The sequence below is a fragment of the Stegodyphus dumicola genome, chromosome X1 (assembly GCF_044657685.1).
Source record: "Stegodyphus dumicola isolate Sdum_Otavi_A_Nest chromosome X1, ASM4465768v1".
Lineage (NCBI taxonomy): Eukaryota > Metazoa > Arthropoda > Arachnida > Araneae > Eresidae > Stegodyphus > Stegodyphus dumicola.
Window position 1 is genome coordinate 66,546,561 of NC_140780.1, and position 110,982 is coordinate 66,657,542.

The 110,982-nt window shown below is 32.6% G+C and overlaps 1 protein-coding gene across 2 annotated transcripts; it reads right to left on the reverse strand.

Annotated features, from left to right (window-relative positions):
* Positions 1 to 440: 440 nt before the first annotated feature.
* Positions 441 to 60,892, reverse strand: LOC118193213 (uncharacterized). 2 transcript variants are annotated; one of them, XM_035364269.2, is made up of 14 exons: positions 60,751 to 60,892; positions 59,120 to 59,700; positions 50,974 to 51,124; positions 43,709 to 43,761; positions 39,799 to 39,871; positions 39,121 to 39,172; positions 38,867 to 39,005; positions 30,340 to 30,387; positions 26,415 to 26,596; positions 23,893 to 24,004; positions 23,721 to 23,813; positions 22,068 to 22,174; positions 4,012 to 4,132; positions 441 to 1,839 (listed from the first exon to the last, which is right to left on the reverse strand). In XM_035364269.2, exons 2-14 carry the CDS (start codon positions 59,537 to 59,539, stop codon positions 1,774 to 1,776), a joined length of 1,617 nt encoding a protein of 538 aa, XP_035220160.1. In that variant the 5' UTR covers positions 59,540 to 59,700; positions 60,751 to 60,892; the 3' UTR covers positions 441 to 1,773. The 2 variants fall into 2 exon arrangements, with proteins under 2 accessions (XP_035220160.1, XP_085664425.1); XM_085808299.1 differs by lacking the exon at positions 441 to 1,839 and adding an exon at positions 4,293 to 4,392.
* Positions 60,893 to 110,982: the final 50,090 nt, after the last annotated feature.

The following is a 110,982-nucleotide window of genomic DNA, read 5'->3' on the forward strand; positions in this document are numbered from 1 at the left end:
AACTTCGATGTTTCTTTCCTTTCATATTAATTATGTCACTATTTTAATGTGTAGAAATAATAAAATCATGCTTTTCACATATTTCTTTTATTAATTGAATAAGAGAATTTTTCTTCGGACAGTGCAAAAATATAGCAGTCGATTCATTGTTTACTTTTCAATGACATTTTAAAGAAAAAAATATTTTTTATGCTGCAGATGATAATTAATCCTTATTCCAATCTGACTGCCAGTCACATTCATATTTTAAAATGAATATTTAAATTCATAGAGAAAATCAAAGTTGTTACAAAAATGTGTAAACATCCAATGTATGTCTAACTACTTTCTTATAACTTTATCTTTTCAACTTTAATGAAACAGCAGCATTGCATAATTTTTCAATAAATAAAGTATTTTCAATAAATTTAGCTCAATATACTATAAAAATGGCAAGGTGCTTAAAAAAATTAATTTTATTAGTTTCTCGTAGTGACTTTTAACATGAAAATATGTACATGGAAGTTACAGAAATCAAATTAACACTGCATATAGTGAACATTAGCAAACAATTTAACAAGAAAAAAAAATAAAGGAACTAAAACAGAAAAAGGAAATGTACATCATTCCTTACTAATTTTAGAAAGGGTTACCACAGTTCTGCAATTTTTAGATAACCGAGGAACTAATATAAGAACTCCACAAATAGTTTTATTTGCAGTTACAAACACCATTTTTAAGTACCACCATACATAAAATAATCACAGACTTATGAGAATTAATCATGAAATAATATTTTAGGGAATAAAATACTAGTACTAGCATAAATAAAAATTAACAATGTATATAAAATTAGAAAAACTGCAAATAAATTAAAATGGAATTGTAATAGATTCTGACAAACACACAAAATAGGGGAAAAAAGGGGATTCCATTTGTTTAACAATAATTTCTTTAATATTAAATTGTCAATAAATTAATACACAATGTTACAAAAAATATCAGCAAAAAACATTTTCCTTCAGTATAAATTGCACTAATTAACAAATTATTTTTTCATAATTACAATAATAATAAAGTACCAATACTTCATTGAAATAGTTTAAAGACCTCACCTGCAGCAAATCAGGAGACAGAAGTCAGATAACAAGTAAAAAATTTTCACTTCAATAATAAATATACAAAAGCAACAGTGAAGAAATACCATCCATTATGATTCAGGAGAAAAAATAACATGAAAGACTCGAAGTTTCAATTCATGTGCATAAAACAATAAATTTTATGTGTATGAAGAATTTACTTTTCTAGTGTGCTTTTACACTAAAGACAAAAAGACAAAGTGAAACATTCAAAGATGATAATGTTACACCCAGCAATTTTGTCAAGCAACAAGCATTTTACAGTAATTACATGTTTATTCTGTTTGAATAGCAGATAATGCAAATTAAAACTGACAAAATTAAAAATTATAAAATGCTCTTTTAATTATTTTAAAGCTTTTAATAAAAGCAATAAGTCACAGAAAACAAATTTATACACCACCATGCACATTTTTATTTATATATTACAAAAGTATTAAACAAATTTGAATTATAAATTTATTTCAAATGAATTATACCTCATCCATTGATTGCATAGTTGTTATAACTTAAAATAGAGTAGGTACAATGTACAAAGTCTCACTGTTAAACAGGCAGAGCAGAGTGATAATAATACTAGGGATGATCTCCCTTCAATATTTCTGCAACATAAGTTAAATGTCAGACCTGTCAACAGCACAAACTTTACAACATGTTATGTTTTTCCAACTTTACATATAAGATCATCACATATGCTTGAAAGCTCCACATTTTCTATATTCTGAGAGAGAAAAAAAATTGAAAATTTAGGGGCACATAAAATTTTGTTATTATTTTAATCTTAAAATCAAACTTTTAATTTAAATTCTTTAGATAATTTTTTTCACATAATTTCAAATGAAATAAATGTCATTAGAAAATATTTTTGATTCTGACACTGACACAACATACTTTTACTGTAAAAACAAATAACATTCAATGAAATTAATAGATAACAAAATGTTTAGAAAACAAGTTAACTATGGTGATCTGTAAATTGAGGGATTCTTTCTAGATGACGCATGTGTCAACACTTTTCAGAAATTTTCTCTTACACCCTTCCCATGTTGGTTTCGTTCGCATTTTCTAAATAGCTGCCAAAGAAATTAGTATGGTTTGTCTAAAAAACTAGTCTAGCCAGACACCACATTGATAACAATATAAAATTACAGCTTATTTATGTTCATTCTGTCTTTTGACATATCTTTTCCAATCACTACGCTTAAAAACTTTATTAAAATTGTTTTATATGAATTCAGACACATTTTCGAAATAATTATTTAGTTGGCATATTTAAAAATTGCCCATATCAGCCCAAGAATGAATGCCAAGTCAAATGCCATTACACAAATATTACAATAGATAAGGGCCATTTGGACATGAAGAAATGTACCGATTCGTTTCACTATACAAATTTTAAAATACACCTACAAACTACATGAAAACAAGTCGGTAACTTCCCTTTATCCTACCACGATGAACTGAGGCATGACAGAATAGTATGACAGTAGTTAAAACTTTCGATATACGGAAAAAAAATGGGAGAAACATAGCATTTCTCAAACAAAATGAATTCAGTGAACAAAGAAAGTTAATTTTGTAGTTATATAGTCTTAAGAGCATTGTTACATGTAACCAACTTTCTTCACAAGGACTCAGTGCATAGATAAGTAGAAATAGTGGAACTCTAATATGCACGTATATCATTCAACTTCCATGATTTTTCATAAATATGCATCAGCTCATAAGCTTTTCATTTCAACTTTAAGGCCCACCAGCTGCCGAGCAGTATAGTTGCTAAACACTGGTAGTTCAGTCCGAGGGTCAAATCCCATGAACGAGCTGACTGCATGGGCATTTTCATGATTTTCCCCATGTGTAACGTGTATATGAGCTAGTTTCCCTTAGGAAGTTCTCCATGAAGGCATCCCTTCCCTTAGGTAGATAGCCCTAGTGTGCTTTGCCATAATTAAATAAAACAAGCCAATAAATAAAACAAACCAAAACCATTTCAACTTTAAAATGCTACTCTTCATTAACATGGAATAACTACTGGCAAGGTCAGATCTCTACAATAATAACAAAAAGATGTCACTGTCCATATGCGACCAATTTAGATTTGCAATGCACCAATCTGATGGCTGCATGGTGTGGATATGGAAGCACCACAGGAACTCTTTTTCATAGTATACAATTCAGATATGGAAGCACGACAGGAACCCTAATTTTCACAGTATATGAATCCAACTGTCAAATCTGGACATAGCAATACACTTTTGAGGTTTTCTTGCTCACCGATTATCAATTTACTATAATGAGCAAAACTGCCTAAATATTCAAGAAGTTCTATTATGACAAAACAATAGAACTAAGCCTTATTGATATAAGTATAATACTGCACCAGCCCCAAGCATGGTTATTAACAGAAGTCTAACAATGCTGTCTCATGTTTGGAATGTTTGAGCACACAGTTCTATCTGAATCCCAAACAGCACTTGCAGGATCAGTTGGAGCATATATTATGTAGTTTGCAACCAAGGTCTACTAGAAAAAAAGTGAGCAGCATTATGTACTCAGAGGAAACGTATACCAATCACTGAAGGGTCAATGCATGTATTAGGGCCAAAGGCAGACCAACAAATTACTCATATATGACAATAAACGCTATTTTATTTCTACTCCCTATGATTTATGTCAACATGGTGTATGTTTTATTACTTTTAAGTCTGGACATTGAAAGTATAATAAAAAAAACGCTACTCCCCATTTAATTGGAAACTAAATCTAGAAAAACAATAATTTATCCCAACTATTTACAATGTCCAATAGAAATGTTTTTCAACTTATGTAAATATAATAAAGGCAATTTTCTTGGTCTTATAATAAAGACTCTTAATATCTCATATTTACACACCTTTTGTTCAAGATCTTTTTCTAAACTTGATATCTTCATTTCAGCTTTTTTCAGTTGAGCTCTTAACACTGTTACTTCAGCATCACCAGACTTTCTAGCACTCTCAATCTCTGCATTTGCACTGACAAAGTAAAAGACATAATTAAATTAATATATCCATACAAACATATACCAATATTTTAAAAAAGATTTTTAAGTTTAACAAATTTATGAAATATTTAAACTAATTTTATACAATATATTAAAAACATACAAATAAGAGAATACATTACAAGGCCTACCTATGATAACTTTTTCAAAATAGAAACGAAGATTAACTAACTAATGTCAGTCTCTAATTCCAGATTGCTGCATTTAATAACAGCTGGATGACTTTGTCTTCTGTTCAGCATTTTAGATTTTCATTTTGATTCCAAAACAAAGAATAAAACCAATCATTTAATACACTGTATTCAATTTCTTGATCACAGATTAAAAACATTTAAATGTTCCACACTTAAAAAATGGTAATCATATAAGTGGAATAGGGGTTTAACACAGTACTTAAATACTTTCTTAAAGAAAGAAATTATTTGTGGCACGAAAACAGAGAATCCATCAATAATTTTTGCCTTCCTTTCTTTAACTTATTTTTCTTGCTGCTATTTCTTGGCCTCCAAAGAAAATCAAACTCTGAAAATAAACAGGAAATTAAATAAAATATTTTGAGACATACAGACGTCGATTAAAAAGTTTCTGTCCTATACTTCTAAAAAGAGTTGAGAAAGTTATAATAGTTTTATTTTTCAGTTCCCTTTCCTTGTACTTTAAAATACTTTTCATATCATTTAATGAGCAACTCAATCAATATCTCTGAAAAAATAATCTGAAACCTTGTACTTAACATGTTCCATACATGCTTTTTTCATTCCATCATCATCATTAAATCTTTTTCCACAGAGGTCATATTTCAGTTTGATCCCACATTTCTTTACTGCTTTAGCAATGACGGCTGAATGTACAGAAGCATTATCACGAAAATTAAATGTGCTGGCTTTGTACTGCATGTTTTTTCTTATAAATTTCATTCTGCAATATATGCAAAGGTTTGTAGAATATTCCCATACATGGCTGCATTTCTTAAAAATCTCTGAGAAAGATTCCTTGACAGCATCCAAAATTGATAGTTATTCTCCTTTTTTAGTCTTTTTGTGATGCAGCTTCACTTAGTTTCCTCCATTCTATCAATCCTCTTTTAGACAGAGGACCACAGTACAAAGTATAAAATCTTATACTATGATCTTCTGTTGAAGAGGGATATTGTTTCATTAAGAATTATGGGACCAAAAAACTTACAGATTTGCACAGCAAAGCAGCAACTGCTCACAGGAAGTAACACATAGCTGTTTTTGATTTGAGGAGAACTGGGTTACCTATTTTGCAGACTTTTCTTCAAGTGAAGGTGTTGATGTAGAATGAACAAAACAGTTGTTTTACATAAATCAAGTCTTGCTGCTATTTGTCTCTCAGCACTCTATGGCACAAGCAATATGTCAGATGTTAGTGTTAATGATAGAAATATTACAAGAATCTAAAGGAGATGATTTTTGTGCATTTCTGTCCTTTCACTGTATAACAGGAATAAGCCGAATCTCTATATACGAGATCTAAGAGCTGTTTTAACTTTTGGGATTAAGACTTTCACCAGAAAATTACAGAACATTAAATCTTACGCATTTTAGAATAAGCTACAAGTGAAATTTCAGAATAATGCATCATTCAGTAAATAGTCAGAAAAGAATGCAGGTGTCTGGCCAAACACAATTTTAAATTTATTCATTTAGTATTGCTGTTATATGTCTGCAAGAGCAATTACTTGCCAATTTATATATACAGGGTGGCCCAGAAGTCACTTTACATTTTGAAAATTAAATAACTTTTTTTCTATTAATATATTTCTTTTTCTCTTTTCAGAATTAAAAAATATAATCCCTGGAAATTTTTGGCATGGATAAGTTTACAACAGAACAACGAGTGAAGATAATTGAATTTTACTTTGAAAATGGACGGTCAATTGTTGCAACGCAAAGATCATATATGCGCCATTTTAATGTTCGACATCCCCCTAGTAGGCCTGCAATAAGGAACTTAGTGACGCGTTTTCAAGGTTCAATTAGTGCAATCTTTAAAACCAGCAGACTTTCAGAAACGAGTAAATTATGCTGTCAGGTTTCAGAGAACTTCAAGAAATGACAATGAGTTTATTCACAAGTTGATCATGGGAGATGAAGCTCATTTCCATTTGAATGGACATGTGAATAAGCAAAAAATAAAAAAGAATTAATTAAATACAGTCATTTAAGAAAAAGTTATTTAATTTTCAAAATGTAAAGTGACTTCTGGGCCACCCTGTATCTATATACACTCTTTTGCAAAAAAAATCGAAGCATCAAGAAGGACTTTTGTGAATGTGACGAAATTTGGTATGTAAAATCATCTTGATCAAACATGCAAATTATCAAAGTTTCCAGGAAAATGAACAGGAATTGCGATCATAGTGTGCATTTCTAGTGCGCAATTCGCAAAGCATACAACCAGTAACAGAGGCAGAAATTTTTTTTGTTGTTGCTGCCATCGCAATTCCATAAGGCTGCTATCACACGTCAGTCTGTTTCGGAAGAACAACTGTTTGGAACAATTTTTCTGCTTTATCACAACAGCCAATCACCATAGATCGCTTTGGGGTTAACACAGGGAAAACTGGTTCTCCATTACAAACAAGTTGATAGCATTCGAAGCTGGTAGCTGATTGTTGGTTGAAAACGAACAACTTGCAATTTTTTTGGAAAGGAAGGAGAAAGTCGCACGTCTTTCTTTCAATAGTAAACCAGGCAGAAAAATTGTCCGAAACAGTTGTTCGTGGGAAGCAAACGCCGTGTGATATGGGCTTAAAGAAGCAACTAAAGATGTCATTAAGACAATATCAAAGACCTTACAAACAACTAAACAACTTCGAACACGGTTGCCTTGTAGAGATGCGTGAAGCTGGGTGGTCGAACCGAGCATCAGGCCGCCACCTGCAGCGTACAGATACAGCTGTGCAAAGATGTTGGCAGCAACGATTATTACAAGAAACTTGCCGACAAAATGAAGGCTATGGAAGGCCAAGGAGCAAAAATGCGAGGCAAGATAGGATGATTGTTCGCCAGGCCCAAACCGCCCCAACGGTATCATTGTTGACTATTCAGTGCACTACAGCCATGTGCATACCTCCCGTGGTACCATCCACCATCTCGCAGCACTTGTCTGAGGTGGGGTTATGCTCACAGTCCTTTCAGACGGTCTGGAGTGGTGTTGCAGCCGATCATCATGGCTGCCATCGTATAGTATTCAGCGATAAATCCCGCTTCACTCTTGAAGCAGATGACCACCATGTTCATGTCTGTAAAGGAGGAGGCCAGCCATCCCAATCAGTCATAACACCTGGTGTGATGGTGTGAGATGCTATTTCTTATGACAGCAGGTCATCTTCAGTCGTCCTCCGTACATCTTTAACAGCTCAATGACATGTTGATACCATCCTGCGGCCAGTTGAATGACCCTTCATGGCACGTCATCCTGGGGCCACTTTCCAACAAGATAATATAAAAAATATAATATAAAAAAGGCCACATACTGATTGCATATCTGGACTGTCTCAGTGTGGTTAATACTCTTCTTTGGCCAGCAAGGTCACCAGACCTTTCACCAATCGAGCATGTCTAGGGCATAGTCAGCCGTCAGATTCAGGTGCCACAAAATATCGCAGATCTGGCAAGACAACTGATGAATGCCTGGCAGAATGTGTCACAGGATGACATTAGGAACCTCTACCACTCCTTGCCTCGACAAATTCAAGCATGCATTGCCACCACTGGCGGTTCAACCAACTACTAATTTGAACACTCAATGGGGTGCTTGCGAGCCGTGAACAGACCTTGATTTTTTTAATCATTTTATTATCTGTGTATGAGTTATACACATATTCAATTTCATCAAAAACAACCACTTCCTTCCTGGTGCTTCGATTTTTTTGCAAAAGAGTGTATATATGTATATGTAAGCATTTATGTAGATCTACCTACATAAATTAAAAGCCTGACTCAAAAATATTACCCATGAAGATGGCATGTGACTTTTTTAATAAAAATGGAAACTGCCATTCTCCCTTTCCTATGCTTTCCCTCCTCCTCTATTTTTCTTTGTGTGCATCAAGGGCTGAACACTTTTCAGGTATAAATTATCATATCAGATAAAAATTTGACACCAATCAATGAAACAAAAGAGCAAGATGTTGCATCACTGATGGCTTTTATCCTGAAATCTCCCTCTCCCCATTCAATTATCATGACATTAAAAAATTTGTTCAATTTATATAAGGCTCCAAAAACAATAGATATTTATAACTGTGTTCAGGAAACTTACCTAATGAGACACTAGGATTAAATGCCCCACTCATCATCTTCGTCCTAACTGCCTCTGTATCTTATTTAAATATTTCTTGATAGGTTTCTCAAGCTATTAATGTTTGTAAAAGGTGAGAAATTCTTTTACCATAATGGCCATAAAAAAGATGTTTAACTATCCATACATTGGGGGTTTGCTCCTTAAATTTTAAGGTTCCCCAAAGTCATGTATAAGTGGTATTTTCTTCATTTTAATTCCAAAATGAACTTCTTGCTTTGTATTTTGACTCCTTTTCTTACAATATATCTTTAAACTGAACTCGGACAGATCAGGAACTGGCGGAAATTTTCATGTTTAACAAATTGGAAAGCTATATTTCTACAAGGAATTTAAAGAGTTAAAACTCTAATTTTCAAACATTATACAATTTCATGAATTTCACAAAACCATTTTTTTTTTTTTTTTTTTTTTTTTGGAAAATTACCCTTTCAGTAGTACCTGCTAAAATTAAAGAATGTGAATATTTATATATAACATACACAAAATCTATTTTCATCATAAAAACATAATGACAAGAAGAATCAATTACACTTAAGTAAAAAAGTACTTTTTTCAAAAATCAACTATTCAGTGCATGTGAGCTATAATCAGAATAAACTAAATATATATGAGCAGGCATAAATGCATGATTGCTGTAAATACACAGCCATTAAACAGAAGAATATAGCAACGAGCTCTCGGATCAGCAGTTGTCAACCCATTTTTCATTAAAAGCATAAAAATGAATATAGTACAAAGTCTTTAATCCGGACTTGTCGGGACTTTGGCAATTCCGGATTAAACGTTTTTCCGGATTATAGATCATCAATTTAAATCTGGTAAGATGGCATGCAGAAATTATAAAATTAAAAATATGAAATCATAATTTATGAAATAAAGAGCAATTATGATCTAAAGGGTATCAAAATTTACCCAAAAAAACTTACTATTTATTTGTTTACTTTATTAAACATTTCTTTCAGTGTAATTTGTTTATGTTGCTTCGTTTTATGTGCTAATACTTTCTCTTTAATTCTATAAACAGAGATAATTTCTTGTTCAGTTACAAAGTTCCGCTGTTCAAGTCCTTTAATTGCTCTGCTGAGAATATCGACTAACTTGTCATTCGAAATTTTTTCGTTTTCACTAACCTCTCTGTCACTTTCTTCATGCCTTTATCCATTTTTTGCAGCAATTCCACTTTTGTTTGATGGACATCGAAACATGCTTTCGCTTTGTAGATCCTTTGGCAGCTTCAGAATTGGAAACTCTTTTTGACATAGTCGAAAGTTTAAGCTTACTTTTTATAAAATTGCTCTAACAGTCTGCAAAAAATAATAAGTCGTATCCAATTAGAAGTTTAAGGAACAACGCAATCTGCAACATTAACTGAAATACGTAATCAGACAATTTTAGCCTAGCTTATACCGTCTGTTATACATTAAACATGCAATGCGCATGCGTAAATGCATATGTGCATGCGTAAAGGTATTTTGCGTAAACACTACGCATGCATAAGTTTGTAGCTTTGAGGTCCGGATTAAAGACTTTGTACTGCACAGAAAAAATAAAAACTCCAATTCTTACAGTGAAAATATGGAAATTTATTTTGCACAAACTAGTTCGGTGCATTTGATCAGTTTTGTCCTAGAATAATACAAGAGGTTTCATTTCATTCAAAGTTCTACAACTAAAATCATGTAGTTTTCCACACCCTGATCGTACAGAGAACAGTTTTTAATTCAATGACATGAAGATTATAGTTAAACAGCATGTGCAAAATTTAGGTTGACTTGCAACATTAAACAAAAGTGCAGCCTGTAAACATTAATACAAAAGCACATAACATATACAAGCTTTTTTTTTTTTTTTGTTTGTTTGTTTGTTTCTCTGATTGTCAATGATTAACTATAGTGAATGCATTCATGCAAAAAGCAAAGTAACTTAATGCATTTGTCAGAAATGCTATTTCTGAGCTTTGAATTAGATAAATGTAAGAATTTGGCAACAGAAATTGTAACAGATTTGTAATTTTTTTAGCTCTACGTGGTCATCACTGGCCACTTTTACCAAAGAAGTTAGCCTCCCCCCCCCCAGTTAAACCTCTTTTTCTTCTAACCTGCTACACACACATTTATCAATTAAGTTTGTGCAATTTGCAGCTTGATTTAGCATTAGCTGCATCTGTTATACAGGAATAGTTTCGAATCTGAGATAAACAAGGTATATGACATAATAAAAAGTTCTCTGCTCAATGTTTACACTTAACAAAATAATTCAGAATAACAGAAGAGGCAAAACACAGAACATATAACAAGATTTGAAGCATTAAAAAATAAAGTACAACAGGATTCAAATTTTCCACTCAAAAGAATTTCTGAAAGAAAAATATGACAGAAGTGAAAGTGGAAAAGATATGGTGATATATAATTAGTATTAATTTAGTTTTCGTAAGATCAAAGAGAAAACTTTTGCTGAAATAGAATACTTAAATGTTGAAAGTAAATCTCAGACTCAAATAAAGTTACTTAAAACAGAAGCTACAAAATCTGAGGGGATTTAAACAGCTGGATTGGTTTGGGGTCAGTATACTAAAATTCATAGATAATTTTTTATTGAATGAAGATAAAGACAGCTTGAAACCTAAGTCTTCACCAGGGTTCGTACCTATTTCTGCACATGGAACTTAAATACTTTTAAGGACCATTAATGAAAAAAATTAAGGACCTACGAATAAATTCAATTTAAAATATTATCTGTAGCTGAACTTCATTTTAGTAATACCATCCTAAAAATAAAATAGATCGGTAAGTCGGATGCACTATTATTAAACATAAATTAATTAATATAATTATTAATAAGCTTGAGAATAAAATACACTTTATGAAATTTATCAAGTAGCATTAAGTATTTTACACTTATAATAGGTGGACATGTTGAAAGAAGAAAAATTACATTTACGTTTTACTAACAGTTAGCTTTCTGTTGATTTTTTTTATGTCTCATTTTGTCATATACTTGCTCAGTCTAGAGGTTTAGTAAACAGCAGGTAGATTTTATGTCAAGCGGCATAGGTTACAATGAGAAGTAAAATCATAATCAGCATGATTCATAATAAAAGACTGACTGCTGCTTTCCTAGAGACCTGCTGATCAGAACTAACCTGAAAGGCCTGATGTAGGCATGGTTGGCAAGTTTTCAAAGTTAACTGGCCTCTGTATGGCGCAGTTAGTGTCACAGCTTCATGTAGAGTTCCAGGGATTGTAACCCAGTTCATTTACTTTAAGGTTCCAATGAGTCACTAAAGCACCACCAGTTGTTTTGTATTATTTTAAGTCTCAATAGATGCAAAGAATAAGTTTTACATTAATTCTTACATTCTAGTATTTTATCTTGCGACCAAGGCAAGAATTAATGAAAGTCAATAACCCGCTTAAATATGCAAAGATAATTTTTAAGGTTAAGCAGTTAGTTATAAGTAATTTAATTACACCATTAAATAACCTTAATCATTATGGATTTAAATGCACACTATTAAATTTTATTTATCTTTGTTAAAAAAGCTCCATTAAAATCACACTCTAATAAAATTTCACAATTTAAAATACATGTAATTTACGATAGTGATTCTTAAACAATATTAGCTTCTTTTTAATTTTAAGCCTTACCAGGTATTTTAGTTAATTTATATAGATTTCCTTCTCTTTAAACATCTTTTTTAACAATTAGGAATTTCTCTCAATATTCAAACCAGTTTCTGTGTACACAAACAAATTTCTGTGTACTTTATCTCCTAATTTGTTAACCTCTCCACAATGTACCTATGAGAGTTTACTAGATCTGGTAAAAGTTAAATAGTCCAAAACCACCCGACAGACTTGAAGCAAATTATCGCTATGTCTGAAAGTAACTACAAAGTCAAACAAAGGTTTAAATTAGCTTCTTATTTAAAAAGAACTTCGAATACAAAGGCATGTTCTAATACTAACAAAATCAATTACAGCTCGTGGTGATGTAATTAAACACGAGCAGTCAAATTCAAACTAAAAATGTGGACTAGTGGTCGAAGACCATACAATTTAATTTTCATTTAAGCTGGCTCAGTACCTCTAGCATCATAAATTCAAATGTCAGCAGTGATAATGCAAAGACGAATAATTAAAAATTATCAGAGCTGGCAGGAACTAATATAGCAAGCAAGCGGAGGTCAGAAACACACTCTGTCTTACACTTCAAAAACCTCAGTTTAAAAATTGCCTTAGATAGTTTGCATTCTGGTGAGGAAATAGAAATGGGAAATTATAGTAAAGGCTGAAATTATAAACAACTGGGTAATTTACATAATAAAAACTGTACATATCTTTGAAGAATAATTTTCTTTCTCTTTATGTACTGTTTCTTTCTTCAAAACGTTTCCTTTTCATTTTAGAATTATTTTATTTAATTAAACATTTCTGTTATTCTAAAAAAAAAAAAAAAAAACTAAACACATTTAGAATGTATAGAAAAAGCTGCTAATTTTATCTCTTTAGTAATATGAACATTCAGAAGAAATATGAAATATATATAGTAAGAGTCATTTACAAGGATGGTATGGCAGAACTTTTAGAATTTAGTGACACAATGAGCAACAAAATCTAAAAAAAAGTAGGAAAACTTTCAGAATTTAGAGCAGGCACTGGAAGCAGAGTTTAAAAAGGCACTAGGTAGCAGAATCGTTGGTCTATTAAATCTTGCCTTCAAATCCTTCTAAACTTTCCAAGCTGCAGGGTCTAAAATCCTAAAGAAAAATTATCCCTATCAATCCTGTAACAGCATAAAGCTAGAAATATTTTGAAAAAAAAAATATATATATATATATATATATAGTAGGTAGGAACATTGCAGCAACCTTGCTAAAAATTTACCAGGAGCTGTAACTCCACGAAATGTTGTAACATAGTACTACATAGACAATAAGAAATTTGCCTGGTGAAACTGGAAAAACGGTAAGCGCGATAAAATTGCCAAATTTTAGTGCTGGAAGACTTGCTAATGCACGAAAAAAATTAATTCATCTGACCGTTGTGTAATTTGAAAAGTTAACTCACATGAAAAAAAGATGGACGGAAAAAATATATATATACATTAGGAAGTTACAAAAACATGGATTATAAATGTCAATATATAAAAAACCTATACATAAAAAATTAAAATTGCCAATACATAAAAATTAAAATCAAAATTTAAAAAATAATAAAAAGACACAAAAAGCATCAAAAACTAGCTACAAAAACAATAATTAAATAGCGGAAAAATGGTATTAGCCCACTCGCACTCTCAGCTGGCTTTTCAAGGAAAAAAAACTGATCTACGAAATAGGCTAAATACCATTACGCGTTTTGTCGAAACAGACCATTGAAGCTCTTGTTTAATGCGAAAAAAACTTTATACAAAAGTATATTAGTATTTCCGAAAAAATTCTTTTGGAATAAATCCTTTTTAGTAGCTCCACTGCTCTGTCTCTTTTTCCCGACGCGTCTGCTGAAAAACACTTTAAGGTGTCAAAGGCTATTATGATTCCGAGCGATGTAAAATAAAAATAAAAATCAAAGTAGAAAAATAATAAAATAAAGATAATAAATTTATATATAGGGAAAGTGAAAAATGATGCATATTTTGAGACAATTATATGGTGAAAACGCTTTCTATGAAAAAAAAGACATTTTTAATTAATTACATAGCTAATTTTACTTTTAGTAAGAACTGTTTTGTATATTGTGCTATAAAGCATTATATGTTGTTTATTTTTCAGCTTCAAAATATTGTATAATAAGTTGGGAAAATGGAACTTTATAATATGACAGCAAAAAATAAAAAATTGTTATTTTAATGTTATTTTTTAAATATAATTTCAATGTATTACCATTATTTTAATAAAATTTATCAAAGTTACAAAGTTTTAAAAAAAAATCGTCGAAAAATTCCCAGATCTCAGAATTTAGAACGGTTAAACAAAAGAATTCACATCACCGAAAGCGAAAAGATGTCTAAGAGCTCTTTCATTAGAAAAAATAAATTTCAAAATGGTTACATTTCCTTTCTTAAATAGAAACCCTAGTTTCCCACCATTTATATCAGAAATAAGAACAAATTATAACCCATAAACCCATTCAAAAGATAACCATACTTATCAGAGAATCGCCAAAAGTATTCTTCCAAAATACTAATTTGCAATCAAAATGGTAGTTGTAATAACAGACAAAAATTTCAGACAATTAAAATTAAGGGCCTTCTGCCGATTTTGGCCAAAATTAAGGACTTTTAAAAACCAAAAATCAATTTTAAAAAAAACCTAAGGACTTTTAAGGTCCATACGAACCCTTATAGATTAAATGAAAGTTTCCCATCATCAAGAGACAATTATGAGAAAGGTACAGAACTTTTAAAATCAAAATATATAACACAACATAACATTAGTGGCGTTTCCTTCTTATGAAAAGAAGGAAAAAGAGCTTAGGCAATGTTGCCCATTCCTCTTCCGCCATTTGATCATTTAAGTCAAAGATTTTAAATGGTCATTCCCGTGAAAGGTAAAAAATAAATAAGTAGATAAGATCCCATACTGACACCAAATATATAGTATCAGCAAAAGATCCCATCTCTAAATTCAGGGTGTCGGTTAAATCTTAAAATCTTCCCAATTGGATGAAGAGCTGATTCAATCCTCCCAAACCACCAAACTCAAACTAATCAAAATACAAGAAAGATGAATGTTTAATGGAATTCTATATTCATGAACTGTTATTTCTAGTTCTAATAATAATATATATATAAAGGAAAATGTTCCAATTTCACAAATTACGATAAACCAGAATCACAATTAGGTGATTTGGAATCATTAGGCATCACTAAGCATACCGTATTTGATGGCATATGACGCACTTTTTTTCCTAAATTTGGTCTCAAAAAAGTTACTTGTGTCTTATACGTGAAGGACACAGGTTAACTTTCAATAGTGAATGCTATTTTTAGCCCGGATAAAGGTCTAGACGCACATAACTTTTCTACATCTGCCATAATTATTTTGCGCATGCGTGAAATATCTGTCGCCAAAAAGTGCCAAAGCTCGAAGCTGACGTCGAAGTTCGAACAGGTTTGACGGTCACATTACGTCTATGGAGCCTTTCCTTCTTTACATACTTTCTTTGACTCAGCCGACGTGTCAGTATCGGTGCTTAAATCTATTTGTTTTAAAAAAATACCCTGGAAAATATGACTACAGGAAACAAGAGATTAAGCTATACAATTCAGTATAAACTAGGAGTGTTAAACTATGCCAAAGTGCATGGAAACAGAGCAGCAGCATGGCATTTTGGTCCACCACCTACCGAAAAAATGATACGTACTTAGCGACTGCAGGAAGATCAACTGAGGACTGCTAAAAAACAAAAACATAACCTTCGATGGCCAGCTTCATCTTGGCCTGAACTTGAAAATGCCGTAAAAATGTGGGTGATAGATAAGAGGAAATCTGGGGTAAGTGTTTCAGCCGAAATGATAATCAATGAGGCCAAAGGATTTGCAGGAAAAAATGGGAATCAGAACTTTTCAGGGTCTGAGGGCTGGTGCTACAGGTTCATGAAAAGGCAAGGCTTATCTATGCGCACAAAAACAACTATTGCACAGAAAATGCCAGCAGATTATGAACAAAAAATACTAGCATTTCATAGGTTTTTTTTTATAAATGCACGCAAGAAAACTTCTTTTGAGCTCGGTCAAATAGGAAATATGGATGAAATTCCACACACATTTGATGTACCATCCAACAAGACTGTGAGTATTAAAGGGTCTAAATCAATAACCATAAAAACCACAAGTCATGAAAAAACCCGATATACGGTAGTTCTAACATGTTGTGTTGATGGCACAAAACTACCGCTGTTTTTCATATTCAAAAGGAAAACTCATCCGAAAGAGAAACTTCCAAGGGGTGTAATTGTTCATGTTCATCCGAAAGGCTGGATGAATGAAGATGGAATGAAACTGTGTTTACAGAACATATGGGCGAGGCGACCTGGTGGTCTCTTAAGAAAACCCTCTCTTTTGGTTTTAGATCAGTTTAGCACCCATAGAACTGAAACCATAAAGAATAAAGCGAGAGAATTAAAAACCAAGATGGCTGTCATTCCTGGTGGACTGACTAGCCAATTGCAGCCTTTAGATGTATTGGTGAATAAGCCATTTAAGGAAAAAGTGCGAGAACGATGGAACAAGTGGATAGGAGAGCCACCTCACACCCTCAGGTAAAATGAAGTGGCCCTCTATTTCACAAGTGTGGGAGTGAGTAAAAAGATCTCGGGAGGACGTAAAGGCTGAAGTAATTGTTAAGTCCTTTAAGAAGTGCGGAATCAGTAATGCTCTTGACGGAAACAGTAGTGATGACGATATCCTCATTTTCGTTGATGATGATAGTGAAAAGGATTTTTATGGTTTTGAAAGTGATTAAAGTCTAATTTCATGATAGGCAACATTTTCCTTGAATCTGTGTTTTTTGTTGTTTCTGCTTTATTTTGTATTATGTTTAATTGCTTGCTGTTCATTCATTTATTCATTATTGAAATTTACATATCATGTTCAAAATAGCTTGTTGTTTGTTAAATTTCCTTAATAAAAATATGTTTGGTAATTGCATTCAATGATTGTTTATTTGGCTTTTACGAAACGTGAGAACTAAAAGAAACCACATTTTAAGTTATTGTGGTACCACTCTATGCGTCTTATATGCCGCCAAATACAGTAAGTATGCTGTATTGCTTTTTCCATTGGTTGAATCAGCAATTCTTAAAAATTATTTTAAAGATCTGGCAGAGATATCAGGGTACTAAAAGGGTTTTGAATAAAAATTCTCACAACTGTACATGTGAGTTATTGAGAAATTTTTAAAAACAGAAGTCGAAGAAGTCAAAGAGGTTAAAGTAAGAAATACTCCTATTGAAGGTAATGAACATAAATCTAATGTACAGTTTATGTGCAAAAGAAAAATACTGAATAGTTTACAAAGTGTGTACCTAAGTATAATGCAAACAAAAAAATACTTTTTTTTTTTTTTTGGTGATATATTGACACAATTTTCTATAAAAAAGAAATGCAGGTAGTTACTAAGAAAAACGGTGCCTATTTCTACTGTAATAAAAACATCTTATTTTCAAGTGGAATGTTTTTATGAAGTGTGCTGTATGCTAAGGAAAACTTTATTTAATATTATGTCAGATGTTAAAAAAATGCTTTGAAGGACAACACGTGCAAGTCTGACAAAATTTACTTATTAATATAGGTAATGGAAATGTTAGAAAGGATAGTCTATGATTCTAAATCACAAAAAAGTAGTTATGTTACCAAAAATTGCACAACAGAATTAAAGCTGAAACCTAAGGATGCAGCATACACTTATCAAGAATTATTTTGATGTAACAAGACTTATAAGCTCTTACTGACAAGTTTGGTATATCTCTTTAATGCAAAGCAATGTGCTTTATCAAGATTGTATTTGTAGTTATGTTCCTAAAACTAGTGATGTGGCTCTGTGTGCAAGTTTGAAAGAAAAAAAGAATATTTTAAACCGATTTTCCAACACATCCGATGATATTGCTGATATTCACTTATTAGGGGCTCATGTATGGACTCAAATTACTACATTCATTTTTTTTTTTCCCATGATTAATAAAAAGTTAGTGGCCAGAAAAGCTAAATTTGGGCAGTCATTACTCGGCACATCAGGAAGTGATAGAAACATGTCCTTGAATTTTAGATGCATTATTTTCTTTTCATCTTATCATCATATTTCCAAGTTCTGGGAGTTAGAAAGCCTATGAATCAAAAAAATCCCCGAAAACATTGCAGCAAAAAAAAAAAAAAAAAAAAAAAAAAAAAAAAAACTGAAATGCTTCAGATTTTAAATTAGGTCCAAAGGGGCGTTTTTTAACGTTTTGTGCATTACCTTTATTTATTAAATATCATGTTCTTTGCACTTAAACTATAAAATTTAGTTCAATAGCAATGTCGCAAAATAATTTTAAAATGAGCATATCTTTAGAATTTCCAATACACAGTTCAATGCACTGGAGATAAAAAGGTTCCTCCATAGAGTGTTATAATTCCTCGCTTTTGAATCATTGAGATTGTTACTCAAAAATTCGTTAAAATTTTACAAAATATGAAATCGATAACAAAACACATTTCAAATTTGGGATTTCAGATGCCCATATTCGCAATAGGATTACATCATTCAAAATTGGATGGCTCTAGATACTGCTGTTTTATCACAATGCGAGAAATATACATACACTTATGCAGACTTTTCATTATTTAATTTCTTCAAATATAATGCAGGACTCTAACAATTTTGTGGCAACAGTTTGAAAAGTGAATCGACATTTATATGAATTCGATGCAAAATGCCAAAATGAAAGTAATAGTCCTTCGGGACTCAAATCCCTTTGGACTAAAAAAGAGATCGTGAAGTTTGCAATTTCTCTGAATAAAATGTAAAAAGAGAAAATATATGGAGATATATTGTAAAATTACCCTTAATGAAAGTTACTCACTCCTACAAAATAACATGGAAGTAACAGAAAGGCAACATACAGAAACTAAACCCACTTGGCCTAAAAACTAAATCCACTTGGTGAACATAGTCCATATGTACCAATCAACTTAGTAAATATAGACTATTTTTTAGTCATGCATGACTGGCACGAAAGAGGTATGAGTGAAGGAATTGAAGATGGAAAGCAAACTTTAGAAGCATTTTATTTACCTCACTGACTAATACTAAGCACAACACCAGTAAGATGGGTATTTGATGCATCAGCTACAGATAAAAATGGATATTTTTAAAATGAATTCTTAGAAAAAGGTCGTAACTTAACTGAAGAACTACAACTCATTCTCTTCATTAAGCAATATCACACTGGGTTATCCCCTGACATTCATGAAGTTGATCATGAAACATTCAGATTTTTGTGCTGGGAAAATGATCAAATACCATCATTCTGCCATTGTAAGTTTCGTCTTTGGAGTATCATTTGGCCCTTTTTATTGTTTGCTTGCATAAACTATCTATTGAAGAATACTCTTGATCATCTTGTAAAGACAGCTGAAAGATTGCTTGGATCCTTTTATGTTGACACTGTTTGCTAAGTATGCAGGATGTGAACAAAAGGGGAACATTCAATCTCCGAGGCAACAGAACTGATGTCTTCAACTGGATTTAATCTTACAGGATGAGTTAATAAATTTCACATAAAATTGTAGAAAATGTTTTAGAACTTAGGTGGTATTATTCAACATATGTACTAAGATAGTATTGTTCAACAGATATACTAGGTGGTACTGTTTAACAGATGTACTACAAATCTTGAGGATCTGTTGCCAAGAGGTTGTCTTCCTCAACAACTCTTAAAATCGTAATTGTAGGAAGGTTTAGAATGGTTGTAGCATGTTCCTCAGAATCAGCTTCATAATATTCCTGAATCAAAGAAAGGGCAACAGAAAGACTAATCTTCGTACAAAAAACAATAAAACAGAAATGATAATAACTTATTTGGCTAACAACAGTTATGCTGAAATTGTAAGAATAGTACAGATTAAAAGGAAAAACACCAAATGTTTCAAGACCTCCTTATATATTACTGCAAAATTTTCTAGCATCAAAAACGTAATTTTCTGATGCATTCGGAAGAGTTTTTTTTGGGGGGGATAAGCAAGAATATTTTGAAGACTTCTCAGGACTATCAAAATAATCAAGGAATTCTTTTAATGAAGTCATAAGCAGTGAATGAAATAATACTTTATAATACTTACCTAGCTGTTTTTTTCACTTAAACATATTTTAGTGGATAGAATGGTAGAACACAGCCACTTTTTTCCAGTTTTGGGGGAAAGGTTTTGATTTTGATATGGGGGGGGGGAATATTGAAGTTGAATTTTAGAAAGATCCCATAAAAACACAGATTCTATATATGCAGGAGAGTAGTATGATCAAAAGAAACCAAAAATTTATGAGCATTTGATTTTCATTAATCTTTGTAAAACTTTCACTTTACAAAGGTGGGAGGATGTTTAAAATACTATTTTTGAGCCTTTACTTACAAGTATAGAAACTGTAAAAACTGATTTGTAATTATATTACCTATTCTGTTTTTGGATCACCACTGACCATTTTTAGATTATTTTTCTGAACCACTTTTTTAATTAAAAACAAATGTTTATCTGTTTCTTGTGCAATTTGAGGCTTGATTTTAAGCAAGCAGTAAGAGTTTTGCTGCGATGAAAAATCTTTTTATCGACATCGAGATTTCTCTTAAAATTCCAAACAAACCCAATTACAGGAAATATTTTATACTTAGAAATTTAAAAATAAAAAAAATTACAAACCCCATGTAAATATTATATGACCTCTCATTTTATGACACAAAAATTTATAAACTGCCCAGGAAGGAAAAAAATATACATTGTGTCCACAAAAGTACTTAACTGGGCTTTATTTTTGCAACCGTTGGTCACAGACATTAATTAGTAAAACACTTCAATTACAGAAATGCTTTAAATGATGCAAATATTCATGTCATATATCTGAATTTTAAGAATCAACTTAAATTATGAAAACTAACGGTTTATAACCCCCCGGCGCAAGTCCTATACTTAAGAAAATGTTATATACATAAAAAAAAATAATAAAATACAAAACTTTTATGCCTATAAAACAAAATTGATGAAAAATATTTAAATTCAAAATTCGCAATTTTTATGTTGTTTTCAATTTGGATTAAAGGGTCGCTTTAACAAATAAATTAGAATAATGCAGGATTGATTTTTTTCTGTTAAATTATATATTCCTTTACAATTTACTAGTATTATCAATTTATAACTTTGTTACATTTGGTATGCTTAAAGAATTTATCACACAAGTCATTTATCAAAGTCTAAAAATGCATTATTAATATTCTCATGAAGTTTTACTACTTAAAAATTATAATCGTGTAATCACAGCCTCTCATTAGCCTACAAATATTTCTCAATTTTTATAACAGAAATAGAATTGGTATTTTATTTTTAGCTGAGTAAATATGCAAACACTTTTCTCAGTCTACGGCCCCTGAATATCATCGACCTTTAAAATCAAATAAATTGGAGAATTTTTCATGTTTGGGAATACACACTTTTTATGTTTTACTTTTTATTACTAGTATAAAATTTTCATAAATATAAGTTAACGCAAATATATTTAAATTATGTGATTTCATAAATACAAATATATTCATAATTTCATAAATATAAGTTAATGCATAAGTATTTAAATTTTGTAATTTCTACAAAGCTGAGTTCTCTAAATTTAAATGTAACTGGAAGGATATGTCTATGAGTAACAATTGTGAAAATAAAGGTCAGATAAGGACTTCTGTAGACAAAGCTTATGTCCCATTAATGATCAGAAGTAAATGGATGCAATGAAACCTGCACTTTTGCCTACTGCTGAAATATTTGTATACCTAGTGTATTTAACAAGTAACAAAACCTTTTTTTTTAATAAAACTAAGATTAAATCTAACCTGTCTAATTTGTCTTGAATGCGAGCCCTCAGCATTTCATACATCTGTTCTTGCTGTTTCAATTTCCCTTGCATTTCAGCTACTTGTTGCTTCATTTTTTCTTCATTCTTAAGGAAAAACATAAAACAAACTTTGCGCATTAAAATACATTATGCAAATATAAAGGTAAAATGTAACCAAAAAAGAAAAATTTGTCATAAAAAGATTAGTATAAGTACAAATAATTAATTCTTTAAGTTATTAATGACAGTTTTACTCTCATTTTATTAGTACTATAAGTAATTTATTCTGCATTGAATCTTATCAAGAAGCATTTTAAACAAAATGTTTAAAAAATGTAAATTGTAGCAGTAGATAGCATATCATACTTTATATATCATTTAACATTAAAATTTTCTCCATTATTACAAGATAATAAATTGCAGCATAAAATATAACTGAATTCCCATTCAAAGATTAAAAGCAGATACCCAATAAATTTTTGAGTATTACAAAGAAAAAATAATTGCTGGATTGTTATAATAATTTAAAAGCAAACTGCTAACAAATGATCAAGCTAGTACCACAAACTATGATCAAGTATATTAAAAATAATTTGCGTTAAAATTAATTTTTGACTGCCCAATGTTTGGATTACTATAAAAAAAAACTATCCCAAGTATGAAACTGCTCTTACAACAGCAAGACCATAGACATTTTTAATGAGAGACTGGTGAAAATAAAATTTATAAAATTTTTAATAAACAGTTTTCATCTAAAATTAAAAATTTGTGCCACAAACTTTTCTCTGGGTACTTAAGTCAGGCATGAATGAACAAAAAATTCTGTTTCTCAAGCTGAATTCTGCATTCCAAACAGGTTACATAATTGAAGTAAGCTCTACTACTGATTTAGGTGAGCGGTAGTCTGTGAACGCTAGTAGTTCAAACTGGGTTTCATTCTACATAAAAGAGCTGGCTGCATGGTTCATTTTCATGGTTTTTCCCATGTGTAATGTGGACACGAACCAGTTGCCCTTAGAAAGTCCTCCACAAAGACCTCCCTCCTCTGAGGCAGATAAACCTTAGTGTGCTCTACCATAATCAAATACAAAACTATTACCTATTAATGCTAACCAAACAGCTTTTCTAACTAGCATAGACATACACATGGTGGCACATGGTTCATACAGAACATATCATGATTTTACAATACTAGAAGATTTTAAGGCAAGAAACACCCTTCTTAATACAACTGGATTCTATCAATTTGCAAGTAATGTTTTACCCATGGTGGAACCATTTTCCTAAAAAAGCAACTTTCATTATATCACTACTCCATAAGAGTTACAATTTCAATTAGTAAGCTGCACCAAAGTGACTTATGCCAGTAAATTCACTGTTGAGCATTTACATAAAATTTGCACATAAAGGCATGGTAACCTTAAGTTATTAAAACATAACTAATATAAGATATTTTGCTCTTATGGAATCATGTAAAAATTACACTTATATACGACTTTCACTGACAGTGTTAAAACTTCCTAAAAATGTCTCAACTTTATTCCAATAAACTTTATGGCCTGTAATAATTTTCTAAGATCAACTGTTATGGAAATAAAAGATGCACTTTTTTGATAATTCTGTTATAAGGAATAATTTTTACAGTAAATACCTGTTTATATCCCTCTAAAACAGACTTGCAATTCTCATATCGCCTGTGTAAGTCAGCAAAAGCTGATTCAACATTTTGCAGATCTTCCAGAGCCTGAAAGCATAAAATGTAAATTTCATATGCAAAAGTTTTAAGTTTATGAGATATAAACTAAAGAAAAAACTTTAATTACCTGATCCCGTTCTTTCATCACTTTCTGATTATTGCTAGTCATTTCAACACGCTCTTGTTCTTTAGCACTCAACCATAATGTGAAAATATTTAGCAGTTCTTCCAAAACAACCCTAGAGATTAAACGCATTCAAAAAATCTTTCCTATTTTTTTTTTTTTTTTTTTTTTTTTTTTTTTTTATTCTCAGTGCATGAAATTATAGAAACATCATGTAATTTCCCTACATATGAATTTATTTATCACTGTTTAAAATTTACAGTAAAAATAAGTTCTCTAAAGTCAAATCCTGATTTAATGATTTTCTTCCATTTTTAAAATACTAAGTGAAGAAAAATATTTCAATTTAATGAATATTTTACGTCAGTTTAATAAACTGTCAAAGTTTTCCTTTTTGCATTTTGTAAAGACTTTTTCTTGAGAGTTAGCAAATTTAGCTTTTGTATACGTTCTGTTCAAATATTACACATTGAAATTTTCCCACTTTAAATACTGGAGTAAAAATATTCGGCTAATCTTTGGAATATGGTAACAGAGAGTTTGGCGTCATTTTGGTAAGGCGATAAAGGTTACTAGGTAGGACTTTAGCAATAATCTGAGAAGTACACAGTTCGAATCACAGATTATTTTGTCTCAGAGAAATGAGAGATCATAAGACATGTCATGTGACATTTTCCGGAAAATTCCAATTGTGATTTCAGATAATAAGCACTTAGAAACAATTTCGCTGCTAAAGTGCAGAATCACCCACTTATTTTTGTTTGGCGCTTTTTACAAGAGTAAGAAGAATTGGATTTTTGTCAATTTTCTTTTTAAGTGAAAAATAGGTTGATGTGTAAATGGATAAAGTACAGTGCATGCGATGCCATTTTTCTGCAATTCTGGGATGTTTTTTTAAGTGAAAATAGGTCGACGTGTACATGGACACCGCGTATGAGCAATTCTTAAAAGCGCGGGAAGCAGTGGGCAATTCTGCACTTTCTCCCAACTTTGCACCTAATCTTCGTCATGATTAAGCACTTTTGTTCCATAAAAGTTCTACCATAAGTGTAATTCGGCTAGCAGATTGTTGGAAAAAATGTTGTGTTAAAAAAAAATGCCTTTACTTCGTGAAAATAAAATGGCGTCCAAAAAAAACTAGCAGGTTGCTGTAGCAGGGTTGGTCGCCAAATTTTCGCCAAAAAATCGCCAAGTTAGCATAATCCAAAGATTCACCAAATATTCCTTTCTATCACTAAATGAAATGTTCAAACTTTCCTCGAACCAGAGGCTAGGACTTCCCATAGAACTACAACATCTAGGTAAGAAATAACTCAATTATTCAAAAGCATCTAAAAAGATATTAGTTATATTAATATTGAATCATTTTGAAGCAAAACCTCTAATTACATCTTAATATGCTATCACAGGCAAAGAGATTATTGAAGGTTGGAATTAAGACCTACAAATTTTTACTTATGTGCCTATGTTCCCTCATCAGACACAATGTGTTGATAATAGAGCATGTAGAAGATATTACAGCAAAAAGAAGATAAAAAAATCATGCCTGCAGATGCTTTTTTGGATTAAAGATGGCCGAAAGCTTCATGCTTATATGAAATAAAAGATGAAGCATTTAATACTTTCAAGAAATTGGCAAAAAAAAAAAAAAAAAACTTTGAAACAAACCCAAGCTTTACTGTTACACTGTTTTACTTAGCAATAATTTACTACATTGCAGCAGACCACGCAAAGCTAAGAAACTTACGTGTGCATTCCCATCAAATGTTGCAGTCTTCGAGCTGTTACAAATGTTGCAGTCTTCGAGACGACATGCTCTGATACTGCAGTAGCAATAACATTTTCAGCAATGACTCCACTTGACATTACAAGTCATAATTTTATGGCCAGTATCAGAGGATTTTAGAGATCTGTCATGAAGGCCTCTCAATTCAGGGGACAAACTAACCAATGATTGATTCTATAGCTCCTCTGATACCACCTTCAAATAAATCAGAGGATATAAAATACAACCAAAAAAAAAAATAATAAAAGGGTGTGACTAATTCAATCTGCAAGGGGTTCCAGACAAAGCAAGTACTCAGAACATTCTAAGACTCTTGACTTAGACACCCTTGCTGCTAGCACGGCTTCTATGCATTCAATACTGTCATTATTCCATTGTTAACAGAGCTTTGCATAGATTTATAATAAATGTTTTTAGTTCAATAGCAGTTTGCATGCAACCAAAACAAAAGCCAAACCAGCCAGCTACCTGTACTGTTGTGTAGTCTACCAATAGCATTCCAGCTCTCCAACATAAAATAAGATTTTGAAAATTACATCATATTTTGTATGAAAACAGCTTTCATAAACCAGACATTATTTCTAAAGCAAGCACATAAGTTTTGTGTTTCATTATGTTGTTTAATGCCTTATAATTAAACAAGTACATGTACATACTCTATGAACAAATGTTATCAGACTGGAATGATGCATTAAATCAGGATTTCATTGTTATTAATTTCCTTTATAGCACACATTACCTTGATGCTCTATAACCTTTACTAAGAGCTACAAGCTGGTTCTTCAAAATCTGCTTATCTCTCTCTAAAAGTTTCATTTGGTCACAACGTTCTCTATCTCTCTTCAGTTGCTTTTCATGAAATAGGAGCTCTTGCATCTTTAAAGCTTGACTGAATTCTTCTTCTGTAAATAATTTGTGTTCCTGAAATCAGCAAATGTTGAAAAATCACACATTATTACATATTTTCTGACATTTTGGCTTTTTAAAATTGGCATGTTTTTAAGAAAAACTGAAAAAGCAAGATCTAACAAAAACTGATCCATACCTAAGCTAAAGGTCTAAACTAACATCTCGGAATGTGAAGCTAATGTTTATCTAAATAAAGCCTTCACATTCTAGCCTCTCAGAAGTAAAATAAAGAAGAAATAGCAAAGACCTTTACAACTTGATCATAAAATCAAACAAAAACAGAAAAAAGTCATTATATTCTTTATTTAAGAAATAACTTTAAAGGAACCTCGAGGGCTTTTTTGCCCTCAAGACTCCTGGCAGTCACTGGATCTGCAACTAAGAAATCAAAAATACTTTATGTGCTAAAATACTGAAAATAAGTTATGTGATTCCTGTAAGCTTGCAACTTGGACATCCAAAACCAGTTATGTGCTTGGATGGACGATAATGAAATTACAGACTCAGGAATGAAAAATAGTTTAACTTCATCACCCAAAAACAAAATATTGGTAGAATATAGTGTTATGAGATAAAGTACATGCACAGCACTTGGAGCAGAACTAAACTTAGCATTATGCTCAATGAATATTCCACACACACACCAAAACAAAACAAAACAAAATTACAACAAATTGACAGTGATTACAAATCAAAACTGACTAAAAAATTAGGAAATATTTACAATGGTTTAGAAAGGGCAGCAAGAAAAAGGGTACAAGAAAAACAAGTTGCCAACCTCTCAAAAAGTGTTCCATAAGTGCACTAATCTGAATAAAACATCATTTGTGATCTCTTCACATTCTATGAAGATTCAAACAATTTGTTACCAAATTGTTACCTCAATCTCTGAGAATAATGCTGGTTATCAATGTAACAGACAGAAAAATAATAAAGGAATGTCAAAAAGGCAATACAGAGCAGCAGAAAAAATGACTGAAACTACTAGGAAATAAACTAAAATCAGCTGTAGTTGGAGACTATTTTGTTAAATATTCAAAATGTACACTTTGGCCATTTCTGAATTAATTCCAACTTATTGGAAAAATTTTTAAGGTGAAAGTAATGTTGGTAAATATTTCACACCTCAAGAATAATCCCAATTAATTTAGAATTAAATTGGCAGAAATAAAAGTAAAACAAAAAGAATAGAATGTGGTATTATTAAGACATGATTTGCTAGATGCAACTTCTAGATTGTTAATGCACAAATCATTGAAGGCATCCTGGATATATATATATATATACGTGTGTGTATGTGTGTGTGTGTATATATATCTGTTCATGAAGCTCTAGGAAGCGAATCAAAGTTAAAAGGCCAACTGCAAATACTCAGTACCACAAATTCACTGTCAAACAAATCAGTTGTGTTCAAAGCATCATACGAATTCACTATCAGAAAATAAATGAAGCAGTTAACAACTACAGATTACTGATGACTGAAAAAACTATATTCAAAGTCTAAAACAGTGTGATTTGGTTTACTATCAACTGTCTACCAGTGTATCATACAATAACAATTACTGCATAATTACTATTTAATAATAATGCTTTAAACAAAGTTGACTGTTGTGCAGTTTTTCAGGAACATTGTTTCTTACATAAGAACTGATAATTAATTCATAACTTCAAAAATCTTTCAAATACAAATAATTCAAACGGACACCATGTTTGGCTGCTTAAGCATTTTATTAAGCACATTTCCTAATTAGCCTAACGGTATATCAACTCATTAAAATAAGCCTAAAAATACCAGGTTGAAAAGGAAATGCTTAACAATTTTCTAACCAACTAGATTTCTCAGTTACCTTATGATATATATACACTAGTGTCCATAAAAGTGTTTCGCAGCTGGTATAATGGTTAGTGATGCTGACTTGTACCAATGATTTAGCGTTCAAATCCCAGAAATGACCTGGATGTTTGTTGGTGTACAGTATCTGTGCAGTAAAGGGGCGCCCAAAATTCGCAGTTGGATAAAAGTTCTTTCAAAAGGGTGATGGTAGGAGAAGACAGGTGGAAGACCTTTGTACTGGCTCCCGAGGTCTTATCAAAATTTGGGCTGAATTCCAGTTACTGTGGCACAGCTATACCTCTCTACAACCAATGGTGAAATGAAATGAATGAATCTGGTATTCTGCACACTTCAACCAGTGCCTATCCATAAAAGTACTTATGTAGTCTACTTTTACATACATATACTTTCAATTACAAAAATGCTTTAAATAATGCAAATATTTATGATTGGGCATTTTAAATTTAAGAAATCAATTTAGCAAAAATTATAAAATCTAACCTTTAACTACAGACCAAAAAATAAAAAATAAAATGCTTGACTAATAAGCAAAAAAATATATTTAATTTAGAACGATACAAGATGTTTAATTTAGAAATTTGGTATTTTATTATGCTTGCCTTGAGTAGTCAGTTAAAAAATAAAATAATGTGAAGTTAATTTTCCCCATTTAATGTCACTCAGAAATATTCTTTTGTGATTTACTAGCATGTAACATTTTTTAATTTAAAATTTTGCTGCATATGTTATGCCAAAAGCATTTTCACGCAGGTAATTTATGTTTTCAAATGCTAACGAAAGGTTACCAATATCCTCATTGTTTTATTACTTTAGAATCACACAAAAAAATCAACAAACTAGAATTTTTTTAATGTTAAATTTTTAAAAATAATGTTATGAGTTAATTAGGTTCCATTATTGAAATCTGCCACTGTTTTTTAGAATGCAATTTCTATAAGATTCTATAAATAGGATCTCCTTTATGAAAAAAATTCCTTGTACTTGACAATTTGGACAGCAATGTTTGTTATTTAATCTATTAATATGATAATTTTTTTCCTGCCCTGATATTTCATTTTGAGTTATGTAAAAATGCAAACACTTTGCCTTTCAATTTATGTTTAGAAAACGATCTCAGAACTTTAAATATCTCCATCAATTTTTATTATACCAGAGTCAAATCTTTTAAGTTTTATTCTTTAGAATGAGTAAAACTTTTACTAAATATAATAATAGTGACTGGGAACTGTGTAAAAATTTAAGATTTCAAAATTTTTGCAAAATAGACTGCTTAAATTAAAAAGTGGCAGAACATAAATATTGAACCATTTGTATCTGAAATTTTGTATCATTTGAAACATTTGTATCTGAATATTTATGTCTGCAATGAAAAACTGAAGGCGAAAGCTTCAAAGACTTTTAGGGACACAGTGTATCTTCATATATATATATCTATACATTTTTAATTGCATTCTAATCAATTTCAATATATCTTGCACAGCCCTCTAGCACGAATTTTTATGGAATTAAATCAGTTCAATTTCTATTCATTTGTAATGTATCAATTTCACTTTTATAACATGATGCATACTTGAACGTTCCACGATATACAAAAACTTGTATGAAGAGTTGACATTTAGAAACAACAGGATGTAGAATGTAAAAGAGTGAAAATTTTCTTTACTGCTTAATTTATGATTTTCCCCATCCCTGGAATGTATGCTTCTGAAAATAACTGTGCTTTTGCACTTTTTTAATATAATTTGCAACTGTTTTTAATTCCCCTCTTAAAAAGAAAAACTGCAATAGATTTTAGACAGAATTTAATTTTTTATAATACAAAAAAAAAAAAAAAAAAAAATCTATTTTTCCTGGTTTTGGAAAGAACATTACTTATTTGTATAAACAGATTACCACATACCTGAACACAATGTGAACCTTGCTGATGACTAGAACTTGTTTTATCCATCTAAAAAGCAATTATAACTCTACTTAAAAATAAGTTTGCAAAAAATTCATTATGCATAACAAAACTTACATTACATAATTTCATCCAAGAAGCATAAGCGATGAAAATAATTTACTGATTTAGAATCAGTAAAACAGAGCACAAGAGATAGGGTCTGTTTAACTCTTTCATGATAGGTACACTGCGCAAAAAAAGGGGGAACAGTCTATATCTCCCGTTTTACTGGGCTGATTGACAAAATTCAAATTGCATTTTTCATGTCTCAAAAGGGCGACTTAGGATATATTAGATTATATATAGCACTGTTATAACATAGGTATTTCGACACAAAATCTGACTTTTTCTGAAATAACATACCAATTTTTTTTTTTCAATATTTTGATTCTATGACTCAAATTATTCCTAGATATTAAATTTTGTAAAATTTGGTACAAAATTTATGGAGAAATTCAAAAATTTATCTTGGCAAAATTTTTTTCAGTTTGGCCAAGAATAATTCACTTGCTGAACTTCTTAATATAAGGCAACCAATTTTCCTTTACCTTCCATTATGCCGGAGCAGAAAAAAAGACATTTTGTTCCTACCTTTTTACATTGTGCATGAGTGGAAAAAAAGGCACATCGTTTCCACTTCCAAATAATTTTAGCAAAGTGTTTAAACCACATCTGATGTTTTCTTACTTTCAACAAGTATGCCAAACTTCAAAACTCGCCAATATATAAATTCATGTATATCTTCAAAAATTTTGAATAAAAAATTATAATTTTTTGCAGGTATGCTTAGAAATATGTTTACTTTAAGATGATGGTAAACATTTTATAGATTATAATTCAAAATTTTTTTGAAAAATTTATAAAATTTTTTTTAATAAATCATTTGGAATGAACCTGAATATGAAATGTGAAAGAAAGAATCAAATAACCCTAATAAAAAAATATTAATAAATATATACCAAACTCAATTAACATTGAGGAGCTAAAATTTTGAGAGGTAATTTTTTTAAAAACTACTCGTTGCGATTTTTATGAAGCTTGGTAGTTTGGCGTTATTTGAGTCGTAAATTGAAATATGGAAAAAAATTGGTATGTTATTTCAGAAAATGTCAGAATACCTATATTAGAACAATGCTATATGTAACTCTAATACATATCCTAAGCCGTGCTTTCGAGACACGAAAAACTTAAGATGAATTTCATCTATCAGCCCAGTAGAATGGGAGATATAGAACTGTCCCCCCTTTTTTGTGTGCAGTGTACCTATTTCAATAAACTGTTCTCCTCTTGGAACAGTTTATTAACCTTTTAACTGTCAAGTTATTTTGATGATTTGGGTACACAAATTGTCAAATTTTTTTATTGGAAAAACCAAATGTAGCCGAAATAAACATCTCCCGATATATATTCGGGTATGAGAATACGATGCACTCAAAAAAAAAATTACCCCGAGAAATACTCGGGCGTGACATTTTCGAACACCAGTGCTGTGCCCGAGATTATCTCGGGCATGACAGTTAAAAGGTTAACAGGAAGCACTGTCTTCTTGGGACGAGCATTTGGTGCAGCTATGCCTAGCTTTGGGGAGAAAATTGCATAAACTAAATATATGGTATAATTGTTTCAATTTTTGGCATATTATGAGAGGAACACTCAGGCAGCTGTCAGGGTGAATTTGAAAACTTCACCATTAGATTTTCTTTGCCATTTGAGGCATACAATTTGTTTCGTTAAACGATACACAAAATATTCACCTCAGTGCTAGGCAAACAAATAAAACCTCTAAAATAATAGCACATATATACTCATACCACCAAAAATAAAAATATTCAGGACCATTAAAAACATTCCCATATGTTTATATCAGGTAATGCAATTAATAGCTCTGTTTATTTATGATTTCAACTCATGATTTCCACTTTGATTCAGAAACAAAATACCAAAAATAAAAAATACTGCAATGGAATGATGGTCAACATTCTTCAATCTCGATAAATTCTACCATAACAAACATAGGGCTAGGTGTAGTAACAAAAATAAATAACTCAATATACACATTCTGTCTAAAAAAATTTTATGTGGTACACTTGTCTGAACAGTCCATTTAAAGAACAATTCACATATAACACACCCAGTTCTGAAATACAGTTGCCAGCTGATGCATATATAACACACCTGTCCCGAAAGGGTTAATAATAACCTGTGTAAGCATATACTATCCAACATTCTCTGCAAAGAATCCACTGCCAAAATTACTATTCACCCTACAATGTATGTGTATGTGCTGCAATGGTCAGCTGAATATCAAATATGTATAAACAAATGACAATATTGTCTTTTCAGAAGAATCTAGATTCTGCTTACAATACTCTGATGATCATGTCTGAGTCTGCCAAATGCATGACTAACATCATGACCTTTGCAGTACACACTGCCATCCAGTTCCTCCACAGCAATATGACTGAGGTGCCAATGGAACTTACTCCTGCATCTACCCCATACATATTGCTAGCACATTCAGGTATTATCGCTATATCTCAGAAGTTTTGGAGCCTGTTCTCCCTTATCTACAAGGCTTGCCTGTAGTCAGGTTTTAACAAGATAATGTAATAACACATGCAGGATGGACATTCAACAATTTTTCATTGCCCACCATGTCATATTGCTACCTTGGCCCACCCATTCTCTTAAGTAAATTCCTCCTCAAACAAACAACAGGCTTCTTCCTTTCAAGTAGAACCTGCAAGTAATTTCTCTTTCTCTTAGTAATGAGGCATGCTGCAGCAGTTATTACCAGCCATGGCAATGAAACAAAATACCACTTTCCCATTCAACAAGGCAAATGAAACTGTAATTTTTGATCAATCCATCCTCATAGCTTATATTATTTGCCCAGTAAATACAGATTTGATATCTCTTGTTTCTCATGGTGTTACATATTAGACAGCCAGGAATGTAGTACATAAACAGCATTTCTTTACAATTCATGATCTCATTCAATCTGTTGCAAAATATTTTATTATTTTCATCATTTCTTCACTACACCTCATCTGCACTACATATTTAATCCATAATGATCATAGTGAAATCACATGAAAGAGATATCATGCACAATGCCAACCTGCAACATGAAACTTTTTCCTACTTTCAATACTCCACTGATTTCTAATCACATTTTTCGATTACATTTACACTTTTTCCTTATTAAATTAATTGGTATTGACAAAAAGACATATCTTCTTGCAAGAAGTATTGCACGGAGCATACAAACATGGACTGAAAATAAATCTCTTCATAACCATAATTAGTCAATAAAATTTAAACTAATGAAATTCATAAGTGATCAAAGGCATGCTACATAATATAATCAATATTTAGTAAATAAATTATTATCATCTTACTTTGCAGCTATTGCATAAGCATTATGAAATTCATTTCGATTTCACTGAATTTCAATTAATTCATTCAATCTTTGATGTAATTTAATAAATATACACGTACATATATCTTTATATACGTATGCATAAATCTACAAGCAAACACATATGTATAAATGTGTATGTGTGCCTGTGTGTATATATACTTTATGCCCATTTAAGGATATGCATGCTTCCACTTTATACCATATTATATAAATTCAGACATACATACTACATAGATATGTAGGTGTACATTTCCATAAACAAGTATAATCTGGGAATCATAAATACACTAAAACTAGCAGTTTGAAAGCTTTTTATTTTGTAGAAGAGACAAATTTCTTCATTGTGTTTCTCCCTGAGGCTCACCTCTAAGATTCCAAATGGCACATTTTAAAAGCTACCTCCATATCAGTGTCTCGATTTCACGGTCAAATAATTTTAAAATCAGTCATTCAAAATGGATTAGAGTAGCATTTATGTAATATCACAGTCTATTGAGCTCTGAGAATACAAACAGGATGTAAAATTTCTTATATAACATACAAGTCATTGTTCTAAGACAACACCTGTTCCCCATGTAAATTTCTGAACTTTGACCTTTTAACTGATTGAATGCCTTTGTCATTCATTGGACACACATCTCAGCAACTAGGCTCAAGGCATTCCGGAGGGCATACCTTGGTTATATCTTGGTACAGGGAAAAATCGGTCAATTCAACTGTGTCAGTACATGGTTCACTTGACCTGACGATGAAGTTATTTTGAGTAACTGCACATAAAGATACTCACTAATATATCATAGAATTTAAATTGTACAATATAAAATATGCCAGCATGGTTTATAAGGTATTTCTCCCACCTTCTTGGCAAGCCTTTGTGGTGTAGTGGTCCACAAGCTGGGCCGGTATTCCAGAAGTCCGTGGTTCGATTCCGGGTGAAGGCGACTGCCAATTTTTCACCTTGCCTGCTTTTAAAAAATACATAATGTCTCTATAGGTTTATGTCAAAGCTGCTACTACGACAGTCTAGAGTTGAAATGAACTGGTTCAGACAATAGAGGAAATAGAAAAATTCACATGCGACAATTTCAAACAGGAGAGAATTTCGCTGACCAGGCACCTGAAATTTTTCTTAATGTGCTAAATTATGTAGCATAACAAAACATAGAATAATATAATTCGGTACTGAAGACAACTAATTATCATGTTACCCCACAGCTTTTCCGAAACTAAACAAACTATTTTCCTCTAAATTTGAAAAACTCTTTGCACTAAGAAATTACCTTAATTTTGATACCTGAGGAAACACGTTCCCTTAATGAGGCTGAGAAATCAGCATAAAAACACAAATGGAATTCATGTGTAAATGTGATGTTTTGAATTATGGGTTTTCATACTAAATAAGTTGACATTTTTAATGGCTTAAATTCATTCCGTTATTAATACCTGAAACACATTACTAATTTTCAATAAACAGTATAAAATGGTAAATGATTAAATAATCCTTCTTTTTCTAATTTTTAAAACAAAACATATTATTCTAGAAAACAGTTTTGCACCTTCTGTTTCATTCTGCAGATACTTTGAAAAAGAAGTGAATGTAAATTGGGAACACTTATGTAATTGGACATTGCAATACCAACAATCTACAATAAAATAAAATTATTTTTAATTAAACCAGGTATATTCTAGTTTGCTGAAAGTTTTCTCCTAAATAATATGCTATGAAGTAGATTTTTAACAGTTCCACTGAACTTTAATTTTTAATCATTTCTATAGCATTAAATGTTTATTTTTTAATTATTCATTCTATGGGAAAAGTTCAAAGATATAGCTAAATTTGGTAATATATTCGAAAACAAATTAAAAATTATAAGGAAATTTAACAGTGAAAACAAGAGACTGAGATGAAGACTAGTTAAATTTAAAATTGTGCATGAAATAATCAAATAGTTGAAATAAATTTGTGACATAACATTAATATAAAGATATGATAGAAATAATTAAGCATTTCCTAAACACACAAAATTTTGTAATGTAATTCAAACAAAATATTTGTAACAATGAAAGTAACATAATATAAAGAATGACATTTTCTGCATCGGAAGTTTACACACTTTCTTCTGCATAACATCCATCTGCAACAACTGCAATATGAAATTTTCCCTCAAGAAAAGCATCTTGAAGGCTGGTAACTAATCCCTACATTTTCCTTCATTTTGTGGCATAAATGCACCCCTCTGAGAATCCATTAAACTACACACAAGGATCTTTGTTGTAAACAAAACGTGATTAATTAAAGGGGGAAGGATTTGATTCAGGATACCTCGTCCTTTCAAGGCTTTTACAGCTGCCAAAGACCCGGCCTCAAAATGTTAAATATGACTGCACCTTGGTTTCCTAGAGACAGGCATTTCAAAGTTAACTGTATATAATAATTTTATCAACTTGTATATAATAATTTTATACTACTTAATATCTGAAATTTATCATTTCTGTAAAAAGTTCAAAGGTGCCTCCTAATCTTGTGGAGTACAAGGGATCACGAAACAACGCAGCAGTCTTGCTCACTTATTTACATCATTTTAGCAAGTAATTTCTTTATAATTGTGTATTTTCAGGACAGCAGATTCCATACACTTTTTATCCAAAATACTGAGAGTTCACGCTTGCAAACTATCCTTATCATTAAATTTATACTAATGATGGTAAGTGATTTTTAAAATTCACAATTTTACAATGAACTTCAATTCAACATATTTCAACATTATTCCTCAAAAAATCATGGGAACGTTACTTTTTTATAATATATAACAAGTTTGCAAATAATACATAATTTATTGCACCAAAAGCATAGAAAATATGAAATCAACAAGACGGACAAAATAATTTTACTGCTATTACTATCAAGACAACAGAAAATTCTGACAAGAATTCTTAAATGATGGTTTCAATGCCATCAAACAAATAGCACTGGAATAAATTTAACAGTAGTAACCCGAAAGTGCATAAATTATGATTGAAAAAAGTGAAAAATTTATTTAAAAAAAGAGGGGGCATGAAAGTCTCTAAACTCAGTGGCGCAAACAGCTTTAATGAGTAAGGCCTGCAGTGCCCCGAAATCTGCTTCCTTGTCCGTGGGAACCGGGGTGCATAAGCATATGCCCTGAACAAGTGGTCACCTTGGGTCATAGGAACCCAGTGTTTAGTCCCCAAGCGAACTTGGTACTCATTTTATTGACCCAAGGGGTGGAAATCATGGGATGAAAGGCTGAGTCGACCTTGCCCAGCCCGGGGTTTGAACCCCGGACCTGTGGTGCTGCACAAAGTGCTAATCACTGCGCCACCGAGCCTCATGAAAGTCTTTAGAGATATTTAAAATAATGCAAATATAAAATTTGTTTCTTTGTTATTGCTTTATTTTAAAATTCAATGGGAGATAAACTATCACATTAAAATGTACCCACAGCAAAACATACTTGTTATTCTAAAAAAATAACTTCATTATCAGCTGCAAGAAATTTAAAGCAATAAAATTAACAGCAAATTGATTTTTTTTAAAAAAAGCAACAATAATTTTACAACTAAGTTATGAAGGTGTTTAAAATGAACAGACATGCAAAAATTCCCAGTCTTAATCCCAATTTAATCACATCTTTTGGTAAACTGAGGCAACAACAGTCCATATTACAAGGTTCTATTACATTTGAACAGCCCCATACTAAAACGTATTCTTGAACATTATTAAGCTGCATGTGCAATAATGCACAAGTTCTGAAATCACAGACTGATGAATATTGTACATCTACTCAGTCAGAAACATTTTAAAGTTATCACAAACAATAAAAAAATAATTAAGAAGTATTATTAATTTAAAACACATACCTTTAAAATGAAACAAAATACCCTTAATTAAAATAATAATTAATATTTTTTGTGTTCTTAAATTTGTAGTTAAAAGTATTATATACCACAAAGCAAAAACTGAGCTTACAAGCATACTGTTTTCTAAACTGTACCTTAAACCTTACAAATCTGCATATTTACATATCACATATATAATACAAACTTAAAATGTTGAAATAAACTGTAGATAACTTATAAAATATGCAATGTCAGCTGAGGATTTGTTGAACTATGATGTATCATCATCTTGGAAGATCGGTGACCTTTGATCAACCTAATTTTGGTTTCCTGTAGACATTTACACCTTATAAATGTCTGTATAACCAGAAAACAGATTTAGTCACCAAGATGTCATCCTCAGGACATCAAACTCATTTATTAACTTTCTAAAAGTCCAATGCCACAATGAATTGTTCAAATCAACTTTTCTAGGAACGTTATCCCAAAACAATTACCATATTTGACGGCATATAAGGCACACTTTTTTCCCCTAAATTTGGTCTCAAAAAAGTTACCTGCATCTTATACATGAAGGACACAGTCTCATACATGAAGGTAATTGCATTCAATAATTGCTTATTTGGCTTTTACGAAACGTGAGAACTAAAAGAAACCACGCTATTGAAACTTTTTTTCCTTGTGTGTGGCCGTCAAAATAAGAGTGCGTCTTATATGCCGTCAAATATGGTACTTTCCGAGTTTATCCAAAAGCTGTTCCTTTCTCTTAACTTACAATGAACAACTTAAAATGACTGCAATGAACAACTTACCGCATCTTTTCATTCCACGTATTACGAGGTAAATAATTATGACATATGACTCACAATATGATTATTCACCTAAAGACACACTCAAAGTATCTTTTTTCTCCTTTCTTCATAATATCTATCACTACTCAATGTACATAATTGCTGAAATCACCATTACACCATACTAACTAAAATATAGTCAAATCTTGCTCTTGCATCAATGCTACAGCTTTGAATATCAATGACCTTTCAGTCGTTCTCTTAGCCATACAAACTAAAGTACAAGAAACAACACATGCTGCTTCTTAGAAAATATACAGAAATCATCATTGCTCCTCCCCATTCCACTTTACAACATAGCACTGCAAAATAATAGTTCGGTTTCTTCCATACAGTTCTTTCCACTTACTTTTTTCATGGACTTTGAGTTTATATCTGTAAGAACAGGATCATCAGATACAGCAGTTGCAGAATCAGTAGTCATGACTAAGCTTGACTGAAATGTCTCATACTCCCTGTCATTACCACAAGCAGCATTTAGAGAGTTGCTGGAAGAGGAAAAATAATTCAGTACTTTAGTGAAATGGCATTTTATAAAACTTAATAATTAAAAAATTTATGAGACACAAATTCTATAAAATGTAACAAAAAAACTGTACTCACCTGTCACCACTTATGTCTAAACCAGAATCTTGAGCACTTTTCTCTTGGCTCCCTTATAAAAAGAAATTATTATTTTACAACAACACAAAAATTTACTCCACACAAACTACATAAAGTTTACTGATGAGATTATAAACTTTGTGCAGAGTGACATTTATTATAAATTTTTAAATGGCAATCACCTCGTTTTTAGGTCTAACTGATATTGACACGATATCAATAAAATACCCTTAATACCGAAAAAATAATAGCATGAGACAGCTCTTCACATGATGAATTCAAAAACCCCATGCTTCTCTTAAAATGCATGTCATAAAATAACCTGTTTCAGGTTTGAGTCATTCACAAAATGCAGTAAAATATGTAATTCTAGTTAAGTATACAACTTTAAAAGGACAAAAATGCAGAGCTTGAAGAGAAGTTAGTTATTAAATTAGTTCATACAGAAATTAGTCTCAGAACTATTACATCAGCCTTACACATGAGCATTCAATAGGTTTAATCTAGACAGGCACTGGAGGGCATTGCATTGTTAAATGAAAGAATGTGCACACTTAAATAGTTAAATACTATGCTTGTCTGACTGCATTTTAATAATTCACAATGAACACAAAAAGCAATATTAGCATGGACTAGAAATAAAGTTAATTATATAATAATTAATTTAATACACCTCACCTTCAAATCCACCCTTAGTAGAATCAAGTTTCACAAACAGCGATAAACGTCCCAAAGGCGACTCTCTCAGTAACTGCAATTATTCTAGTATTGTTAATAAGTCTTTACATTATAAACTCTTAAATTACAGATCAACATATTTTATGTACATACATTATTCCATTTTAAAACAATAAGACCCTTCTCAGAAACTATACTCTTACATACATGACAACTGGAACTGAAGGTTAGATTAGATTATTTGAATACAGAAATTCACACAAGAGCTACCTGCCTATGGGAAGGGATGCCTTTGTGAAGTACTTTCAAGGAAAACTGGCTTATATTCACATTACACATGGAGAAAACCAATACACAGCCAACCTATTTGAATGTGATCGAACTTGGTATTCAGTGAACTCAAACACTCAGCTACTGGTGAGGCACTGACAATTGAAAAATAAATTCTAAAAAAACTGGGGAAATTATGGATAAAATAAATATCTAATACGTCTTCACTATTGAGCAATATTTAAAAAATAATGATGGTTTAGCAGCTTCAGTTCACAATATTTGTTAAAAATATGGCTGCAAGTGAACTTAATGAACTGTAAAGAGATTAATTAAAAAATTTAGGTAGGTTGGATAAATTAGTTATCTTAAACACTCTGGCCATCCTTCAAAAAGTCGTTCAATGTAAAACATCAAAGCAGTTGGTCAGTGTTCCTGAGAGTCCAGGGACATCAGTTTCGCACTGTGGTCAAGAATTAGACATTTTGAGAAGCTTACAGATCATGAAAGATTTACATCTTCATGCTTACAAAGTTCAAATTACTCAAGAATTGAAGCATACTGACCATGCACAGCAAAAAGAGTTCATTGAATCTTGTGGAACTAGTAGTAGACAGTGATTTTTTGAACAAAATCATCTATATAGCAATGAAGCTAATTTTCACCTTAATGGCTTGATTAATCTATAAAACTGTCACATGAGGGGTTCAGAAAATCCATGAATGATTGTTAAGAAACAAATTCGTGCACAACATGTCACTGGTGCTGATTATGGGCTAAAGGCATCTTTTTCAAAAATGTGGCTCGTCATGCAGCAACAATTAACAGTGCTTGCTATCACAACATTATAATCCAGTTTTTCTGTGCCTAAACTGCAAGGCTTGCGATTTCAAAAAGACAGCACATGCCAATATAGCCCAAGAAAGCTGTTCAATTACTGCATGAGTCATTTCCTTTTTCTTTGGATTTTTTGAAGCATAAGGTTTATGCTAACAAGCCCATGACCTCCCATGCCTTGAAGGAGGAAACTGAGCACTGTATGAATGAAATTCAGCCACATTTATGCAAAACAGCCATGGAAATTTTCAACAAAAGAGTGAGCATAAATTACCTGATACGCTATTCCATACATAGGCCATTTACCCGATGTGCTATTCCATACATAACCATTTATGAATCAATAAAAAATCTGCAATTTTAAATTATACACCTATATTTTCTATCAAAATTACTTCTTGCATGAATTTTGGGACACTCTTCATATTGGAAGAAAAGACATCAAGGTACAAAGTGAGGGTCATTTTGGAATAAAGATCAAGAAAATAAGACTTATTTGTGGCATTATGGGGAACTTTGAAATATCAGGAACAAACATGCAATGCTTGGATGGTTAAGCATTAATTCTTATTGGCTTTGCATGGATTGCAATAGCAGAATATATACCCAAAAGTAGAGATTTAAAACGAAATATTGGCAGAAATTCACAACTCAGTCTGTGTAATAGTGACAAACAATAAAAAGCACTACTGCACATGCAGAAAAAGCTAAGTAACTTTATTAATAATAATTTCCTTTTTCAAGTAAAATATGTAATTAATTTTCATACACTTTTGTTAAAAAATTTATTTAGACATACGTATAATAAAAGTCGCCATAAATGTGCAGCCATATTGAATTTTTTTATTTGTTTACATTTTAAGATGTAACATTTGCAGATTATTGGAATTCTGCAATACCTAAATATTTATTAAATTAAGCTTAAGTTATCTTAATGTGGTTAAGCACACAAGAGCTATCTGCCTATGCGGGTGGGATGCCTTCATGCAGAACTTTCTAAGATGATTTGTATTCATATTACTCATGGGAAAACCATGCAAAACAATCATGTTGCGAGCTTACTCATCTGGGTTCTAACCTAAGTCAAATTACTAAAATTCAGCAGTTTTTAGTGGCTTGGGAGGCCAGACATTTATTAAGAAGTCTGTTCTACCAATCGTGCCTACAGAAGATACCAGTAAGATAGTCTTAACAATGCTACAGTAATCAGAAAGCAAAGAATGATGATCATTTTTATTCAATCAAGTTGCGAAAAAAATTCACAAAAGCAGATGAATCCAAAAGAACGGATATATTCTTAATTTTTTTTATTATTTGGATATTTTACACAATTAACATATTTTAAAAAATCTTCAAATATTTTTGGCATTTTGAGATAGCTTTCTACATCACACCGGACCATGCACTATATATCATTTTCTGAAAATTTTTTCTCTGTATCAAACATATCAAATTTTTCTCTGAATATATTTTAGATTTAAATCAGCTGCACGAGAAAAATTGATACTGAACAGTACTTCTGAGGTTTTTAAAATTATTTCATCAGATATCAAATCCTTTGAAATGTTTTTAATTTTTATGGTACAAGTTAAAATTGAGAAGTTTTTCTGCATTTGGAAATTTACTAAAATATTTTTTCCACATTCTAAACAAGGATGCTACGGTAAAACATCTGCCACTTACTATTTCTTCCTTGCAGTTCTAAATCCGGTATGCTCAAATTACACGAAAAATGTGTTAGAAGCACAAGGTCACAGAAACAATGCTCATCACTTAAATTTGCACAGAATCTAAATCAATACATTATTAAATTATTGCAGAAATGTATTCTGATTTGAAATGTATTTTGATTCTGATTCTGAGTTGAAATGTATTTGATTTGTTAAAGAAAAGATTTTAACTTTTCTCAATTCCTAAAAAAAAAAAAAGCACTAAAATTTAAACTTAAAACAAGCTTTGAACATTTTCCCATTCTCCCACTTTAAATTAAATTGTCCATTCACTACTCTTTACTATTTAGGATATGTAAGATGTATCCTTCCAATGCCTAAAGCCCTTTATTGCCTCAGCATATCATCTAACAGATGAGGGATATCCAAGCAAAGTTCACACAGTTTGGCTGCATAACTTAAAAGTTTTTTTAAAAGAAAGAAAATTACAACTAAACCTCAGCAGGGCCTTTTATATGGTTTCACAGTTAGGTTATGATAATTTAAACTTCTAAATGCACTAATGCATCCATAGTTTAAAAACATGATACATTAAAAGTATATAAAGCATTAAACACATGCTCTACATTAATCATTAGTACTTATAACTTGAATTATTCACTTTTAAGAATACTTTTCTTATTTTCTCTTCTATAGCACTAACTTTTCTGAGGGGGAATATTACTTTACCTACTGACTTACTGAAGGCATTTCCTTCACTGCATATTTGTATGCTTACAAGATCCTATTTGCTTTTCATATTCAGCATATATACATTCTGATGCAAAGTATGTTCAAGCTATTGCAAATCACAACCAAAAAGTTTCCACAGTACACATCCTATTTCCCTAGCATTAATTCACTACACTTCATTTTTTATCTATTTAATTTCAAGTCAGAGCTCATCACTTTTAATAAAAAAGAGAACTGAAGTTTCATTTTAAAGCCTTTTAAAGCAAGGGAAACTCATTTTAATTTTAATTAAAGATAATTACAACTCATTTTACAGTCACTTAAGTTGCACAGCTAAAAATAAACACCTAATATTCATTAAAAATTCAGATATATAAATTACAAAACACAGTAACACTCACTTTAGAATTCGATGCTTTTTGAAAAAAGTCAAAGGCAGAAGGTTCCTTGAAAACTGAATAAAGAAATTTTAATAAATTAGTTTCAAATAAAATATAGAATAATTAAATAAATTATAATACAATAAAATATATAATGTGACATGAAATCAAAAGACACTGCTTTACCATTTTATAATGATTCAAAAATTTATACCTGAATGCTGATATTGAATTCATTTCAATTATGCCAAGATTTAAATAATAAATGTGCAATGCATATATGCAATGGTAAACAAATCATAAAAGCACTAAAACCACACACCATCAAAATGGTGGATTCTCCATCCATTAAATGGTGCAAATAGCTCTCTCCTGATCTCTCACCAATTGAACACATTTGGGATGTTATTTGATGCCATTTTTGTAGGCTTGCCACAGCCATATTCAGAAAACGAACTGTGGTAAATGGTTGACAGGGAATGGAGAGCCATTCCTCAAGATACCATCTATAGTCTCACTGACTTTGTACCTAGACGTGTTGCTTTGTGTATCGCCGTCCAAGGTGATTCTACAACCTACTAAGCCGATGCTGTTCTCACTCTGTATTATGCACATCATTTCAAAATAAGTGTCACTTAGTGTTCGTTGCTGTCTCTCTCTGTTTGCTGAGTTTCACCACTTTCTGGTAATTCCTTCTTGGTATTGCATTTTCAATATCGGGTACTGTATTTAACCAAACAGATTATTGAATTACATCACTGCTTTCAAAACTTGCAGTATCTAGATTGACAGATTGATTTTCAATTCCCATTCTTAAAATTTCTCAAAATAGACCAAATACAATTTGATGAAATTTGGTATGAATACAATCAATATATAATAGCAATTCACTCAACACAACAGTTAAAGTATTCAAAATCATGAGCAATGCTTAAGATAACAAGGAATGTCCAAAACTGATACTGCAAGATGATGCCTAAAATGAGGCTAATTAGGGAGCACAATCACCTCTAAGAGACATATGTCATACTCACTCCTGTACTAGTTTCTGGATGGGTTCTCAGAGGTGATTAGCAAACTGTAATTGCCCTTTTCTAAATGCATATTGCTGGTTTCTAAATACAAATATATATAGTTTACTGAATATGTTACATCTAGGTCATCTAGTTATCTCATATAAAATTACAATACCAAGTTCAATCAGATTCTGGTCTGGAGATATGGCTAACCAATACATCAACTAAATATCTCACTTAAAAAATAACTAGTCATCCATGAGTTAAGCCTTATGAGAAAGTGCAATACCATTGACAAAAATAAACTGACAGTTAACTGCACTCCTAAAATCTCATATATAGGATTCTAAGACCTCTCCTCTATATCCTTGAGCAGTCACACAAAATTTATAAAAAATTCAGAATGGTGTCTGATCATCCACAGCCTGTCCAGACAATATCTAATAATCATAATGGTTCCTTTACTTGAAGTTGGAGAAATGGAATCTGATTCGATGTTTACTCCAGATGAAAGTAAATCAAGAATCAGCATTTCGGTTAAATCTAAACTCATCAATGGAAAGGAAGTTGAGTTTATTAGAAACTCAATATAGCAGAGAGTGGATACTTGCATGCATGAGAATAAATAATACACAACATACCTATTGGGAGTTTGGAACACAAGTTTTATTGGTTTGCACAGTTACATAGAAGTATATAAAAACAGTGGTGCCCTCTATGGGCCAAGAACATATTTAAAGCTAACCTTTTTTACACGCCCGCTTTGGGTTTAAATATCATCCTAATTAAACACAATGAGAAATTACAGCAGCACACACATACATATAATAAAATATTAAATTACATAAGTCTTCATTTTAAACCCATCATCCTTGCACACATTTCATGTTTTGCACTGTTTACAATTTTTGTCAAAAAATCTGCATTCATATCATTAGTAGACTTATACCATATGTCAATGTGCTGAAGTTTCACAGCTTCTTGCACGAAATGATGTTGTATATCAATATGTTTTGATCTACCATGACACACTATTTTTGCTGGGATTAATAGCACTGTTGTTATCGCAGTATAATAATACTGGCTTTGCAGTAATAATCCCAAGTTCTTTAACAATTTTGTTGAGCCATATGGCTTCTTTAGTAGCTGCAGAAAGAGTCATACATTCATTCGGCTTCTGTTGCACTAGTTGCAATGGTAGGTTGACGCTTACTACACCATGATACTGCATCACTTCTGATGAGGAAAACATATCCAGTGGTTGATTGTCGATCCCCAGCATCACCTCCATAGTTTGAGTCACTGTAACCAAGGACTTCAGCACTAGAGGCCTTTGAAAAGGACAATGTAGCATCTGTAGTGGCTCGAAGATACCGCATGATGCACTTGACAGCATTCCAGTAAACCCCTTGCCAGATTATTGGAGAACTGGCGAAGGAAATTCACAGCATAAGTTATATCTGGTTGTGTTGCTAGAGCTGCATAAAAAAGACTCCCAACGGCAGCCTGATAAGGAACAGGTAGTTTTTGCTCCTTACTAGTTGGTACCTGCAGTTTAGATAACACTTGATTCTGATCTAGTGGTGTTTTTACATCATGAGATTCATGCATATTATATTTGCGAAGCATACTCTCTACATACTGAGTTTGACTAAGGCTAATGGACCCTTTTGTTCTATCTCGTTCAATTTTAATTTTTAAGCAATAATTTGCTGGTCCCAAGTCTTTTATTTCAAATTTTTCTTTAAGTTGTTGTTTTACTAATTTTAAAGTTCTATGTTATTACTAAAAATGAGTAAGTCATCAACATTAAATAGTGGCAATAACTAGTTCTTTATTTCCATTTATTTTAATATAGACACAACTATCAAAAGAACTTTGCCTCAGTCCCATTTCTATTAAACACTTTTCCAACAGTTGGTACTAAGGTTTATCTGTTATTTCCTATGTGTTGTTTTTAATATGACCTAATATAGTCCACATATAGAATCCTTCCAATGGTTTGCATCATTGCCCTTTAATGCTTCATCAATGGTTTTCGGTTCAGAATACACATCATTTGTTGCCGCTGCTAAAGCTTTAACAAAGCACATACGATCTATGGCATTTGCACTTCTGGCATCCCGTGTGTGTCAAAGTCCTGATAACTTTTCAGGAATCTAAGTTTTCTGTTTCTGGTCAACATAGGTAGCTCATCAGCTATACTACTGTTATTGTGACTATTATTTTGAGCAGTATTATGTTCATCGTAATTAGATTTAATACTAACATTAACTAATTCATGATGATCAGATTGAGTACTATCATTAACCATCCCTTCCAATTCACTGTTCTGATCATCAGCTATTGCATTCTCAGTATCTGAAAATGTTGTAACTGAATGAGGATTCATCATAAAATTTTGGCATATTACTTGCCTTTTTGTAGTACATTTCATTTTCCAAAAATTGTACATCTCGTGCATTTATTATTTTATAAGTTTTTGGATCTATTAATCGATAGCCTTTTCTATCCTGACAGTACCCAACAAGCATTAATTCTTTTGCTTTTATATCCCACTTTTTACTTTTTTGTTTTGGAATGTGAGCAAATGCACGACATCCAAACACTCTCTCATTTGAAATATTTTTTGCAGTACTTAAAGCCCTCTCATTACAAAAATCAAAAGAATACAAATTATCTCCAATACCTGTTCCAGTAGCAACTAAATGTTTACCATCATACACAAATAACTTTCACTTGTAAAAGTACTAACCATTGCAAATACTTTATTTAAATACTTAATGGACAGTAAATTGACTGTTAACTTTGAAACATGTAAAACATTACCAAAAGTTACAGAATCCCTTTTGTATTTCTAGATAAAAGGAAAGTTATTTTACCCTTACCCTCTACTTCTATCACTGAACTTCCTGTTTTTATTTGATGAATACTAGCATCCTAATGATCACCTAATAATTCTTTATGTGGAGTCATGTGGTAAGAAGCCCAAGAATCCATGTACCAAATATTGGGATCTGGATTAGAATTAGCTACATGAATTTTTTAAAGTACCTTTTGCCTCCAATATTTTTATTAACAAATGCATATTCCTTATTTTCATTGACTAGGGGGTCTTCGGCTAACAGATGATTTTTAACATTGTCAACTGTTATTGCCTTATCACAATTTTTCAAAGCCATTATAAGAGGTTCAAACCTATCAGATAAATTAGCTAAAATTATTCCTGCAATAAATTCTTCATCAGGTTTAACACCAGTGGATTTTAATTGCTGGTAAGCTGAAATGGCCCTATATGAATAGTCAGACATATTCTTGCAATCAGTATAACGGGTAGTCACTAATGTTTAAATTATTGAAACCTTTCTTGTGATTACCTTATCCTCATATGTTTCAGCTAATACTAATACTTTTCATGCTTCGTTTCCACTTGTTAAATCTCTTATATCATTGAAAGTAATTTCACTTACCCCTTCAACTATATATGACAAAGCTTTGATATCCTTTACTGGATCTTCTTTTGTACCCTCTACATAAGCCCATAAATCTAATTTAATAAGGTGCATTTTCATGGAAAATTTCCAATCCATGTAATTTTCCCTTCCATTCAATTGTTTGTGACTAAATGAACCTTCTCTCTTTGGCATTTTTCCTTTTTTTTTAACTTTAATCAACAAGAGGAAAAAAAAATTATAATTTCAGAAAAATTCAAATAAATTTTCTATTCAATTAATTTTATTCTCAAAAAAACATTTGCCTAAATAATCAACAGTCAAAAAATATTTGTACTAGTTAAGCTTTTGCAACCATGTGCTTTGGCTAACCCTAACATAACCATGTGGCCAATTTTAGTTAAAGTAATTCTAAAAAATTTACAAATAGAATTAAATAAACAAACTAACTTAACTAGTCATTAGATTATTTATCCTCATTTCTTAATCTGGACTGGGCTCATAACCTATTAGAAACTCAATATAGCAGAGAGTGGATACTTGCATGGATGAGAATAAACACAACATACCTGCTGAGAGTTTGGAACACAAGTGAAATTTTATTGGTTTGCACAGTTATATAGAAGTATATAAAAACAGTGGTGCCATCCATGGGCCAAGAACATATTTAAAGCTAACCTTTCTTACAGAGTTCAAGGCTGACTTTCCGTCCACTATCTCAGATGGGCTCTCTTGCAAGAGGGAGTGAGTAGGGCAGAAACAATTGATCTGGTAAAAAAGGCTCTATCTCATGAATTTTTCAGGTAAAAATAACCCTTGAAAACTAGAAAAAAAAATCTAAACCCAAAACGTTCCAGTGGCAGCAGAGAGCTCAAGAGAGCAGTGTGGCTGTAATAATATTCTGGCTTCCATCTGAAAGTCCAAAATATCAATTTCATTGGACATTAAAGCTCTTGAAACCCTTGAAAAGAACTTCTGGCTGTGGATTGAACCTCTGAAACTCCACAAGTTTACTAGATGATACTAGGTGTCATAGTACTCTTGAGATTGTACTGCCTCTGACATACTAATAACTGTCTATCTCATTCCATCATCTAAATGTTGGCGGTTACTGATTCTACTACAATACTCAAGAAATTTAGCCATGTTTCAAAACACAGTGATTGACACCAGTGTGTATGAAGGAAGTAAGAGCAGAAATATGACATACCTACCACCTTTTACATGTATGAGTAAAATAGCACATTCAACACCACTGCTATAGCATTATTAGTTCATCACAGATTTTCCAGTTTGGGTTCAGAACTTTTTGAGGGGGAAAAAAAATTATATCCTTAATTAAATTAAATTCTGAACACCAATGCTGCAGCCCTCTGTTAACATTGCTCTGAATAGCTAATACAAATTCCTACACAAGCTTATATTTTTTCATAAGCTCTACAATAAAAACACTTGCATTAGTTGTTGCTTAACTTTCTGAGAAAATCACCAACCTGCTTTCTGATCATACAGCACAACAGCAATAACTTTCCCAACAGACAGCATGACCCTGAATTTTCTAATCTTGCATTGAATGCCTCCATTCTGAGCATGCGTACTTTGATTTCGGTATACTAGGGCATACTGCTATAAGAATAATGACATGGCATATGTCATTCTTTTCCTTGTAGTAAACGAAAAAGGCTTGCCTTTTCAATTCTACATGAAAAGCATGAAATAGAATACTTCTTTCAATAAAGAGAACCTGTAATATATCTATCATTTCACAATAATGACTTGTCTAGCTTTTGTCACCACTTTAATTATCCCTGCCCGTAACCTATTATTCCAACTACTGAATCAATATTCCAAAGTCTGTCATCACATTCTTCCAAATAATTTATATAATAAGCGTTCACAATATATTAAGTTATTCAGAAGACTCAGTACAGAAGCAAAATAACTAGCAATCATGCCATGGATGTTTATAAAATTCTATGCTAGTAAAATAATTCATGAACTTCATACATATCTGTGACATTACTATTAATACTGGTTGGCAACTCATCTTTCATTTCACTCTAAAAAGCAGTTTGGTTTACAGTTTCCGTAGTAAAGATACTTTTATGCCCATACAAGAAGTAGGCTGCTCTTTTAAGTCTGAATCACTGAAAGCTCTTTATTTGAAAAGTGACAAAATATGGCAACTGCATGGATGACACAAATATAACTAGATATATTAATGTAAAACAACACAATGTAACTGAATGTATCAAGACTACCAAACCCTTCAATCTCATGAAAATCTTCCAATTTTTGATAGTATTGAAATTCCACCTCTTTATTATTATTCAAATTATTACACCTTTTATGACAAATTTTCAAAGGTTAAATCAATCTTATAAAGCTTAGAAAATAATGAAGCAATCACATTTGTAAATCTGATGCAACAAAAATGTCATTGTTGCAATGTGAACTTATTTATCATGACAATGAATTTCAAATCACAATTACCTATGCATATATAGTGCAGATTCACTATAGAACTAAAATGTACCACATTCTTCTGGGGTGTAAAAAAATGAAGCTTTATTTATTTAATATTTTTAAAGGGCATAAACAGATTTCAAGCTGTAATTTAAAAGAGAATACTTTGCAAAAGTAACAGTTTCACAAATATCACCAAGATGAAAGAACAAAACAAAGCAACTATACCTTCAATACATTTACAATGATAAGAGAAATTTACAGTCTTTCAGACAGCAGTCCCACTAACTATTTTAATGCTGAATGTAAATTCTGCAGTTTTCAGAGGAAAAAATAATTAATTAAATCTTACGCTCAGCTACAGATCTAAGTTCTTCTTCTGAAAATTCGGCTACATCAGGACCTGCCTCACTGTGATTTTCACTTATACTTTCAGTAGTTGAAGTATGTTTTAATTCTTCTTTCTTAATGAAACTTTGCTTGGGCAATGAATCATGGAATACCTAAAAATTTAAATTACATATTACAATTTTGACAGATTTAATTTCCCACAAAACACTACAGAGCAGGGGTTCTCAACCTTCATTTGCCACAGCCCCTTTTTCACTGTTGTTAGATGATCATTCCCTCTCTCCTTTCAATAACTCAAAAAAGTGCATATAGAAAGAGAGAGACTATTTTTTAATGCATTTTATATATTAAACAGGAAAAGGTGCAGAAGATGTTGATAAATACCAAAATTTGAATAAAAGTAGATTTTTATATTCATAAACTGAAACTAAATATTTAACAGATAAAATAAAAGGCTGACTGCATGCCCCCTGAAACTATGGGATAGTTTCAGGAAACCTGGACAAAATTCCTCCCTGGTTGAGAACCTTTACTATAGAGGGAATATACAAGCAAAAAAAAAAAAAATGTGGCTTATTTTTTTAAGCAGGTAGGATTGAATTATATAATAAACAATGAAACATGCAGATATTTGGTATTCTTCTGTTTTCAGGACCAGATTCAGAAGCGTATGTATGTATGCACATGTGTGTATGTGTATGTCCACACACAGATACATATGTTGATATATACATGCTATATAAACACATACATTCATTTCTGGACCCAGCCCTGATAACAGAAAAGTACCAAATATTTTATAGATCAGTTTGCATGACTCATATAAAATCACTCTTTTTCACCTAAGAGACCAGAAAGCTTATTACAATTTTCACACACCTTATTCCAAAAGAGTTTATTATGGAATATTAGCTAAAGAAGTAAATTTCAATGCAATGAAAATAAAGATAATTATGGAGATAATTGAATTTTTTTTTATTATCTAAAGTAAAGAGGCTGGCAATGAACTTAAAAAAAAAAAAGTAAAAGCTTTTGAAAACATTAAATTCAACTTGAAGATTTAATACTTCGCACTTTTCAGCAAAACTCTAATATATTTACAAATACAATGCAAGTTTTAAAATTTTAACATCTTTGTCTACACACAATTATTTTACGGTTATATTACAAGCTCAAGCAAAATACACCTGTATGCATAAAATCATCTCATATCACATCTTGTTACATATAATAATTTTAATAAGATTGAATACTCCGAGATTTATCCACAATGCCTTACTCTTAATAAAACTAATCATTCGCAAAATAACATCAACTATCTCGATATTCAAATCATTAACTACAAAAAAATTTTACTGTTTGACAAAACAAGAAATTTCAATTTCAATACTAACAAATTAATAAACTAGACTTCCAACATCTCCAAAAAGGTTATTAGTAATACAATATTAAATCAAATACAACGTATTACAAAAATATTTGCACAGATACGATAGATCTACAACGCGAAATTTTGCTCCTTATTAAACTTCTCAAAAATAATCTAATACCTAATCGATTTATTAAACGTTGTTTTAAAAGAACAGGCGTTAAATCCTCACTCTAAATCATTTAACTGATAGGGATATGATAATTTGTTCCTAAACCTGAGAAGGGAGTAAAGTTGGATGACTATCAGTTGGAGGATTTGTACATAGTGTAATTACAAAATTGTATATAATGTAAAAAGCTAATTGTTTTCAGACTTTTCATATGCTGTTACTAAAAAAATGAGCCTATTTCATAATTTGTAGTCTGTCAAATCGCTCATCGACAGTGAAAATTACTTTTTCCTTTTTTAATTTTCTTCCTCATTCCAACACGACAATTATCCAGAAATTAATTTATTTCCATCCACTAGTTAGTACATTCAAAATTTTATGATAAGGATAAGATAGGGATTTCGGTACTAACTAGTACATAAAATTTTATGTGCATTTTATGTTTTCACTCACATAAGAACTCCACAACAAACGTCCCTCAAACATTCCTAGTCCCTCCCACGTCCCATAAATTACTTCTCAGAAGTTTCACCGCCTGAAATAATTCAAAGTATCCCCGCTGCCAATAATGGAATTTTGGACACACACCCCTTCTGGGTAAGACACAGAAGACAACACTTTACCGACATCCCACTAGAAAGAACAAAAGTTAATTAATGCATTTTCTGGCCTTTTATATCTTCATGTACATTTTACTTTCTTATTATATATATTTCAATTTTTGAATTTTTATCTCATTTGTTTTTGCAAAGATAGCATTGTTATTTTTCTTAATTTTCTCATGTTTATTTCAATTACTTTGAGATCTATTTCATAATTCCAATTAATATTACTACTGTTTATTTTTATACAAATAGTCTTGAATTAACATATATAAAAGCAAAGGTGTTGGGGCACATTTACTCAAGTATTTTGTAAATTGTACTACATAAATTGCTTTTCAAAATTTATGAAGAATCTTTTATTAGCAAAAATGCTTGATTCAGCATGAGTTCTTTGGTACTCTACTTTGGTTATAAATCCCATCACTTCACGGAACAAATGTTTACGCCTAACTTAATTTGCCAGTTTGGCATTATCATTCTTACTTCAGTAAAAGATGAAACACCTTCGCATTTATGGGAGTTGGTTTGTTCCCCTTGAAAAGTCAACTAATTTTTGATTTGCAATAATTACTTGTTTTTAATTTTTAATTTCTTTTTTAAAGTTTGAAATTTTGTTATTCATAATTTAAATACCAGTCCCTGTATAACGTTTTTTTCGTAATTTACATTCAAGTTATTTTAAAACACAATTTTCAGAATTAAACTTCCTACATATGGGATCCCTCTTTTTTGATACTTCTACTAAATTTATATTAGGAGATAATATAATCAATATTTCTTTAGTAAATACAGTCAAAAGTCTTCAATCCGGACATATCGGGACTTCGGTGATTCTGGATTATCGTTTTTTCCGGATTATAGATCATCAGTTTAAATCTGGTAAGATGGCATGCAGAAATTATAAAATTAAAAATATGAAACCGTAATTTATGAAATAAAGAACCATTTTGATCTAAAGGGTATCAAAATTTACCAACAAAAAAAGCTTAATATTTATTTGTTACTTTATTAAACATTTCTTTCAACGTGCGCATGCGTAAAGCATACATTACACGTAGTCGAAATTAGAAAATTGCAACCAGAAAACAATTTGATGTGTATTCGTGATATTCATAATGACGAGGAATTTGATTTAAATCATATAAGAGTACATCGAGATGAAATACTACATTTAGTAAGGAATTATAAGCCGAATAAAATAAAAACATCTGCCCTGAAGATAAGGATAGTGTTGACAGATCAACTTCCAGTTCATTGCGTGCCGCGTCGTTTCCCCCCTCAACCCCCCATGCAGAGCAGCGTGAAATTTATAAACATATTTCGGAATGGTTAGAGAATCAAAGGATATGCCTTTATCCATTTTTTGCAGCAATTCCACTTTTTGTTTGATGGACTTTGAAACATGCTTTCGCTTTGTAGATCCTTTGGCAGCTCCAGAATCGGAAATTCTTTTTGACATAATCGAAAGTTAAAGCTTACTTTTATAAAATTGCTCTAACAGTCTGCAAAAAATAATAAGCCGGATTCAATTAGAAGATTAAGGAACAACACAATCTGCAACATTAACTGAAATAGATAATTAGATAATTTTAGCTTAGCGTATACCGTCCATTATACATTAAACATGCATGCGTATATGTATTATGCGCATGCATAAAGGTATTATGCGCATGCATTAATGCATTATGCGTTGATGCGTGCACAGAAAGTTTGTAGCTTTCTGGATTATAGATAAAGAAAGGTCAGGATTATAGATCATTCCGAGTTATGGACGTCCGGATTAAAGACTTTTGACTGTACTCAATTTATATTAGGAGATAATATAATCAATATTTCTTTAGTAAATAAATTATATATACATACACACACACACGTGCATGTAAAATATCTATCTTTCAAAGAATAAATTAATAATAGCCTTTTAACTTCCATTTTCATTCTAATAATAAGTAATTTCTGGTTATAGATAAAGTACTTTCTGGATTATAGATAAAGAAAGGTCCGGATTATAGATCATTCCGAGTTATGGACGTCCGGATTAAAGACTTTTGACTGTACTCAATTTATATTAGGAGATAATATAATCAATATTTCTTTAGTAAATAAATTATATATACATACACACACACACGTGCATGTAAAATATCTATCTTTCAAAGAATAAATTAATAATAGCCTTTTAACTTCCATTTTCATTCTAATAATAAGTAATTTCATTCTAAAAATAACATAGCAATAATTTTTCTAACTAAACTAAACTCTGGTGCAACAACTCTAGTGGGTCACGGCCTGCAGTGCCCCGAAATCTACTTTCCTGACCTTGGATACCGGAGTGCATCAGCATATATGCCTTGGACAAGTGGTCAGCTTGTCTCAGGACCCCCAGTGTTTAGTCCCCAAGCGAACTTGGTACTAATTTTATCAACCCACTCAAAAGATGAAAGGCTGAGTCAACCTTGCCCAAACCGAGGATCGAACCCAGGACCAGCTGCAGCAGTGCGACACACTAGCCACTTTTTTCTAACTAAACTCCCTGCAGTTCTGATGCACACTTATCGATGAAATCTGAACCCAATATTTGGACATTAATCTGACATGTAATCTGAAATGGAATTCGGTATGAAAGGTCATAACTCCGCTTCTCTTCTCTTCGGCTTCATTTCGCTGCATTGCTTTGCCATTAGGCACGCAGAGTTTACTTTTCCAATTTTCATACATTGCTTAACCTGTTCAGTACGGGCGTGTCATATAAGGATCAGCAACAAACGTTATCTCACGGCCGGGTGTGTCGTATTTGAATTGCCATTTAGTTCTTCACTCTATAGTCAGGGTACCACATTTGACTTTTTAGATAGAACATTTAATTAGTATTTTTTATTGCCGCTAGATATAGCTGGATGTCTGTTACGGTGAAATATATGGAAAGTTTACGTTTTTCCTTCATTCCAATGCAATGTTTTTTATTTTTGGTATTTTGTTTCAGAATGAAAGCGAGATTTGTGGGTGGGTGTTGAGCAATGTAATGTCTCTTTAACTGCGTCATTTGATATAAACAAATGCACATGTACTCGCAGCACTGAGGTACTTTTTATTTTTGCAATATAGTGGGATAGATGTTCTATCATTAGAGATTTTTTTTATTACTCTTAGATTTTTCCTTTTTTTTTTTTTTTTTTTTTTTTATTACTCTCAGATTTTTTGGGCTTTGAGATGAATATTTTTTATCATCAGCGAAACGTATTTTTTTTTTTTAATGTCAAACGAAAGAAGTATCTAAACGTAGAATATACACAAATGCTAATTCATTAGCACTGAGTAATGTAATGGCTCTCACTGTATCATTTTATATAAACAAATGGACGTTTTCGATGCTCTGGAATATTTTTAATTTAATTTATTAATTTTTCTTATTTTTTTTTTATCCATTATAGTGGAGTAGATGTTCTATCATTAGACTTTTTTTTTTACTCTGAGTTTTCCGGCATTGAGACGAATATTTTGTATCACTTAGCAAAAGGTCTTTTTTTTTATTTTTTAAATGGCAAATCTAAAGCACTTATCTGACCGTAAACATATACAAATGCTAAATGAGTCAGATTTGCTGAGTAAAATAGCAGCAGATATTATATTCCTGTGACATATGCAACATTGGACTCTGCGTACACCCGTTTCAAAGAATATCATACACTGTCTCATTTTGAAATATTGCTTACTCTTCATTGTTTGCTCGTTGAATTTTTATGAAAGACAGTTTTAACATTTTTTAATTTGAATTATGCGTTGTGTTAAATAAAATCTGCGATTGTTTGGATATTTTTCCATATATATATTTATTTGTGGGATAAGGGGAAAATTATATTATTTTAGAACGAGTATTTTATGAAATGTTTAAGGAAACTATAATAATAAAGCTTTAAAATTAATTCTGACAACTACCTGAATATTCTTCTCATAATGTACCAAAAATTGGAACAATTGGATGAAAAATTTAATTTATGCAAATTTTTTTCCAGGCTTAGCAGCGTGAACTGCCCGTCCCCACAAGACGATGCATCCAGTTAATGCACCATCCCAAGACAACACTTCTGTAACAGAGATGCCAGTCGTGAACGGGTTAAGAAATGTAAGCCGTATAAAACTGTGGAGTGCACAGCACATCTTTAGTAATGATGCGCATTATCAATGAATAAAATTATGTTTTGAAATGGCCACGTCTGCAAGTTTTTTGGTTTATGCATACAACTTTCTAACTACCAACCCATTGCAACTTTCACCAAGTGATCTTATTACATATATATGCTTTGTTAAAGGATACAATATTACATATAAATATGGAAGGTGTATATGAAATAGAAAAGGTTGAGAACTACTGTTCTAGAATGGATGCCTAATGCACATTTTAAAGGAGTGTACACAATACTAATTTATATTATATTTATAAGTGATAAATATCTATACACAAGGAAGTTGTGATCATTAAAATGAATATGATTCAAAGAACATTATAAATGCTCAATGTGTTTACTTCAGTACATGAATTAAATATGGATTATATTATTTACTGATGCTAAAGTAAATTTGTAAGCCCATTACTACTCATTAATTTATTAACAAATAAATCTGTAGCATTGGGCATGAGAGAAAATTATAGAAATAATCTTTAAATATATATAATGGCTATTTTATACATTTAAAATTAGAGTTACAAGAAACAAGAGCTTGATTATTTTAACTATGACATCTGATTACAAATAATACAAGTACAACTTACATGAAGCAGGTATAAATTCTTTCACAAGCTAACTATGATTAATAAATCATGGCAAGAATGGAAATGAAATTCCATGAAATCTAAACATTTTAATGGAAATAGCTGATATTCACATTGTACACCAGCAAAAGTACAAAAAACCCACACAGCCAGGTAGCCCATTCGATCACTAGGAACAGGATATAGGATGATCAGTATTCTATAACTTAGTCACTCAGGACTTGTCAGCCTACCTAGCTATAACATACAAGAAACAGAAGTATTCAAATGTATTGGGAACACTAATTTAAGCTGAATACTGATGAAAAATTCCCAAAGACTAATCATAACATGCATCTAACACAAAATTCATGTATTTACTTTTCTTTGCTTCACGCTCCACACATACTAGTTCAGATCATTGTTACTAACATTTAAAAAAAAAAAAAAAAAAAAAAAAAATCTAAAACTGCTAACTATCAGGATCACTCCCTCACTTTTTTTTTTCAAGATTTCTCATTGCTATTAGCTTTCCAGATATCATTTCTTTAATTTTGCAATAACTGCATAATGGAAAAATTATAGTACATTTTCATGTTCCCGCTTTAAAACACTTCAGTGGGCATTCTGTTTCCTTTACTTTTTTTACAGGAAATATATATATATATGTGCATGTAACAGCTACAACACCTGATGACTCTTCAATTTTGATAACATTTGTCACCTTGGGAAAAAAATTATAGAAACTATCTTCAACAATGAATTGTAGATGCTGATCAGTCAATCTGGTTCTTTTTTTATTAATTTTCAATTGCAGAAAAAATACTGCTTGCATATAAATGTACTCCAAAAAAAATGGCTGAACAAACCCGAACAAAAGTTAATTAAATATCTTCAAACCTTTGAACAAGATTTACATTCCCTGGTACACTAATTATCTCCATTCATATATTTTCTGCAGCATTACTGATTTTTGTTTTCAAAGGCAATGAAAATAATGTAAAATTTGACTCCAAATCATTAAAATCTTACTTTTTTTTCTTTCAATTTCTCTTCATAATTATGTCAATTAATTAACCAGAAATGTATTTGCAGGTCATGTAAAATTGCTTCGAGACTTTTTTAACAGTTTTATTTTTCCTAAGAGGTACTAAGATTTCACACACACATACATACATAAATCTTTTGATAAGACAATGGCGTGATTTTTCACAAAAAATAAAATATAAAGCAGATGAGAGGACAACTTACTTCTGTTTTCCTGTACACACTGGATGCTTGTGTATGCTGTTCCTTACCTATATCCTCTTCAGAGAAGGCATCAGCAGTCGGATATATGTTATCATATAAGGCAGAGATTTCATCACCCATAACATATTTTGAACTTATTGTTTTGGAAGACATAGTATTTGAACTTGTTTGAAAAGATACAGTTTTTTCTAATTGAGTAAAGTGTTCAGGATCATGCTTGTTTGAAATATTTGATGAGAGCTTTTTGAATTCAGACAGTTTTTGAATGAGAGACACGGCATTTGAGCTAGTAAAGTAATTTTGATTATCTTCTGTTTCTGATGAAAGTGGAAGCAAATTAGTAGCTTTCAAGGGATTAATATTTTCATCGAGTCCATACATTACTCCCAATTTTGATGGTAACATATTATCTTCAGCCATGATATTATAAAACCTTTCAATTTACTTCAGACATATCAAAGCATTCAACTTTAGGATTTTTAAATGCAGAACAAAAGGATTAAACTTGCTTAAAGCAGCTCTCTTAACTATACTTCGAAAATAAATAACTCCAGTCGGCAGGCAATCTGGACTTGAGTAAGCTAAAATGAAATAGACAACTTTATAAAAACTCAAGGCAGATTTTCATTAAAGAAAGCATGTTAATTTGCATTAATCATTCTTCAGACCTGGAAAGATTACCTTTATTTAAGTTATTAGAATAAAAATACATTGCCAGCCAAAGTTCTTATTTATACTATTAGATTTTCTTTCATAGGGAATGGCATAAAAGAGTGATTTCATGGGAAATAACATTTTTCCACACTATATGCACAAAAATACAAATATATCAAAACTAAAACTTTTGCTACAAACATAAAAAAGAACCTTACTGAAATTAATAGAAATGGTTTTACATTATTATTGCTTTTTCATGCCTTGCATACATACACTAGTAAACATGTTAAAACTTATTTCTAGTAATAAACTGTACTCTTGCAAGCATGACCAATTTTTTTTCAAAGGATATATATTCAACTATGATCAGAGATAAGATTTTATAACTATTTATTGCCAATTCAAATCCTAACCTACAGAGGTTATACAAAATTAATAATTTAATTTTTATATTTTATTCCTTTTAAAGAGGTGATATATAGAAATGTTTATTTGCTTCTCTTTAGTGTTTCTCCTCCTCCTATACAGTATGTTTAAAATAACACTATTAAACTTTCATTTAGTGCTTTATTTTCCAGGAATGCATCTCAGCATTGGATATTAATATCATAATCAAAAAATTAGGTTCCTGAATAAAAAAGCTTTCAAAAAAAGCAAGAAAAAATTATATGCCAAGATTGATATAAAGATTTAATCTGCTCACACATTAGTCAATTTTAGTTGAACTTCACAGCTTATTTTACAAAATGAATAGACAACATATTAAAGTCAACTATACAAAGCATGCATTTTTATGTAAAAGATATAAAAATATAGAACAAGATGTTAATTTATTATAATGTGAAAACATTAGCATTAATAATGAAAATGAATTTTATTTAATATTAGTTTAATACCAAATGTCCGAGAATAGGATTAATTTAAATAGTTTTATTAGAGCAAATATTTTAGTCAATTATCTCTACATTACTCACCAGTTTTGCTTTTTCATAATCTTTTACATTTCTACTATGAGAAAGTTGATGTACAGGAGCTTCCCAAAGTGCTAATGGCATCCGTGCATTATAAGAGAAACACAGGCAATAAACAACTCAATTGCAATTCACTCCATTAACGCTACACCTGTTAAAAAAGTTCAAATCATTAATTTGAAAAAATTAAAAACAACACTCCGATAAAATCATGACTGATTCATATAAAAAAAGCCTCCCTATTTTTAAACATCTGCAAGAAGCAAGGCTAAAATTTTAATGTTGGTGATGAGTAGAAATAATACCTCTTGCTAATATAAAACTAGATTCTTGCTATAAATTTTTAAAGAAGGGAACATGCGATACATAAATTTATGCTAGAATATTCTCAAAAATAAATGATGCAGTCAGATTTTTCTACCTTTCACTCATGGGTATAATGAATAATACAGGTGGCAAAGAAAGCTAACATTCTTTACAGTGATGATGCTAAGTTTAAAAAAAAAATAGTGAAATGGGATTATGTATAGCAAGCAATGCAGTGATCATCTGAAAACTGCAACAAACAGCCACTGCAGTATTAGCTACTTTAAAAAAAAAAAAAAAAAAAAAAAAGGCCTCACTGCAGTATGCATTGGGTAACCTCGGGAATGGGTACCATTTTTAAAAATCTTATTGCATCCATATAAAATTCAAAAGTTTGAAGATGATCCCAAAAGGCTGGCCTATTTCACAAGACCAACTCCACAACATATCTAATTGAATCCAATGTTCTCACAAAAGATTCTCACTCACAAGGCAATTTCATTCATGAATGTCAGTTCATGAAGTTAAACAAACACACAGATGTCAGTATGATTTAAATCCACCATTATTAAATTCCAATATTTCCAAGAAATTTCTAGCTTAAATTCATATATCACATTCCTTCTTTCCCATTCTAAAATCTCAAAGCATATTCAGATGTTTTCTTTAAAGATGACTTTATATCTGCCAGTGGTTACAATATACCATCATTCAACATTATTTTTGACATTTGCCTATGTTTACAAAATACAGAGGCATTTCTATATTTTATGAATTGAATGCAGAAGTCTGCTGAAAAGTAAATAAAATTTATTATTATCACAACAAATCAAACAAAATGGTTAAAGTTGCACAGATATTCACACAATATCCCAATATCTCACAGTAGTTAACTTTTAAACTACTAAAACATTCAGAAGAGCTAATTCAAAATAGAGAAAGATAATCACATTTCGCTGCAAATTCGCTACGGTAAACAGCAATTTTCTAAACTCATACTATTTCAAAACTCATAAAACAACTACCAAATTGAGTGGGTTTTTTTTTTTTTTTTTTTTTTCTTTCTTTCTTTTTATAAGCATTTTAAATCACGCACGAGCATGTTCTGGTATGTTTCCAAAAAGCAAAAGCATACAATTATGAGATAGCTATTTATTAAATGTGCATGATTCTGTATTTTTAATTTTTCCAGCGTAGCTTTCTCTTCAAATAAGTCACGTGCATCATTGCAAGGGGAAATGAAATAATTTAATAACTATTCTATTAAAAATAGCAAACTAAATAAATCAATACAAAAAATGTAACAATAATTAAACATAAAATTATAACAAATTATGTAACAGATATTAGTTTAAGATAGATATTTTCACTGAAAATTTTTTCAAATGGAATAAGGTTCGGAAATACATTATGCTCCCAAATCCAGGAAAATTACAATGTAATCAAATCAATCCACTTAGTTGAAAGTGAAATCCTAAACTGTTTTTTAGTGATTTTATTCAAAACTTTCCTAAAAACTTTAACCGTGATAATCTTGAATTGCATAAAATATTAAACAACAAAAATTTAATTATTTAATAAATGTACAGATTAAAAATTTGGTAATTTAAATGCTGCAAAATTTCAGTGACAGCAATAACTAGCTTAAGAAATGCAGTTTCAGAACATACACTCTGTCACCAAAAAAATATATGCAACCATAAGGAAACGAACTACAGTACAAAATCCGGACTCGTCGGGACTTCGGTGGTTACGGATTAGGGGTTTTTCCGGATAATAGATCATCAATTTAAATCTGGTAAGATGGCATGCAGAAATTATACAATTAAAAATATGGAACTGTAATTTATGAAATAAAGAGCAATTATGATCTAAAGGGTATCAAAATTTATATTAAAAAAAAAAAAAAAGAAGAAGAAGAAGAAGAAGCTTAATATTTATTTGTTTACTTTATACAACTAACATTTCTTTCAATGCGAGTTGTTTAAGTTGCTTCGTTTTTTGTGCTAATACTTTCTCTTTAATTCTATAAACAGATATAATTTCTTGTTCAAATACAAAGTTCCACTGTTCAAGTCCTGTAATTGCTGTGTCAAGAATACTGACTAACTTGTCAATCGAAAATTTTTCGTTTTCAATAACCTTTCTGTCACTTTCATCACTATCGGAAGCGGCGCATGCATATCGGAAGAGCGCATTAAACGCGCATACGTAAAGCATGCAAAAAAAAAGTTTGCGGCTTTGAGGTTCGGATAATGGACGTCCGAATTACGGACTTTGCACTGTATTTAATTTTACCTACGCAAGGAAATCCAAAAACATATATCATTAGAACTCTCCTTTCTAAGACGGATTCATATTTTTGTCTTTACACGATGTTATTTATTTTGGTTTTTCTGTTTATTTTTTGATTCGCTGAAATTTTAAAATATTTTTTTTTACTTGCTTTGCCTATTTGACTCACTTCGGACAATATGTTTTTATGATAAATAGTACAATATTTCATGAAATTTGAATTTTGGAATTTTGTATTCTTATTCTGAGTGACAGTTCTGTGCGAGTTCACAAGGAATGGGCTTAGAGAACAGAGTTCAGATTTTTGTTTGTGTTTTTTATCTGCATAGTTAGACTGGATAAGAAACAGAAGCACAACGGAAAAGCATACAAGTGCTTAAAATTTCCAAACGAACAAAATCTGAAGGGTGTAAAATTAAATATATTTAAGAAACCTCTTTAATTACATAGTTTTTATGAGACACATTAAAAAATAAAGAATAAAAATTTCAATTGCATGCCTCAGTTTAAAAAGTCCCAATTAGATAGCTACGCACATGCAGCCAGCCCGTTTGCCTGGAATCGGACTCAGGTCAGAACTACCAGTATTCAGTGATTTTACCGCTTGGCTGCCGGTGGGCTTTTTACAGAATTGAAATGAAATTGTAGCAATGTAGAAAGCCTTTCACACTGATCAAAAGCTGCTAGCACAAAATATGGATTTGGTCCAAATCTCGGAGAAATATATTGAAATTTGTTGCTCCCATATAAGGAAAAATATGAAGAGAAATGAAAACAAAAGAAAAACACACATGCAGTTTTATCTAAAATATCTTCCTCAAATTCTCCAAAATCCTTCCCTCTAGGTATGTAACCTCAGTGCGGTTTGCTATAGATATATATAGGTATGAAAAATATTATTTTAACAATGATTTTACCGGAAACAAAAGAAACAATTGTAAAATTTCATAATAATATTCACATACACATCTCAAGTAACAATTACATTTAATAGCTGATTAGCAGTTGACAAAGCCATTTATAATGATGTGAATCACTTATACCCCAATTATTGTTACAATTTTGTACTGTAATAATCCCAGGAATTTCCATTAAAACAAGTTAAAAAAAAAAAAAAAACTATTTCTCATTTTATGCAGTATATGTTTATATAAAGATTTAAGAGCAACCTTTTTTAAAGCAATTTAATTCTGAAAATATCTTTCTGTTCAAATGTGTGTTTCTAAAATTTACAATGATAACAAAAATAAGATTTTTATGATGAAATTTTTGGAAATGGTTTTAACTTTGAAATAGAATATCAAAACTAAATTCTGGACAATTCAATGCATTAAATTATACAAAATTCTTAGATCTACATTTAGTTACACATTATTCTTGATCTAATTTTTCTTTTAAGTTAAAAGCATTATTAAGTTAAAAGCACTTAAAGGTTTTAAACAGAAAATGAAAAGATTCATATTTTTTAATTTATCTGTTGTTGATAGATATTAATTTATTAAAGTATGCTGTCAAGTAATAAACAGTTTTTCAGCATATGATTTATTATCATTATATAAGTTTTTCAGCATATGATTTATTATCATTAAACAAATACATAATATACAAGAAAATTTTTAATGAATAGAAATCATTCAAAACTTTAAATAATCATATAACAACTTTTGTACTAAGCTTTCCTCTTTAAACTATCTTTTATCACTGCATGTGCCGTATTTATAGTGGTGTATTTATAGGAACTAACAGTGTTCAGCAACTTTACCACTTGGCTGCTGGTGGGCTTCTTTAGTACACGTTAAGAGATACTTGTCTTATAAATACATTATAAATAACATCCTCTTAGTTTTGGTGTGAAGAAACATTTTCGAAAGTTGGATATATTTCAAATAGATTTTGTTATAGAGTCAGTGTCGTTTGAAGACATAGATGTTCATTTCATTTAGGAAGTATTACATTGATTAGAATAGAGAATGAAGTAATTATGGATGAAATGATCAAAATTTATAATTTATTAAAACTCATGCTAAAGTAATATGTTTTATTTAACATATTAATTACATATGTTTTTATTTGCATAATGCAAAAAGCACAGAAGTTTTTAAACAACTTATTTTTTATGGCTGTATCCTTTTCTTCGGTCCTAATCATTAGCTAAGTCATCCCTGCTGCTATTCAATACAGATGAGTAACAAAGAGAAAAACAATGCAAAATTATAAAATGATGTCCTTTGTATTTCGTGTTTTAAGAATAAGTACAATTTTTACACAGATTTTATGAAATGAGTTAATGAGAAGATTTATTATTTTTCTAAGATAACTGTAATTGCTTCCAAATAGGACAAATGAAAATGTAAAGCAAAACAAATTCTAAATACATTTTGAAAAAAATGCTTACACATTTTAAAATCTGGCTCTGTTATATGGACAACATGGCAGTCTGTCATAATAGTGGTGTACAGCATAAAAGGGAAGAGAGACACTAATACTCCCCAGTTAACGAGGGTTATTTAAGTGAGGGGGAAGGGAACAAAACAGAGAAGAAGCACAACTACTTTTAGTACTTATCTGGATTGGTAATGGGCAGAAGAAATAGTAAAATGTGATTCCTTTTTGCAGCAAGATAAAAGCCATTTTTAGCCACAAGCCCAGTCCACTTGACGGATTGGAAAAAATAAGATATTCTAAAAGAGATATAAAGACTACATATTTATCCTTTGGAAGAATTCCAAGTATGAACTCAAAGCTCATTGTTCCCCTATCTCATATTTCAGTATCTTTCCTAATCTACAGTTTATAGTCTACAGAGAATGGTAACATTATCCAATACCTAGTCTTATTCTAAGAACAAAACAAAAAACAAAAACAAAAAAAAAAAAAAAAAAAAAAAAAAAAAAAAAACAGAAACAAAAAAAAAAAAAAAAAATTGACAATTACCATAAGGCAACAACAATTATTTCTTTAATGATCCCTTTCCTTATATTTACAATGCTGATTCTTTATAACATACAAAACTGTTAATACATCTAATAAATTACTAACAACAACAGATAGTACCTTCTCCATTCTGAAGAAATACTCAGCCAGACAAGCAATAAACAGACTAGGCAAACTATAACAAAAAAATTGACACACCAAGAAGGAATCATCAAACTGCTTCGAAATTTTGTATGCATAAATTTTTTGACCAAATCAGCAAATGATTAAAATTTGGTACCCAATGAATGAATAGTGCAGTTCCCAGCACATCAGAACTGCGCATCCAGCAGATGTATATAAAGAGCTCTTCTTGAACTGTTGTTAAAATTTGTTTGCATTGCGATTTAGGATAGCTTTCAATGACTGAAAAAAATGCCTCGCCGCAAGATTCAACCCCATTATGAGCAAATGTCAGTTTGAAAGAGGACATATCATCGGATTGAAAGAGGCAGGTTGGGCAAATCGGAGAATCGCTCATCATGCGAGTCAAAGTGATGCGGCAATTACAAGATACTAGCAAGAATGGATGGACAATGGCAGATTTCAGTGTTATGATGCTAGTGGTCAATCTAGAGCCACAACAGATCACGAGGAGAGCGTGATTGTCAAATCAGCTGTCACAGCACCCGATTCATCGCTATCAACCATCAGACATGCGACCCGCACACGAGTGTCCACCACGACCATTCACAGACAGCTGATAGAGCGAAATCTACGGTCCAGGAGTTATGGTCTGGGTTGCCGTTTCCCTTGATAGTCGGGCCCCTTTGGTCATCATTAAAGGCACACTTATAGCACAGCAGAACGTTAACAACATTCTGAGACCTGTTTTGCTACCGTTCTTTTTACGGTATCCTGGCCTTATTTTTCAGCAAGGTAATGCCAGACCACATATGGCACATGTTGCTATGAAATGTCTTGCAGCTTGTCAAACATGTCCTTGGCCAGCCAGATTTCTCTCCCATCGAGCATGTCTGGGATATGATGAAAAGGCAATTGCATCTACCAGAGAATGCTGATGACCTAACAAAACAATTGGAGCAAATTTGGCAAGAAATACTGCAGGAGACCATATGAGAATTTTAGCAATCTAACTTAGCCACGCTGTGAAGCAGCTTGCCATCCAGGCTAGAGGTAGGTCAACACCTTACTGAGCTTGTTACATTATAAATATGTAACTCTGAAATAAATTTTTCGATTGTTCTAAAATTTTAATCCTTTTCTATTCTGTACATAACCTTCCTACCCACCAATTTTTGTCTCCATCGGACAACTTCTTGGTGCGTCGATTTTTTTTGTTATAGAGTGTAGTTCTCCACCCCATACAAAAAATGAAATACAAACAAATTTATTACAGCATAGCTCTATGACAGCAGCATTAGGTTTATTTGATAATTGCAAAGTATGCAAGGGCTATCAGCCTATAGGGACGGATGCCTCTGTGGAGGCCTTTCTATGGAAACTTACTCAGATGCAGGCTACAATCATACAAAAAAACACCGATGCATCCAGCACATTTACCTGGAATCAAGCTTAGTTTGAACTACCACTGTTCAGTGACTTGGCCACTAGTGGACTCCGATATCAGCATTAAAAAACAGCATATTGTAACCATTAATAAAAACTAAAAGAAGCAATAGAAATTACGCACTAGACTATACTGCAGTAAAGAATCTCAAGTCATTCTTCCATATATTTGGACAGCAGTCTCTCAAGTTAAATAACTCAAACACATACAATAACTATTGTATTTTAACCAGAGAAGAAACCAACATTAAGAGTGAAGTTAAGAGAGTATAAATGACAGAAGAGAAAAAAAGACGACAGAAGACATGATTAAAATGCAGCTTACAAAGCAGAGAGGGAATCAAGGAAAGCAACAATAGAACTAAGTAAACTAGCATAATTTTAAGCACTTAGTTTTTACATTTAACATTAAATTTGTCATTCTTCCCATATGCATCAATCAATATTCTCCAGATTTTAGAATAAGTTCATTTGTAAACGTAAATTAATCATGCATTCTTTTTTCTTTCTAGTTTTGATCTAATTTTATGAGAAAAAGATTTCGCATTATGTCAAAATGTTGAAAAAAAGATGAAAAGACAGGACTCAAATTCAGCAAAAATCAGCAGTAGCTCAAGCATATTTCAACTTTTAAAAGAAATCACTTCTCAGTTTTCAGCCAAGATCTCAGCCATAATCTAAAAGCAGATGAGATTTGCATTTCATTATTATGAACCTGAACTGCAGCATCAAAATGCACCACCATGAAAGCTAATAATCCAGAAAATGAAAATTTTTATGACCAAAAGGAGTGAAATTAATTCAGTATCAAATCATTTTTGTACAGTTCTCAGCTACTTTTTATTATATCATGTGCAATAATGAAAAATCATAGCTTCAAGTAATTAAAGCATATCTTTTGAGATGCAAGAAAACAGAAGAAGATTTCCGAAAAGCCCTTTTATCTACAATATATACTAAAAAAAAAAAAATAAGGTTATCATAAGAAATTACTGCATTTAAGAATATTCCACAGTTTAAATTTGAAAGTAAATACACTGTCTGTGTTTCATCTGAATTTTTAAATCAAAATGCTCTAAAAACGTAACATCAAAATATCCTAAATAGCAGGATACATTCTGATAAAATAATAATACATGTTGATAAAATTACATTAAAACATATGCAGATTCATTTTGCTCAAAGACAGTCCCAATTTTTAACAATTTATCCCGTGCCCTGCAGCGTTTTAAAAAAGTCCTGACTTTTGGAAAGAATACAAAACAAGCTAGAGAACAACGGGAGAATCCGGTTTTTGCCAGCCATGTGGCTATTTCAGCAGGATATGAGTTTATATTATTTTTGTTAATTTTATAATGTTAAACTTTAATAATAACGAATAATTGTTGAGAACTGATTATCAAAGTTCGCACTGTTGATCAGTCGTTAGAATTCGATCGCCATTGTATGAACTTAAAGAACAATGGCATTTTGGGCATTGGCAATGACGAAAACATTTTTTAACTGTGTCTCAGACGATACACATTGTACTGTGTGCCAGTTAAGCAAGTGATGTCAACAAATCAACTATTCAGATAATATATCTAATTAATTAATTAATTAATTTCATAAACACATAAATTTTCTTGAATGTAACAGGTCAGAGGAAAAATAATGTTTTTGTTACTTATGCTCACTTGTCTGACAGCAACATCAGCCCAAGCCCACGAAATTCTTCGTGGCAAGGGGCACTAGTTTGCACCTGTTGTTGGCAACAGCCTTGAGCATCTTACAAGTAACAGTGAGATTTTGCTCAGTTCCACCCCCAATTTTGATGGAGAGCACCTCAAGGGGGGGACAGGTCTGAGGGTGTCCCACCCCTCCCCCCTTCCACCAAACCACACAAGAGGACTTTCGGATCGCCATATATTTAGAGTGCCATACCAACACTATTTACATTTACAAACATCCACGCCTTCTCCAGGATTTTAACCCAGGCCCTTAGGGCACAGCAGTCAGCGACACTAACCACTATACCGGCTGGGCAGCTTAGAACGAAAAATAGGATTAAAATTTAAAAATTTTTTTAATATAGTACAGCAAATTAATGTACCTACTTACTGTGTTTTTAAGAAATATATATATACAAATTTAAAATAAATCATTTCCATAGATTTTTAACATAATAAGTAAGAAAAGAAGATGCAAATTCAACGATGATATAAGAAGTGAATTTCCTCTTATTAAAAAAAAAACCAAAAGCGATTACATGGTAAAATGCGAGAAATGTAATGGTGAATTTTCTATTTCACCCGGCGGGAAGAATGATATTTGAAAGCGCTTGGAGGCACGGAAACATAGAATATATTTAACTACTACTGCATCTTTCTTCAAAATGCAAGAATTCTTTCGGAAAACAACTTATGGAGATTGTAGTGTCGCTTCAGTTCCGTTAAGTTTCTAATGAAATTTAGTTAAAGCGGAATGGCAACACCTTCTAGTCTCCGCGAAGAACGAAGTAAACAAACTTCGAGTTTTTGTCACGCGATGCTACGTGCATGTAAAATGTAAATAAATCTTATGAATAAGAATCTATAACATCGTAAGGAATAAAATATTGGTTCCATAGGAGTCAGAGAAGTGTTATTTTTCTATATTTGCACACCAAACACTTCACTGGTGACCCGGACGTGATCGAATTCTACAATGGCTGACGAAGACGAAACCAAAATTAAAGCAACAACTGCATCTGTCGCCAAGGTAAGCGTTAAAGTTCCTCCTTTTTGGAAGCCAGATCCTAAAATATGGTTTATTCAACTAGAAGCACAATTTAGAAATGCAAAAATTAGTGCAGATCAAACAAAATATGATTATGTTATAAGTTCCATTGAACCCGATATTTTGTCACAGGTATCTGATATTTTGCTAAGTCCACCAAGATAATAAATATGAGGCAATTAAAAATAGACTAATTTCATTATATGCTGATTCAGAGACTCAAAAAACACAAAAATTACTGAGTGAGTTAGAACTGGGTGACAAAAAGCCATCTCAATTACTGTGTGAGATGCGTAATTTGGCGGGCGATAAAGTTACAGATACTTTCCTAAAAACATTGTGGCTACAACGTTTACCCGTTAATATGCGTAGCATTATATCTGTTAGTAGTGAAGATTTGTCAAAAGTGGCTACAATGGCCAATAAGATTTGGGAATTAAACCCTGTTACTCCCCAAATAGCTGCTGCATTATCCATAACGGTAAAAAACGGAAGTGATTGAAAGTTTACAAAAACAGGTTAGTGAACTTAGCTTACAAGTTTCTGCTTTAAACAAGCAACGCCACAGTCGTCCTTATTGTCGTAACCGATCCAAATCACGAGATAGGAGTTACAGTGGTAACAGATCTAGTGATATTTGTTACTATCATAAAAAATTCGGTGATAAGTCATTTAAGTGTAAACAACCCTGCAACTACTCATCAACATCACAGACAAATAGTCCGGAAAACCAGCTCCCCGTCTCTCATTGATGACGGAGGGACAAGGGGTGCAGCTGAGTCGTCTTTTCATCAGCGACAAAGAATCGGATACCCAATTTTTAATAGATACTAGGGCAGAAATTTCTGTCATTCCTCCCTTGCCTGCAAATAAAAAAAACATCTCAAAATTAGAACTCTTTGCTGCAAATGGTAAAACATACGGCCAAAAATTACTCAAGCTTGATCTTGGACTCAGACGATCATTCACATGGCCTTTTGTAATTGCGGACGTAAACAAACCGATAATAGGCATGGATTTTCTTGCAAATTTTAACCTTTTGGTAGATTCTAAAAATCGCAAGTTGATTGATAGTACTACATTCTTAACAACCAATGGAACTCCTTGTTTTCAAAATAACAATAATAATATTCTGATTTTAAATGCCGTAAATGATCCATATAAACGTATAATTAACGATTTTCCGGATTTGTTAAAACTGAGTGTAGTTAATAATAAAGTTAAAAATCATAACATCGAACATTATATCGAAACCAAAGGTCCACCAGTTTTCGCTAAAGCCAGGAGACTGTCAGCTGAGAAACTTAAAGCGGCTAAAAAGGAGTTTGAATTTATGCTCCAAATGGGTTTATGCAGGCCATCCAAAAGTAACTGGTCGAGCCCACTACATCTCGCTATGAAGAAATCAGGTGATTGGAGACCTTGTGGAGACTATCGAGCGTTAAACAACGTCACTATTTCTGATAGATACCCTCTCCCATTTTTAACAGATTGCAGTTCCATTTTAGCTGGAAAAAAAGTTTTCTCATCCATAGACCTCATTAGAGCATACCAACAAATTCCAGTTCGCGAAGAAGATATACCGAAAACGGCCATTCTCACTCCCTTTGGCTTATTCGAGTTCCCATTCATGACGTTCGGCCTACGAAATACGGCCCAAACGTTCCAACGTTTCATGAACAGTGTGTTGAATGGACTAGAATTCGTGTTTTGCTATTTGGATGACATTCTAATAGCCTCTCCAGATGAAGAAACTCATCGAAAACATATACGAGCAGTCCTCGAGAGACTAAATGAATATGACCTGTGTATTAATGCGGCAAAGTGTAAATTTGGTCAAACAAAACTTGCATTCCTGGGATACGAAGTGTCAGCTGAAGGACTTAAACCTCTCTCAACGAAAGTTGATGCCATCAAAAATTTCCCAGAACCAAAGTCATTTACTAGTTTAAGACGATTTTTAGGTATGGTGAATTTTTATCACAGATTCATACCAAATTGTGCGAAATTGCAACAACCTTTAACAACATTGCTCAGTGGTATTAAAAAGAACTGCAGAAAAGAAATAACCTGGACGGCAGAAACAAGAAACGCCTTCCAGATCTTAAAAGATGCACTTATTCATGCCACAAACTTAACTCACCCATCCAAAAAGGCTGAAATATCGCTAACAACTGATGCTTCCGATACTGCCATTGGAGCCGTTTTACATCAGATTGTGAATAATGCAAAACAACCCTAAGTTTCTTTTCCCGAAATTTGACATCAGCACAACAAAAATATAGTGCCTACGACAGAGAACTCTTAGCCATCTATACAGCAGTAAAACATTTCAAATACATCTTAGAAGGGCGAACTTTTGCAATATACACGGATCACAAACCACTAACATTTGCCTTCCAACAAAATTTGGAAAAAGCTGCCACGACAAGCTCGACAACTGTCATATATTGGCCAGTTCTCAATCGATATCCGATTCATACAAGGGCATGAAAATACCATCGCTGACGCTCTCTCTCGCATAGACACCATTTCTGTACCATCTGCAATAGACTTACAAACTATAGTAGACTGTCAAGAAGATGACAACTTGGAGACACTAAAAAACAACCCAAACTTAAAACTGCAGATCCCTATACCGGACAGCGACAAGAAAATTTACTGTGATACTTCTACAAATTATAATCGACCATACATCCCTGCAAAGTTTCGGCAGAAAATATTTTCTTCAATCCATAATTTATCTCATCCTGGAATAAGATCCACGATAAAATTGATAACACGACGTTTCATATGGCCCAATATGAATAAAGACTGCCAACTATGGACAAGAGCATGTTTATCTTGCCAAAAATCTAAAGTTCACAGACATACATATTCATCTTTGGGAGAATTCAAAGTACCTCCACACAGATTCCAGCATTTAAACATAGATCTGGTGGGTCCGCTACCTCCTAGCAAGGGATTCAAATACCTTCTAACCATCATCGATCGTTATACACGATGGATCGAAGCGGTACTGTTAGAAGATCAATTAGCAGAATCTATTGCTAAAGCTTTGATTTATACTTGGTTTTCACGCTTTGAAATTCCAAATCGCATAACATCTGACCAAGGTCGGTAATTTGATAGCCAACTTTTTCAAGCTTTAGGAAAATATCTTGGTTTTCATACAAACACTACAGCTGCATACCATCCACAGGCCAATGGCCTGATCGAAAGACAACACCGAACTTTAAAAGCAAGTCTCAAATGTCATCTACTCGAATCAAAATCATGACTGGAAGCATTGCCTTTTGTTCTTTTAGGCATAAGATCTGCCATCAAGGAAGACTTAGGTTGCTCATCCGCAGAACTTGTATACGGAACCCCTTTAGCATTACCTGGTGAATTCTTTTCAACAGTACCTCATATGAAACAGTCTGAATTTTCTCAAAACCTTCAGAAAATAATAAAAGCTATGAAGCCAAGTTCTACCACCACCCATGGAAATAGAACAGTCTTTGTTTCTAAACATCTTTCCAACTGTTCTCACGTATTCCTATACAACAACATTAATAATTCGTCGCTACAGCCTGTCTATCTTGGACCATATCCTGTAAGAGCAAGAAAGGATAAGTACTTTGATATTGAAATCAAAGGAAAAGTTAAAAGAGTTTCAATAGACAGACTAAAGCCATGTTTCCTAGTGCAAGATTCTGATATTCCTTTTCAAAACTCCCATTCCAAGAAAGCGTAACTTGGGGAAACACCTGCACTCAAGAACACTGAAGAAAATTCAGAAACTCATCATGAAACCAAGACTACTAGAACCGGCAGACATGTGAAGTTCCCCAGTCACTTTAAAGATTATCTTCCATAATCGCTGTCACTAGGAAGGGGGTGTGTAGTGTCGCTTCAGTTCCGTTAAGTTTCTAATGAAATTTAGTTAAAGCGGAATGGCAACACCTTCTAGTCTCCGCGAAGAACGAAGTAAACAAACTTCGAGTTTTTGTCACGCGATGCTACGTGCATGTAAAATGTAAATAAATCTTATGAATAAGAATCTATAACATCGTAAGGAATAAAATATTGGTTCCATAGGAGTCAGAGAAGTGTTATTTTTCTATATTTGCACACCAGACACTTCAGAGATGAAGAAATGAAATTAGTACTGGCAGAAGGAATTAAATCTTTTCATGCTAATAACCACAGTCATTCCTTTAGATCTTGTACATTACAAGTTGTCCAAAAGTAATTCAACAAAAAAAAATAGCCTGAAACAAAAATTGAAGCAATTGCGTGTAGAACGCTTTTACCATATGAATTTACAGAATTAGACAAAAATCTAGAAAAAAATTAAGTTTTTATTCATGTATTTTGATGTATCTTATCATAAGAATATAAAGTTATTTCCAACCATTATTAGATTTTTTGATTCGAAAACTGGAATGAAAATTACAATTTTATTTCATTTCTTTAACTTGCGAAACTTCTGAAATAATTTTCAGATCCATTATTAATATTTTGGATAAAGCAATTTAAAACGTAAAATGATTGCATATTGTGCAGACAAAATGAATGCATATTTGGAGGAAAAGCGATAAGAGGTACAAATAATATTTTTTATAAATTAAACAAAAACTTTAATAAAAAAATTATTGGTGTTTGTTGTGCAGCGCACATAATACATAATGTCATTCAAACAGCTGCCTTGTTGCCGTAGATGTGGAAAATTTTGATATTAAAATATATTCTTACTTCTATATATACATAGTGCATATTGAAATGCTTAAAGAATTTTGTGAAGCTGCATCATAAAATACTTGGATACAGTAAAACGCACTATTTAGCTCTTTTGCCAGCTGTCCAAAGAATTTTGAAAACATACAAGCATTTGAAATCTTACTTTCTATCACAGGATAAATGTCCTAGAGTTTTAGAGGAGTGATTTGAAAAAGAACCTTCAAACTTTTGACTAGAGTTTGTACTTAATCAAGCAGCTCTATTTCAAAATGCTATAACACTTATTGAAGGTGACAAAATTTTGGTAACTGAAGTGACAAATGAAGTTAGTAATTAAAAATTTCAATGTCAAGAGCAGTTAGAAAATAATTTTCTTCTGATAACTATTTGTAATACTATACACCAGCTAGAAGAACAATGTGCAATGAATCGTGCAGATATCATGAATCAAGTTAAAAAATCCTCTAGCAACTGCATGATTGTTTAAAAGAGTGGAGAGTACATTACAATGATATTGAACATATTCATTGGGTTACATTAAAACAAGAACTTAATTAAATGATGTGCAAAAATCATTCGATAATATTACTCAAAATGTCCCATATAGTAATATTCATGAAAATGATCATTTTTAATGAGGTATCATTATTTAAAAAAATATATTGATAAGGAAAAGTGTAAATCTTGGCCATAAACAAAAATCATAATAGAGAACAAATGGTTAGAAATATTTCATCATTTTGAAACAAACCATGTTCGCTAAAAACTGTGGAATACGAGTTGTCCTTACAGAAATTAATGTTGCGACTGAACACATTTTTTCCACGGTAAATAAAGTGCGGACATCAGAAAAATCAAAATTAAGTGTTGAGACTCTGAAAGCCATTTTATGTGCGAAATACAATTTAACAAATTCCTGTTAACAAATTTCATGACCTTTTAAACAACGACAGCAATCTACTAAAAAAAAAAAAAAAAAACTTCAAATGAGAAATATGCCAAAGAATAAAATAATACTATATGTAATTTTTGCATTCTATGAAAACTTGTGTTGCTCCATACAGACTACATTTTTAATCAATAAACCACCCCGATAAATGGTGTCCCGCTTAACCAATGTTAAAATCTGGTCACCTTAATCTTGCCTGAATTTTAAATCTGAACAGACTTCATTTAATAATTACCAAACCTTTCTACCTAGATATTAATTGGAAGTGTATAAAATGCAAATATAGTCAACCTTTTATTGGAAAAAAAGAATTATGAAAGAGATAACTTATGCAGTTTCCAGCTGATGATGTACATGCGAAGCTTTTAAATTATTTTCATTAACCACAAAAGATACATTCTGATTATCTGCACCCTCACCAAAAAGCTACGAAAAAGTATTGAAGAGGCAATGCACAAGTCACCAAAAAATAATTATGTGACAACTCACAATGCCGCCAAAAATTATTTATGTGACAATCCTGGTTATGCACACAGCATATCCCCAGCAGGATTTCCATTCCTGTGGACATTCTAGCCAGTCTGACTGCAGATCATTCTCTTATAAAAATTTCAATAAATCAAAAGCAGTAATTTTTTTTTTCAAATCTTTGGAATATGGTAACAGGTAGTTTGGCGACATTTTGGTAAGGCGATAAAGGTTACTAGCTAGGACTTTAGTAGTGTACATGGATAAAGTCAAGAGCGTGCGCAATGCCATTTTTGTGCAATTATGGGATTTTTTTTAAGTGAAAATCTTTAATCGGAAAAGGGGGGGAAATCGGGAAAAAATCTGGAAATTTTGTATTTGGCTTTATTCTGTGTTGTGTGAAACAGTGTTCGTTAATTTTTGGATCCCATGGCCCTAACTAAAGTGAATTCGAAATGGGTATTTAGTGGGATTGAAAGGGGTAGTAATAAGTGTTTCTTTAAGGTTATGCGAGATAGAAGTAAAGATGTTTTATTAAGTTATTTATTTTACCTGGTACCTTGGTGTGAACTATAAATATGATTTTAAAGATCCTGAAACAGAAATAAGAAAAGTTTATCGGACACGTAATCAAGATTCTGAAGAAGAATAGGTAAGTTAGTATTTTTAATTATTTAAGGATATTATTTTTATGCATTGTTCTAAATGTAAAGTGGAAGTAAAGTAATTTGCGTAAACGTGCATGGAAATAATTTAAATATTTGACACTAAATATTTGTCACCATTTGTAATGTTTGCGGTATGAATTAGTTAGTGACGTTAGTAATATAATAGATAATGTAGAGGTAAAAGTTTTTGGATATTTTATTTATTTTATACGGGGAAATGTTCATATTTGGAAAGGGTATATACTTTTTCGCGATCAGGTAATTTCATACATGTTTTTTTACCGGGTTTAAAGATTCAGAAAATTGTTATGCATTTTCGTGAAATTTTTCCAATTTATGAGAAAAAAGCAGTGTACATGAATATAGTGAAGAGTGTGCGCAATGCCATTTTTGTGCAATTCTGGTATGTTTTTTTACGAAAAAATAAGTCGACGTGTACATGGTTTAGTGATATTTTAATTAAATGATAGTTATTTTGTGAATTTTATGTTTGTAGGAATTTGGTACACGTTTAAGTTGAAGTAAACGTGCATGGAAATAATTTAAATATTTGACACTAAGTATTTGTAATGCTTGCGGTATGAATTCGTTGGTGACGTGTATAATATAATAGATGATTTAGAGGTAAAAGTTTTTGGATATTTTATTTATTTTATATGTGGAAATGTTCATATTTGGAAAGGGTATATACTTTTTCGCGATAAGGTAATTTCATATATGTTCTTTTTACCGGGTTTAAAGATTCAGAAAATTGTCATGTATTTTCGTGAAATTTTTCTAATTTATGAGAAAAAAGCAGTGTACATGGATATAGTGAAGAGTGTGAGCAATGCCATTTTTGTGTAATTCTGGGATGTTTTTTTAAGTAAAAATAAGTCGACGTGTACATGGTTTATGTGTATGTGTTATTTTGAAAAACGCGTAAGGAGTATGGTATTGTGCACTTTTCCCAATTTTGCAGTGAATATTTGTCATGATTAAGCAGTTTTGTTAGATAAAATTTCTAGCATAAGTGTAATTCGGCTAGTAGATTGTTGGAAGAAGTGTTCAGTAGATAAAAAGAAAAGAAACATGTCTTTACTTCGTGAAGACAAAATGGCGGCGGGAAAAAAAAAAATAGAGGGTTGCTGTAGGAGAGTTGGTCGCCAAATTTTCGCCAAAAAAACGCCAAGTTACCATAATGTAAAGATCAACCAATAGGTCGATGTGTACATGGATACCGTGTATGTGCAATTCTTAAAAACACTGCAAGCAGTTTGCGATTCTGCACTTTCTCCCAATTTCGCACCTAATCTTCATCATGATTAAGCATTTTTGTTCCATAAAAGTTCAAGCATACGCGTAATTCGGCTAGCAGATTGTTGGAAAAAAATGTTGAGTAAAACAAAAAAAAACATGCCTTTAACTTCGTGAAAACAAAATGGCGTCCAAACAAAAACTAGAAGGTTGCTGTAGCAGGGTTGGGCGCCAAATTTTTGCCAAAAAATCGCCAAGTTACCATAATCCAAAGATTAACCTTTTTTTGTGTGTGTGTGTGTGTCTTCAGCAAAATTTTGAGCTTAGCTTTCAGCACACATACAGTTTAATGCAGTTTGCTTGCCTCTTTCTTCCTTCTTATTTTAGAATTTTGAATTAAAATTGCGTTTAATGCTGAGTTTGTTTTAACTACTCTCTGATCATTGTTTACACGGAGAAAACTGAAGTGTAAAAAAAACTACAAGTGTTTGTGTCCTACATGGAACAAGAATAATAAGAAAAAACATGTGGCACTGGAGGCATTGTTATAGACATAGAGATACCCAAATAAATGTCTTAAATGTCACTCATGAAGTCTTAACTTTTCGATGAGGGCATGGATAATCACAAAGTTCCCAAAAAGCAATATTTCTAAATTATGAATTTGAATATTACACTTGAATTACAATAACTCAAAAACATATTAGTACAAGAATGCATATGCATGGTACAAGTTGGCACAACTTAATGTAATCATTTATATCCGAGACTACGTTGATAATATTAAAATAAGGAGAATATCCTTTAAAACAACGATGGAATTTAATTAATGTAATATAAATATATCAAGATACATATAAATAGGTACCTTCACAGAATTTTAATGAGGAAACTTTTGTATGAACTATTTATAAGGTTTTGGAAATTACTTGACCAATGCTAAAATGCTCTTAATGTATCAAGGACACCCTCATTCACTAGAAGAGGTGTGTGTGTGTGTGTGTGTGAGTATTTAATTATGGCAAAGCACACTAGGGCTATCTGCCTAAGGGAAGGGATGCCTTCGTGGAGGACTTTTTAAGGGAAACTGGCTCATATACACGTTACACATGGGGAAAACCACGAAAACATCCATGCAGCCAGCCCGTTCGCGGGATTCGAACCTCAGACCGAACTACCAGTGTTCAGCGACTTTACCGCTCGGCCGCTGGTGGGCCACTAGAAGAGGAAATGCAAATGTAAAACTTAAAATCATGCAAAAAAAAAGCTTCTTGTTTAGCATAGATCTTTCCATGTCACCCCCCCGGCTTTTTTTTTTTTTTTTTTATTCAAAATCTATTTCAAACTAATGTTGCTTTTTTGCCTAATTTTAAATGGCAGATTAAAATTGAAAATATGCTGTTTGATGACTTAATCCCTTACTTAGTGACATTTGACAATTTTTTTTTTTATCTAATCTGACCTTAGCTGGCAACTTTATGTCAAAAAATTATTCTATCATAGTTTGATATTACTAACTGAATTCATCATAGTAAGTGATGTATTTTCCATATTTCTGTATACAAATAAGCAGGACTTCGATAATTCAATAACAAAATCCAAATGATGATATGAACTGCAATGAATTATTGTACACAGTACTGTCTGTCTACGAGAAGAAAAGCTCCCGCCACAGTATCTGGCGGGTGACAGTTGCTATAACAACAGGGATAGTACATTTCAAATATGGGCGAACCGAGGGTTGCTTTATTGGTATTTTGTTTTTGGTGACAGTTGGCTGAAAGGGAAAAGAGTTATCACTCGTCTTCTAGATACTCCTATGGAAAATTAGTTGTGGCTCACTTCTACAGCTGCAGACTAACTAGCGAGAGCTTTTCTTATGATAGACTGCACCAATTTATAGAAACTCTAGAAAAGGAAATTATACCTCCTCAGAGAATTAAATACCTACTTAAACATGTAGACCACTAATTTCATATTACAAAATCCATTTCCCGAAATTCACCGATATTTAACTCAAAAATACTTTTTGGAAGGACTTATGGGTCATAAGGTAACAAACAGTCTCTTTATATATTATTGTACATATTTTTTGGTAACATTCCAAGATATAACCTTTTCTTTATAGGAATCTGCTATTTAAAATTATATACAGTTGAATTTTTGATGAAGAATGTGTCAGTTCTTTGGCAGCTACCTATATCCCTGACAATGAAATAATAATTATGCAAATTTTTAAAAACTTTACTGAAATATCAGTAAAGTCAAAATTAGGTGGTACAACTCTAATATACGCCCTAATTTCACCAAATGTGGCGATATGTTTTCTGCACTGGTTTTTGGCACGATTGCATGTTCTATGGCAACCCTGTTGACGTTGAAAAATCTTTCGCTGGAGCTCGTTGATTCGCCTCTGTGTCTGAGAAGATGCGAGGGAAAGATAAAATGATAGTTGTTGAATTGAAGTTCGGCAAAAGGAAATACGATTGTGGCTATCCTGTTGAGGGGTAGTGGGTATTTGGAAGTGTGGAAAGAGGGTCTGGGAGATTATTTTTAATGGCAGTGCATGATAGAAATAGGGATTTGTGATTTTATTTATTTGTGAACCATAGTATAAATTTTCTGGATAGTGTGTTTGGCTGTCATGTAAATACGATAGTGATTACGTGGCGGTATGTTAAAGGCGGTATGAAATTTATATTTCTGCTATTCGAAAACGCATTAATTCATGGTAAGTGCATTTTATTTTATCCTTGTTCTTTTTTTGTAGAATGTTACGTTCATTGGTTCTTTAGTATGAATTTCTGTCGTTATTGTTGTTTTTTAAATTGTTTGAAATTTATTTTAGTTTATTTTGTTGTTTAGTATCTAGACTGTACAATTTGTAGATGTTTTTTAAAGTTGAAACAGAATGCTGTGTACATGGTATTATTTGAAATTTATTGTTGTTATGTTATTTTATTAAAGCGAGGAGTGCGTAGATCATAGATTCCTTCCTTGCCTAAATTGTGCAATTCGTAGAATTTTTTTAAAGTTTAAACAGGATGCTGTGTACATGGTATTCTTTGAAATTAATTGTTATGTTAATTTATTAAAGCGAGGTGTGCGTAGTTTGTAGATTCGTTCGTTGCCTACATTGTGCAATTCGTAGATGTTTTTTTAAGTTAAAACATGTCGCTGTGTACATGGGTTCTTGTCAAATAGTTTTGGTTAGAAACTTTACGTTTTTGCTATCTAAATTTTTTGTTTTTGTTTCGGATTTTTAGCTAAATTGTGTGTTCAAAACGTAGTTTTTGCATGTGCGAAAACCGCATTTTTGGAGAGATTTTAGGCTAAAAGTTCAAAATGTAGACAAAAAATTTAGATAGTAATATGGCAGCATGAAGTTTCTCGCCAAAAATATTTGGCAAGAAATTTGGCGACTTGAGGGCGCATATCAGAGTAGTTCCAATTAGGTATCGTTTCATTCTGGGTAGTGATATTCATTTTTAAATATTCTACCTAACTACTTTTAAGTAGTTACTACTTTTTAAGCTCACTTAGTTTTAATATAAAATCTTTCACTTGTATTATCAACTTATAATTTATCATTTATTTATTTTTGTTCACCATTCCCATTTGTCTTTTAACAGGGTTCTGACCTTTTCAATTTCATAAATAAGGCTGCATATCTGAAAACATTACGTGACATTTAGGGATCAGATAACTAAATGCAAGATTAACGTAAATCTGGCGCACACGCACTCTTCCGAGATGTCAACAAATCGCCAAAGGCTGGTTATCTGAAAACTTCCGCAAGGCAAATCAAACTCTTTGCAAATGAAATTACATTCCAAAATTTCTGTCCAAAAATTCATATCTAACTGTAGTATTTGGTGAGAGTGTAAATATAAATGGTACAACTCTAATATACGCCCTAATTTCACCAAATGTGGCGATATGTGTTCTGCGCTGGTTTTTGGCACGATTTCGTGTTCTATGGCAACCCTGTTGACGTTGAAAAATCTTTCACTGGAGCTCGTTGGTTCGCCTCTGTGTCTGAGAAGATGGGAGGGAAAGATAAAATGGTAGTTGTTGAATTGAAGTTCGGCAAAAGAAAATATGATTGTGGCTATCCTGTTGAGGGGTAGTGGGTATTTGGAAGTGTGGAAAGAGGGTCTGGGAGATTATTTTTAATGGCAGTGCATGATAGAAGTAGGGATTTGTGATTTTATTTGTTTTATTTATTTGTGAAGTATAAATTTTATGGATAGTGTGTCTGGCTGTCATGTAAATACGATAGTGATTACGTGGCGGCATGTTAAAGGCGGTATGAAATTTATATTTCTGCTATTCGAAAACGCATTAATTCATGGTAAGTGCATTTTATTTTATCCTTGTTCTTATTTTGTAGAATGTTATGATCATTGGTTCTTTAGTATGAATTACTGTCGTTATTGTTGTTTTTTTAAATTGTTTGAAATTTATTTTAGTTTATTTTGTTGTTTAGTGTCTAGACTGTACAATTCGTAGATGTTTTTTAAAGTTGAAACAGAACTCTGTGTACATGGTATTATTTGAAATTTATTGTTGTTATGTTATTTTATTAAAGCGAGGAGTACGTAGATCATAGATTCCTTCCTTGCCTAAATTGTGCAATTCGTAGACTTTTTTTAAAGTTTAAACAGGATGCTGTGTACATGGTATTCTTTGAAATTTATTGTTGTTATGTTAATTTATTAAAGCGAGGTGTGCGTAGTTTGTAGATTCGTTCATTGCCTACATTGTGCAATTCGTAGATGCTTTTTTGGATTCTTGTCAAATATTTTTGGTTAGAAACTTTACGTTTTTCCTATCTAAATTTTTTGTTTTTGTTTCGGATTTTTAGCTAAATTGTGTGTTCAAAACGTTGTTTTTGCAGACGTTTTAGGCTAAAAGTTCAAAATGTAAACAAAAAATTTAGATAGTAATATGGCAGCGTGAAAGAAATTTGGCGACTTGAGGGCGCATATCAGAGTAGTTCCATATAAATCAAGTTTCCTATTTTTAAGCATATATCTACTATATTAAAAATATCATTTTAAAACAAAATTTTTCCTTTGAAATATAAACATGATAACCCACAGTTTAAATAAAAATCTCAACAAATATTCATCGTTCAAAACACATGTTAGCAAAAGCACATGGAAAACATCATGACTAATTCAGTTAAAATATAACTAGATAGATGCTGAAACTACCATTTCATTGACTCGCCTAGCCAAATAAGTTTGTGCATCTTTCAGTCGGTAAATATGTATACATACACACGTGTATAGATAGAAACAGAAGCAGATTTGACTGGAACATATTTCAAATAACTCAAAAGGTAAAGCATCCACTTATATTAATGAATAATTAAGCACTATATAGACACCCTTGTAATATCTCTTACTTACCTTCCAGAATGTCTAGACAGATCACCCATTTATAAACCATTTACCAAGCACGGTATTTTAGATATGAATTTCATATCTATTATTCTATGACATTCACTCCCAGTATTTTAAATAGAATGACAATGAAGGCTTCCTCCACCTTTTAAAAAAAGATGTGTAATGCGCTAACGAAATTTGTACAAACTATGTTTCAACTTGAAATGTAAGAATGACCACTTATTATAGTTTGGCACTAAATAAATATATACTTAATAAGGCACAAAATAAGTATATTCCACAAATTTGATCTGAATCGCATGTTCCGTTCATATACCTAAATAAGAAAAATACATAAAATATACTTACAAGCTATAGACCTCAGACGCTGAAATCTTGCACAAAATATTACATCAAATCCACCAGAAAACTACACAAGAATTTACATTACACTGAATGCAACGTTAATAAAAAAACACCTGTATTCAGAACTACATACGCAAAAAATTCACAACATTAAAGTTGCGATTGTTGCCAAATTCAAGTCGCCAAAGTTACACCTTTTCACGTCCGTCTCCGTTTAAACCTCAATCCTCTGAATCTGCAACGCCATTGGCCAACTTAGAAGTGACTTGCTTTGGTTACCATATTTGGCATTTACTTGGCAACTACTTACTATTTATTACTTGGCAACTAAAAAATTCAAAGCAAACACGTAAATCGTATGCGAAATATTAGCTGAGTTTAAAATAATTGTAAACTAAGCTGTTACTTAAAAAGTTAACTTTAAAGTTAAAGACTGTTACTTAAAAGTTAAAGAAGTTACTTAAAAAATATAATAAAATAACTTAAACAAAAAATAAGTTTTAGACAAGCAAAGGAGAAAATTTTGTATTCAAGCAACATTAATTTCCAAAATTTTTATGATGAAGACATACAGAAGTTGCATTTAGAAGGGAAATAATAGCAAAATAAAGGCAAAGAATCTCTAAGGAAATGGATATTCTTTGATAAAGGTTTGAAGAAGAAGAGTAAGAAATACATGTAGTAAAATAATAAAGTAGGACCTCCTCTATCCAAAATTATTGAAACAGAACCGATTCTCATAAAACATTTTTCCAGATAAGCTATTGTTTTAAAGCTTGAAAAGAAAAAGAAGAAAAAAACAGACACACAATTTGTGAGCTCATTATTTTCGAATTTACTGATATTTTGAATACAGTTTTTTAAAAAAAACTTTTTTTAAGCTTTGCATTACCTTTGAAAGCACTGCAGAAAATTTTAATTTTTTATTCTTATCGGAATCATTTTTTTAAACATTACAATCATTATTTTAAGCAAAACAAATGTCACATAGATGATGATAAAATTCCAGTTAACATTGATGCAAATAAAATGAATGAATGCTTACAAAAGAGTGCATTTTATAAAGGTGAGTTAAATAAAAGTCAATACAAATTTTCATGACTTAATTCAGAAATCCTGTTATGGAATGCATTAACCAATACATATTCTTCAGATATATGTTAAAATCAAATACTCCAAGAGCATGCATAGCTGATTTTTGGATTTATGCATAAAACTTGCAAAGTATAAACAGCAATTTTCACCTAATGAATTTTAAGGGGGTTATTGAATAACTACTTCAACTTGTAAACTAGTACAATTATTGAATAAACAATGCTTTTACTCTTTACATAATTGTTGATAAAAAAAAGTAATGTCTGTTTTATTACTCACAAAAGATTTTTTTACAGAAATATTTTCCCTCCATTTTAAAGGTCTCACCAGTGTATTTAATTAATATCTTCCCTAATTAAATTATATATTTCACACAAAAACATGGTTGGTACACTTTATTCAGTTTACATTATCAAAATCTTCAGAATGCATGAAATCTTATCTTGTTTACCATCATAACTAACTAATCCTAAATGCACACTAAAACATTTAATAGTTGAGTCAAAAACTTTCAGAAAATTAATAATTTTTTTACGCTGTCTTATTATCCAACTTAATAAATGTCACTTCAGAAATTTGTCGTAATTCAAGTTGTTTTTCAGAAATTATACATAATTTTAACCCTAATTATGTTTCAGTAGTAAATCTGAAAAAGAAACTATTGCAGATTACTATGGGCACAATGTTACAAAAAAATCATAGCTTGACAAATATAATTTTATATTCTATTTCATAAAATAATCTGAGTTTACACATTGCTAGAAAAACAATTTCAGTGCAGGAAACTGGGTTTTTAATTTCTTAGGAATCTCCATTTCAAGAAATTCAGTACCAGCTACGAGACACAAAAATTACTAAAATTTTTAATTAATGCCTTTTGCTGGTACTTCTCAGGAACACACTTTTCAGCAGATAGCTTCAAATGTCTTCCTTTCTTGATTCTGCTGTCTATTGAATACAATCTGCAACATTTGAAACAAATAGTAAAGTCTCCTTGTTCAATGAATACCTACTTAACTTCAGAAAATGAAAGATTGAGAGCATACTCATATACACTGCCTGATAAATTCTGTTATCACCCCAGCCAATTTTTCTGGTTTAATCTTAAAACATGCTAACAGAGCACAAAAAATAGCCATAGTCACCCATGAAATCCTACATGAATTCCCAGTAAATGAATTCAGATATACAAAGCATAATGCAATGCTATTCGTTTTTCCATTTGAAACAATATCTTTATTTTAGCATATTGCTTCAGCAAATACACAAATATACTTTGAAGTAATTGTTTTCCTTATTTAAAAAACATTCTCTGTCACTACATATAACCTGCAATGATGGGATAACTTATGTAATGCATATTCAATGATGAGATACAAACAATTTAAGAATATACATTATGCACATGCAGTGATGAAATACAAATATTTTAAGAAATAATTTGCTTCCTAAATAAGGGATTAAAATTACCTGCTAAGTAATTATTACTTTCTTGAATAAATATCACACTTTAACTTTGAGTCCTTTTGTTACATTACTGTGCCATTGCAAACTGGCTGAATCCCATTGTTGTATACATGATATCATAAAGAGTTTATTAACTGCAACAATGCTGTAAATGTTTATAAAAATGATCAATTAAATATGTTAAATATATCATAAATGTATAATTAAGATTATTTTATTAAAAATAAGATAATGGTATAAATGTGAAGTATTACATATTACTTACAAATTATCATATCCCTATCAGTTAAATGATTAACGCCTGCCCTTTTCAGACAATGGTTTTATATATATACGCAATTATGAATGCAAAATCGATCATGTACATAAAATGGAATAGGGGTATTATAAAAAATAATTCAAACAAAAGGGTAAAGTTTTCAAAATCTTCATGGACATCCTTATTCTGATGACCTTTCTTCCTACTTGTTCAATGATATTTGCATCTACTAAGTACTACTCACGTCTAAGGCGCTTCATTAATTTTTTCATGTTCCCTTAACAGCAAAATGTACAGGAATGTTAACTTAGAAAAATTCCCTTGCACTCCTTAGTTTCTTATCTAACGATTAACAAAGGCAACCCCTAAAGGGAAATGCTTCAAAAGATCAATAGTTATCTTTGCAATCCAAACGAAAAGAAGTACATTCCTATTTCCTGTCTTTTTAAATGAGACCTGTCCAAATTTTACTGCCTTTTAAAAGCAAAAGTGATATTATTATAACGAGATTATCATTCATTTCACACTCAGTTGGAATATCTTCAAAAGAACCAATGTGTCCATAGACTAAACTCAGTTTCTTGATTTAAATGCCATGAGGTACATCTAGGCCACTTGGAATATTTTTTTTTGTCCGGACTATTCTTGGGAGATCGAGTGCCTGCCATCAGGTATTTTTTATGTACCCCTATATAATTAAGTGATTAATTAAGTGGTTATTTAATTAAAGGATTTTTTTAATTAATTTGGAGAAATATGCATACCAGAAATGAAATACTTCATTTCAACAACCAATGTCTTTGGAATAAGCTTGACATTCGATAGGGATGGATTCGAAGTAGAACAATTAAGTTTTAAAAATTTTGTTGTAGATCCACTCTTTTCTGCACCTTTTTCCACTTGATGTTTTTCATACTGAGTTCTGGATAACCTTTTTCTTTTGTTGTCACTCATTCCTAAATACGGAAAAAAAAAATTAATACAAAAAAACTATCTAGTGGTGATGATGTGGTGTCAGCACTCCCACCATGACAACACACAACTTTCAGAATAATGCAGTTTTTTTTTTTTTTTTTTTTCCATTTTTATTAATATAATTTAGTTAGAAAATTATTAAATGTATTTTCCTAAATATTAATTTGTAATACATGCTTACTTGCAATACTTTATTTACTGTCACATGAAATCAATTTTTAAAACGAAAACAATGTCACATGAATGCAGACAACCAAAGAGCCACAGTGTCTCAAACAGATAGCTCCAACCAAAATATCGGCCACGCTTTTGGGAGTGAACACACACCCAGCCTTTGGGGGAGTTTGCTGGACTCATTGTCTGATGACCTTTCTTCCTACTTGTTCAATGATATTTGCATCTACTAAGTACTACTCACGTCTAAGGCGCTTCATAAATTTCCTTTCATGTTCCCTTAACAGCGAAATGTACAGGAATGTTAACTTAGAAAAATTCCCTTGCACTCCTTAGTTTCTTATCTAACGATTAACAAAGGCAACCCCTAAAGGGAAATGCTTCAAAAGATCAATAGTTATCTTTGCAATCCAAACGAAAAGAAGTACATTCCTATTTCCTGTCTTTTTAAATGAGACCTGTCCAAATTTTACTGCCTTTTAAAATGGCCTTTTGACCTTGCCTTAAAGTAAGCTCTAAAGACCAAAGTTCCAAATTTGACCTATGGATAAATAAGGTCATTTTTTACCACCTTTTGGCAAAAAAATCATCGGACAATGTACTTGCCCTTGTAAAAGTACCTTTCACTTTACAGACCGATACCAACCAAATTTGGCACCCACAAATATTGCTGCCTGCATGGAAGGTATTCACTGCATGGATGGTACTCTCCAGGATTGAACTTGTGTGTTATTCTTTATCCAAGTATATGGCTATCAGAACAGCTTTATTAGTGATATGGGTGAGGTGATAATGCATCTGCCAGAGGCAAATGCTTTGGGTACCTGATGTGAGATAATAACTTTTCTTATTTGAATGAGAATACCCACTATTTAAATATCTTGTGCTGTCTTTTCTTGCCATCATCACCTCAGTGGGATTTTTGACAAAATAAATTTCAAATGCTGCCATGCCACAATGACAGTATGTATGTACTGTTAGATAAATAACAGCCATGCCCTCTTTGGAATTTGAACCTGATTTTAACAGCACACTAACCACATACAAAATATAGATTGTATATATACAAAATTAAAGTAGTTTGATGAAAAATAATAGTTTAGCTATCTTAGCAACTCATTGGTACTTCTGTTCATAAATAACAATAAAAAGAATAATTTTATGAGGGGAAAAATCTGTATGGCCAATATTTACAATATTACACTTGGCGGATACTGTTCAGTTAAATACGGAGCATGCAAATTACAGGGACACAAACACGTGTGTGGTAAACACAGGTGTACGTTGGCTATTGTATGTATGCTTGGAAAATACACCAATGCAATGAACAAAGCAATTCTGTTGAATATAAGAACTAAAAGCAGATAAACTTAGCACTGATAACATGCAAAACTGCTATAAGAAGTAGTTGCATTAATACAACAATATTCCGTGGTGTTTTAATGCCATTATAAAATTTAGGATTACTTTCTTCTGAAAATTCCTAAAGATGCTGAACCGCATTTCTTCTTTGCATACACAGCCACCTTATAATGCAGAGAGGTCTTGAAAAGGTTTTTAATATAATTCTTATTGAGAAGGTCATAAATAATCATCTATCTAGCATCAGACAAAAAGGTTCTTAATAATTTTTCAGGTCATTTGCCTAAGATATATAATCATAGGTAGCTGATCTACTTTCTAGTTTATCATCAGATTCCATTGCATTCAGACAAATAAAATTATTATTCAGAAAAACAAAAACATCTTGAACTTCACTGACCACTAACTGTTTTCAAGTTTTTGCAAATTTTTGGCATTGGTAGGAATTTTATCATCAGCAAGCTCAGAGTCAGTGTTGACAAGAAAATACTTCTTATCTGGAAAAACAACAATTTTTTCTTCATAAAAATTCTTAATTAATCAGACTGATGCATAAAATATACGGAAGTCATTTCAAATTTGTAAACTTTCATGCTCTTTAGTGAAGTTCCTTTCACTGAATGGGAGGTTACCAAAGAGTTTAAGTCTCTTAAATGCATTTCTAGTTCAAAGAAACATTCACAATAGAAGACACATCTCTATTTCTGGCAACAGTAGATCTCCATACAGCAAAGACAAGAAAACTGTTAGCAGTACTTTTAAGACTAGCAACTTATGACTCATAAAGTGGAAAAGCTATTTCAACACAGCAGTCACTGTAACACAGCTTAGATAACTTCAACCTCCATGGCAACTGGTCACTAATAATAATCTCTAAAATACATGCACAAGGAAGATTAGAGAAAGATAAAAATTATAAAGTAATTACATAAATGCAGCAAAATTTGAGAAAACTTTAGACAAATCTGAATCTTAAATTGATCAGTAAGCTTGTTAGTGTTTTCTAATTTTCATAAATAATGCTTTGTAAATGTCCTAAAAGCACTTATTTCCTGAAAGCTATTCAAAAACAGACAATCTTGGAAACAAGGGCCATTGGGACCTGGTAACAGGTTAAATTTAAAAAATCAAATCAGTCAGCACTTCTAACATTCTTGAATTATGTATGCAGTTATAAGCAAAATGCATAGAAAATGAACATAAACATTTATAAAGACATATCACCTTGTTTATGAGCTGCATGAAATATAAGTTAATAATGATATGGGAAAGCACACAAAAGCTATCTGCTTAAGTTGCTTCATAGCTGGTAACTGGACTTCTTATTTTTTCTCCCCATGCTGCAAAACCTGAAATAAAATCACATTACATAGACAAAAATATTGCAAATTACAATTTTTCTTTACAGAAATGTTTCACAAAAGCCGTTACTTTTTCTTTACACTTATAAAAGATTGGCTATAGCAATTCGAAAAAAAAAACTATTAGACCAAGAAATAAAAATTTCTTACACACAAAACATGCTTACAGAAATCTGCAAACTTGTACCTATTACAATCTTTGTGAATTCATATTTTATTACTTAATCCAAGAAGTAGCCCAGTTACCTAAATAACTGGAGCTAAGTAGATAATCGAGAATGTTTGATAATATGTAACCACCAAAAGATTCGATGGAAATAACATATTATAACACACTCCCAATTAAAACAAAACAGCAATATTTTACACAGAATTAAATTTGTACAAGATAAACACAATCCCTGCACACTGAAATCAGTATATAAACTTATTATTAAAAGTTAAACTACGCATTACTAAATATACTCATAACAGGTTTATAAAATTATATTCTGCAAATTTCTTCCTCAAGGCAAGTAAATTTTGCACTTCAATATGTACGTCATGTGCATTTCGCAAATGGAAAATAAAGTGGATTGAAAATATTTTCTCAGGAAAAACACTTGCAAGCAACACAGTGGCAATCAATGTAAATCTCTCGGTACTAGTGCAATCGACGTGGAAAAAAAAGGAAGATTTTACATAAATTTTTTTATATACAAGATACACAGTATCATTACACTTTTAAATCAGTAATTTTGTTATTTGAATCATTTGTTCTCTAAATTTAGTGTAATAAGTTTATAAAAAGAAGTTATAAACTATAGATATTACTTGCTTTCAAAGTCAGAAAACGTATATTCATCATATTCAAGCACAATATCGTAAATATTTCCTTTTCTTCAGTGTTCATAAATAAGTCTCTAAATTTCTGTCATATGATGGGCAAATTTAGCTGCCTTTCTACCTCAGGATGCACATTTCACAAATAACTAAATAAATTAGACAGAAATGAAAAAATTCCTCCAAGTAGAGCAAATTTCTTTTTCAACAGAATCCATAGTAGACATTAAAATATTTTGCATGCAAGGAAACAATCCTTTAGATAAGAACCTAAGGTGGAATTAGCTGTAACTCAAATTTTGCAACTAGACAAAATCGCCAAGTTTTCGCCAATTCCTATGACAACCAAAGAGGATTTCGCTTGAAATTGAGACGCTGATCATTTCTTCTGCGAAATGAATTCCCTAAATTGGAATCCGAAATCTAGAAGTAACGTCACTATAAAACGTTACTACGTCTTTAGCATCACTTCACAGATACTTCGATATTTTGGTTTTTGCTGGAATTAACATGAACTTTATTACGCTATTTTCGATACCTCAGGTAATCCTCGGGTAGTGTTTGAGTAATACCAGCTACAGCTCAACTCTGTTTAAGTTTTATGTAAAAAAAAAAATAAATAAATAAGCTCTATCGTTTAATCGTCTGCAATTAAAGTGTTTTTTCATATTAAATCCATAGTTATTTTCGAAGCCTTTAAAATACTAGCGTCCGTGGAACAGGGCTATGGATAATTTAAAACGGGAAAGAACACAATTACGGTGATATTTCACAACTTCTTTGAGAGAAGTGGACACTGTTCTAAAAGATGAAGCAATTATTAGAATTTTTTCGTTTGGAAGTCGAAAGTGAAGAGCGGTTACAACTTGCTATATCAGGATTTGCGAATGATCAATTTGAAAAATTTAAAACGAAAGAAAAAATTCCTACTGCAGCTTGTATTGTATCTAATGAAAAGCAAAGAGCTGAGAAAAAGGACAAACATTGTTTATTTTGTAATAAGTCGTTTCATAATACCTCAGAATGTTTTAAGGCTGCCAAGACGTCATTCGAGGCGAAAAGGGAAACATTGAAGAAAAGGGGCGTTTGTTTAGTCTGTTTGAAACCAGGACACAATTCTAAGATATGCAAGGCTTATTTAAAGTGTATTATATGGGAAAAAAAAGAACACATTGCATTATGTGTCCAAATATAAATCAATCAAAACAAGACAAACAATCTGAATCGGATGCACAGGTTCTTTTGTCACCAAAAAAATCTCCAACGTTATTGTTAACTGTATTGGTGAAAATCATCAATGATGACAAGTCCGGAATCGTTCGCGGATTATTTGATACTGGTGCTCAGAGATCGTTCATACGAAAAGATATTGCGGAGAAACTAGGAATGAAACCTGTAGATCAAGAAATGATGAGTTATGGACTTTTGGGGGGCAGTGAAACTAAACAATAGTCCCATAATGTCTACAGTATTACATTACAAAGCTTGTGTTCAAATTTCAAGTACACTATTTCAGTTTTGGACGAAAAGAAGATATGTGATGCAATTCAACGTGTAGAGGATCCTGATATTTATCCAATTTTGAGAAAGCAAAATATACGCTTAAGTGATACAGGAGAATATGTGCCTGAAATAGGTTTATTAATAGGAGCAGATTATCCTGGCGCATTGTTGACTGGGAGAATTGAGCCCATTGATAATAATTTGGTAGCTATTAAAACAAAACTTGGATGGACGCTTCAAGGTAAACAAAGAAACTACTCAAAATCTTTGGAGAGTATTGTATATGCTAATAATTTTGATTTGACGGAATTATGGAGCCTACATGTCATCAGTATAAGATGTCCAGCAGAAGTAAAGGCAAGTAACCGATGAAGAAACGGTAGATTTTTTCCGTAAAACTATTAAAAGTAACAAAGACAAAAGATATGACGTATGTTTGCCATGGAAAAGTGGACGTCCAGAATTAGAAATGAATAAAGAATTAGCCACTAAATGAGTGGGTTCGGGATGGAATTATTGAAATTGTAGATAAAGACGAGAAAAAGGGACACTATTTACCACATCATCCTGTTATAAAAACTGGTGTAACAACAATAAAAATTCGTCCGGTTTCGACGAAAGATTCCAAAGGAAATTCCTTGAATAATTGTTTAGAAAAGGGGCCACATTTATTAGAATTGGTACCCAAATTGATAATGCAGTTTTGGAAAAATGCAATTGGCGTAACATCAGACATCAAAAAAGCATTTTTACAAATCAGTTTGAATCCAGAGGATAGGGAGTATTTTAAATTTCTTTGGTCGAAGGATTTATCAAGATAAGAAGAAATAATCACTCTCCGACATAGTAGAGTGGTATTTGGTGCTTCTCCTAGTCCATTTTTACTAGAAGCAACTATAGCCTACCATCTAGAGAAAGCTCCGGATGAAAGGAAGCACACAGCTTGTCAACTCAAAGAATCTTTTTATGTGGCCAACTGTATTACGAGTTTAGAAATTAAAGAAGAGGCAGAAAATTTTATTTCTGAAGCTAAGGAGCTGATGTCTTCAGCACAATTCGAACTACAAGGCTGGGTTACTTCTGAAAAAATTGTATAAGAGACACATGACAAATTCATTTCAATTCTAGGTCTCTCTTGGACACTGAAACGGATGAACGTTTTTGCGGCAGTATGGTTGAAATTCCAGAAAAAGGGATTACTGAAAGAATTGTGTTATCGGCTGCCCAAAGATTATTTGACCCTTTTGGGATAACATGTCCCGTTTCATTGATACCAAAAATATTGCTTCAAAACATTTGGAAGAGGAAAATTAATTGGTACGACGTACTTCCAATAGATATATCAAATAGATTTTTAGTCTGGGTCAAGGAACTATCTTTACTGAAAGAATGTAAGATTCCACGGAGACTCGTCTCAGGTCCATTTGAAGACTGCCGAATAAGTCTACATTGTTTCTGTGATGCCAGTGAAGTTTCCTATGCTGCTTGTATTTTCTTACGTTCTGAATTTAATGAGAAGATTTCAGTCAAGTTTAGTAACTAGTAAGTCAAGAGTGACACCTACCAAAGAGATTACAATTCCTATATTAGAACTCTTGGGAGCTTTGATCTTATCAAGATTATATGGTCAAGTCGTAGACGGACTGGAATTGAATGACAATACAGTGTATTTTTGGACTGATTCAACTGTTGCTTTAACTTGGATCAAAAGAGAGAGTTCTTGGAATACATTTGTAGGAAACAGAGTCACAGAAATAAGAAAGAATACAAACCCGAATGACTGGCATTTTGTGCCAGGGCATATGAACCCAGCAGATTTGCCTTCAAGAGGTTGTGATGCTATGAATTTATTGAAAAACAAATGGTGGGAAGGTCCAGAATGGTTATGGAAGCCACAAGAATTTTGGCCATTAAGGGAAAAACAAGTCATTGATGAAAATTTGGTTAGAACGGAAGAGAGAAAAATGATAATCAGTAATGTGGAGCATGGATCAGTTAACTTCACTGACAATTTACTTTATTTCTCGAAATATACGAAGATTCTTAGAATGCTTCCATGGATACTTCGTTTCAATAAAAACAGCCAACGAAAAGAAAAACTTAAGAAAATTGAGTTGACTTATGAAGAAGTTCAATCAACACCTTTTGCTAAAATTAATTCAGCAGGAAAATTTTGCCGGAAGAAAAATGAAAATCTTGAAGAACATGCAAACATTCAGAGACAAAAATAATATTGTTCGACTCAGAACAAAGCTTCTCTTGGGAGATGAAGAGGAAAATTTCAAGTGCCCCATATTGTTGCCCGGAAGCCATGAGATTATTCATCGACTGGTAAGGCAAAAGCATTGTGAACTACAGCATGCAGACTTTGAACTCTGATTGCCAATTTCGGAATGAGTATTTAGCAATGTTGATTCATAAAGGTAAGAGCCGGGTAGAATCTTTAAGAGTTGGAGAGGTCGTTCTTTTAGAAACTGATGGCAAGCGTATCAACTGGCCTTTAGAAATCGTCATTGAAGTCTTTTCTGGAGCAGATGAGCACTCAAGAGTTGCCAGAGTGAGAACAGCTGATGGAGAGAAGTTGAGACCATTCCAAAGACTTTATCCGTTAGAAATCAACAGTTCGGAAAAGTTACCATTCATTGCCCAAGATGCTCGAAGGGATGAAATTGCCTCTACGAATATGCCTGTACACCCTGCAGCTAATGATTCAGATTCCAGCGAAGATGATGATTCATCACCCAAAGTTCCAGATTTTGTTACTAGAGCTGGTCGACGTCTTAAAATTCTCAATAGACTTGATTTATAACTTTTGTTGCAATTTATAGGTATCCTACAAATTGCAAGGTGGGAGGTTGTTTGAGTAATACCAGCTACAACTCTACGCTGTTTTATGTTTTATGTAAAAAGTTTTATGTAAAAAAATTAAGCTCTGTCGTTTCTGTAAGATTAACTGCTTCTAAAGTTTTGTCAATATCTGCAATTAAAGTGTTTTTCATATTAAATCCATAGTTATTTTCGAATCCTTTAAAAGATGGGGAAACAACACGCAAAACACCTCAAGATACTTTCCTGATGGAATTTCCAAAGTAAAGGAACAAAAAGGAGACCCTTGGGAAACTGGAGCGGAAATTTACTGCCCAGGAAAGCTCGATGAGATCCGAATCGATAAATGTATAGCTGCAAATACTGCAAAAGATGCACAGTGTTTGGCTCAGCGACAGTTAAAGCCGCAAGGGAATCTCATGTGAATAAATGTTGTCCTTGGTTCCTATGTGGAATAACAGAGGAAGAATGATCCATACGAACGAGAGCACAATCACTCACGCAGCAGGTGACAGTGAGCTTCGAGACAGCCAACGGAAGACAACTGACAGCAGCATTTCAGTAAGAAGTCTTAACAGGAATTTGGGACCACGCCTGGGTAGCTTAACAAAGAGGTCTCATAGATGCTTTCCAAATGCGTGCTTAGTGAAGTCTACAGTTGAAAATGTAAGTACGAAAGAAAATTTATATGAATAGAAATAATTGATATCTCGTGGAAGATATGACTGCTAAAGCCTAAAAGAGGTTGGACTTCTGCCTGTTCGTCCACGGCAGATATCTGGTTGTAACGAACTTTTTCCACCTAAAAACATTCTTAATAAAGTTAGAAAAAAAACATGAAAGCAATACCTTTAGTGCGCCACCGAAATCTACGAATTTTTGCCAATGTTTTCGTAGTTTTTCAAAGCCTTCTCACCAGAAAATTGTTGCCGCGAGTCCAAAAACAGATCAACCTCATTTCATACGTCCTGTGCATAATGAAAGATAGCACCAGCAAGATTTAGCAGCAGGTGTGAAAAAAGGTAGAAATCCGAAGGAGCGATGTCGGAGCTATATGGTGAGTGTGGCAAACGATCCCATTAGAGTCCAAACAGAGTCCAGCCGGTGAATGCAGACACATGTGGCCTTCCATTATCTTCATGGAACATTATCTTTTTGCGTCGCAACTCAGTTCGACGTTCTTTACTTGATAGCAGCGTCAACTCGGACTAGCATCTCGCCGTTCACCTTACTGTCGAGAGTTTTGCCTCTTTCCAGATACCCTTTACTCCACAGCAACCCCACCAGATACAAATCATAATCATTTTGTTAGTCAAATTGCTCTTTGAGACGCTGCCGACGGGTTCACCTGGCGCAGACCAACGCCCTTTTCGGCCTGTGTTGTTGAAGTAAATCCACTTTTTATCACAACTGATGATCGGTCTAAAATTTTGTCCTTGCGTTGATATTCGAGCAGATTAGTGCAGACTCGAACATGTCTGTTCTTATCTGCTTGAATCAGCTCATGCGGCACCCAGCGATTCAACTTGTACGTAAAGTTTACGTCATGCATAGCGCGACTAATGGACATGACACTAACGTCTAAGTCCTTAACACGCTTTCGAGTGGTTGCATACTCGTCTTTTTATACAAATTCTCGCAGACGGGCCTCCAGTGGCCCGAACGTTCGGTACCTTCACAGTGTCATATGATACAACATTATTACCTAAAGTTGCATGATTTGGTGATATTCTGGAGCTGACTTTTTGACACAGAACTGGAAGTAAATGTTGGTTCTAATCTGGTAGCGTGATAATTCCATTTAAGGCCCCTTGTACCAGAGGCGTAGCTAGGGTTTTCAGCACTCGGGAACAACTGAAGATTTTGCGCCCCTTTCTATGTGCTAAGAATGAAAACAATTTCATTCTAAAATTTCGTAACATCAATTTGGCGCCCCTGGTTACTGCGCCAGGGGACATATGTCCCCCTTTGCCCCCTAGCTACACCACTGCCTTGTACTCAATGCTAACGATATTTTTTACAAATTTCACAATACAGTGTCAATACAGTAAAGCAAGTCTCTTCCTTTCGAATGCCAAAAAAGTGACAAAATATGATTAAACAAGCCAGCACGAACTGTTTGCGCAGACGATTTTTGCGGTGGTAGAAAACTTTTTTAAAAAGTCGATAATTTATTGCCCTACTGTTAGTTTTCGGGAGGTATTTTATTGCCGTTCTGTTGGTTCTCGGAAGGTATTTTACTGCCTTCTCTCTACCACCCAAAGGAGATATTATTCCATCCGCAACGCAGGAAACGTGTTCTCTCGGGTTTCAGACTCCCTCAAGATCAATAATAAGAATCAAATTACTTTTCACGACGCAAATGCCATCTCAAGCTATTGAGGAAATACCATAAAAACGGATGCCAGATTTCTGAAATGGATGCTAATCGAAACATCAGAAAAACTTTAACTTGACTCAGAACCCATCACTTTGGTGGTATGAATGCAGAAAAAATGTTATGCAGTCTAATCAGACCTAGAGGAATACACGGGTAAAATTTTGTAAAGATAGCACTTACCGTTTTAATTCTGTGGGTGTGCTCGAAGCGGACTCACTGAATGAAGAGAGAGCTTCGAAAAGAGTCTAAAGCGAGCATTGGGGGGAAGCGCGTAATACAGTATAAGATTTTGCCTACGATTTAAAAAACACTAAATTCTAAATACCGTAGGAAATTTCGTATTACCCAGAGTGTGCAGCGGGGATTAGGGTGTCTTACGCAGGTTCAGCGTAACCTATAAATCCTTTTTCATTCAATTTTTTGTGTGCGCAGAGGGAAATTTTTAGGTGCCGCAATGAGTTAACGGCTAATTCCATATCATCAGCATAATATCCCAGAAAATACACTCTTAGACAAAAAAAAAAAAAAAAAAAAACGACGCACGGAGAAGATATAAAAGCAAATTGGACACAAATTGATATGCATACAGGTTTCGACGCAAAATGCAACATTTTACATATTGACTGCCAATGAATGAACGGTTGTCGCTACAGCGCATCTGATCTGCGCAACTGGCAGGATATTTCAGAGGAGAAATTACGATTCCAGGTCATAAATTCACTAATTTCATTCCGTGCTCTATGGTAGACAGTAACTATGTCTCGCATACAAGTGCGTGAATGATATGCGCAGATGTCAGAATTTGAGAGAGGTCGTGTAGTTGGACTCAATGAAGCCGGTTGGTCCTCGACATTTGAGAAGGAGCGATGCCACTATTAGACGTTGTTGGCAGGAATGGGTGAACCATGGCCGCACACAGCGTCAAGAAGGAAGCGGTAGGCCTAGAGAAACAGCAGAACGTGAAGACCGAGCAACCGTCAGAGCGGCACTCACAGCTCCAGATGCATCATTATAATCGATTGTACGTGCAACTAGTGCTTCAGTGACCGCAAGGACCATTCATAGAAGGCTCATAGAAAGGGGGCTGAGGTCATGGCGCCCCTTGCGCGGACTACCATTGACCTCTGTACAACGTCAAGCTCATTTGCCGTGGTGTCGGGCTCATTCGCACTGGAATGTCACTTGCTGAAGTAGAATAACCTTCAGTGACGAGTCCTGCTTTGAACTGAGCCCCGATAACCAGCGAAGGCGAGTCTGGAGGCACCCCGGACAGCGGTGCGATACCAACTTGACCGTCTTACGGCAGACAGGCCGACAACCAGGAGTGATGGTCTGGTGGGCCATTTCATTTCATAGTAGGACCCCTTTGGTTGTCATCTGTCGTAACCTTACAGCACAGCGGTACGTCGACGAAGTTCTAAGGCCCGTTGTGTTGCCCTTCAAGTCACGCCACCCTGGGCTTACATTTCAGCAAGATAATGCCCGCCCCCACACTGCACATGTTTCTACTGCTTGCCGAAAATAACCTTGGTCAGCAAGGTCGCTGGATCTCTCTCCTGTTGAGCACGTTTGGAGAATTATGGGCAGGGCCCTCCAACCAGATCGGGATGTTGACGATCTAACCCGCCATTTGGACAGAATTTGGCACGATATCCCTCAGGAGGACATCCGCAACCTCTATCAATCGATGCCAAGCCGAATAACTGCTTGCATAAGGGCCAGAGGTGGCCAAACGCGTTACTGACTTTTTAACTTTGTGCTCTATCACTTCAATAAATCATCCAATTTTTCTCAAACTGTAATCATTTGTTTTTCTGTACATGTACATCACTTCTACCGATTTTCGCCCCATTCGAATAAATCTTTTTTTTTTTTTTTTTTGTGTGTGTGTGTGTGTGTGTGTGTCTAAGAGCTTAGTTCTAATCTAAGTCGTTCTTAGGAAAGTCCGCTGAAAAATATATATAATTCAGACCCTAAAGGGACCCCTATGGTAATTATGCTCGTGTCAGAGCATGCGTTACTCTGTACAAGGAAGAATTTGATTTGATATGAAGGATATAATCAGAATAATAGTTTCTCTAGCTAGGTTGAATTTAATTACTTAATCAAGTAGCCCCTCATGCCAGATGCTTCTAAAAGCTTTCGCCAATCTGGCATGAGTAAGGCGGCACTCTTCTTATTATTCATGGATGCCTCAGCGAATAATTCTGTATGTCTTGTAAGTTGATTAGTAGTCGAAAGTAGTCTTTGCAAGCCGAATGCTGCATCGGAATTAAAATAAGGTAAGGCGGTACTCGGTGCATAATTATCATATCGGAAACATTTCCTAAACCAGAAACGAGGTAATTGCCCGGTCGCGGACACTTAGCTGACAACTACTTAGCCGACAAGACACTTAACCGACACCAGTTAGCCGAGTGGACATTTAGACGACACGGACAGTTAGCCGAAAAGACATTTAGCTGACAAGGACACTTAGCCAAGAGGACATTTAGCTGACAAAGCTAATACTCACATAAGATCACATTCATATTCACAGAACATCAAAATATCAGGCCATTTGCAGCCCGCATTTGCGATCCCAACTTCTTTACATAGTTGATGCAGCTTGTATGTAGTGTGCATATGCTTTTTATTAATTTTCTTTGTATTGCGTATTTAATTTTACTATGTATTTTGTATTTAGTATTCTTATTTTATTTTATTCTATCTGCTTACCTTACAATCATAACGTACTTCACACCTATACTTGCCTCTCCTGGTCTGCAGCTTTAGCTTGGATTTGGTTTTTCTGCCTTGTAACAAGTGGTCACCCCCTTCTCTTACCATCTCAGACCTCTCCTTCATCGGTTCGGACTCTTCCATGTCAGGCGCCCTTCGGGCTTATGTGTCAGGAGCCGGATACCTCGCGAGTCTTCAGCGATAGTCCGGCAATATCGATATGGACTGGACTGGTCCTGCAATAGTTCGGTATATTAAACAGTCTTTATTTCAAGATCTGACCTTGTTTCATCGACAAGTTCCACTGCCCTTCCGGTAGATTTTTAAAAATCTGTCATTAGAGATTGTTTGCTCTTTCTTTGCAAACCTTTGTAAATTTCTCTATAGGCAGCTAAGCAATTTTTGAAGATTTAAATATTTCCGCTCTCTCTGGCAGAGGATCGTTCCCTAAAAAGTAAGATTCTACCTGTTTCGCCATCTCCAAATATTTTTCTATACTTTTCAGAGTGAAGCTTCTGGTCTCTTGTTTGGAAAGATCCCATGTTCCATAATAGTCATTGCAAAAGCTTACAAAATTCTACTACTCATTATCAACGCTAATTGAAAAGCAAAAATGGAAGAAGTGAAATGTGTTTCGTTTTAATGTGTGAAATCTATTATTAGCATTAATTAATTTTTAATCAGATAGATGTGTAAGGTCTTTATATTATGTATTCTCAAAATGTATTTGCATATTTTTATTTAATAATTCTATAATGCAAATTACCTTGTGACTAACTGATATTTTAACGCAAAAAGAATTCTTCGTAAATGTAGAAATTTACCTATGTTATCGTCGGGTTGCTATTTACATATACACTCATGTCCATAAATTAAGGATAATTCGGAGTCACGCGGAAATCGAACTCTAAAATAAATATATCACCTGTAAAATCACTGCACACATCTTCAAGAATCATATGCAAATTTCAGGAAGTAACCAGATGGCACCGATGGTACGTCACAATGACGAGAGTGTAAAAGAGTGATATATAAGGAATACAGGCAAAGAAGTAAAATTGTTCGCAGGCGCTTTATAAGCATTTCAGTGCAATAACCGAATAGTTATGACACAAAGGACGCATTTGGATGATTTTTTACGTGGTAGAATTATCGGCCGTCTGGAATGTGGGCGTACCCCACTGAAAGTATCAGACGAACTTGGAATTGCCCAGAGTGACATCTCCAGGCTTTGGCAACGATTCCAAGATGATGGTAATGTGAGTAGACGTTACAGCACAGGTCGCCCCATAGTTACAACGCCGAATGAGGACCGGTATTTGGCAGTTACTGCCAAAAGAAACAGGCGGAGCACAGCCTCAGGCCTGTCTCGTCAGCCACTGGTACGACAATTTCAATGCAGACCGTGTACAGACGCTTAGGGCAGATTGGTCTATATGCTCGTAGATCTGCCATATGCGTTCCACTCACTGCAACTCACTGTCGCCTGCGGTTAGCCTGGAGTAGAGAGCATGCGTTGTGGACACCGCAACAGTGGGCTTGTGTGATGTTTTCCGACGAGTTCAGGTTTAGCTTGCAGTCTGATTCTCGCCGGACTTTCATATGGAGAGCTCCAGGTACCCGTTACCACCGACAGACAGACAGACAAAGTAGACAGATGTCTTGTTTTGCACCCGCTAAGTCTTTCTGCACCGATGGGCGAAAAATCAAGCATAGGTGCGAAGGAAAGGTATATAGAAAGGGGGGGCAATTTCATATTTGAGGAGAGTAAAAAGGGAACTTCGTACATCTTGCACGAGTTCAAAAGGCCAGGAAGAAAAGATGGGACAAAATAAAATTTAAAATAAATGGTCCAAAAATAATAGAGGGGGGAAAAAGGCCTATAGAAAGAAAAGGAAAAGAAGTAGAAAATATCCTAAAATACGATTGTGTCCATGAGTGTAGTTAAAAGGAGGAAAATTTGTCTTCATTCACAATAAATAGTGTCTCACAAGTGTGTGTGTGTGGTGAGTGTGTTTGGTAATGATGAATAGATGTATTACTGGAGGAGAAAAAATATATTGACGGTGTTAAATTGCTTCGTATCAAGGTATTTAGCATGGAATACAAAGTAATATGTATGCTTGCATCCTGAGATATCAACAAAAGTCATCAAACAAAGTATATATTAATTTAACTAAAGTAACTTCTGCTATTTTCGTTCCCAACATTTTCCAAAAAACAGCAGCAGACAAACAAGATAGAACCATATACAATACAAGACCACAACCGCACACACACACACAAAAAAAAGGTATATATATATGTGTGTGTGTGTGTGTGTATATTACTGAGTATATGTATTAAAAACACAAATTAAACATAGTATTTATTAATTTATCTATCATAATTTATTACAAGATTTATTATTTTACTATCATAATTTATTACCAGTTAATTAATGCTAGAGACACAATGAGGCACACTGTTATTTATATAAGCTCATAGTTCTAAGAATTTATTTAAGGCAGTGACGAATAATCCATCCGTTACATATGGACATTTAACATATAGCAAGGAACAGTATGAGAAAAAATCGGTGAGGTATAATATTATTTAAAGGCAAAAAATATTTAAGCGATCTAAAAAAAAAAAAAAAGAGAGAGAGAAGAGAGGAATCCAGAGGATCCGAGAGGGAAATAGCACGATGTTGTGAGTCCCCTATTTTCCCTCTCACGAGATTCCTCAAAGCAAGATAAGGGAGGGGGCTTTGTAAGTGACGACAGACGTGAACTGATAACGTTGGCGTCTGTTCGGAATTGTTTAACAAAGGAAGCCACAAGCAATGAGCAATTTCAAGTATTTTTTAATGCTAAAAACTGATGAAAAGTTAAAATTTATTGATTTAAAGGCACATATTTATAGAAATTTGATTTAGTTTAGATGAAAGAAGGGTACTTATCTTAAAATTCCAGCCTTTCGTAGTATTTCCTCACATTGTCCGCTGTCATCAACATCGCAACTGAAAACCTTTTGAAAACGTGTAGGTATTGTAGAAAAATCACTATTTGAAAGTAATTTAATTGATAATCACCAAGGGGAAAGGATTTTTTTTTCACTTTTTTACGGAGCGCTGAGAACGTCCAGCCGCTTGCCTCGGTGATCGCCTAACACCAGTCACCCGTTACCACCAAGAAAACATCATTGAACGACATCGTTACAGTTGTGCAGGAGTGCTCGTTTGGAGTGGAATTATTCTGGGTTAGAGAACTGACCTGCATGTTCTATTTGGAACCATGACAAGCCAAATCTATCGGGACGTCATTCTGGAACAACATGTACGTTTGCTTCGGGGCGCCATGGGCGCACAATTTGTGTTTATGGGTGACAACGCCCGTCCTCACCATGCAAACATCGTAAGCGAATGCCTTCAGTCGGAGGATATCACCCGTATGGACTAGCCAGCATTCTCACCGGACTTAAATCCAGTAGAGCACGCGTGGGACATGCTTGGCCGATGAGTTGCAGCTCGTCAACCTCCTCTTACATGTCTACCGGAACTTCGGAGAGCATTGCTTATTGAGTGGTGTAATATCCCCCAAGATCAGATCTATAATTTGATACTCAGCGTGCCTAGGCGTTGAACGGACTGTATTGCATCGTCTGGGAGACATACAATGTATTAACAATCATACCAACCATGTAATATTGGTTTTTTGTAAATAGGTGTTTTTTGTAACTTGCTCCAGGGAAAAAAATCGCTAATTTTTTTAATAATATCAAACATATAGCATCGTTTTTTGCTCTTTTGTTTATTAAATAAACTTTACAAATAAGTCAAATTTGTTTTGCTTCTAACTCTTCCTTTACCTGATTTTGCATTATCCTTAATTTATGGACATGAGTGTATTTTAAAAGATGATTATGAAAAAGATTTACTATATTTAGGGTACACTCGACCTAAAAAATTAGTCATTAAATTATTAGGATTAAAAAATTAGGATGAGTATCTGCTAGTTTGACAGACTTGCAGATTGTATATTGTATGAAAATTGTGATTTATAAAATTGGTTTGGAATACAGTACATAAAGAGAACTAAATTACTTGAAACACCATCCACCATACAATAAAATCAACTTCATATTTTTTAATCTCCTCCGCCCTTAGTTTGCTTGTTTATGTGTGGCATGGGAGTACGTATAAAGGAATCTGTGTAATAAGTAAAGCGTTCTATAATTTGATCATTTTCTATATATTATTATACAAATAAATTAGAAGAAAAAGTTCATTCAATAAAATTTCTAAAGATATGCTGTTTTTAAATATTTTTAGTACAATATGACGTTAGCTCAAATGCTCTCGAAACATGTATGTGCCTGTAAATAATAAAAACAAAAGGCCCATTTGAGAGTAATATAAAATCTGAAAGCTTTCAGATTTTTTCTTTTGTTTTTCCTTTTATTAATTTTTTTCTTTTTATTTCTTTTTGGATTTAGAATAAGGTTCAAACTTTGGACACTTTATGTAAAATTATGTGCAAGATAAAATATGCGATGAGGTAAGAATAAAGAGATAATTTATACAAGAGATGCAGATTAATCATTACTAAGGGGTTAATGGTTTCTAGTTCAGTGCACATTTTTAAACTAAATTAAAAACAAAAATAATAATAGATAAAATAAGAAATGAAAGCAATAATAATAATATAATGATTCAACATAAGAAACATGTTTCAAAATGAGAAAAGCTAACTTTAATTCACAGCGGTTACGGGTGAGGTTCGAACTCGCGAGCTTCCCTATTGCAATCCGGTGACCACTCAGTTGTCTGTCACAGGAGGTTTCAGGAAAAATAATATAAAAACTAGAAGTCACTGGAAAGGTAATTCAGTCAATATTGCCGTATAACCCAAGTTGTAACTGTTCTTGAACATTTCGTAACAGGTTTGAGGGATTTTTGAGGATGCTGAAAACAGTGCTGATGATTTTATTCCTGTGGACAGCTACGATCTCTTTGGAAAAAACTCTTCGCTCTGTGCTTCCGACGCCATATTGAAAAGCGTAAACAAGAAGTTTTTTCCGCCTATGGCATGTCATAAGAACTCAGTCAGCTATTAGCTGTTCTTTCAAAGTCGCGGGCGAAAAAGCTGAACATGAGCGAACTCAGTTTTACGTCCTCTGCATCATGCGAATTTACGCCGGCGAAAAGAAAATAGCGGCAACTACGTAGAGAGCGTACTCGTGTGGAACTGTGTAAACTGTCCTTACGTTATAACAACTTACAACAAGCACAAGGAAGGTGTGGACTTAATTGATAGTTTGATTGGAAGGTAAAAATAATCATGGGAAGCAAAAAATGACATTTTCGGTCATCCTCCCATCTATTAGACCTGAGAAGTATCAATTCTGGTTGTTGTGTAAGAGAGTGCACAAACAAAAGTTCAGTACTGAAAAACCTCTAAAGCTTATGGAGAAACAAGTTTCTAAAAAGAGAGAGACAGTGAGCCACACAGGAAGTAATTGGAAAACAAGCAAAACAACTTGCTCAAGAGAGATTCCAAGATAGAGAAATCATACTTGACAGAACTGATCATTGGTCAGAACACTGTACAAATGAACAACAATGTAAAATATTGAATTGCAAAGGATTTACTAGAGTACAGTGCACCAAATGCTTAGGTCCTCTGTGTTTTTACAAAGAGGAAAAACTATTTTAGACTATCATTTCAAGTAATTTTTCTCTGTTGAATGCATGGTGTAGCGATTTGGCACAGTTTTTTTCGCGTATTATGTTTTACTGCATGCTGTTGCCTTTTGACAACAAGCTAATATTCAATTAAAAAACAGTGAAAATTTAGAGTTAATTAAAAAACATTTCATGCTTTCTCATTATATTCAAGTATATATATATATTTCAAGGAAAAATAAAAATATCATGCAGTGTAGGGTTAACAATCTGGAATCAGTAGGAGGGCCTTCGTGATAGGACGTCTTACGACGGAATACACAAAGGTTTTCACTGTGGATGACCTTATTTTCAAATCCTTAATTAGTTGTCATGATGATGTGGAATGTTCACATACCTTTATCACTTGAGTGCACACATGGCACTTCTGCCATTATTGGCAAATGCTCTTCTGTATACAAATTTACAGAAATATATTATTACAAATGAAGGAAATTCTGACTTATTAGCATACCTGGCTACACATTTATTACTTTTTCAGATTACAGAATTTCAAGGCAATTTAATTTTTCAGTTAAAACGCATAAATCCAAAGTGATTATTTTTCAATTATATAAAAATAAAATTATGAGTTTCAAATGAGCAACTATTAGGCCTTTTCCCTAAAAATTTTAAAGAAGTGCATATTACAGTGTTATGTGAATGACAATAAATGTATTTTTCATTTGGATACTTGGAACATGAAATAAAAGTAGCAAACACATTATCAAGGGCATTGGAAGAAGTATACAAATTTTCAGGCTTATTTCAATTAGTTATAAGAAAATTAAGCTTTAAAGGGTGTTGATATTTTGACATTTTAATGGTACCTTAAATGTATTTATCATTCTTTACACATAACATTTTGCTAAAATCTATATTTTTGTAGTCTATAGCTTAGAATTTTATGAAACAAATTCATAATTAAAATCGCTGTTCCAAGCTACCGAATAACCAGCATGTGCCGGAAATGACACTAACTTATACAAATTGCTTTTACCAGTTCCACATAATGTTCCTTTTATGTGTAAGTGTGTCCACTTTTCAATTTGTGTGAAACTATCATGTGTGGAAGTACTACCCAACCACTGTTAAAGTAACATGCTCTATATGTAAACAAAGTACCACCTTTGGCTTCCAAACTTCGGCAGCACTGCGCCAGCTGCAGTGCATGGATGGACAAGGTTGCCACTCAATCAGGAGAATGAAATTCCCTGACTTTTCCAAGTGTGTTTTAAGAAAATTCCAGTCTATCCGTGTAATGCACATTGGCTGTGCTAAGAAGTAAATTAATTATGTAAACACAAAATTAAAAGTAAAATACAAAAATTTGCCATATACAGTGGTGGCCAAAATTGTGGACACTTTTGGAAATTTTTATGTTTTTGAACTTTGTATGCTTATAGAAAACGTTACGTTTCAGAAAATGCAAACTTGTATATATCATTTTAAAGAGAATTTATTACTGAATTCAATACAAAACACAAAATTCAATTATTTGCAATACAAATAAAGTGAAACGATAATAGTTATCGATATACATTAGATAGTGATGATTGCAGTGAGTTATCAGTACTTAGTAGGGTACCCTTTATTTTTTATTACAGCTTCACATCGACGTTTCATTGAGCTGACGAGAGGTTTAAGCTCTTCTTTCGTTATTACATGATGCCAGGAAACAATTATAGCCTCAACTAGTTCCCTTTTATTTGATGGGCGCCTCATTCGGACAAGAGTTTTCAAACGGTGCCACAAATTTTCGATAGGATTGAGGTCAGGACTGTTTCCTGGCCATGACAACAATTTAATGCTCTTTGTACGAAACACTTTCGATATTTTGGCCGTGTGGCAAGGAGCAGAATCCTGCTGAAAAATAAACGAAGCATTGTTGGGAAAGAGATCTCTGATGGAAGGTAGAATTTTGGTTCTAGAATAGTGTCAATGTATTTTCCGGCATTCAGTATCCCATCGATGACATGAAGGCGATCAATACCATCTGCTGACATGCATGACCAAATCATAACACTAACTGGGTTCTTCACAGCTGCTTGAATGCAGTCAGGATGTAGCTCTTCTCCTATTCTACGTCTAACATGTTTTCGCCCATCACTACCGAAGAACGATATCTTAGTTTCATCACTCCATAGAACTTGTGACCACTGATCATTTGTCCAATTAATGTGTTCCTTTGCCCACTGTAGTCTTTTTTTTCCGTTTCTGAAAATTATGATAAGGCTTTTTTCGTGGAATTCTACCTCTCAGTCCAACATCTGTTAATCTTCTCCTGATTGTTCTTGAACTGACAGAAACACCAGCATCAGTCAGATCACTTCTGATGGCCGCTGATGACATTTTTCTATCTTGGAGACATAGTCTTTTTATTCTTCTGTCATCAATAGATGTGGTGCACCTTTTTCGGCCTTTTCCTTCTTTGTTTTTTATTGAATTTGTCTCTTGATATCGTAAACAAAGCTTTCGGACTCCAGATGTAGTCACTGAACCACCCACCTGTCTTGCAATTTCAGCATAGGAAAGACCACTTTCTCGTAACACAATAATATTACATCTCTTTCTAGGTGTCCAATCTACTCTTTTATTTCATATCATTGCTTCTTGACTAAATATTAAAATTTTTTACAAAATTTCCTACTTGTAATTGCAGTGTATAAGAAACAGGTCCTCCTTCTACAGAACAAAGCAAAATAATGAATTGTTTCAAGTGTAAACATGATGTCAGCTTCTACTGGCAGTTACTAACATTTGATTGGTTCTCAGAACAAGAACGGTGATTGGCCAGGAAAGCTAGACATTACAAACCACTTCCTAACTGTGTTTTTTATTTATATTAAAGTACATATAACTTTTTTGTATTGCAAATAATTGAATTTTGTGTTTTGTATTGAATTCAGTAATAAATTCTCTTTAAAATGATATATACAAATTTGCATTTTGCGAAACGTAACATTTTCTATAAGCATACAAAGTTCAAAAACATAAAAATTTCCAAAAGTGTCCACAATTTTGGCCACCACTGTATATAAATATAATTCACAAAGCATTACTATTATTACTATAACAAGAGCTGTTTTCTCCATTAAATATTGAGATTAGATTCTGCCCAATCTGGATTAAAATATGTCTTTTTCTAAACGAAAGAAAGAAATCTATATTTAATGATATTTTAAAATAAATTCAGGTATTTTATATTTATTTAGCAGCATACATACGCAAAAAATATGTGCATTAAATTTCGTGATGGTATGTCATCATACTGCTACAATTAATTTCAAGACTATGCCAGAGAAAATTTCCTGAAATTTGAAAGTATTATTTACTAATAATAAATAAATTTAGAGGGAAGAAGCAACATTAAATGATACGAATAACATAAAAATAATTACTAAAAAGTTGAAATAGAATAATCAATGATATTTTAGCGAATATAGCTATATTAAATGGTTTGCCTAGATGACTGATTACTATTTTTTTATTTTACTGCAAAATGATAAATAAGGCATTTATTAAAAAAAAAAAAAAAAAAAAAAAGGTTTAAGAGATTTTACAGTTAAATCCTAATATACACTAAGTCTTTGGAACGATTTTGAAAATTGTCGCCAAATCCCATGTGAACCGTACATGGAGCTTAGACTAGAATTCACGGAGGCTATTCTAACCAAAGAACGTCTATGTAAAGAAGGAAAGATTCCGTAGACGTAATACTATTGTGCTGCTAGAAAGCGGAGGGAAAATTTGCCAAAGGATTTGGCGACGGAACCTGGCGGCGAGAATTTTCTTCTCCACGATGTGTAGAAGAAATTGAGGAACACGTGTTCAGAAGACAACGTCCACTTTATTACAGAATGTAAGTTAACCAGATGCATTGATGGAGTGAACATAGATTTTATGAAAAATTGTTTACT

Excerpts from the sequence above, each read along its gene's own strand:
- LOC118193213 (XM_035364269.2), bottom strand. The coding sequence starts at position 59,539 with ATGGCTGAAGATAATATGTTACCATCAAAATTGGGAGTAATGTATGGA. Across the intron at positions 51,125-59,119 it reads GTGTGTACAGGAAAACAGAA|GTATTCCATGATTCATTGCC; the intron begins GTAAGTTGTCCT and ends TTAAATTTTTAG. Across the intron at positions 43,762-50,973 it reads ACTTAGATCTGTAGCTGAGC|TTTTCAAGGAACCTTCTGCC; the intron begins GTAAGATTTAAT and ends TTCTTTATTCAG.